Below are 144,179 nucleotides of genomic sequence, written 5' to 3'. Positions count from 1 at the left end.
TTACTTTGAATCCCTTTATCTAAATCATTGATGTATATTGTAAATAGCTGCGGTCCCAGCACTGAGCCTTGCGGTACCCCACTAGTCACTGCCTGCCATTCTGAAAGGGACCCGTTAAGGGCCTGTCCCACTTACGCGACCTTGGCTCGCAAATTACGCAACTTCGTGGTCGCTTGAGGCGTACGGGCACCTTATGACCGCGCGGGGCCGGTCCCACTTAGAAGCACAGAGGGGTATGGAGTTATGTGGGGCTGATCCCGACATCGCACGGGGCTCCAAAATTCCTGCAGTGACCGAAATCTCCGGGTGCCAACGGCCTGTCCGCATCGTACGCATGGCGTTGCGGGATGATGTCACCGCCCGACGCCATGCGACGCCCAAATTCAGTTAGCCCGCCCCCTGCCCAGCTGAATTGTAAGCATGAGAGCTGCTGCTAACAAGTCTCTGTTGCTGTTGCAGAAATGCAGTCTGCATCTCTTCCATGATGATTATGGAATAGCAGCTAGCAATCCCCTTTATATGCGTAAATGACTTCACACGCGAACTTAGCGTGAACTTCGCGCAACCTCCGCTTCCGGTTAGTCACACCAAACGCACGCAATTGCATGCAAGTGGGACAGGCTCTTTAATCCCTACTCTTTGTTTCGTGTCTGCCAACCAATTTTCTATCCATGTCAGCACTCTACCCCCAACACCGTGTGCCCCAATTTTGATCACTAATCACCTATGTGGGACCTTATCAAATGCTCTCTGAAAGTCCAGGTACACTACAACCACTGGCTCTTCCTTGTCCATTTTCCTAGTTGCATCCTCAAAAAATTCCAGAAGATTAGTTAAGCACGATTTCCCCTTCGTAAATCCATGCTGACTTGGACCGATCCTGTTACTGCTATCCTTCACTTTAAGTCTTCCATTTCTCCCATGCTGTAATTACAGGCAGTAATCTGTAGGTGGCACCCCTACTCTCCTTTTGGCCTTGCCACCCCATCTCAACCCTCCATAAATCTTGAACAAGTTTGGTCCTCCACTTACCCTCTTACAATAAAATCAGACATATTGATTTACAAGTGTCCAAAAATGTTATGCACATTGGAGAGAAAATGTTTTTTTCAGTTATTGTATAAACGAAGGACACGCAAGAACAGCAGAGGCACTACGAGATGTAGAGACCATTGGCAATGCTCCTTGCATGAATAAAATCCAGGAGAAATCACACCCCAAGAAAGGAATCGGCCTTATACCGTTGTACAAGGCAAGTCCCCTTGTATATCATTTTCGTTAATCTAGGTCGACTGGAACCCCATGCCATCTCCATCCTTTCTTGGATTCTCCTTGGTATCTGCCAGAATATTCTCCTGCCCCTTTTTGTACTCTTATTTTACTCAAATGTGAGCCCCAAAACTCTTCCAGGGATATACTCAATCTCAGCTGTCCATATCTGGACTATGCATCCTCCTTTTACATGAGCAAAGCCTCAATTTCCCTCATCATCCAGGGTTCCTTACTCCAAACTGCCTTGCCCTTCACGAACAGGGACATGCAAGTCCTGAACTCTTGTCGCACATTCCAGATATCCTTTTGCCCACAAAACACCTACTCCAATCAACTGTTGCAAGTTTCTGTCTAATACAATCAAAGTTGGCCTTGCTCAATTCAGAATTAACTTGTGGGACCACCCTGTCTTTGTAACTATTTTAAAGCTCTTTTCCTGAAAGCCTCACCCACCAACATTTCATTGACTTACTCCTCCTAATTTCAGATGGGTAGATCAAGCTTTGCCCTCTCGCAGCGCCCTCCTAATATTGCCCATAGAAGCATTCCTGAACACATTTGACAAAAAAAATCCATCCCATCTAATCCTTTGGAACTATGGCAGTCCCAGTCTATAATGCAAAGTTAAAATCACCTATGATAACCCTATTAGTGTTGGAGCTGCCTGCAAACTCTGGCATTTGTTCTTCAAATTCGCATGACTATTTGGGTTTCAATAGTACACTCCCAAGAAGATGATCATCCTCTTTTTAATTCACAGCTCCACCCGTAGCTTCACTGGGTGATCCTTTAGTAGTCATCTTGGACTACGACTGATATTTTCCTTAATGCAGCAACACCCCCACCCTATTTTACCCGTCTCGATCTCACCTATATCACTGCAGCATTAATCCTCCAATCTGTCCCCCTCGTGACCAGGTTTCTGTAATGAATACAATGTCCCAGTCACTCGCACTTATCCACATTCCAAGCTAATCTACTTCACCTGCCAGGTCTATCACATTAATAATTAGTGCAATTCAATCCTATAGTCCTTCCTCGCTGCTTTCTGTGCTCCTGCTGATCCCATCTACTGAACTCGCTTTCATCACCTTACATACCAAATTCCTGTCTCTCCCCTACCTCAGTCAATACAATACAATACCTTTATTAGTCATTTGAACCTCACATGAGGTTCAAACGAAATGTAGTTTCTGCAGCCATACAATAAAAGAACCAAAACACACACCAACACTATTCACATAAACATCCATCACAGTGGCTCTCCTCCTCACTGTGATGGAAGGCAAAGTTCTTGTCTCTCCCCTGCACTCCATTTGCCTCCCGAAGTCGAGGTCAAAGCCCCCGGCGGGCGCTAGTCCGCGGCAAATTAAGGCCGCGCCGCGCGTCCTGCACTGGATCATGTCCCCCTACTAATCTAGTTTAAAAACCACCCAAGTAAAACTAACAAACCTGCCTGTCAGGCTGTTGGTTTCCATCCAGCTCGGGTATAATCAATCGCTCTTGGACAAATCACCTCCACCTCAGAAGTGATCTCCATCTAAAAATTGGTATCTGTACCCCCCTGTACCAAATCCTCAGCCACAAATTTCCCGTTTTCCCCCAAATTGCCCCATTTTCCTGTTCTTACCCTCGCTAGTATGTGGCTCCAGAATAAGCTGGAGAAAACTAGCTAATGGTCCTGCTTTTGAACTTTTTGCCCATCTCTCTGTAATTTATTTCATGGTATCTCATCCCTTTTCCTACCAACATCCCATTTGTTCCATGCATAGCAACAGTTTCTGATCAAGCAAAATCTGGTGCAAAAAAACAAAACGAGATTGCTTGAGTTACAAATAGAAAGATGCAGACTGTCGTGCGGAGGTTCAAGGATAGGTGGAGAATGAAAACTTAGATTAAATAAGGCAGAGATGGGACAAAAAAAGGGGGCAAATGGTGTGGAAATAGACACCATCAGATAATGAATGGAGGCAGCACCTAGCAAAGCCATCAATCCGAATGTGTAGGAAGGACCTGCAGATGCTGGTTTAAACTGAAGATTGACACAAAAAGCTGGAGTAACTCAGCGAGACAGACAGCATCTCTGGAGAGAAGGCATGGGTGACGTTTCTGGTCTCAACGCAAAACGGCACCCATTCCTTCTGTCAGAGATGCTGCCTGTCTCACTGAGTTACTCTATCATTTTGTGTCCACCATCAATCTGAATGGTCCTCAAATTGCTTTGAGCCATAGATAGAGAACATAGAACAGAACCATTGGTCCACAATGTCTGTGGGAACTAATGCCAAGTCCAACTTACCTGCTTAATAATTTGAAATTAAATATTTAGAGGATAAATATCAAAAGGAATAAAATATTTCATAACTGCAAAAAAAAGTGTCAATACCAAGGCCAGATGAGTTGCACCACAATTTCTAATTCCAGTCTGTCTCAAATGTTTTTTCCAAGTGGTGACAAATATCCACAAGATACCAAGTGCAAGCAACTCAGCTTGAAAAATATATGCAATACATTTATGGTACTTTATGACAGGTAGCTACTTTATCCTGGATCAAGCTTATAAAATGCATGCAATTAGAGCTGGGAACCCTTGCCATAGGTTACTGAAAGCAGCCATAAAACAATAGTAAAGGCTAAGTGGAACATTGACCTCAGAGTGCAAGGACTGAAATTGATTTAAAGCAGGCTTGCTTTTCCGGAAATAGTGAAAGTGAAGGGGTTTGACATTTAGTCTTTTTCAGGAAAAAAAAAAGCAATGCAAGAAAAACAGGTGGAGGGGAAAAATATATCCAAAGTAGGAGAGTTTAGGATAAGAGTAAATCCTCTCGGGTGAAAATGATGGACATGTGGAATTATTCCATATAACCATATAACAATTACAGCACGGAAACAGGCCATCTCGGCCCTACAAGTCCGTGCCGAACAACTTTTTTCCCTTAGTCCCACCTGCCTGCACTCATACCATAACCCTCCATTCCCTTCTCATCCATTTGCCTACCCAATTTATTTTTAAATGATACCAACGAACCTGCGTCCACCACTTCCACTGGAAGCTCATTCCACACCGCTACCACTCTGAGTAAAGAAGTTCCCCCTCATGTTACCCCTAAACTTCTGTCCCTTAATTCTGAAGTCATGTCCTCTTGTTTGAATCTTCCCCATTCTCAAAGGGAAAAGCTGATCCACATCAACTCTGTCTATCCCTCTCATCATTTTAAAGACCTCTATCAAGTCCCCCCCCCTTAACCTTCCGCGCTCCAGAGAATAAAGACCTAAGAGAATAAAATTCCACAGAAAGATGGTAGCTTATTTTAAAATAAAACAATTGACAGGTATAGATTTTAGTACAAGATCTCTAATAAAATACAACTCAACTGCAAATCCCATTTACACTTTTCTAAATAACTACACAGACAAGATCATGGCCAGATGTAGACAAGTTTAGATTACGTCGAGCTTATAAATCATAAGGTATTATGCAGGTATACTCTCAGCCTCCATAATGCTCTGGGTTAAGTGATACTGTAAATTTACTGCAACAGCTTACTTAACATTAGAATCTCATTTTCACAGCATTGTTTCATTCTTTTAAAGTGCCTGATTCATGAACCCATTTTACTTGCCTAGCTTGCATAATTTTACATACATTTACAGTAAATGCAAAACAACCCTTCAAACATTGTTACAGTTAAAAAAAATATGCCGGAATCAAACTTGGATCCAATGTACCTGAAATGCACATCAATGAGAAAAATATTGCATTTAAAAAAATAATCTTTTCAGCCAACCATGTCAGTGCCCATTCATAGCTTTTAATAGCAGCACCATGCTGGGGTGGAGCCGACCGGTGGTCAAAGTGACCTCCGAGGGAGTTGGACAAGGACCGCCAAGAACAAGGAACAATGACAGGCCTGGGGGATGACGAGAACAAAGACCCGTTGGCTGCCGAGAAGGAGGACCCAACGGCCACATGCAACGCAAGCACCGAAGACCAAGACAAGAGTGCATCCAGAGTCAAGGTCTGGAATAGTACTTGATTTGCAGATAAAGCTGGGACAATGGGAGTGTTCAGCATTGGGAACCTAAGCAGGTAAACACCTATGATCAGGGTAGAATAAGGGGCCAGGTGCAATGCTGGACTCAGGGTCAGGAATGAGAGAAGGTATGCAACTGGAGTCAGGGTCAGGAGTAGTACCAGGAGTCCATTGAGACCCAGGTTGGTCAACATGGGCCAAGTGCTTGATTATAATCTGATTTCCATACATGAATACACTCATTCATGTGCTGCACCTGTTGATCAAAGCCTGGGAATGTGAAATGTAATTAGGAATGTAATTAAGCCTAACCTTTTTTATAGCTAATCCAATTTAAAGCATAAATATTGCATTCAAGTGTAAGTAAAAAGTATGCACCAGATAGCAAAATTTCAAGCTGACAAATGCAAAAGCGCCATACCAAGGCAGGGGGGGGGGGGGGGGGGGGGGGAAGAGAGGGATCCCCCCCCCCCCCCCCCTCCCCTCAGTCGCCACGCTCCCTTGGGCTTGGTCTCTCGCAATTTCTCACTCTCAACTCTCACCCAATGTTGGCAGCCCCGAGATTGAGGTTGTATCTGCCGCCACCACCCAATCTGGCAGTGTGGGCAATTCAACAAACCAGAGTAATGTTTTGCTGATCTTCCAGTCTCTTACCCCAAATCCATACCCTCTAATTTTAGACAATTTAATAGGGAATAGTTCCTGACTATCTACATAAGCTGTTAATTTTGTACAGCATTTCTCCTTCACCTCAGAGTCCCTTCACTCCAAGGGAAACAAATCCAGCCTATGCAGTCTCATTATAGCAGATACACTATCCCAGGTAACGCACTCAATTAATCATCTGTGGCCTCTCCAGTCCATAAAATTGGTTTAAAGGTGTTACAAAGAAAGCAAAGTCAAAAATGTGCTTTATTTCAATGTTCATTTCACATCTTTGAAAAAGTCAAATTTAAATACTACATTAAATGATTGAAATTCACCTATAATTGTTCATTCTTAACAATAAGCAAAACATGCAAAATAAACAAGTAATTCCCCTCAGTGTATTAAAGGAATGACAAAACTACAGATCTAATACAACTACACCTTGATCAAAACGATTGCAGGTGATGGATCTTCACCAAGAGTACAATGCTTCTTTCGATTGGTCTAACATCAATCATACTCAAGAACAAAAATAAAAAAATCCTGCAATTAAAAGGAAAACTTGCATACATTTTTCATATTTTGTTCAAAATGATAACAATCATACCCTTGAATAAACCAATTGCTGTTGTTTGAGCAAGAGATTGCCTTGGATTTAAGAGTTTAATTTGGGGAATTTGCTCAAACCCGATTTAAGTATTCCCCAAATCCAATTTTACAGCGTCATAAGTTGACAATTCAAAACAGTCTTCAAACAATGAATTTGTTGTTAACTCCTACTCCACTCTTTGTAGCTGTATCTGCATGTGCTTGATAGCCAATCACAACCTTAACAGGCAGCCCAAGTCTTTCCTTGTAGGTTTTTCTGTGCAAATGATAAATATTAAATTCATGATTATTATAATATTGCAAAAAATATTTTATCACAAGTGTACAATATATATTCATGATATGATAAAATAAGTTATCCAAATGTTCAGCCAATAAATCTAACAATTTTGAAATATAAGATGGGTTGTCCAGTCTGAGGAAGTGTCCCCGGCCCTAAACTTCACCTACCTATGTCCTCTAGAGACCTGCTAAGTTACTCCAACACTATCTTTTATTGTAAACCAGCATCTGCAGTTTCTAGTGTCTAACAATTTTGAAAGTTGCTCTGGTATTGAAAGCCATGCATCCAAACCACTTTGGCAGTAATTTATGGCACTTCACAAAGTATTATTGCCAAGTCTCACATGAAATGTGAAGTCAGGCAGCTAAAATTTGGGCCAGAGTTAAAATTTCAGTTCTCATGCAGTACCTTGGAATATTTTGGCATGTTAAGAAAGGTACACAGGTTAAGTTTTGTAAAATAAAATGTTTGACACGAGTAGAAATATTTAACTTTGTTCCTAGCGAGGTTTGCAAAAATAGCCCTAGCAGTAATTTATCAGGCTCTTTGTTAAATGTTAGTGTTAGAATTTGTCTTTGAGTGGTGCTTAAAATCTACATGGGTAATTAAGAGTTCACTTTTTAAATTGAAGATTCAGATCGATCAATATCTGCAACCACACAATGGAATGGTGGAAGGGAATTAGCCGTGCATTGGAATGCATTCTGTGGTAATACACAATGTAGGAATACAAATTCCCCACAGAAACTGAAGCATGCGGATATCTGGTACAGAAAGTCATATAATGCTGGTCTAATGAAACAGAAGAGTTCCTCAGTGACTGTTTTGAGTCGGAGGATTGGCTCGCATTCAATGACTCGGCAGCAATCCTAAAATGAGTTAGCCACTACCGCCACAGACTTAATTGGTAATTGTGTAGAAGTAATCGTGGCATCTTAGTCAATACAAGTGTTTTCCAATCAGAAACAATGGATGAATCACAAGATCCACTTCCTATTGAAGTTGAGGTCTGAGATGGTTAAGTCGGGTGACCCCAACCTGTACAGGAAGTCTTGGTACAAACTTCATAAAGGCAACAGGAATACCATGAGATAACACCAGGCCAAGCTGGAGTCCCAGACTAACCACACAGATACCCATTGATTGTGGCAACATGTACATAATATTACAGGCTATAATGCAAAAATCGCTGACACAAAGGCATTCCTCAGGTGTACCTGCACCCAGTCACGTTGGATTGGCCTTCCAGAGACTGAACCCGTGGAAAGCAAATAGCCCAATTAAAGTCCCCAGCTATGCCTTTAGCAAGCTGTTAGGCATATTTGTGGATAATTTTAACCTCCCTCTACTCTAATTTGAGGTTCCCTCCCATTTTTAAAGTAACATTCTTTAATTACTACAGCCTTCATCATGAATTATTTTGAGAGGCTGGTTATGGTGTACATCTACTTCAGTCTCCCAGATAAATGGAGAATATGGCACATGAAAAGCCTTTAAAAAAGATAAAGTGCTAGAGTGACTCAACGGGGCAGGCAGCATCTCTAGAAAACACGATAACGCGACATTAAGGGTCAGGACCCAAAGAAAGCTGAAGGATCAAAGAGATGGCAAGAAAGTTGTATTCTGTTAATGTGAGCAAGAATTGATTACACAATTGGATGAAAGGAAGCAAATGTTGAAGTATTGAAAGTGAAATGTGTCCTTTGCTGAACAATGATTTTGCTCTTGTGTAGCTCCATAACTAAAAATACAGAAGCAAATAAAACCATATCCACTGATTATGTGTTAAACACTTTTACTGCTTTCAAAATTTGTAATGTAAAAATGGATCACAAACTTTGCCTCACCAAATTGGATTGCACCAAAGCTTATTTAGCATAAATGAAAATCAAAATGTCAAATGCTGGAAATCTGAAATAAAAACCAAAACATGTTCTAAAGTTTCATCGGGTCAGGCGGCATCAGTGGAAAGAGAAATAGCCATTTTTAAAGTCTGTGACCATTCAGCTGACCAATTAATATTATACATCCTGCATTATGTTAAAATTACCTCATCCATTGATATGGCAATGTTTTCACAGCAAGAGTCAATATCAAGCTATCCAAAATTAAAGCATGTAAAATAGTAATGCAACCTTACAGCAGGGATAGGAAATAAAGGGTTATATGTCAAATCTTAGTAAAGAATAAGAACGAAATTGACACTTTGGTAGAAAGAACTAAATGGACAATTTAGATTCAGCCAATTGACAAGGCAGATGAGGAAATCATTAACTGCTCAGACTTTAAAAAGGGAACAACCAAACAATGATCAAAATACAACCTAGTCAAACACATCAACTTACCCTATATACAAAACAGCATCTTGGTTTTCAGTGTCACGGGTCCAGATTGCTATTTTATCTCCTTTTGCTCGAATATTAATTACAGCACCACAAACATCACTGCTATGTTCATCAAAAGCTTCTCCAATAAGGCACAACAACTGGCAAAATATCAAATACAAAAAGATCAATGAAATTGTTTTAGCAGCTGCTTTCATGCTAAAAAGGTAGTGGCTGAAAGAAACTCATTGAATTACAGCAAGTTGACATGATTGAACATAACAGAAAAATGTTTGAGTTCAGACCTACTATGCAGATTAAAAACAATTTGATTTTTTTTTTTATAGTTTTACAATATCGCAGCACAATTAAACATGCAACTAGAATGAAACATGACAACTAATATGTGCACAGCAATCAGCTTCAAAACAATGCAATTGTATCCCAATAACATACTGAAAAGGATAGATTAGGAGGGAGAGCTAGATCAGCCATGGCGAAGTAGACTTGATGGGCCGAATGGCCTAATTGTAACCCTATTCCTTATGTCCTTATATCGGAATAAGCCATTGTGAATAACTCTCCTGCTTTTTAAAATACTGAATCGATCTCACATCCACCGAGGAAAGAAAAAAACTTTTGTTTCAATCAATCAATCAATCAATCTTTATTGTCATCTTGCAAGCAACAGTTGTACAGTGCAAAATGAAAAGGCGTTTCCCAGGGAATAGCAGAGCATCGCACATGAAATTTAAAACGTTTCACACATAACACTAAAAACAATCCAGTCCCTGATGGAACAGTATAAATAAATAGTTAAAAGCAGGTAAAACACAACGTTAAAATACAATAAACCAATCATAAAAATGTCCGGGGCAGCTGATTTGAGTGGCCAGTGCCAGTTATTAAAGTGTCCGTGCCAGCTGCAGAATCAAGTGACTGAGTACAGAGTGACTGTTTAGCAGCCTCACAGCCTGTGGCAGGAAGCCGTTTAGCAGTCTTGTAGTCCGGGCTTTGATGCTTCGATATCTCTTGCCTGATGGCAGGAGATCCAGGTGTATGTGGAGGGGGTGCAATTTGTCCTTAGCAATTCTCTGAGCTTTTTGCAGACAGCGGCTCTGGAACAGTTCTTGTACTGAGGGTAGGGAGACGCCAATGATACTCTCTGCTCCCCTCACTACCCTCTGCAGAGCCTTCCTGTCTGAGCAGTTGCAGGTGAAGTACCACGTATTTATGCAATGCGTGAGTACAGACTCCACCGTACCCCTGTAGAAAGTCCTGAGGTTGTTGGTGGGGAGTGAGGCCTGTTTTAGTTTCCTCAGGAAGTGCAGTCGCTGATGGGCCCGTTTGACGGTCCCAGTGGTGTTCCTGGACCAGGTGAGGCAGTCTGTAATTTGCACACCGAGGAACTTTATGCTCTCCACTCTCTCCACTGCAGTGCCACTGATGTTGAGGGGTGTATGCTTTGGCTGCGCCCTCCTGAAGTCGACAACCATCTCCTTCGTTTTGTCGACATTTAATTCTAGATTTTTTTTTGCCGCACCAGTCCACTAGTCATTTTACTTCCTCCCTGTACATTGATTCGTCATCTCTGCTGATGAGTCCCACCACTGTTGTGTCATTTTATGATCTTATTGTCCCTGAATCTGGCAGCAGTCATGTGTGAGCAATGTGAACAACAGCGGGCTGAGCACACAGCCTTGAGGGGAGCCGGTGCTCAGCGTGTTCGAGCAAGAAGTGTTCTTGCCAACACGGACTGACTGCGGTCTCTCTGTCAGAAAGTCCAGGATCCAGTGACACAGGGTGGTGTTGAGGCCCAGCAGGGTTAGTTTCTCCACAAGTCTCTGTGGGATGATGGTGTTAAACGCTGAGCTGAAGTCAATGTATAGGATTCTGGCGTATGTGTTATTGTTTTCCAGATGCGTGAGTACTGTGTGCAGCGTGGTGGAGATGGCATCCTCTGTAGAACGGTTGGGGCGATAGGCAAACTGGAGGGGGTCTAACAATGAGGGGAGGCTGGCAGTAATGTGGGGTTTCACCAGGCATTCAAAACACTTCATTATTATTGGGGTCAGGGCGGTAGTCATTTAGGCAGGCAACCACTGGTTTCTTCGCTATGGGGATTATCGTGGAAGTTTTGAGGCATGTGGGGACAATGGCTTGACTAAGGGAGATGTTAAAGATGTCTGTTAGCACATCTGCTAACTCCTCAGCACATTCCTTGAGCATTCCTGGGATGTTGTCAGTTCCGACTGCTTTCCACGGGTTGACCTTAGACAGGATTCTCCGTGTGTCCATTGAGTCTATGGTCAGGACTGGCTGGTCAGTTTGTAAGCAGGGGCTGGCTCTCCCCTTGGGTGTGGTGTTTGCTGCAAAAAGACTGCACCATGAATAGGCCTGAATTCCTTCAATCCAAGGTTCAAGATTTTCCTGTTACAATCCTTGGAGCTGGGCTTAAACCTACAACTTTGTTGTACGCTACTAACCAAATTCTAACTAATATTGAAAGGGTGTCTTCCCCATCACGGGCCATAAATAGATACCTCTATTATGAAGAATTTTCCCACAAGTAATACTTTATTAGCCAAGTATGTTTTGCAACATATGAGGAATTTCATTTTCTATATTATATAATTTCATTATACAGATTAGTATATCAAGTATGACTAATAACAATGCTAAATGAAAAAAATATGAAATTTAAAATCAAGAATGCTTGTTGACAATTTTTTATTGAGACGACAAGAACAAAATAAGGTGGGGGGGGGGGGGGGGGGGGGGGGGGGGGGGGGGGGGGGGGGGGGGGGGGGGGGGGGGGGGGGGGGGGGAGGAGAAAAGAGTCAAAGGTGATCACTTGGAGATGCATTGCCAAAAAGAAAATTATCAGGTAACAAGATTGTACTCACTGTTTCAAGCCAGAACCGATCTAGTTCCAACATCCTTTGCTGCTTCGACAAAGTAATCAACCATCGTCCACCATTCTTATTTCTGCTGTCCTCCCACATGGGTTCAATACCATCCTACAGGATAGAAACATGGAAACAGAAAATAGGTGCAGGAGGAGGCCATTCAGCCCTTTGAGACAACACCATCATTCATTGTGATCATGGTTGATCGTCCCTAATCAATAACCGGTGCCTGCCTTCTCCCCATATCCCTCGATTCCACCAGCCCCCAGAGCTCTATCTAACTCTCTCTTAAATCCATCCAGTAATTTGGCCTCCATTGCCCTCTGTGGCAGGGAATTCCACAAATTCACAACTCTGGGTGAAAAAGTTCTCTCACCTCAGTCCTAAATGGCCTCCCCTTTATTCTAAGGCTGTGGCCTCTGGTTCTGGACTCACCCAACATTGGGAATTTTTTTCCTGCATCTAGCTTGTCCAGTCCTTTTATAATTTTATATGTTTCTATAAGGACGAGGACAAAAATAAGCCATTAAGAAAAGTGACCAATTTAAAGATTCAGATCTTAAGTCTCTGGAATTGAGAAATTCTCCATACCCTCTTCCTAACGTTCATGTGTTAATTCACAGTTAAAATAATCTTGATTACATTCATATATAATAATAATACTACATATTGTCATTGTAAATACATACGACAAAATTTTAGGCGCACTGCCCGAGTGGAGCTCCAATGTATCAGATAAATAATAACGAATAACAAAAACTGCAAGATAATGTGCAAAATTTCACCGTATACTGTTGTGACAGTATAAAATATTGGCTATGGGGGCTGTTTGTTCAATGCAAAGTTCAGAATGGTGATGGCCTTGGGGTAGAAACTTTTTTTTAAATCTTGTGGTGTGGGATTTGATGGACCTGTAACTCTTTCCTGAGGGGAGAAGGACAAACAAGTGATGCACGGGATGAGATGAGTCCTTTAGTATGCGTGATGTCTTCCGCAGGCAATGAGAGCTATAGATCTCTTCCAGGGCAAGCAGGTGTTGGTGATCTTCTGGGCTGTATTGATGACTCTCTGCAGAACCTTCTTGTCAGCCGCATAAGTGTTGCCATACCACACCAGGATGCCATGTGTCAGGATGCAACAGTAGAACGACACTAGCAGCTGTTGTAGCAAGTTGACTTTCCCAGAGTGATATTTGGAAATAAAGCCGTTGTTCTGCCTTCTTTACCAGGGAGTGTGCGTTAGTTGACCACCTGAGATCTGCTGAGGTGTGGGTGCCTATGAACCTTAAACTGGAAACTCTGATAATGAAATTAAATGATAATGAAATAAAATAATGAAATGAAAGCAATGAAATTTCATTCCTGCATACTAAATATTCAATATTGTGCACATTTCAAGTTTAATTCTTGGGCTGCTTTGACTATGTAACTGTAAACCTTTAGGCAAAGAAGTCAAAAGAAGTTTCTAACTTCAACAGTGAAATCAGCTACCACAGAGCAAGGTGATATTTTGCTAGGGAGGTGAAGCCAAAATAAATTGTGTCTTTGTTGAAAGGAATTTTCACACAAGCAGTAATAATCTAATGAGGTCATCTGGAATTACCAGACTTAGTTCTGCAATTACAACTGCATTTCCTCTGGCAATATTGCTCAAGATTCTTCAGTAATGTTTACAAATTCAGTAAAAGTTTCTCTGCTACTGTAAAATCTTTGCAAAAAAGAGGGAGCATTTTGATTTTAAAAAAGACAAAGTGCTGGAGTAACTCAGCGGGTCAGACAGCATCTTTGACGAACTGAATATGTGATGTTTCAGGTCAGGTTCCTTCTTCAGACGTGGTGTGATGGTGTGGTGGAGAACGCTAAAGGAGGGGCAAGACAAACCCTGGTGAGTGATAGGTGGATACCAGTGAGGGGTAGTGGGGTTTGATAGGTAGATAGTTGAATAAAGGCCAGAGATGAAAAGGTAAAAAATTAGATAAGGATAGTAGATGCACAAATTGCAAAGCCAGAGGAAGAGGGGGGGGGGAGGAGTTTGTAGGTTAGTTACCAAAATTTGAGAATTCAATCTTCAAACAGTTAGGTTGTAAGCTACACACGCAGAATGAAGTGTGGTTCCTCCAGTTTGCATGTGGCCTCACTCTGGCAATGGAGGCCCAGGAGAGAAAGAAGAGTCAAAATGGTTTGGAACCAAGTTCTCCAGCAAGCCTTAGCAGACAGAGTGCTAGTGTTTGGTGAAATTGGTGCCAAGTTTACACTCAGTCTTGCCAATGTACATGAGTTTTTGATTGATTGAATGATCATTGAAAGCCTGGAAACACTTGATTCAGCCCACACCAACCACCCATTCAGTGATCATTCACAGTATTTAAGAAGGAACTGCAGATGCTAGAAAATCGAAGGTACACAAAAAAGCTGGAGAAACTCAGCGGGTGCAGCAGCATCTATGGAGCGAAGGAAATAGGCAACGTTTCTGAAGAAGGGTTTCGGCCCGAAACGTTGCCTATTTCCTTCGCTCCATAGATGCAGCTGCACCCGCTGAGTTTCTCCAGCTTTTTAGTGTACCACCCATTCACAGTAGTTCTATGTTATCCCTCTCTTGCATCCACACCCTACATTCAAAGGGAACATTTAGAGGCCAATTAACCTGCAAACACACATCTTTGGGATATAGGAGGAAATCCATGATAATTCCAGGTTTGGTATTATCATGTAGATGGGCAATGGACTGTTTATAATGAGCAAGGGACTGGTGGATGAATGTGCTTTACTTGTCCTAGACGAGAAGACCAGACAAAATTAATTAGTTGGTAAGGGAACTAAAGTTGATTTTTCCCCACAGTGTACTTTGAACTGCATTCTTTACAAATATGACTGGTGTAGAACAATACATAATTTAAAATGTATGCATTTCCCTTTGGAACTAGAAGCAAACTTTACTCAATTAAGTTGACAAACCTTAAAGAGAGAGTAGTCACAGCCTGACATCAGCCTACTGGCAAGTTGAATATGATTGTATAGTCTATTGAAACAGAAACATACAAAACATTTCAGTTTGAGGAAGAAAGGAATCAAATCCTATAGAATATTTACCCCAAGACTACATTGCAAGTAAAAATAAATGACCAAGTATTGTTAGGATCACAGTATTTGTACTTGTAACTCAGTTTAGTTTAGAGATACAACACGGAAACAGGCCTTTCCAGCCCACAAAGTCCACAGACCAGTAACCCTTGTATACTAGCACCATCCTACACACTAGGGCCAATTTACAATTCTTACCAAAACCAGTTAACCTACAAACCTATATGTCTTTGGAATGCTGAAGGAAACCAGATCTCCCGGATAAAACACATGTGGTCAGTGGATAGTTACAAACTCCATACAAACAGCATCCATAGTCAGGATCAAACCCAGGTCTCTGGCGCTGTAACACACCAATGCTACTGCAGCCCCACCGTGCCACCCCTGGTGTCTTACAAAAATAAATGTTCCGAAGTAACTCAACAGGTCAGGCAGCATAGTTGGAGAACATGGATAGATGACATTTCAGGTTGGGACCCTCCTTTCAATATTCTAAAGTCCTTTGTGAAATTCTAAAACTCTTAAAATTTTTGAGCAAAGGAAAGATTCAATGCAGAAGATAAACTATCTAGAATAGAAGGACGATAGAAAAGGAAAGAACATAAAATATCAAGGAGCAAAGGGTACAAAGTGTTAAAGTACAGAGGATGAATGGCAAAGATCCTTCCATCACCACAATATGCACAGGAGAAATTACAAAAACCAAATCTGCACATTGCCATAAAATATACCAAATAGCATTAACAGTAGTTGGCCAAGTTTACAATCAAGCACGACAATTGCATTCCAGAATCTGCAAAAGTTATGCCATACAACTCAATATTCAGTAGCTATTTTTCCTTGGCAATTTCTTGCTGAAGAATTGCACAGCATTTCTACAATAAAAACAAAACAGCTCTTTAGTTAAACAGTGCTAATTTATTGTTTGAAGGATATGACTATCACCAGGCAAGGAAACACTGTATAATTTTAACGATGATCCTAAAAGTATATTAACAAAAACAATCTAGGAAATTAATAGCTGGAGAAACTCTGCAGTCTGAAGAAGGGTTTCGGCCCGAAACGTTACCCATTTCCTTTGCTCCATAGATGCTGCTGCACCCGCTGAGTTTCTCCAGCATTTTTGTGTACCTAGGAAATTAATTCACAGTCTATGGTCCCTTTGTACTAATCAAATTGTGGTAGTGTGCTTAAAATGGAGTGAGATGCATAATCTGATATCCCAATGTCAAATATTACTACAGCTCTTAAAGACCAGGGTTAAAAAACAACAAACTCAATTTAAAATCAACCCAAGACATGATCCAAAACAACTTGTGATATTGTGGACATTACAAGTGAATTAATAAGGGATAGCATAGGTGGCTGTCTTCAAGGTCACAAGTACAACAATCCTCAAGCAAGTATCAAGACGTGTTTATCTTGACACACCGATCAAAGCAACCCTCCCTTGCACTCTCCCAATCCTGTTTTAGTTCTTAGTGAGGAAAATAATCCACTGTTTAGTCAGTTTATTAGATACTGCAAAATTTGCAACAACTTGAACTGTTTCATTTATTTCAGCATTTGCAGTCAACTTAAGAAAGCATGTTTCATTCCCAAACCTGGCCCAAGCACCAGCAGAATATTGAAAGGAGTCTTAAAAAAAACCCAACCTGAAATGTCACCTATCCATATTCTCCAGCTATGCTGTGACTTACCGAGTTACTTCAGACTTCATTTATTTTTGTAAACCAACATCTGCAGTTCCTCATTTCTCCGTATTGAAAGGTAGCAATGGACTTAAAATCTTACAAACATTTTCCGCTTTGTGAATATTATTCAATTTAAAACATTGTTGAAATACGAGTACATACGCCCAAAAATCCTCCACGGTGTCAAATTTAGTAACAAGGTGAAGATTTGCCTGCCAGGGTTTGTTTTTATCATTTTTGTAAAACCAGAGGGTCCACCTGTATTTGGAACAAGAATAAAAATAGGCACAAAGTGAAAACTAAATAAAATCAACCAGTTGGTACTACTGAATTCAACTTTCTTTTCATAAAAATGCAAATAAAATTAATAATTGTGTACTACCAGAAACCATATGAAAAATATGTATATCAAATACTCTGCGTATTGAAACCTTAAAACCCCCATCTCACGGTGCGAGTCCACCCACAAGTTTAAACCAAATCAAACTAGTGGTAATCACGTGGAATTAAATAGCGGGAAACTCGTAACGCTAACGGCAGGTACTCAGGAAACTTGTTAACTCGTTAAAATCTTTCAACATGATGTAAGATTTCCACGAGTCAAATTTACTCTTGAAGTAAAAAATTTAAACTTTTAAACTCATTGTAAGAACATAGTAGCCCGTGCGTTTACCGTAGTGACTCGTGAGTCTACCGTGGGCACGCTTTAACTCAGCGGGACAGGCAGCATCTCTGGAGAGAAGGAATGGGTGACGGGATGACGTTTCCAAAATTCTGCTGCATCTTTGTTACTCCAGCACTGTGTGTTCACTTTTTATCAACCAGCATCTGCCTTTTCTTGTATATATATTTGTATCCGTGGCACTCGATTGTCACTCACTTCAGTTTCCCAGGGGGTCGCGACGAGGTCAGGGGGAGATGCTGCTTAGTGACGATTTCATTTATCCAACGAGTTGCGCTCTCTTTAAGAAATAATTTCTAAATAGCACGCCAATTTCTCCTCATTTGCTGTTATATCTGAGAACTGCTCCAGATGAACTGGATTTGATTATTTTTCCTCCCGGGGGTAAAAGAAAAAAACAAACGCACTTAAAGCACCAGGGGTGGGGTAGAGGCCTACAAACGGGGAGATATTATCAAGAATTAGTAAAATAAAACAAAAATTGGAGTACTGAATTTGAGAGGTGCAGGAAGGAACTGCATATGCTGGTTTAAACCGAAGATAGCTAAAAAAGCTGGGGTAACTCAGTGGGACATGCAGCATCTCTGGAGAAAAGGAATGGGTGAGATTTCGGGTCGAGACCCTTCTTCAGACTGCAGTCGCCTAGTTCATTTCTCCAGGGATGCTGTCTGACCTGCTGAGTTACTCCAGCTTTTCGTGTCCCTCTACAGATTTGAGAGTGAGATTCACTGCCAGACATCGTTGGTATATTAAATGTACAAGAGTCGTTTCACAGTTGTAGTCAAGGAAACAGCAGCATACCAATAGTCTGATTATTGTAGCGGTATAGCAAAGACATCTCTGCTGTCCGTTTTTGGTGTTTCATATATTTGTTCCCCCCCACCACCTTTCCCTCCCAATTCCAGTCCCGTCCTCCTGGGAAACTGATGGTAGCGACAATCAACTGCCACGGATACAAAAAAATGGGCATTGCTTGATTCATTCACAAACTAGAATCAAGATTAAAAATAGTATTGCTGAAAAACTTCAGAAAAAAAAAAGCTGTATCTGTTCACAGATTGGTCCAGTCAGGTTCTTGCTTTGAGGCAGAATAAGGATCATGAAATATTTTATCCAAGTAACAAAATTCCTACAATATCCCCCTGCATCACAAAATGTAATGCAACCATTTTATCTGCCAGCAGCCTAGAATACAGGTATTCACTAAAAGAGTCATGTGTACAATCATATTTCTAGAAAATAAAGTACTGGATCAGATTTTTTTTCATCAAACATAGCTACATCTAGAAAATTCTTCTGATTTTGGATGCGTTTGGACTGCAGGGTGGAGCAACCATGGAGAAGGTCCAAAGTGGTTCATTAACATGGTATATCCTCTGTGCATCTGATTATCACAAGATTAAGAGAAAGGTCCATAGCAAAGTTATTTTGATACTCATAATAAAAGCATCATTTAAAAAAAACTAACTGCACAGACAAGGCATGTTGAATTAAAATGAAAAGATAGTAAAATTATGTAAAGAGTTCTCAACTGCCAGGGGACCGATGCTGGACAGTATGTTTACACCTGTCAAATGAAACAGTGCGCTGTGCAATCAAATGGATGATATGTTATCCAAGTCTACATTTGAAGGCAATGCCTAGCTAACTGTTATAGAACTATACCTAGCAATTGATATTTCCCTTCCCCCCCCCCGTAGCAAATATTCAATCTAATTTTCCATCAGTGAATTTCAGGATAACTAGAGAGATTGTACCTGTTCTGTAAAGGATGTTTCACCCAAGGTTGAACAGTCAGATCCTCTTTCCTAGGGGACTTCGGTTTCTCAGACTTTCGAATGGTCATGTGAACCTTAATTAACCAATAAGGTACATGTATAATACAAACTGCACATTTATTCCATTCTAAAGTGAAATTAATATTTTGGCAGAAAATGTATTAAAAACAAAATGCTGCAAGTCCAAGCAAACAAATTAAGAGAGCAACTTTAGAGAAAGAACCACCACTGAACAAGCTAATGACCCAACACCTTATTCTGAGGAAAAGTTGAATTAACCAAAGTATTTTCTGAATAGCATCCTCCCCAATCAGTTAAAAGCACTCAACGTTTAAATCAACTAGCAGGTGATGTGTGGGTGCGGGGGGGGGGGGGAAATGTGCTTTTTTTACTTCGAAGCTTTACTTTTGGGAAATTTGCATGGATAGGGTTCAAATCATTCAAAATGAGATCAGCAAAGTTATTTTAGTAGCATATTTAGCATTCAGTAAAACCCAAACAATATCCAGGATAAGCAGATCAATAACTTAAACCACATAATTGTCTGCCAACGACCATAATCAATACCAACTTTTGACATTAAATTATATTCACACGAATAACTCCTCCATCATCAGAATCCTTGGGGTGTTCTCAAGCAGATAATAGCAAACAAACAAATTTGGACCTTGAAACATAACCTGGGAAATATTATTTTAGTACTGTGATGAAGTATGCCATGTATTACAAGGCCAGTCACACAAAAGACAAAACAAACTAAACATGTGTAGGACGAAAATGAACATTGATTGGTCTAAGGTTTGTATAAACACTTGTTTTTTTAATACAAATAGTACACATAATCCAGCAACTGAACTGGAGTACCCAAATACTCTATCAGTGGGCCCCCAGAGGCCTGCAACAGTTGCGGAATCAATTAGATCAGACGCCAGACCAAGTGTACAGGTGCACAGATTAGAGGCAGACTGCAATGGCTCAGAAAGGCAGAGCAACAGTGGAAGACACCAACAGCATCTGACCAAGCCAACCTTGCAATTTTGACAGTGCCACAGCCAAGACAACTGGCCAAACTTTTATGGCAAAGTTAAGAATCTATATTGCTAACAACATTGAACTCACACAAAATGAAACCAGAAATGTGGCGACTCTTGCGTACTGCCTCAGTGTATCTACTGTTCATATACTTGTACTCAAGTGTGATTGTGCATAGTACTTGTGCATATACTTGTACATAGTAAGATTTGTTATTACTGAACTGTATGTAAACATGGAATTTCACTATACCTAGGTACATGAGACAATAAACTACCACTGAACCATACTATATGTGGGCTACAAGCAGAAGTTGGGTTAAGAATCCTGAAGTAACTCAACTCTGAACTTCCCCAAGTTTGTTCAACATCTACAAGGATCATATCAGGAGTGGTGTAAAATATATTCCATTTGGCAGGACTAATGCAGTTTCAACAACACTCAAGCAGTGTTGTACTACATAGGACATAGCAGCTCATTTGATAGTCACCCCGTCCACAACCAATCACTCTATCCACACTTTGGCAACTGTTTGTACCATCAACATGATGCACACCATCAACTCACCCACTCTTAGACAACACTTTCCAAAGCCAATCAGCTGGAAGCACTAGGGATGCACCAACTGGAAGTTGCCCCAAGATACTCACCATCCTGACCTTGATATATATCATCAATTCCTTCATCGGGTCAAAATCCTGGAACAATCTCTCCAATAGCATTGTGGGCACATTCACATTGCAAGAACTACAACAGTTCAATAATGTAACTCACCACCACCAGCTTTGCAAGAGCAATTAAATGCAGGCTCAGTCCATATCCCTTCAATTAATTTTATTTTAATCCAAATTATATTCAATTTGCCTGCATTACCACCCTCCATCTGATTTTTAGAGTTCCTATAAATATATGCAATTTATTATTTGCTTTAATTGCTTATGCCTTTCCTTCGGTTCAAGAATTCCACCAAGCTGTTCTATTTTGTAACAAATGCCTTATCCAGCCGTTTTAACGAAAAATGGCATGGACAGGACATTAAGAATTTGTTTTCCAATGGTATAGCACTGCTATCTTGCAGATTTATGTCATCATTTTTCCACGAAGAAAACAAACTATCTTGTGAGCACAACAATCCTCTAACGATTTAGATTAGGCCGATTTCAACTGGTTTCTAACTAGCTTACAACAGTAGAGTTTACATAGAGATGTACGTTTCCAGTTAGCCGCAGGAACAACCATCAATTAAAGGTAAATTGAGACAGGTGGCTTCCTCACCCCGTCATCAAATTCACCCATTGGAAACTCATCCAAGGCATGAAAAACGACAATTCAAAGACCTCCCATCTGTAACTTATGAAGTTACATTATCTGTTCGGTTTGCTTTTCCTCAAGTTACACATAAAATCTTCTATCAAACCAAGTACAGGAAACTACACTGGCATTTCCTCAGATATTTTGCCACGTGGAGTTTTATCTTCAACGTTCGCCCATCCACAAAAGTTATAATGTGTAGGAAGGAACTGCAGATGTTGGTTTAAACCGAAGATAGACACAAAACTTTGGAGTAACTCAGCGGGACAGGCAGCATCTCCCATTCCTTCTCTCCAGAGATGCTACCTGTCCCGCTGAGTTACTCCACGAAAGTTAAAAGTTCTCCCTTCATCTGTGGAAAGAAACAACCATTACCGGCTGTGCGACCGCCATGCTGATGTGTGAAATCCCCCAATCAATCTCTCATTTAAGGAGTTAATTGAGCACTTGTTGGATGCCGTGTTCCAACCAGATTTGTTATTTGTGAAGGGTGTTATAATCCTCAAATGTTCCTCCAATTAAATGACAAGACGTAATCGGAAGCTTTTTTTTTGTGAATCAAACGTCGGGCGGGGGATCCCGGTCCCAAATGTTGACCATTTGGTAAGTTTGTAAATATAGGAACCAAGATTATAGAGTTGCTTATAAGGATAAACTTAAAGGGATGTTCACTTACATCTATTTTTACAAAAGTCAAATTAATAGTTTTTGATCATAAGTATTTCCAATGCCCCTTTTGGCCTTTTGAATTTAGCTAACATAAAATTTATCAAAATATCAGGAGTTTACCAAAGTGTTTACACAACAATGCCCCGGGGAAGATTTTGAACAGCAATCTGGCTATTTCTGAATTTATTTTTTAAATGAAAAATCGGCTTCATTGCGCCCTCTGAGTGCTAAGGACGCTGGTTTGACTTCAATAGTATGATCAATGTGTAAATTCATTGTGTTATTCATGCCGCCCGCCATAAGGATAAAAGTATCACCATGTGGTCCGCTGATGCCCGCTGGATAGATGCAGAGCGGAATGATCATTGCATCCTTTCACGAACAACGGTAATTGAATGCCAGCTCTGCTAACTTGTCGCTTCATTATTTTAACCCAGTGTGGCGGGATATATGTTCAACAACATATATGAGATCCCTCTCATCCCCCGACGCGGGCACGCACACAACAACAATTTAAAGGGGCCATCAATTATTTGGAAATGCCGTGGCGATTGTCTTCTACAAGCTGTTCATACATAAACAAAAATGCTTTAACTCTGCAGCATCTGTGAAGAGAGAAATCCTCTGACGTTTTTTGGTCAGGGACTTCCTCAGAACGCGGGGAAGGGGGAGGGGGAGAGGGAGGGGGGGGGAGGGGGAGGGGGAGGAGGGGGAGAGGTAGGGGGGGAGAGGGGGGGGGGGGCGGTAGAGAGAGTAGAGGGTTTAGAGTTTTTGAAGCACATCTGAGAGTGATGAGATGCAAATCAGAAAACTATACGAGATAAGTTAAGAAATGAAGTGAAAAAAAACGTGAGTACTGGCTGTGACGTGGCTGTAAACGTGAGTACAAGACAGTTTAAAGAAACAGATTGAGAAAAGGACATCAGTATGGGAGATAATGGAGAGCAGCATATATATCTCCATGGTTCACTCATCCCATCCGATTCAAACAACCCCATCCCCAGGCAGTGGCGGACTGGCCAGGGTGTCAGCTTGCCCGATGGCAAGTGGGCCCCTGATGAAGTGGTTCCCTTTGTCTCCTGGCAACCAATATTTTAGACCCAGTCCGCCACTGTCCCCAGGTACTTTCCCCAGCAACTGCAGAATATGTAAACCTGTCCCCATACCTCGTTCCCTCGCCTGCATCCAGGGGCCCCAGCAGTCCTTCCAGGTTAGACAGGTGTTCACGTGCACCTCCCCTAACCTTATCTACTGCATCCAGTGTTCCCGATGTGGCCTTTCATAAGTTGGTGAAACTAAGCATAGACTTGGCGACTGTTTGCTAAACACTTGCTCGATAGGACAGCCAAAGCCTACTGGGTCTCGATGTTAACCATTTTAAATTCCCTTCCCATTCCGATACTGACCTTGCTGTCTTGGGCTTCCTCCATTGCCAGAGTGAGGTCTCGCACAAAATGGAAGAACAGCACCTCATTATTTGCATGGGTAGTTTACAACCCAAAGGGATGAACATTGAATTCTCATGTATCCATGTTCTCCCGAGATGCTGCCTGACGTATTGAGTTAATCCAGCACTTTGTGTCCTTTTTTTTAAAACATTTTTCAGACTTGTTCCGTCCCACCTACTTGATTTTCAGTGTACTACCGTGTAAATCGGTCTACGTGGAGAAATTAGTAGTTGAGTCAAATTATTACTTTTGGCTACTTTTCAAAAGGTTTACATTTTCAAGAGTTCCAATATATTTTGAGGTGTCCAGATTAAACTGTAGATAAAATCGCTGTCTGAAGAATAAGACCTCCATCTATGTTTGAACAAGACACATGGATGAATAACATTTTTAATGTAATTCTCACTGTCTAGAATCTACCTGTTTACCTTTTCCTAAGTGCCACAGTGCAGTTAACACTATTTCTTAAAATAATAACATTGACTCACCAGGGATGGCAGAGGCACAACTAGTAGAACCGCTACATAGAAACATAGAAACATAGAAATTAGGTGCAGGAGTAGAGGCCATTCGGCCCTTCGAGCCTGCACCGCCATTCAATATGATCATGGCTGATCATCCAACTCAGTATCCCGTACCTGCCTCCTCTCCATACCCTCTGATCCCCTTGGCCACAGGGGCCACATCTAACTCCCTCTTAAATATAGCCAATGAACTGGCCTCAACTACCCTCTGTGGCAGAGAGTTCAGAGATTCACCACTCTCAGGGTCAATGCTGATCCCCAATGGTATCGATTTGGCGTTTGCACATCCTCCTTGTAGTCATATTTCCCCAGGCACTCCTGCCTTATCCAATGTTTGATAGACACATAGGTTCATAAACTACTTGGCTTCTATAAATTCCTGTTAGTGAGTACGAAGAAGAATCAGAATGGCGTTAGAAGCCTTTCTTCGGACTCTGAAGAAGAGTCTCGACCTGAAACGTTACCCATTCCTTTGGGTTACTCCAGCATTTTTTGTGTCTATCTTCAGTGTAAACAAGTATCTATGGTTTCTTCCTACACGATCAGAATGGTGATAATGGGCATGTGTGAGTGAACCGGACCCTGAACTGATAGAATTGTTCTGAGAGTCAACAAACTCAATGAGCCAAATTGGCTGTTTCAATGTTGTAAGAAAAATATATAAAACTTTGTAAATATTTAGTTTCAGGATGTAGATCCACAGGATCAGGATTGACATACATTCCTAGTGGATTCTGTGTGCCTGCTACTTTTGTCCTCCCAGGTTATTTGAGAGTTGAGATTAGAATTAAACACAAAGTGCTGGATCTGTGGAGGGAATGGACAAATTACATTTTAGGTCAGTATCACGAAAAAGGGTCCCAATCCGAAACATCGTTTGTCCATTTCCTCCACAGATGCTGCCTGACCCACTGAATTCCTCTAGCACTTGTGTTTTGCTGAAGATTCCAGATCTGCAGTTTCTTGCGTCTGCTGTCAGAATTTGTATGCCAAGAACTGCAGTGCATTTTGTTGATCTGATCCAGATGCATCACAGCTTGGTATGGCAACTGCTGAGCCCAAGACTGCAAGAAATCACAGTTGTGAATGCAGCTCAGTCCATCACACAAACCTACTTCCTTCCCCCACACCCCACCCCTTGTACCATGAAATTCACAAAAAGAGGCCAGAGATGAAAAGACAAATGGTGTCAGATGAGGATAGAAGAGGTGAAAATTGTGAACCGAGGGGAACGAATAGGTGGAAAGGGAGGGGAATGGGTTGAAATGGATGGGCACAGGAAAGAGAGGTGAAGCGGGTGGAGTGGGGGGGGGGGTGGGGGGGGGGGTGGGGGGGGGGGGGGGGGGGGGGGGGGGGGGTTGTAGATCAATAACCTAATTAGGTTGTAAGCTACCCAAGCAGAATGCGAGATGCTGTTCCTCCAGTTGGTGTGTGGCCTTACCCCAGCAATGTAGAAGGCCCATGAAAGAAAAACCATGAGATTGGAAATGGGGAGCTAAAATGGTTCTCAACCAGAAGATGGAGCAGGCCTTGCCCAAGTATTCAGTGCCCTTGTACCGAGCCCAAGTATTCATTGAAACAGTCGCCGATGCTACACTTGGTCTTACTGATGTAACAAAGGCTTTGATTGATTGAAATATACAGTGTGGAAAACAGGCCCTTCGAGAAACAGGAAACGCTGACCATGTTTCTAAGTTCTCTACCTCTTTCCTGTACTCCTTCTCTTCATTGTTTATGATCTAGCCCACCACAGCGGTGTCATCTAAAAACATGTTGATGGACATAGAGCTGAATTTGACCACACTGTGGTGAGTTTAAGGGAATTTAATAGGGGACTGAGAACACATCCTTGTGGGGCACCAGTTTTGAGAATTAATTCGAGGCTGCAATGGCAGCGGCAGGGGTGCTAATTCCTAGATCAAGGAGTTTGGAGATTAGTTTGGAAGGGATAATGGATTTGAAAGCAGAGCTATCATTGATAAATAGTAGTAATGTAGGAGTCATTGTTGTCATGGCATTCCAGAGATAAGTTTAGGGCCAGGGAGATGCTAGCTGCTGTGGATCTGTTGCAACGGTAAGCAAACTGTAGTGGATCAAGACTGGCTGGGAGGCTGGAGTTTATGTGGCCATCACTAGTCTCTTGAAGATGGTGAATGTTAAAGCCACTGGATGATAGCTAATAAGGCATGCTACCTTACATTTCTTTAGCACTGGGTTGATGATGGTATTCTGAAGCAGGTGGGGGACCATAGAATGAACCAGTGTAAACAGATGTTTGTGAATACCTCTGCCAGCTGATCCACACAGGTCTTTACTTTAGACTTCAGAGATACAGTGTGGAAACAAGCCCACCATGTCTCGCCGACTGGCGATCACCCCGTACACGAGCACTACCTATATATTAGGGACAATTTACAATTTACAGAAGTCAATTAACCTATCGTTGGACTGCTGCGAACCTACCAACGTGTCCGTCTTTGTGCAGGAAGAAACAGAAGTACCCGGAGAAAACCCACGCAGTCACCGGGAGAATGTACAAATTCCATAAAGGGCAGCATCCGTAGTCAGGATCGAACCCTGGTCTGTAAGGCAGCAACTTTGGGTGATTAAAACCCCCCCAAATAATATGGATAAATCACAGAGCTTGATAAACTCTTTCCCAGGATGATGAGCAAAGCAAGGGAGGATATTGTCTGGACAGTGGTGTTTTGTATTCTCTTGGACAAGATGCCCCAAACCGTGGAATAAGCCAGAGTGATGCATAAATAAATAGGCAGGGTGCTGGTGCAGGCAGTTTGGATAAATTTAAATTGGGATCATGTTTGGCACAGGCATGCTGGGCTGAAGGGTCTCTTCCTGTGCTGTACTGCTCTATGTAATCCATGTAATTTACCAACAAGTTGCAAACTATAGTTAAGAAAATATGTTTAAAGTTCCCCAAGTTTCACAGGTCCCACTGGGGATCTCTCTCGTTGATTATTTCCAGCATTTTCTGCTTTATTGTTGGTAAATTAGATTTCACAGGCGTATTTCAAAGCCGTGTACTTAGGCAGTGCACTTTCTGCCACCCGACTATTGTTGTCCATAATAGTTAATGGAACAGACTCCGTTAATTAATTAATATTTCGCCTAAGAAAGACCCAACAATGCTGGAGTAACTCAGCGGGTCAGGCAACATCCCTGGAGAATACGCCTCTAATATTTCGCCTACTTCGGAATCGTTTTCCTTCATTGATTTAGTGTAGAGCGATGAAACTCTTCAAGTGTGTTTGAAAGAGAAAACTGAAGATTGCTCGGGCCCCATAATTACAGCGCAAACCCCCTTCGAGGCAGAAAATGTGGTTACGGGAGAGACGCGAGATCCTCGGTGAAAATAATGTAACTCGTCTTAGGGGGATTACATTCCTCGAAAGGGGAGGATGTGTGAGTGTCCGTGTGTGGTTGCACGGCACTTTGATGAAATCACACGCGCTTCCAGAAGAGTAATAGATACGGAAGAGGTTTGAGGAAGCAGTTTACTACAGACAGCGCGAAGGAGCATTAATCTTACAGGTCAGTTAATCGGTGGCATCATCATCTCAGAACAAGATTATTTCTCTCCTCGGTTAATGTGAAAGCCCACCCTCCCCTCCCCGACGATGTTGTGATCAAATCTAACCAATCCATTATTATCCAGTTTGACAAAGGTCAGTGCTTGATGTTTGTGTAATTTGTCGGTCGATGCCTGTATATATTCATTGGGGAGGGTTTTCGGGGGGGGGGGGGGGGGGGGGGGAGGGGGGGGGGGGGGGAATAAAAAACAAATCACATATAGTAGATGTTTATTCTGCAGTGCTCCGTTTACCGAGGACCAAAATGGATGTTTTTATGAAAGGATTTTCCAAAGCAAAGGAAGGGGTGGCTGCGGCAGCTGAGAAAACCAAGCAGGGAGTAGCAGACGCGGCAGAGAAAACTAAAGAAGGGGTGCTTTATGTTGGTATGTACAGACTGGCGAGGGTCAATGTTAAAGCAGCGAGCGTGTCGTGTAAGGCAGTGTCGTTACACAATGAAACATCGCCTTCTCAAGTAGCTGACAAGTCACTTTTACAGTTGGAGATGTATATACTTAACGTGCTAAAGCAATTTTATTTTAATAAATATTCCAAATACACATGAATGGAATCGGTAGCTAAAAATAAACTAAAAGCGTTTTTTTTTAATTCTCGGGAGCACGTCGTATTCTCCGTTCAAAGCTGATCTCGTTACTTGCTGGGGTCTGATTCAGTCTCAAAGGACTTATTTCCGTTGAGCATATGGACCAGCCAGACGGCACTCTATCTAGCCCTGCAAAATATATCCCTTTCCAAAGATATATCAATGCATCCTCTTCAGCGGGAATGCCTTCAAATGTAACAAAAACAATGGAGGCGCCGAGCGTTTTTTTTTAAACAATAATTTGCAGATCGACGGTTTCATGAAAAATGCACAAAAATAATGATATTTATATGTAATATTTCCTTAGGGTCCAAAACCAAAGAAGGCGTTTCAAGCGTCGTTTCAGGTAAATTTACCATAATGTTGACGTGATTAAAGAACTAAAATGTATAGCAATCCAGAAGTATGTATAGCAATCCAAAAGTATTCAGGGTTAATCAGTGTATCGAAAACAAATAATTTCTATCGTCTACATCGAGGGCTGTAGATCGGTTTTGGTTCTTCAATGGGCAGGTTATTAATGTTCGTACAGTGATCCGTCTGTCGACATGATTTGGAGTAATACCAGTGACGTTTACATGTCAATAGCGCTTAGATTAAAATAATCCCTAATCAGGAGTGTATTTAATATTACTATGTACCTGTAGCTGAATACCTTATCCTCCTGTACAACCGTTAACTGTAATTGCACTTTTGCAAATGGCGAAGTTAAATCCGAGATCAAATCCCACTGCATTGAGCAAAATATTCCACAAAAAAGGTTGCCTTCCAGATAAATGCATTGGTAATTCAGTTTTTGCAATTAGCGATATTAAAATCATATTGAAGCACAGTACAGCCATGTCTTATTTTAGGGTATGAATCCTTAATATATTCATTAAGTATTATTTTGTTAATTGACATTTAAAATGTGAAAGTCTTCATTTTATCTTCATTTGTGATGGTAGCAGAATTAGGCCATTCGGCCCATCAAGTCTACACCACTATTCAATCATGGCTGATCTATCTCTCCCTCTTAACCCCATATTCCTGCCTTCTCATAACCCCTGACACCCTTACTAATCAAGAATCTATCCATCTCTGACTTAAAAAGTATCCATTGACTTGGCCTCCACAGCCTTCTGTGACAATGAATACCACAGATTCACCACCCTCTGACTAAAAAAAAAATCCTCCTCATCTCCTCCCTAAAGGAAACTCCACTAATTCCGTGCCTATGACCTCTGGTCTTAGACTCTCCCATGAGTGGAAACATCCTCTCCATATTCACTATCCAAGCTGCACAAACTAATTTCTTCATTGTTATTTTAATGCACTTCTGTTAAAACAACACAGCAATTTTTAGCCAAAAGTTGTGGCAACAACGCGAACTTGACTAACAGCAAGTTTATGAATATTCTGCTAAATAGATTAAGACTGTGATTATATTGCACATGGTGTCTTGCATTCAATGGCTCATAGAAGTAAGATGCTGCCTGACTCACTGGTTTACTCCAGCACTTTATGACTTTACTTATTTCATTTCTTAGCTGAACATCTTCAACGGTGTCTAAAACCCTGGGGGCTAAATTGGTAGCAGTGGTAAATGAGATTTAGGATTGCAATGCAAGATTACAGCACTCTGTTCAATACAGTTCAAATCTCAAATGGTGACTGGTGCCTGATCACATTAATATAGTTTCTGCTACCAAACAAGGCAAGAAACATTGGTGACATCTGAAACTACAGATGCTGCCTCACAAATAAAGACACAAACTGCTGGATTAAATTCAGCAAGTCAGGCATCATCTCCGGGAAATATGGATAGGCAGTGTTTTGGGTTCTGTCCCAAAACATTGCGTATCCATGTTCTCCACAGATGCTGCCTGATCCGCTGAGTTACTCCACCACTGTGTCTTTTTCAGAAACATTGTTGATTGGCTTTGCGTTTATCATGTGTACAGCGTTGTGATTGACTTGGGTGAATGGTGCAAAGTAGAGCTGATTTCAGCCTAACCAGTACCTCTTAAAAGACAGATAAATGATGGCTGGCTTTATTGCTGCAGGATGTCTTGGATGTCTTGGTAGATGAGCAAAAGAGGAGAGATTTTCTAGTCATAGAGATGTATTTTCCCTCCAAGTAGAAGTGTCGGGGCAGTGGGAAAACTCAGCTCTCGAGATCATTGTAGGTCTTGCAACCCCACACATGGAAATGTAATGGGACAAAATATGCAGTGATTATATAAGCATGGTCAAGGTCAGTGCACATATCTTCAAATGCTGTATCTTCCCCAAGGCACCACTAGCCTTCTTCAATACACATGACCTTATCATTCACTAACAACAATCTCTGTCACCTCGGGACCTACATTTCATTTGGCACATCACATCATCATATATTTACCTCTAAACCAGCATGATTTGCAAATCTCATACCCTCACACACTGCCAGATAGTCTACCATGACAGGCACATCATCTAAACATACTGTACATCATTCCTTAAAACATTTCTTGCTTTCTTTCAAAAAGGGTCTTGGTCCAAAGGTCATTCATTCATTCCTTCCACACATGTTGTCTGAGCCACTGAGTTACTCCAGCATTTTGTGTTTTACTCAAGGCCAAGCACAGTTTCTGCTGCAAATTACTTATCAGATAAATACTTTGAATGAGCAGCATGTTGAAGCAAGATAACGAGTTGCATGATGAAATGCTGGATGCATTGATAGGTAGAGTGGAAAGTGTCCATAAACTGCTGAATGACAGAAGGAGTCCAGCTACAACCTTCAAAAGTGCTTTGTATTAAGATTAGAAAGTAGACAGAAAATGCTGGAGAAACTCAGCGGGAGAGGCAGCATCTATGGAGAAAAGGAGTATGCGACGTTTCGGGTCGAGCCCTTCTTCAGACTGATCTGAGATCAGACTGTATTGGGATTAGTTTTGTTTAGATTGTAGATACAGTGCTGAAACAGGCCCTTCGACCCACCGAGTCCGCATCAACCAGCGATCAGCCCATACTCTAGCACTAGGGACAATTTACAATTTTTACTAAAGCTAAATTCATCTACAAACCTGTACATCTTTGGAGTGTGGGATGAAATCAAAACACCCGGGGAAAATCCACGCGATCATGGGGAGAACGTACAAACTTCATACAGACAGCACCCATTGACCAGATCGAACCAGGGTCTCTGGCGCTGTAATTGTAATTAATTTATTAGCCAAGTATGTAAAAACATTCAAGGAATTTGATTTGCCATACAGTCATACCAAAAAAGCAACAAGACACACAATTACATAAAAATTAACATAAATATCCACCGCAGCGCACTGTGATGGAAGGCAATAACGTATTATCTTCTTCTCTCCTTTTCGCCCGCAGTCGGGGCAGTCAAACCATCTGCAGTCGGGGCGATCGTAGCTCCCCCAGCTGGCGATCGAAGCTCCCACATCGGGGCAATCGAAGCTCCCGAGATCGGGATGGTCGAAGCTCCTGCTCCCGAAGTAGATCCCTGACAAAGGGTTCGCAATCTCCACGATGTTAAGTCCGCAGACTGCCGCAGTTGGAGCTCCCAAAGTTAATCCCCAGCAAAGGGACCACCAGCTCCACGATTTTAGGCTGCAGTGCGGACAGAGATACGATACGGAAAAAGTTGCATCTTCGTCGAGGAAAGAGATTTTAAAAAGTTTCCCCCACCCCCACATAATACAAACTGAAGATAAAACTAAAACATACATTTAACAACAGACTAAAAACAACAATAAAGGATGAGGCAGACTGTTGGCGAGTCTGCCATCGTACGGCGCCATCCGGTGTAAAGCAGCGACTCTAATGTTGCCCCAGCATGTTACTCCTTTTTAGATTTAGACCCCTTTTAGATCCCTGTTCGAGATTAGGACCTGACTTACCTAATAAGAAAGTGGTAGCAACTAAACTAGCACACCTAATCACAATGTTTGACTGGATTGATTTATATTTCAGCTGCCATTTCAGCATAAATGATGGAGTGGACACTCCAGCATGAACCATGTGAGCTTAGACTGCTCTCATATCTTGCAACCACCCAATCTTTCACTGCTACCATCATGGGCCTGGGTTTAAATGTCTAAAGGGGATTTGCAGAAGTCCTACCACTCCAGCAATTTTTCCATGAGAATCTTTGAGGTCTTAACTTGGAAGATTGATAATGAATCTGTGGAGCATGAACCAGCTGCTCCCCTCAGGATAGCCGTTTTAATGATTTCAATATGCCACAATCCAATGCCTTTGCTGTTTCTCAACTTCCAGCCAGCTTAGCTACCACTAGTCATGACAAGAGTTGCAATCCAAAGCTGAACCTACTGGGCATTCTATCCACTGAAAGTCAGCAGTTGTCTGGAGCCCTGCCATAGCTCCTGGCAAAGCTCTGGATCAAAAAATGATGCACAGGATGTAAGGGCTGATAAAATACACAGTGATGAATTAATGTTTGTATAGATTAGTTTGTGGTTAGATGTCTAAGCATGGTTTGAAATGTTGATGGCAATGTGTTTATATTCTGTCAGTGTTGTCAAACAGACATCGCTGTTTAACATCAGAGAGAAGGTAAAATGAATAACGACATAAGGTGCTGTAGTAATTCAGCGGATCAGGCTGTGTCCAGTGTCAGGAGTTATGGGGAGATGGCTGGAGAATGTGGTTGAAGGGGAGAGATAGATCAGCGATGATTGAATGGCGGATTAAACATAAACAATGGCCTAATTCTGATCCTCTCAATCATGAACATGAACTTATGAGTGTCTCTTATGGACAGGGATAGGCAGCGTTTTGGGTTGGGACCCTTATTGGACTGATTGTAGAAGGAAAGGGAAAGCTGGAAGAGTGGCGGGGGCAGGACAAAGCCTGGCAAGTGATAGGTGGATACAGATGAGGAGCAGTTTCGATTGGCAGATGGTTGGTCAAAGGCCAAAGATGAAAAGGAGTGAAATGAGGAGATAAGAATAGAAGTGTAAAACGTGAAGCCAGAGGAAGGAATATAGATGGAATGGGGCACAGGGGCAGGGGAAAGGGAGAAATGTGTGTGCATGCAGGTAAAGCATAGGGAAGAAAGGGGTGGGGGGATAGTGGGGAAAGGGGAAAGGGCGTTTGCTGGTTATTTATCGAAAATTGGAGAATTCAATCTTCTTTCAATAAGATGAAACCTGAATGCTTGTTATGATTAGTTGTTCACTCATTGCCAAAATGGACCTTCATATGTTGCCTGTATAAAAATAAACTACAGATGCTGGTTTACACTGAAGATAGACACATCATGCTGGAGTAACACAGAGGGTCAGGCAGCATATCTGGAGAAAAGACTTCTCTAGTCTGTAGAAGGGTCTCAACCCAAAACGTTACCTATTCCTTTTCTCCAGAGATGCTGCCTGACCCATTGTATTACTCCAGCATTTTGTGCCTATCTTCATATGTTGCCTCATGTTCTACCTGTGCCATTTTCTCCTCTTCTTACCCTGCTATTATTGGAAAAGGAAATGTTTGCTTGTTTGCCTAACATTGTGGCACATAACAGGTTAGGAGACTCAGAACCTGGAGCAAAAGAAAATGAGCTGCCAGAGGAATTCTGCAAGTCAGGCAGCATTTGTGGAGGGAAATGATCAGTCGATGTTTCCAGTCGAGACCCTTCAAGTGGACTGAAAGCGTAAACTGCAAATATAAGGAGCTAAGGGGGAGGGGAGGAGCAGGGCAGGAGCAGGCAACAATGGGTGGACCCTGTGAAGAAGGGTTGATTCACCTGGAATCATGTTGTAACTAAAGGAAATGTCAACGAATGATGTGCTGGATACAGATGTGGGGTGCAAAGTGAGGGAATTATTTCCCTGTTCTGTCTGAGAAAAGGTGTGGTGAGAGCAGAAGTGTGGGAAATGAAAGAGATGCAGGTGAGTATTCATGTAACATTTCCTGAGAAAAGGAGGACACTTCAGATGTGCTGCTGTGCAAAGCTTTTTCTTGAGGCAGATGCAGTGCAGATGGAGAGGTCAGAGAGTCACTGCGCAATATAGCATGGAAACAGGCCCTTTGGACCAAATCCAAATAAGTTGCCCAACCGAGCTAGTACAACTTGCCTGTGATGTCCAATATCCCAACAAATATTTCCTATACGTCTACCTGTCCAAGTGTTGTTTACATATTGCAATTGCACCCTCCTCTACCACTTCCTCTGGCTCTTCATTTCATGTATACACCACCCTCTGGGGGGAAAAGTAGCCCTTCAGGCTCCTTTTAAATCTTTCCCCACTCACCTTAGACCTGTGCCTTCTAATATTAAACTCTCTACCATGGGCAAAAGACTGCTGCTTTTCATCTAATCTATGGCTCTTGATTTTATGTACCTCTAAAACGTCACCCCTCATCTTCCAGGACCCCAGGGGAAAAAGATCCAGCCTATCCAGCTTCTCCTTATAACACAAACCCTCCAGTAACATCTTTGTAATTTGTTTTTGCATTATTTCCAGCTTACTGATACCCTTCCCATAGCAGGGTATGTATACAATGCACAAAATATGAAGTTAGACATAAAATGCTGGAATAATTCAGCTTGACAGGCAGCATCTATAGAGAGAAGGAATGGGTTACCCTTCTTCAGTCTCTGAATATGATCTTACCAATGTCTTGTATAGTTGTAACATGACTTCCCAGCTCTTGTACTTAATATCCTGCTCGATTAAATGGGTGCCTCCCACAGCCGACCTTAAGGGCGTGGGAGGCCAGACACAGGTACTCTCTTCCACCAGACCTGCTCCTTGCCCGTCATATCCATTGTGGCCTTCATCACTGGCTCCATCCTCCTCATCTTCAGGGTATGAGCATGGACTGCCTTATGCCCCTGTCCCACTTAGGAAACCTGAACGGAAACCTCTGGAGACTTTGCACCCCACCCAAGGTTTCCGTGCGGTTCCTGGAGGTTGCAGGTGGTTGCCGAAGGTTGCAGGTAGTGGAAGCAGGTAGGGAGACTGACAAAAACCTCCGGGAACCTCTGGAAACCGCACGAAAACCTTGGGTGGGGCGCAAACTCTCCAGAGGCTTCTGTTTAGGTTTCCTAAGTGGGACAGGGGCATAAGCGACTCTCCCTGCAGTCTATGGTCTGCCAGGTCCTCTAACCGGTGGCCAGATCAGCAGCTCTCTCTCTGCCGGCCGCGGTCTGCTACTCCTTGTTTCTACACTTAGTAACAAGCACGTGATCCTCTTATCACCGAGACCTTCACCTTCAGAGGAGTTTCAGCATGGATGGAACTGGCAGAGGTTTTGCTGGTCTTTGCTGTGCCACTCACGCACACTACATGCTCACGCCTCTCTCTGCCTTCAGCTGCCAGGGCCCCAAGCCATCTTGTTGTCATAACTTGACCAACTCATGGTGTCATTGAAAAGTTTGAAGGATGCAACATTCACAGGTTTGAACTGTTTATGATATTGAATTGTTAACATTCTTCAAATAAAGACTTTATTTTAAAATTATTCCCCACACAAAGGGCAACACGGAGTTTAGGGAGAAAGTGGGAATATGGTTTTGATGTAGATGATCAGCCATATGATAGTTTGGAGTGGTGGAACAGACTTAAAGGTCCGAATTATCAACTTGTACTTGTATTTTATATCCTTTCATGCTTTATAATCCTATTTCCATGCAGTCACAATAGTTGGTCTTTAAGGCAGAGATCTTTCATTTTCTAAAATAAAGTCAATGGTGCATGACCATGTAAGGACAGGCAGCTTATTTAAAACCTACCTTTATCATAAATAAGTTAGATATTTTTAATGCATTTCTCTCAAAATGAGGAGTCAAGAGTGTTTTATTGTTACATGCATAGAAAATGGAACAATGAAATTCTTACTTGCAGCAACAGCACAACATGTTTATCAACACCGGATTGAATATATAATGTAAACAAACCAAAATAAGTTAATTAATTTTTTTTTTAAAACGGGGAAAAAAACACAACAAGCCCAAAGTCCAGAGCACATACAGGAAATTGATAGTTTGCAGTTTAGTTGGAGTTTGTAGTGTTCAGTAGCCTGATGGGGAGAAGGGTTGATGGGGAGATGTTTTTTGCCGAATCTGGACATTACAGTTTTTAGGCTCCTATACCTCCTAATATTGAACCTATGGATATAAATGCTAAATGCATTTCATTGTCTCTGTACTGTACACTGACAATGACAATTAAAATTGAATCCGAATCTAAACTTTTAAAGGGTCCGCTTAAAAAAAGAAACAATTGGGGTAATTCACTTAAAATTGATCAGAAAACTGCCATCGGAAAGTAGGAACTGACATAAGAAATGTTCTTTCTGTATATGTATCAACATATTTTCACACTTGCTTTCTAGCGGCTGAGAAGACGAAGGAGCAGGCCTCTTTAGTGGGTGGAGCTGTTATCACAGGAGTCTCAGCTGTGGCTCAGAAGACCGTGGATGGAGCTGGAAACATTGCAGCAGCCACTGGTCTGGTGAAAAAGGATGATTTCCCATCTGAAATAAAGGTCAGCTTTCATCAAGCTTGCATCCCCACCCTCTACAGCTGTGTTTATAAATCAAAACCACTCATTATAAGCTTCACATAGGCTTAAAATAATAATGACGAACCAATGATTACACCCCAGGGAACACTGAACATCTTAAATTTATTTGGATGATAATATTCACAAGCAGTTTTTGAAATGTACTTTCTCTATTAACTGACATGTAATTGAGGTTAACACAAATTCAAGAGGGGGCTAGATATTTTGCATACATTGTTTAAGTCACAGTGATGCTTAAAATGTATAGATGTGATCACCTACTTGGTAAGTTTGTGTTTGCACAGCTTACTACTAATAGCACAATACAGAACAGAAAAAAAAATGGTACAAATCAGTCTACGTTATTGATTTGACATGAACCCGATTATTTTGTAATTCCATACTGCAGCCAGTGCTCTTTCTTAATTTACAGGGTTTTATTTAACAGTGCTTTCCTATTCTTGTCTAATCTATTAGAGTTGGCATGTACTGCAGTTTAGAACACAATGAAACAGTTGTATTCTGTCACAATAGCAGCAATCTGAGTTTATCTCAGAATCTGAGCTTTCTGCAGCAGTTCCATGCTTCCCAAAGCACATCTCAGGTCTTTTATGTTAGCTGTCTGTGCCTTGAGCAGAACTAACTGTGGCCTAGCCTTTTAGCAAGCAAACAGATGTCATATTCTTGCCCTCTGCCCCATATATATTATAGATCTGTGGTCTCATCGTGAATAGACCCTCCTTTATTCTGGTTCTGAAACACATCATGTCTCTGACCAGAGCTGTTTATTGCCTCATTGGCTTCTTCCTCCCTACTATAATTGGGAACATTCCAGTTTTTGAGCCTTTGAGTTTTTGGAGGAAAAGGGACAAGGCCATGCTGATTGAAGAGAAGTAAGCACGATGTATGGGTATACCCCATTTTTAGCTTGGTGAATTAGAAGTTGCGAGAAAGAAGAGTAAGGAGGAAAGGAGAATTGGATACGCAGATTCCTTATATTAGTGCCTTTTCCCTTGATCATCAATATCCTGTCCTTCAACCAGCCTTGTCCTCCAGTTTATTTGTGGTTCTGTTATATGCTACCTCCTCCAGAAAAAGAAAAGTGGGCAAAGTTGTCATTGTGTTTCCAACAATATGTGAGGCTCATGTGTGAATTGCTGGGTGAATTGCTGCAGGTTATAATTTGTGGGTGGGAGTTTTGCAATGTGCAGAGTACGTGAGGTGAGGCATAGCAATCAAAATAAAGTAGACTGCAGATGGATAGACTATTGGCAGTTAGATGATGAGAGGCACATTACCGTAGCAATTAATGCTGTTGCTTCATGCCTCGGTGACCAACGGTACTTTTATTGTTGCATGTGCTAAAGCACAGTGAAATTATTTTCTTATATACAGTCCAAAACAGCATTGCCATATCTAGGCCCTCCTTGTTCTCCCTCTGCGCTGAGGCGATCCAGGCTTCCGATGTTGTGACCCCGCCGGGTGATGGTAAGTAAGTCAGTCCCGCGGCTGAATCCGAGCTCCGCGAACGGGCCAGTTCAAACTCCACGGCCTGGGGTGGTGGAAGCTGCCACCCTCCAGTCCAGCGGATGAAGCTGTTGTTGCGGGAGCTTTGGAAAAACAGGACAACAACCTGTGACCTGCGAGCGCCCGACGATGTCGTCCACTGGGCCCATGGCCGAGCCTCCGAAGTCAGGTCGCCACCGCCAGAACGCTGCCACAGCTCCGAAGTTGGAACGCCGCCACAGCTCCGAAGTCGGGTCGCCGCCAGAATGCCGGAACGTCGTCACAGCCCCGAGGCCGCCAGCTCCGCCATTAGGCCACAGCGCAGATGGAGACGGAGACGGGGGATTATGATGCAAAAAAGTCGCACCCCCCCCCGAAGGAAGAGACCAAAAACATGATTCTCCCACCCCACCCCAACACATACACAACCTAATAAACTAAAATTAACTAAAACAGGACAAAAGAAAACAAAAATAAAGAAAAAACAGATGGACTGCAGGCGAGTTGCCACTTTCGGTGGCGGCTGACAATTAGACTTTTTGTCAGCAGTCAGCATAGCTACTGCCTCACAGCGCCAGAGACCTGGGTTTAATCCTGACCCTGCATGTTGGCTGCGAAGATTTTGCTGTGATTGCGTGAGTTTCCTCCTGCATCCCAGAGAGGTGCAGGTTAGTAGGTTAATTGGCCCCTAGTGTGTAGAGTGTGGATGAGAAAATGGGATAACATAGAACAATTGTGAAGAGATGATCAATAGTCAGTGGGCCAAAGGGTCTGGTTCCATACTGTAAACTAAACTAAATACTTAAAGAATCTCCAAAGTATATAATAAAGTGAGCATTTACTGTAAGTTGGTCATTCATTAATCAGTTGGACGATAAAAATAAATTGCAGTTTTCTTGCCTTTGCAGTTATTTAAGCCGTCATATGCCAGAGAGTAATGGTGGATGGCTGTTTGTCAGGTTGGATGCCAGTAACTAGTGGGGTGCCACAGGGATCTGTGTTGGGTCCACTGTTGTTTGTCATTGTCATCAATGATCTGGATGATGGTGTGGTAAATTGGATTAGTAAGTATGCAGATGATACTAAGATAGGTGGTGTTGTGGATAATGAAGTAGATTTTCAAAGTCTACAGAGAGATTTATGCCAGTTTGAAGATTGGGCTGAAAGATGGCAGATGGAGTTTAATGCTGATAAGTGTGAGGTGCTACATCTTGGCAGGACAAATCAAAATAGGGCGTACATGGTAAATGGTAGGGAATTGAAGAATGCAATTGAACAGAGGGATCTGGGAATAACTGTGCACAGTTCCCTGAAGGTGGAATCTCATGTAGATAGGGTGGTAAAGAAAGCTTTTGGTGTGCTGGCCTTTATAAATCAGAGCATTGAGTATAAAAGTTGGGATGTAATGTTAAAATTGTACAAGGCAGTAGTGAGGCCAATTCTGGAGTATGGTGTACAATTTTGGTCGCCTAATTATAGGAAGGATGTCAACAAAATAGAGAGAGTACAGAGGAGATTTACTAGAATGTTGCCTGGGTTTCAGCAACTAAGTTACAGAGAAAGGTTGAACAAGTTAGGTCTTTATTCTTTGGAGCGCAGAAGGTTAAGGGGGGGACTTGATAGAGGTCTTTAAAATGATGAGAGGGATAGACAGAGTTGACGTGGATAAGCTTTTCCCACTGAGAGTAGGGAAGATTCAAACAAGAGGACATGACTTGAGAATTAAGGGACAGAAGTTTAGGGGTAACATGAGGGGGAACCTCTTTACTAAGAGAGTGGTAGCTGTGTGGAATGAGCTTCCAGTGAAGGTGGTGGAGGCAAGTTCGATATTATCATTTAAAAATAAATTGGATAGTTATATGGACGGGAAAGGAATGGAGGGTTATGGTCTGAGTGCAGGTAGATGGGACTAGGGGAGAATACGTTTTCGGCACGGACTAGAAGGGTCGAGATGGCCTGTTTCCGTGCTGTAATTGTTATATGGTTATATGGTTATATGCCAACTTTGAATACAGATAATATATATCCATTTAAATTAACTAGTTTTTAAGCACAGCTAAATAAAATACTTAAAAAATAAAATGTTGATTTTAGTTGAAACGCTGGTCAGTTTATTGTATTTTCAGCATCAGAACACAATTTGAACGTTAGTTAACCAGCAAATCTATTCTTTAAAAATGTATTAGTGTCAAAGCAATTAACAACATTCTCGTGCGCAAGTCAACATCTGTGGTACATGGATAGAATTTTTGGTATAGAACAGCTGGCATCTGTGTACCTTTGTTAAGGTCATTGTTATTTTACAAGTAGATTGATGCTTATAATTATGCTGGTCATTTGGATTGACAGATAGAATCTTCAACCTAGATTCCAGATGAAAATAATCCTTTACATCTTGGGTTAGATTCAAACCTCAAATGAAAGGAAGTTGAGGCAGAACAAATGATGCAAGACAGAAGTCAGAATGAATCAGCTTCAGATGACAATGTTACTTTACAATCTTATGCACTGAGGCTCTTAAAAAATCATGAGAATGTAAAGATGTCCATGATGTTGACTTTCTTTGCTCGCAGTTATCGAGTCAGCATAGAAATGGGCACTTCGGCCCAACTTTCCCACAACGGCTAACATGTCCCATTTACACTAGTCCTACCTGCAGGCGTTTGGCACATATCCCTCTAAACCTATTCTATCCATGTACCTGTGTAAATGTTTCTTAAATGTTGCAATAGTACCTGTCTCAACTTCAGCAGTTCACTCCATACATCCATCACCCTTTGTGTGAAAAAATTACCCCTCAGTTCTCAAAACCTATCTTATTAAAAAAATGTGTAAACTGCATCATAATTGTCACAGCTTTGAGGCCATGGCAAAAATTATGCTCAGAAATTCTTCTGGCCCAGAAAAAGGGGATTATACAGCAGAATTTCATTGAGAAGTCCTGCAGTACCCATTTACATTGGATGATGCATTTGGATGATGAGTAAAATGTGGATTTCATTTTATCAGATGTACGAGAATGTTTAGGCATTAGAAATTAAGCAGACAATTTGCATCTTCACCATTACAATAACTGTGTTCAGAATTATACATAATAACATATGAGACTAAGTTGGACCCATTGGGTCCCAGCTTCACACAGGAGTGCTGGTCCCACAATGCAATATTCCACCTCTCCACCAATTTCAATATTGGTGGCAAGTGGGTGGGGGGGAAGGGGGAAGGGGGCTTTCTGGAGTGCTGGTATGGGTGTTGTGGGCTGAAGGGACTGGTTTCCATTGGGCGAATATGGACATTGTGGGCCGAATGGATTCTTGGGGTGGCGGATCAGTCATTCAAGCCTGCTGTGCTGGCAGCTCACTCATTCACGGCTGGTGGGCTGGCAGTTACTCACGGCTATTCATTGAAATTCAATTTCAAGCAGGGTGCAAGGCCACCAAATTCAAGTGCAGCTTCATACCATTTCAAGCAGGGTGCTTGAGTGACTGAACAGGGTGCAAGGCCCCTAAATTCAAGTGCAGTTTCATGCCACTCCAAGCAGGGTGTAAGGCCACCAAATCCAAATGCAGTTTCATACCACTTCAAGCAGGGTGCAAGGCCACCAAATTCAAATGCTGTTTCATAGCATTTCAAGCAGGGTGCAAGGCCACCTAATTCAAATGCAGTTTCATACCATTTCAAGCAGAGCGCAAGGCCACCGAAGACAGAGTCGTGACCTCTCCCTCCCCCATCTTGCGCAGACTGAGCCACGCCCGCACTTCCGGGTTTTATAGTCCCTCCCCCCCCCCTCCCACCAGACGGGCGTGACCTTCATGGCGTGATTGACAGGAGAGAGAATCTCAACATTTTTTAAACACTAATAATTCTTTTACTTTTCATCGATGGGAAAAATCCTCAGCACCTGATGAGCGGAGGGGGACTCTGAGTAAGATGGCCAAAAATCACTGTCGTACGTGGTAGCATTTCTTCTAAAATCAATATACAGTTCAAAAAGTCAAGATTAGACTTTTAATTATATAGAAGGCAACACCACGTTTCAATAAGGCAAAGGCAACACCACTTTTCAATAAGGTAAAGGCAACACCACTTTTCAATCAGGACACTCGCAAGTCAGTAAAACCACAGTTTAGTAGACATATGTTCAGTGTTATTCACAGCTCGGTCTGAGAGTTGTGACCTCTCGCTCTCCCATCTTGCAGAGACTGAGGCAGTCCACACTTCCAGGTTTTATAGTCCTTCCTCCCTCCCACCAGAAGGAATGGCGTGATTGCCAAGAGAGAGAATCTCAACTTTTTTAAAACATTAATAAGTCTTTTATTATTCATCGATGGGAAAATTCTTCTTGTCCTGCGCAGCAGAGGGGGACTCTGAGTAAGATGGCCATAAATCACAGCTATAAGCGGTAGCGTTTTTTCTAACAGGAAGTGGTCAAGATTTGAGTTTTCATTATATTGACAGTACACTAGACCCATGACCTTCTATGTTTCTGCCATTCATGTGCTCATCAAGACATAAATGCTATCAGTCACCTAGTCCAAACCATTCTCTCAAGCAGTGCATTCTAGGTTCTTGCCACTCTGGGAAAAGAAGGCCCCCTCAAATCCCCTCTGAATTCGATCCCCTTTACTCGCAATCGATGTCCTTGGTGTTATCTATCTCTGATATGGGGGAGAGTTTCCTGCAGGCTAGCCTATCTGTACCCTTCATACTTACGTATATGTACCTCAATTATGTTCCCCTCCTAACCTTCTATTCTCCAGGGAGAACAAACATAGTTCCTTCTCCAGTTTCCCCTTCGTACATTATACAAAAGCCCTTCAATATGATTAAAGCATTCCTCCATTTAGGGATAAAATATCACGATTTAAATAGGTTTTATATTGTTAATAAGCCCCTGGCTTTAAAATATAATCTATTAGGTGAATAATTTCAATTTTTGTTTTACTTAAAATGCACTTAAAACCATAAGACAAAGCAAGATTAATAGTTAAGCCGAAAAGAAGTAGCTCAAAGAAGCATTAATACAATAATCAAGTTGCTATGAAATCTAAAACACCATTACAGCTAAGATGTGCTTATAGTTGCAGCGGGAATTCAAGATTTGCAAGCAGTTCAATTAAAAGAAAGCACTTTAGAACAAAATATGGCTTGGTTGAACCTGTTTGACTTGTTATGTGGTCGGAATTGATATCCAGCATGCATTTATGGGCCCAATTGTACCAGATGTCATATTTGTGAGGAAGTTAATATGTATTCAGTCATTGTTTCCACGGTATTTCTGAACCTGGACAGATGGCTTTGTGGTGTTTTTGATATTCAGCATTGCTAATGTGATAAACCGTCCAGGTTATAATATTATTTGGCATAGATATGATACGATAATACTTGGCCATTTTGGAGGTCAATGCTCCAGCAATCCTACTTCCAAAACTGACATGTTCAACAACCAATAGCTGATGTAAGGACTTGAGGGTTAGTTGCTTGTTCATTAATTCTATATATGTTTAGTGTTTTTTATTATTATTTCAAGTACAATAAATTGTTAGCGAGTGGTTGCCAGGGCTGAAAGGAATTTAGCCTATGTCAGACCATTTTCACATACTGATACTCTCCCACATAGGACCCTAGTAAGAATTACTCGCATTAAAAATAGAAAATGCTTAAAACTCTCAGCAGATCAGACAGCATATTTTCCTAAAATGTCAGTAACCAGGTCCATTTCAGTTACTTGCTAATCTCTGGGTAAAGAAGGATACCCTAACAGCCCCTCTCAATCTCATCCCTCTTACCCTAAATCTATACCCTTACTCTAATCAATCTCTGACATGGACAAAATGTTTCATGTTATCTACCTGGTCTACATTTTATATTCCTTGATCATGCCCATTCTTAACCTTCTGTAGTGGCCATTTGGCTTTATTTTGTGTGTCATTAATTATGGCATTTGCCTTTAAATTTTAGTCTACCTGTAATTATGTGGGTGGGATTTATTACGTAGTCAGTGGTGTGTTTGCTGTTGGGTTTCTTGCGCAGAATTGGGTAGCAGTTTAGTATAGTTCGGAGGACCATGGCGGAAGGTATAACTTTTTGACCATGGGAAGTTTTCTAACGTTTGTAAGCAATAAGGTGCGTGAGAGAGCTCGTAATGAAGGCGAGGAGCCAGGCGAAGGTGGCGGCGCGGGTGCTTGGGGAAAGGGCCGGAATGGAGGGAGACCCCGAGGGCGATGCCGCGCAAGTAGCACCGGCTGGCTGATGTCCACATAAGCCGGCTTCAGCCGCGCAACGGATACCGTCTCATGACGACCCCCCCATGTCCAAAACAAAAATGGAAGGGTCATACTCGAGGACCTTGAATTGACCTTCGTATGGCCACTATAGGGGCATCTCTGGAGCGCGTCCCGATGCAGTAAAACAAACGGGCAGTTCTGGAGAGTGGAAGGAACGTACGGCCTGATGCAAGGGCACATAGAAACAGAAACATAGAAATTAGGTGCAGGAGTAGGCCATTCGGCCCTTCGAGCCTGCACCGCCATTTAATATGATCATGGCTGATCATCCAACTCAGTATCCCGTACCTGCCTTTTCTCCATACCCTCTGATCCCCTTGGCCACAAGGGCCACATCTAACTCCCTCTTAAATATAGCCAATGAACTGGCCTCAACTACCCTCTGTGGCAGAGAGTTCCAGAGATTCACCACTCTCTGTGTGAAAAAAGTTCTCCTCATCTCGGTTTTAAAGGATTTCCCCCTTATCCTTAAGCTGTGACCCCTTGTCCTGGACTTCCCCAACATCGGAAACAATCTTCCTGCATCTAGCCTGTCCAACCCCTTAAGAATTTTGTAAGTTTCTATAAGATCCCCTCTCAATCTCCTAAACTCTAGAGAGTATAAACCAAGTCTATCCAGTCTTTCTTCATAAGACAGTCCTGACATCCCAGGAATCAGTCTGGTGAACCTAGACATGTGGCCGCAGAGGTCTCTGCCAATGGAACCGCTTCCGGCCACGGTGTGAAACGGTCGACCACGGTCAAGCCATGAGAAGGCGGCAGCGGCCCCACGATGTCCACGTGGATATGGTCAAACCGCTGGCGAGGGTCACGGAACTCATTGGAGCGGTGCCCGCATGTGCCGCTGTACCTTGGCAGTTTGCATGGGATGCAGGTACGCGCCCAATGCCCAACCAGTTTGCGCAACCCGTGCCACATGAAACGTGAAGCCACGAGGGCCATCGTCGCTCGAATGGAAGGGTGGGCCAGCCCGTGGAGCACCACAAACACTATGGGAACTATGGACCGTGGCTGACCAGTCGAGATGTCGCACAACAACCTCGCACCCCCGGGGCCACATGGAACGTCCTCCAACCGCAGGCCCAAAACTGCGGTATTATAGGCGGACATCTCATCATCCGTCAGCTGGGCAGCAGCCAGGGCTGAGTAGTCAATGCCATCGGACACCTGCAAAACGGGACGAGCCAAGGCGTCGGTTACTCTGTTGTCTTTGCCCTCGATGAAACGAATGGAGGTAGTGCATTGAGAGGCGAACACCAACTGCCGCTGCTGGCGAGCAGACCACGGGTCGGAAACCTTGGTGAATGCAAAGGTGAGGGGCTTGTGGTCTGTGTAAGCGGTAAATGTCCACCCCTCCAAAAAATAGCGGAAGTGGCGCACGCTGAGGTAAAGGGTGAGGAGCTCGGGGTCAAAGGCACTGTAGTGCCACTGTGCACCGCTGAGATGCCTGCTGAAGAAGGCCAGAGGCCGCCAATACCCGTTGATCAGCTGCTCTAGCACCGCTCCAACCGCTACCTCGGAAACGTCGACAGTCAGCCCAATTGGTGCATCCGCCCGTGGGTGCACGAGCATTGTGGCCCTGGCCAGTGCCTCCTTGGCCTGGTGGAACGCTGCCACCGCTTCATCAGTCCATTCAACCTCCTTTAATTTGCCCGCCATGAGGAGAAACAATGGGCGCATGATCCTGGCCGCGGACGGTACAAAGCGGTGGTAGAAGGCCACCATCCCTATGAATTCCTGGAAGCCCCTCACGGCGGTCGGTCGTGGAAACTGACGCACAGAGTCTACCTTTGCCGGGAGCGGCACTGCACCCTGCGAGTTACGTGGTGGCCCAGGAAATCAATGGACGTCACCCCAAAACGGTATTTGTCTATATTGATGGCCAGCCCATGATCGCTGAGACGCTGGCATAGCTGGCGGAGATGGGTAAAATGCTCCTGCCGTGAGCGGCTTGCCACCAAGATGAAGTCGAGCTAATAAAACACAAAGTCCAGGACACGGCACACGCAGTTTATAAGCCGCTGAAAGGCCTGCGCAGCGTTCTTAAGCCCGAAGGGCATGTGCAGGAACTCGAAAAGGCTGAATGGTGTTATGATGGCCGTCTCGGGCACGTCGTTGGGGTGGACGGGAATTTGATTGTAGCCACGCACCAGGTCTACCTTGGAGAACACTGCAGTCCTGGCCAGGTGCACATTGAAATCCTGAATGTGGGGGACCGGGTACCTGTCAGTGATGGTGGCATCATTAAGCCAATGATAGTCTCCGCAAGGATGCCTTGGGACCATATGTAGCGGGGACGCCTACGGGCTGTCTGAACGGCACACGATACTCAGCGACTCAATAAGGCGGAACTTCTCCCGAGCGAGACAGAGTTTGTCCGGTGGAAGACGCCGCTCCCGGGCGTGCAGGGGCGGGCCAGTAGTCTGAATGTGAAGCTAAGATACCTTCACTTGTGCAACTCCAGCTATAGATGGGGTACAGAACCAAAGTCAGAATTCATAATGCCTGTTGCATTTTACAAATCATGTCCATAAGAACATAAGAATAAGAGCAGGGGATAGACCACAGAGCCCTGCAAGCTGATCGTAATCTCATTTTATTGTCTCTATGAAGGGTGTCCTTTCCAGCAGCATCTCAATGTGTTGGTGTAATGAAAGGAAAAGCAGAGGCAATCTAGATTGTTCTTTTTCAGTCTGGATGCCTGTGATAAATTTAACCAAGTGCAATATCCAAACTGCAAAACTAATTCCCTCATTCACTATATTTTTATACCTATCCACTGTCGCTAACCATCACAGCTTCTGCTTGGCCAGAATCCAAAATTAAATGCCTCTACAAAAAAAACACACCAAATAAAACCTATAAACAAAATTATTTCAAATAATTGTTCTTTCCAATCGTTCTTTTATTGTCACATGTACCAAAGGTAAAGTTATGCACGTACACTGTATTATTGTCATTAACAGTAAAGTCAATTTATTAATGTATTACCCTGGAGTATTCTCCTAATGACCATTCTTGTGTTTCCATTGCAATGTTACCTCAGTGGCTACGACATAGTTAGCGGATGGTGGCTAACTTTCAGTGGATGAAGTTCCTCTCCCAAACTGAACCTCCCCCCACCCCCACCTCTCTTCCTCTCCCATTCCCTCTGCCCCACCTGGACTCCATCTATTGTTCTCCTCCACTTGCCACCACCTTCCTGCTGCCCCCCACCCTCTGCCAGTTTCCTCCCTCTGCCTTTACATCTGCAACTCATCAAATCCACCTTCTTTTTTTAATCTCTGCCATTAGTTCCAACCATCTGCTAACTGGCTATGTAGACCTATTACTTACCATGCTTTGGCCTGCCTTTCCCCTTTTCCAGATTTCATCTCCAATTCAGTCTGAAGAAAGCTCTTGATCCAAAAAGTCACCTATACATGTACTATAGGGATGCTGCCTCACCAACTGAGTTACTCCAGCACTTTGTGTATTAACCAGCATCCGCAGTTCTTTGTTTCTAAGTCTTGGATGGTGTCTTAAGCCAAATTGGCCCAGATGTCCATGCTGTAGACTGCATTATCACAGCAGAACAGCTGCAATCCTGACCAGTTGATAGGCAAGGACATTGTCAGAATGGCCCATTGGAAGCCTGAACACTATCAACCTGGTAAAGGTCAACACCTTTACTGCTCTAGGGAGCCTCTACCATTCTTCAGGACAGTGTCTCAGCAATCCGAGTAATCCTTTGGATTGAATCAAATGACATGTGAACTTTTGAACACAACATCAGCAATGTGAACTGGCATGCAGCAACAAGACCTGGCATGGCCGCACTCTGAGCCTTCACTGTAGCCCTCAGGTGATGAGTCGCCGCTGCAAGCGCTGCAGTGCAAATTGTAAAACTGCCCATCAGATGCTACAATATAATTCACTCCACGAGTGATCTTGAAAGCATGGGCTCCAAGCTCTGAACCGAACTCTGTACCAATTTACTGCCAATTTCTTCTCTTCTCAGACACAGTAAATGTTGGCTTCCCAATGTGCTTAGCATTTCATCGTGCATATCCATTAGCCCACATATGTAGATTGCCTCTTCATTATCCTCATTTGAGTATTTTGGCCTGGAAGAGTAATAAATTAGGATGTCTGTATGTAATGCCAAAAGAGGTTAGAGATTGTGGTTTGTTTGGGCCTTAAAATTGCTAAGTTGAACTGAACAAGAGATCAGTGGATGTGGAAGCAGAGAGAGATTCACCAAGGCTCAAGATCTGTAGTGTTGGGCAGACTGTGGGTGTGCAGGTAAATGTATATACGCATCTTTTTAAAAAACATCTCTGTCACGGCTTCCTGGGCCTCGGGTGAGCAGTGCTTTAGATTAAGCAGTACTTAGTTGTCCTGAGAGTGCTCAAGACAGACTCACCTCGGAACACGTTGAGCTAATCTCCATGGCGATACCTCAAAGGAACACTTTGCCCAGGAGGTGCTGTGATGTGGAAAACAAAGAATGGCTGTACAAGTACAATTTGCAATTGGAGGTGCCAGTTGAATTTGCAGAGTGGCACAACCAAACTCGAAATTATTAAATTCACATTCCACTCCAGGGAAAAATAAATGATTTTTATATACTTAATGCTAAAAAAATGTTCTGTGTCCAAATCTCTAGGTACCCAACCAACCACTGCTGCATTGTGAGCTAAGATATAATTTCTTTAACAAATTGTCATGAAAGCAGATTTGCATTTATTGGTTTAAAAGCAATTACTTTGGCCTTCATGCCATTGATGCCCTGGAGAATAATTTCTTCAAAAGTTAGCAGAGAATGTGTCTCCGAGAATATCAGCACTAAGCGCTCAAACAGCTCAATTAAATAGACTTCATGCCGGAGACTAGTTTGCGCTTTTAGCTAGATAAAGACCCTGAAAAGATTTTTCCTTATAGGCTTAATACTGGATTGGAATCCGCCATTCTAAAGAAAACAGGGATGACTTTAAATGTGCCACAAATGATTAGTACCATCTGCTCCTGTTAATCACCTCCTATTGCTTCTCCCTCACGTCAATGTAAGTTCCAGAGAAACAAACCTGCACTGACCCTTTGAGTATTAAACTTCCTTATAAATTTTCCAACACAAGCATTTGTTTTCCATCAAGCGTTTACAATCTTAAGAAATCAAAATAAAAGTGTTTTAAATGTTGTATTTCATTAACATTTATTAATGTGCAAATATATCATAATGTCAAATATCAGTATTTAATGTTATATCAGTTATATATAATGTTATACAGTATATAATGTTATTGTTTAACTACCAATGTAATTCTTAGACAGAACGTGCCAGAAAGACTCAGCAGGTCAGGGAGCATCTATGGAAAGAAATAAAATAATGCCAATACAGTTCTGATGAAGGGTCTTTGACCTGAAACATTAAATCTGTATTTTTTTTCCACAGATGCTGCCTGATTTGCTGAGTGCTTCCTGCATTTTGTTTGTTTATTTTTTTTTCCAGTTTTTTTGATTTACAATATAATTCTTAATTTGTGAAATAGTTCACAGAAAATAACACAGATGTAAACATATTATTGCATATGTGGTTTTAATTTCAAAATATCTTAAGGGGAGACATAAGAGACTGAAGATGCTGGAAAAACAAACTGTTGGAGGAACTCAGCAACTCTGGAGAGAAAGAATGGGTGACATTTCAGGTCCAGACCCTTCTCCAGACTCGACCCGAAACATCACCCATTCCTTCTCTCCAGAGATACTGCCTGGCCCGCAGAGTTACTCCAGCCTTTTGTGTCTATCTTCGGAGACAAAATAAGCTTGTTAAGGCGCAGGGAAGGCGGAGAGGGTTGATATTTCTGAGAGGACCAAAACGTAGTGAACATGGAGATTCATCGATATCAGATCAATGAATAAATGGGAGCAGTTAAAGAGTGAGAACATAAACAAAAGAACATAAACAGATGAGGTCCCAGAGGACTGGAAAGCAGCCAATGTTGTTCTTTTGGGAAGTGGAGAGAATTCAGATATTTATAGGCCAGTGAGCTTTACATAGTGGTAGAAACATAGAAACATAGAAACATAGAAATTAGGTGCAGGAGTAGGCCATTCGGCCCTTCGAGCCTGCACCGCCATTCAATATGATCATGGCTGATCATCCAACTCAGTATCCCGTACCTGCCTTCTCTCCATACCCCCTGATCCCCTTAGCCACAAGGGCCACATCTAACTCCCTCTTAAATATAGCCAATGAACTGGCCTCAACTACCCTCTGTGGCAGAGAGTTCCAGAGATTCACCACTCTCTGTGTGAAAAAAGTTCTTCTCATCTCGGTTTTAAAGGATTTCCCCCTTATCCTTAAGCTGTGACCCCTTGTCCTGGACTTCCCTAACATCGGGAACAATCTTCCTGCAGGTAGGGAAGCTACTGGAGAGGATTTACTCCAATTTGAAAGAAAATGAATTGATTAAAGACATTCAGCAAAGCTTTGTACATGGTCGTTCATGTCTTACGAGCTTGATCAAATTTTTGCCATTGGACAGTAGTCATTTGGCACAGTACCTTCGTTTTCTTTGACATTTGTATGTATGGAGTTTGTACGCTCTCCTCGTGAACTGCAAGGGTTTTCTCCGGGTGCTCCAGTTTCCTCCCACACTTCAAAGACATAAGGGTTAAGTCCCACACAAAGGCTTGACCATAAACTTTATAGTTACACTAAGTAAGTGTTGTACATTCAGAGAATCTGCCCTTCAGATGAAAAAATAAACCAGAGCAAATTCTGCTTCCTCAGAAAGAAATAAGATATCATGTGACACTTTATTGAAGCAAAACAGGCTACTTGCCCTTACACCAATCAGCATGAGCTAATCAGAACAATCTAATCATTATCACCATGATTTGTAGAAACTTGCGTGTAAATTGGCTGCTTTGTTTCCTATAATACTTTAATATTTAAATGTATCTCATTAGCTCAGAGGTGAAAGTAAACCAGTACAGTATTGTACAGTTAACTGGTAATAAAGTGGCTGACACAATCATAGTAAATGGATTAAATCAGCAAAGTATGTAAACATGTAGGAAGGAACTGCAGATGCTGGTTTAAACCGAAAATAGACACAAAAAGCTGGAGTAATTCAGCGGAACAGGCAGCATCTCTGGAGAGAAGAAATGGGTGACGTTTCTGGTCGAGACCCTTCTGTTTCATTACTTTAAGCCCTTCTTGCCAATAAAACTAATGAAGATATCTTTGATATGCTATGAAGATGCTTTGAAATATAAATTCTCATATGGAAGCTACTTGATTTCTACACAAATGAATCAATACCGTATTCTTCCTTAACCTCCCTAGAATTGGACCAAAGGTTGTCACCTTTTCTCACATGAATCACAAATAACTGAAAACACTCTATGACTCATGCGAGCATATTTGCACATTTAAGACCACTTGACATTAAATTTAAACTTTTAACGCAATCACTCTTTTTCATCAGGAAATGAAAAAGTAGGCAGAGTAATTTAGTATATACAAGTGTGATAGTATTTCCTGCTAAAAATTCATATGGTTTTTCTTAAGGCTAGTGATCTGAAGGAAATGCAGTCTCAGATTTTCAAGTCGCGATCAATGAGAATCTAAGCATTTAGAGATCAACAATGTGATCTGATGGGTAAAGAAAGTGAAGCCTTTTGCAGTTAATGCAGTTATTTAAGGGAACTAACATCTGCACATGTTGGATTTGGTATCTGTACCATACACCATAATGAGTTCTGACTAGATTGCTCAATATTATGCTCAATGCTTTTTTATTCAGGGCTGAATCTGTGTGCAACTTATTATAAAGAGATTTTTTAATATCGTTCTCCATTTGCAAACTATAATATAGAGCAAGATTAAAGCATAGTTCTGATTGATATATTTAATAGGTCTGCAGAAATATTGGTAAATTTTTTAACATTTTAAAAGTTAATCACGATTGTATAGGATTTACATAAATATCAAACTTTATTGAGACCAGACATGATAAGCTTTCACCTGCTGTAAAGATTTATTATCAAGTAAGCAAAGGGATAAAAGCTGAATGATTAATGATAAATATTTTCAAGAAGAACAATCTATTATACTTATAATGCGGTGATATTGTGTGTGTGTGTGTGTATGTGGTCAAAAATCGCCCTATCTGAACTATGCATGCATTATTTCTCCAGTTATTAATCAAAATGTTCAAAAATATTAAATAATTTAGAAATTCAGTTGACTTTGACTGATAACGTGATGATGTCACAAAGGCTGCAAAAATGCCCCATCTGGAAATGTGTGTGTGCAGATTTATCCTGTGGTCAAATTATTCATTACGCGCTGCAATGTTGAAATATTTGCCCATTTAGAACTTTTGACTTTGCTGAGACGTGATGATGTCACAAAGGCTGCATGTTGTGTTCACGCCTGCAATTCTCCGTTGCCCCTCACTCACTTTTCTCCAGCCCGCCCCTCTCCTCTCTCCCCTCCCCTCCTCCCCTCCTCCCCTCATCTACTCCCGTCCTCTTGTCACCTACCCTCTCCTCTCCTCCCCCCTCCCTCCCCCCCCCCCCTCCTCTCCCCCCCCCTCCCCCCCCCCCTCCCCCTCTCTCTCTCTCTCCCTCTCCCCTCCTCTCCCCCCCCCTCCCTCCCCTCCCCCCCCCCCTCCCCTCCCCCCCCCTCTCCTCCCCTCTCCCCTCTCCCCCCCCCCCCCTCCTCCTCCCCCTCCTTCCTCCCCTCCCCCCCTCCCCCCCCCCTCCTCCTCTCTCCCCCCCCTCCTCTCTCCCCCCTCCTCCTCTCCCCCTCCCTCTCCTCCCCCTCCCTCTCCCCCTCTCCTCGTCTCCCCCCCTGCTCCTTTCCCCCCCTGCCCTCCCCCCCTCTCCCTCGCCCTCTCCCCCCCCCCCCTCCTCTCTCCCCTCTACTCTCTCTCCCCCCTCCCCACCCCCATCTCTACCTTCCTCCCTCCCTCCCTCCCCCCCCCCCCTCCCCTCTCACCCCCCCTCTCCCCTGTTTGTGTGGGGGGTGGTTAGTGTGTGTGACGCCACAGGCCGCATCCCCATGCCACCACGCGTTGAGGGGACAAGACACAACGGGTTCAACTTGATCTAGTTACTAATAAATTCTTACCATTCTATAATATGATGTAATTGACAGTGCTATCAAGTGATACTTGCTTATCATAACAGATTCACCAAGTTGGAAAAAGTAGAGAGAAGATTTACGAGGATGTTGCCAGGATGAGAGTCTGAGCTATAGGGTGGGATTGAGCAGGCTGCGACTCTATTTCTTGGAGAGCAGGAGGATGAGGGATGATCTTAAAGAGATGTAAAAAAATCATGAGAATAAAAGATCGGGTAGACGCGCAGAGTCCCTTGCCCATAGTTATAAGGTGAAGAGGAAATTATTTAATAGGAATCCAAGGGATAACTTTTTCACACAAAGGGTGGTAGGTTTTTTGAACGAGCTGCCAGAGGAGGTAGTTGAGGCAGGGACTATCGCAACGTTTAAGAAACAATTAAGTGGGTACATAGATAGAGCAGGTTTAGAGGGATATGGGGCAAATGCAAATAGGTGGGCCTAGTGTAAATGGAACATGTTGGTCGTATAGGCAAGTTGGGCCAAAGGGCCTGTTTCTACGCTCTATGACTCTATAGTCTCCAGTTTGGTTTAGCCATGATCACTATACTCTACTACAGACAACATCACTGTCCTGGCCTACACATAGACCAAGCAGCAGAATTCCAGAGTCAGGTAAGGGTGATCAGTTGACATCTAGAGAGCTGCAACTGTATAGAAATAACTTGACCGAGACAGTTAATTCTAGGTCCGTAGAATTACCTACCTGTCTAGGTCTCGTTAATTCTGATAAAATAATGATTAACATTAATTAATCAGAATTAATGTTCTGATTCTTTAGTCAAGGAGTCACTGGTGGAATTAAACATTGTACAAATATCTCGGAATGCCCCAATTCTGACCTTATGATGAGTGGAAGATCATCGAAGAAGCAACTGAAGATGGTTAGGCCTTACACAGTGCCTAAGGAATTCTTCCAATGATGTCCTGGGGCTGAGACGATAGACTTTTGGCAACCTTTGGTTGTGCAAATGACTCGCCTCATAGCACCCAAGCCTTTCCATTATGTACAATACACAAATAAGGACTGAGATGGAATAATCTGTACATATCTGGATAGGTTTAGCTGCAACAGTTATCAACAAGCTGGACACCATTTAGGCCAAGCTATTTGCTTGGTTGGCAACCTAGTAACCATCCTAACTATTCATTGTCTCCTTCATTGGTACCATCTACAAGATAGATTGTACTTACTTGCCAAGGCTACTCCACCTGCAGTCTCTGCCAGCAAGAATAACATGAGCAGCAGTGCGTGGCAATACAGCCCTTTATTTTGGAACTCTCTCGCCATCAGAACTGTTGGGAATATCTGCATCAGGATGTCTACAAGCAGCTGAAGACGGTGACTCAGGCACATATGATCAAAGGCAATCAGGAGTGCACAATAAATATTTTCCCTGCAGTAAAATGAATAAACAATGATTAATAGTCCAAACCTAATATTAGTCAAACTTTTAGCAATAAATATGTAACCTATTTTCTATCTTAATAAGAAATTGTAACAGATTCAAAATTGATCAATGGAGAATTTCATTCATCATGGTTCGCCACTACAGATTTTATGTAATACTTTGTGTTTTAAATTGTTAACCGAATGTGTTATTTTATATTTTCACTACGATTACTCCCATCAACATTTACGTGTGGATCCTTCTGATCTGCCATCTAAAAATAAAAGATGACGATATCCTTTGTGTGTGTGTGTGTACATTTAAAATAGCCATTTTAATTGCATCCTCACATTAGTTAATGTATAAACTTATGAATGATAATATATTTTGATTTGCTACAGCCTGCAGAGCTCGGGCAAGAAGCTGTGGAAGAAATTTTAGAGGGAAATACAATGGAACCAGAAGGTGAAATTGAACCTGAAGCATATGAAGAGGCCCAGCAGGTAAAATAATCACATATTTAGCTGCTGATAACGGATGTGAACATGCTGGTGAAATTACTGTGTTATGACACCCAGAATTGAAGTCTTTGGGCACCTTTTCATTATATGTGGTTAAATAAATAGGGTAAAATTTGATTTCATTCCATAATACTGCTTTGCTGTATACCTTTAGCCAACAGCCCATTGACAGTGATTGATCAGACAAAAAGCTGTTAATCTAATAGCATGACTTGGAAGAAGGCTTCAAAAATATGCATCATAAGGTGGAGAACTCCTCACGGAGTACATCTGAACAAATATTATTCCGAATCTGAGTAATAAATGTACTGTTACTCAGCTGAATAAAGATGTGAATCATGGAGTTGTTTGAATAGGTTTATGGTTACTCGATATACCGATTCAGATTCAGATTCAATTTTAATTGTCATTGTCAGTGTACAGTACAGAGACAACGAAATGCATTTAGCATCTCCCTGGAAGAGCGACATAGCAAACGATTTGAATAAATAATAATAAGTGTCCGGGGGGGGTGGTGATTGGCAGTCACCGAGGTACGTTGTTGAGTAGAGTGACAGCCGCCGGAAAGAAGCTGTTCCTCGACCTGCTGGTTCGGCAATGGAGAGACCTGTAGCGCCTCCCGGATGGTGGTAAACAGTCCATGGTTGGGGTGAGAGCAGTCCTTGGCGATGCTGAGCGCCCTCCGCAGACAGCGCTTGCTTTGGACAGACTCAATGGAGGGGAGCGAGGAACCGGTGATGCGTTGGGCAATTTTCACCACCCTCTGCAATGCCTTCCGGTCGGAGACAGAGCAGTTGCCATACCATACTGTGATGCAGTTGGTAAGGATGCTCTCGATGGTGCAGCGGTAGAAGTTCACCAGGATCTGAGGGGACAGATGGACCTTCTTCAGTCTCCTCAGGAAGAAGAGACGCTGATGAGCCTTCTTGATCAGAGTAGAGGTATTGTGGGTCCAAGAGAGGTCATCGGAGATGTTGACTCCCAGGAACCTGAAGCTAGAAACACGTTCCACCTCCGTCCCGTTAATGTGGATGGGGGTGTGCGTGCCGCCTCTGGACTTCCTGAAGTCTACAATGAGCTCCTTGGTCTTCTTGGAGTTAAGGGCCAGGTTGTTGTCAGCGCACCATGCTGCTAAGTGCTGGACCTCCTCCCTGTAGGCCAGCTCATCGTTGTTGCTGATGAGGCCAATCACCGTTGTATCATCTGCATACTTGATGATGGTGTTAGTACCATGTACAGGTGTGCAGTCATAGGTGAAGAGGGAGTAGAGGAGGGGGCTCAGCACACAGCCCTGTGGAGCGCCGGTGTTCAGGGTGAGGGTTGAAGAGGTGTGCTTGTCTAACCTCACAGACTGGGGTCTGTTGGTTAGAAAGTCCAGTATCCAGTTGCAGAGGGAGGGTTCGATGCCCAGGTTACCGAGTTTGGTGATCAGTTTTGATGGTATAATGGTGTTGAATGCTGAGCTTCCATGGTATACACGTTTGAAACCAGTTATAGAGTTATTTAGGAGCAAAGGGCACTTTTATTGGAATACTGTTTATACGGTATGCAATATTATTGGAAATGACTGGAGACATTCAATTGTCTGACACTTTTTACATTTATATGATTGAAATGAATTGTTATATGATTCCCTCAGTGTATGAATTAGATAATGCAAACAAAAAATGTGTGTTCATACATGTATTTTATTTGAAGCATTAGGACTGCACTGGGCTAATCTAAAGATAATCCTTCCATCATAATCAATTGATAATAGCCTTGTAAAATTGATTCACACTTCTGAAAATACTATGCAACCTATATACCAGAAAGAAGCTCTGAAGTACAATGACATTTCCTGGACCTGTCCTGTTGAAACACATCATTATTTACTTTTGGGTTTCCTGGGCTATTGAACAGTGTGAAGACCGTTGCTGGAAGTTTTAGAGTGATTTTCAGTAAATTTAAATTCAAGTTCCTTAGTAAAGTTCCCACTGCCTCCAGCACAACTAGGAGCAGGAGAACTGAAACCAAAGACAAGGCTTCCTCAGAAAGGAGGCAAAAATGGATAGCTAGCCAGGAGGGACTTTCCCTCAGGAGTTTAGTTTGAAGATATAACATGGAAACAGGCCCTTCAACCGAATGCATCCATGCCAACCATTGATCATCCATTCACATTAGTTCTATGTTATTACACTTTCTCATTCACTCCCTGCCCACTAGGGGCAATATTACAGTGCCAATTAACTCACAAACCCACACATCTGTGTGATTTTGTCACCGTCCCCATCCCCATAATCTGACAATCATGAGTTTTCATACTGCATTGCACCATACATAAAATACTTTCCAAAAAGATCAACGTGCAGGAATCCCATGCGGTCACAGGGAGAATATGCAAACTCTACACAGACAGCACCTGGGGTCAGGATCAAATCTTGGTCTCTGGCTCTGTGAGGTAGCAGCCTGACAAACTGCACCACTGTGCCACCCTGCATTTTCTTGCGGTAAGATTTTCAGATGCCATTGTTCAGTGAGACCGGACACATGCAAACTCCAGGCATGCATACTTGCTCGGACCACTGCCTATGGAGGTCCAGAATGTCCCAGCATCTTTAGCCTTCATATGATTCCAACAACGGTTGCTGATATAAGATATTTCTTCTGATTGTCTTCACAATGGTACATGTGGGAAACCATGGATGCTTTTGGCTCCAGAGACAGTGCAACAACAACATGGCAGACATTTAACTTTGCACATATTGTGAGATACACTGAATCCTGGGGAACATTTTGCTCACCTAATTGCCTTCGGATGCACATATGTGTACTTCATCAGGCACAGATACAAAATAAAGCAGTTTTGAACTATTGGTTTATTGCACCTTGAGCATCTGTGTGCTAAGTGACAACCAATAGTACATTCCCATTATGACTGCAATGCACATGTACTCTGATGCAGTCTGCTATACTGGTCCAATTTCATTTGCTACATTTTTGAGGGAGGGCTCTTGTAGGCAAAAGCTATCCCCTCTTTCCTTGGTTCTTCACACCATACATTCACCTGGTCATGGTGGGGAGGGCAATTGTAATCTTGGCTCTGCAGCCATCAGGGGCTTTGTGGGAAGTGTAATTAAATGTCCCCTCTCTCCTGTGCTCCACTTGGACTTGCACATATGTCTCCCCTCCCCCTCCCCCTGCCTATATTCGTCCGCTATCTTTATAATTCGCAACTCTTCAATCATTTTGTGTTCACACCTGTCTTTTCATCTCTGGTCTTTGTTCACCATCTGTCAATCACACCTTGGGATTTTAAATTCTTCAATCAAATCCCCTCTCATTCTAATAAAATTCCAGCAGAAATAGGACTAGCATTTCTGAAAAAGGGTCCCAAACAAAACTGTCACCTCTCCATGTTCTCCAGGTATGCTACCTGACTCACTGAGTTACTCCAGCACATTGTGTCCTTTTGTGTAAACCAGCATCTGCAGTTCCTTGTTTCTAGCATTTAATCTCCTGCTCCCATGCTGGGGACATCATTGTGTGTCGAGACAGAACACAAACATAGGTCTAGTTTCAATTTGCATCCAGTACCTTAATCTTGTGGTAGAGATAGCTAGTCATAAATCATCAGGTCATAAGTGATAGTAGTAGAAGTGGGACATTCGGCCTATCAGGTCTACTCCACCATTGAATCATGGCTGATCTATCTCTCCCTCCTAACCCCATCCTCCTGCCTTCTCCCAATAACCTCTGACACCTGTACTAATCAATAATCTATCTCTGCCTTAAAAATGTCCACTGTGACTTGCCTCCACAGTCTTCTGTGGCAATGAATTCCACCGATTCACCGCCCTCTAACTAAAGAAATTTCTCCTCATCTCCTTCCTAAAAGATAGTCATTTAAATTACACTTTGCTCCATTCATTTGAATGGGATCACCAAACCTGATTGATAAGGTGGTGCAGGTTGGTGTTTATTTTATTTTTGCTTATGCTTAATGTTTCCGATTAATTTCTAAAACTTACAAATGTTATGTGCTAAGTTTAAAAAAGTAAATACATTTGTGGGAACTGCTTTAATTGTTCTCAGAGACAGTAATTGTTCTCAGAGACACAGAAGGATGAGCACAGTGAGTACAGCAGGTCAGATTACACTTGATCTAAAACAGTTTTTGACAACAATTCGTCCATGGTATGTCATTGACAACTACCTTGCAATTCAGTTATTGTCCTGATGTGGGCAGACATGGAAAATGTTTTGCTCAAAGTCTGGTAGTGCCAGGGAATCTCAAATGTTCACTTGATAGAACATTGATCTAAAGGGCAAACGTGTTTCCTCACTAGTCAAATTTCAGTTAAGGCGTTAAACTGAAGTGCAGCTCAAGTATGTGGATAATTTTAGAAGCTATACTAGGTTATTTACAAGAGAGCATATTTAAGTTATAGGTACCAATACCAATGTTAAATTATAACTAATGTCAAAGCCACAGTGAGATCAGAAAGATAAAAGGAGAACATTCACATTCTCACAAACGGTGGTGGGTGTGTGGAACAGCTGGCAGAGGAGGTAGTTGAGGCAGGGACTGTTGCAACATTGAAGAAAAAAGTAGAAAGGTACATGGAGAGGACAGGTTTGGAGCAATATAGGACAAATGCAGGCAGGTGGGACCAGTGTAGATGGGACGTTCGTCTATGTGGGCAAGTTGGGGTGAAGGGCCTGTTTCCACAATGTATGACAATGACTGTGTAAATGAAGAACGTGCAAGCAGATAACATAATCTGCAATGTTTTATAGAATGGAGATAAAAAACAAAATAATTATTAAATGGTTGAAGGGGAAATCTAATTGTCAGTGATGAAAAGTAAAACTACCAGAAGTGTCTGAGAATGATCATTGTTACAAGGTTCCCTTCATGGAGGCAAGGCCTGGTTGCGACAGGGATGGATGGGGAGAGTGGTCGGTGCCTACATTGGTTCTTGGCACGTTGTGGTCAGGAAAGCTGTAGTCACAAGTTTTGTGCCTGGGAGCAAAGAAGGAGGTCAGCACTTGCACGTATCAGATGGTCAGAAGGTGAGACCAGTGGGTGAGGGATGTTGGTACAGTTAAGGGGGTTTGTTTTTTGAGGGGCAGTTCAAAGGTTAAAATGTAGTTTAAATCCTTTTCCATCCTTTTCTTCCAATGGCACCAATTATATTGGCCATAGTTTTGATCCCTTATGTACATGTTTTGACATTGAGGGCAATTTAAAAGATTCAAGAGATTAATTCCTGGAATAAGAGGTTTGTTCTATCATGAAAGGCTAAATAAAATCTAGATCTATATTCTTTAGTGTTTAGTACTGTGCTATAAAATGTACCAGGGATGACCAGAGACAAGGTGTACTAATTCAATGTTGCCAGGACAGCACGGTGGCGCGGCGGTAGTGTTGCTGCCTTACAGCATTGCAGCACCGGAGACCCGGGTTCGATCCCGATTACGGGTGCTGTCTGCACAAAGTTTTACATTCTCCCCGTGAACGCGTGGGTTTTCTTCGAGATCTTCGGTTTCCTCACATATTCCAAGACATAGGTTAATTGACTTGGTGTATGTGTGTAGGATAGTGTTAATGTGCGGGGATCGCTGGTCGGTGCAGACTCGGCGAAAGGGCCTGTTTCCGTGTAGTATCTCTAAACTCAACTAAACTAAACTATAATGAAATAAGTGGATACATGATTGATCTGGATATTACATTAGGTGCACAAGCCAGACTTAAGCTGGGAATTGCCTGGACAAAGTTCCTGAGTGATCTGAACATGGCTGTTACTGAAATAAGTAGCACTGCATTGAATTTCTAGTCCATAATTCTCGGGATGTTTTGTATGTCAAACAACTGGCAAAGCATTGTGGATTTTATAAGCAAGGCTTATTGTAGATGAAAAATGAAATCATGTCCTGGTACTTGTTGACTTCAAACACAGTAAACTCAATGCATCTCTGGCATTGCTATCACATAATATCCATTTTGCATTTGACAAGGCCTTGCATGGTCAGAATAACCCTTGCTCACAATGGCTGAAAAAAAATCTCTCACAAACTACAAACCATTGCCCATTGCTGTCAAAACTGAATAAACAATTATACTGTTGTAAAACATTTTTTAAAACATCAGAAAATATGCAATAACTTAAAACAGAGCAAATATGAGTGATTATCTTCCTTGCACCTCTATTGAAATGAATAGGTTTGTGGGTCCTATACCATATCTAACCTGGCGTAATCAAATTCCCCTAAAGTCATTAATGGAGAATCCCTGAATTTGTTTGCATGGTGGCGCAGCAGTAGAGTTGTTGCCAGAGACCTGGGTTCGATCCTAACTACGGGTACTGCCTGTACGGTGTTTGCACGTTTTCCCTGTGACCCCGTGGGTTTTCTCCGGGAGCTCTAGTTTCCTCCCACTCTCCAAAGACGTTCAAGTTTGTAGGTTAATTGACTTTGGTTTAAAAAAAATGTAAGTTATCCCTAGTGTGTAGGATAGTGCTAGTGTATGGAGTGACCGCTGATCGGCGTGGACTCTTTGGGCCGAAGGGCCTGTTTCCGTGCTGTATTACTAAAGTCTAAAGTCACCATTGAGGACTATACATAGTTGTCCTCATGTAATCAGTGAGCAATAGAGAAAGAGGGTGCAAAATAAGGGACAAGACAGACAAGGATAAACAAAATGGAACAAACTAAGTGTACAGTGTACAGAATAATGATGATAATTTCCCTATGAACATTTTATTATGTTTTTCAAGTAGACCAATAATACAGAATGATGAGTGTAGAAGCCAGCAATACTCAGATCATTGCTCAATTATATCATCACATATTATTAACTGTCTTCATACTTACAACCATTAAAATGGTAATAATTAATAGGGCTCACTTAATGAAATGGGCTTATTTATATTAACATCTTAATATTCTGGCAAGATTTATTCTTGAGATTTAAACCATTAACTCTGCTTCTCATGCCACAGATAACTGACCTGTTGTTTTCTTTGTTGGCTGCAATGGCAATCATTAAGTTTAATACAATAAAAATTTAGCTGGCATTTGATTGTGCAATAAACGGGCCAGATTTGAATTTACAGCTAACAAACAATTTGTAGAATACTCAGGAGATTTCGGATGGAGCAGGATATAAATTAATCATTTGAGATCAAGTAGATGATTTACAAATTAAGTGATGCTGAGGATTTAGATGCAATTTACATGACAAAATCCAAGTATAAATCTTGTCACATTCATAAAACCACACAAGGAATAAACATTGAATAGGCAGGATCTATCTCCAAGGATGGGTAAAATTCCCCAGTGTACCTCCTGCTTAAGTTAATTAACAATATAAATCCTAGTTTCCTGTTTTGGTCAAACTGAGTGTTGAAAGGTTTGAATCTTTTCAAAGTGAAATGAAGCTGGTGTGATAGATGAATGTATTTTACCTGATTCCAGATATTATGATATTAAGCAGTTTACTTCCTTCTTAAAACAGTGAATGCATTTTTCAGATGAAAAACTGATAGGTATCCTGATTTTAATCCTCTACTAGTGCATCTGTTCATTAGATGCCGTATGATAGAAACCTCATTATCTGGATATTAATTGCTTACAGTAACAGCAGCTTCTGGGCCATTGGGGAAATGAATGTAAATCGCACCATGGCAGCTGGAGATTCTGAAGTCAATCAATTAAATGTCAAATTTTAAAAATCACTAGTAATTGGAAACATGTGGTTATCATAACCCCCCCCCCCCCTCCCCCTCCCCACCACCACTCCACCTTTTCTGGTCCATGATTATCCTTTACCTGTCCTCACCCTCTTAGGCATAAATAGCACTGAGGTGACGCATCAAGGTAGCTTGCTGGGCCCAAATATTTTCAACTGCCCATTATTTTCTTTCATTCCACCATTTTGGGATGCATCACAGCATGGTTTGGACCAGCTTCATCCAAGACCACATGAAATCGCAAAGAGCTGTGGACGTAGCTCAGACCATCACACAAACCGACCTCACGCCTGGTGACTCCATCTACATTTACGCTGCCTCGGCAAGGCACCCAGCATAATCGAGAACCAGTCACTCCCTCCCCCTTCTCCCATCAGGCAAGAGGTACAGAAGTTTAAAAACGCATATCTCTAGGTTCAGAAGCAGTTTTTTCCCAGCTCTCACCAGCTAGAGTGCGGTCCTATCCTTCCATCCACCTCATTGGAGACTTGTGAACTATCTTCAATCGGACTTCAATCGGTCTTGCACTAAATGTTGTACCATTTATCCATTACATGTACATTGTGGATGGCTTGAATTAAATCATGTATAGCCTTTTCTTTAACTGGATAGCACGCAACTAAAAGCTTTTCACAGTACCTCGGTACACGTGTTAATAATAATAAGCTAAGATGTCCACAGAAACAATCCTGAACTTCAATCATTTTAATTCTCCATCCTACTTGCACTCCCACTCTGTCTTTGTCCTTTTGCACCATTTAATTGAAGCCCCAGATAAGAATGCCCAAGGGGAAGAACATCTCATCTTCTGACTAGGCATAATTCAGCCCCCAGTTTTAATAGTGTTTAATGTCCTTGTAAACCATTCAAGAAGTCTTCAAAGTCCGGCATTCAACAGTGGGTTTTTGGGATTAAGCCACCCGAGGCCAATTCACCACAGACCCACCTCATTAAGTGCGAACGAGTGCAGGCAGATGGGTACTGTAGGTGTTGATTCCAGGTGGCAGACTTGGTCAAGGAATATCTGTCCTGCAGTTGACTGTTCATTTTAAATACAATGCATTTTAGCAGTTATATAAGAATGCTAAACCACAGGAATAAAAATAGGCCAAACAGCCCCTGAAACTCACTGTGACAGTTGCATGGTGAATTTCATGCTAGGAAGGAAATTGTCAAGACATTGCATGAATTGATCTCGCTGTAGGGTCATGCATTAGCCACATCGTTATTTTGTCTTGGTCTTGGAAGATGTTAGATGTCTCAAAAAATGTCTAGCTACACAGTGTCAAAAATTATTTACTTATTCATCATCAGTTTTTACCGAAAGGATGTTAATTGCACCATAAGCAAAGGGGTTATTGTGATCTGTTATTCGGAAAGGCCTTCAGTTTTTGGCAGGGCAATTTGTTTTTCCAAGCGGGGAGGATGGCTCTTCTCAGTTAATTGATAAAAACGTCCAATTTTTCAGTAAATTTTAGGACCCCACGATTAGGCCGGTCAGTCATACGAATGGAATTTCTGATGAGAGAGTATCCATTCATTCTTGAAGCAATTAACGATGAACGAGAACATTGAAAATCACTGCGGCACTAAAATGATCCACAAGCTTCCACTGCAAATAATTAATATTCTGTTCATGGAAGCAGAAGCAAAGCTCCTCGGGATTCTCTGAAGGACAATGCAATATTGTATAAACAGCTGTGTGCAAATTTGCATCATGGCAGTAAAATTAATTTAACAAGTCAATCATGTTTCTCTGATGTGCAAAACCCCCATTGAAACACTGGGATTTGAACATTCTTTTCAAGGAAATGTTGGGATGCTGAAACCAATTATAGAATTTTTCTCACATGATGTTTCTTTTCAAATTACGTTTACAACATTGTTTCTCAAGCTGTCTGCATGCATTGAAATTCAATCCAATAATTTAGGAATTTTGTTTTATTTCATACTTTCCTTATCAGAAAATCACCAGTCTGTTTAAGTCAATGTTTACAAAAATTGTGAATCTTTCAGCAATTATAGTTTCTGTACATTACATTAAACGTGCCTATGAGTATTTCAAATGTGCTTAGAAATGCTTTGATTTTTTTCTTCCTTAACTTATTTTTATTTCAAAAATATGACTTCATTTATAAACCCAATAATGATATGGTACATTCATATGTCAACATTCTCAGTGTAGGCCATGTCGTTCAGTTTACTTGACTTCAGTGTGACTTATATTGTTTTAACCAGCACTCTGTTATATTTAGAACAATGGTTTTATTCCTGTAACATGCAATAGCAGGGGGGGTCTTAAACGGTGGCTTTTTTTTACCCCAAGAGCCTTTGTGACAGCTGAACGAAGCTTCAGTGAATCCCCTACCTTGTTATCCTGTACAATGGACACCATAATATTTGGTCATTATAGTTGATAATCAGCAATTTTCAGACAGACCATACATCATCTTTCCCTAAGTGGCAAGATTGCAACCGTAAATGGTGTTTGTATGATACAATACAATACGATAGAACTTTATTAATCCCAGGAAGGAAATTGATCTGCCAATAGTCATAAAAACACAAAATACATGAAACATGAAATTAAAGTGGCGTTGAAAGAATTGGGAATGAGCAAAGTTTGGGGAGGTGACGTGGAGGGGAGTCACTCAGTCTACCCCACGATTAGAGGGGGTTGGAGTTATAAAGTTTGATAGCCACAGGGAAGAAGGATCTCTTGTGGCGTTCTGCCCTGCATCTTGGTGGAATCACTAATTTGGTATTGTTTAGTTGTTCAGCATGAATCTTGAGAAAGTCTACCACATCTCTTTCCATATCTTCTTGCTAATGCACACTTAAGAAGTAGATGGATGATTGTCCATTTGCGTGTTAGTCAAGAAGATCGAACATGAGTACAGCATGCTGCAGCTTACCTTTTTAATGAATGGCAACAATTTTGTTGAAATAGAATCAAACTGCTTATTCAGCGGGAGGTCAGATGTGCCCGCATCTCACCTCTAGTGTGTCCTACACGTTTCAGTGCAAAGGATAGAGGTCAAGGATAAAGTTATGTTTGAGAAGGATATTGACAATGTTTCTCGGTGGAACTGTCAGCCTAAGGTATGTGTGTATTATGTGCATAGAGTGATACAGTGTGCAAACTGGCCCTTCGACCCAACTTGTCCACACCGGCGAACATGTCCCAGCTACACTAGTCCCACCTGCCTGTGCTTGGTCCGTGTCCCTCCAAACTTGTCCTATACATGTACCTGTCTAAAAGCTTCTTAAATGTGGGGATAGTCCCAGCCTCAACTACCTCCTGTGGCAATTGCATCTACCATCATTTGTGTGAAAAAGTTACCCCTCATATTCCTATTAAATATTTTCTCCTTCACCTCTATAATACAGCATGCCCTCTATTATACAGATGAGCTGAAACTATGTTAGCTGGACAATCATATAGAGTACAGTGGTGGTGCAGCAGTTAAATTACGAGACTAGTAATCAACTGGAGACCTGAGGTCAAACCACAGAATGTTTCAATCAATTCTCCTCTTATTATTTTAACCTCCCACAAATGCAAGCCTAGCCTGTCCAACCTTGCCTTGTAAGAGAACCTACCATCCCAGATATAGTGCACATTTGTGAAATGTTCGAATGCATTTATTTCCTATGTAAAATAACGAGACCGATACTACGCACAATACTACAGATGTGGCCTCAACAAGACATGGTGAGCTGAAACCTAACCTTCCTACCATTGTATTCAGATCCTCTCACAATGAACAATAGCATTCTGTTAGCTATCCAAATTCCAACTTGCAAGTTGCATGCAAGTTGCCTTCAGGTCCCCAAAACATGCCTGTTAGGTTAATCTGCTACTGTAAATTACCACACTGTGAATGTGTGGTAGGAGAATTAGATAGTAGTAAATGGGTAATAGGAGAGAATAGGTTACAGGGAAGTAAGTGGGAGAATAGAGACACAAGAGATTGTAGATGCTTGAAACAAGCAAAAAAAACATATTGCTGGAGGAACTCGGTGGGTCAGGCAGCATACAGTATGTGGAGGGAAATGAACAGCAACATTTTGGGTTGTGACATTTTTTCAACATGTTCGAATAGGACTAATGGAATTGTTCTTAAAGTTAGTATAAAGTTGATGGGCTGATTGGCCTTTTATGGCATAAGGAAATATGGAAAATATAAGAAATTGTTGCAAAAATTAGGTTAGTCCATGAGAGTTACTGCTGTCAATGGTAAATTATTTGCCTTGCCAGCTTATACCATTCCCAAATTTGATAGTTTTATAATACCCTTGCTTTCTTCAATTTAAGAATAGATTGCCCAGATGTTCAGAATCTTGATGCAGTTTTTCCAGCACCACATGAATTCAAATATACCAGTTATTTCCACTATATTGTGATTGCAGTCCTTTCCAGACCACTCCGGATATTTGATCAGGCACTGCGATAAATTGCACTTTCTTTGTTAATATTCCGATGATGCCTTTTAGACCAGTGATGGAAAATTAGGTCATTTTATTCCAAGGATTGATTTAAAGAGAGCTTTAATGAACAATTCCTATTCTGAAGGTAGAAAACCGACGCAAGATTATTTTTAATGTCGTAATCTCCATCTTTAACCTGTTGTTTGATACAATCCAAGCCACTGACGTTAATGAATTCAGCCTGTTTAAGCCAGGTAGTACCTCTTTGCATTAGGAATGATTCTTGTTGCTGTTATATTATTCTCAGAGCCCGTTATATTGTCCACCATTCTGAGAGACTGAAACAAGAGACAGTAATCAATGTCAATTCTGACAAGTAATCTGTTTAATATCAAGTGGCAATTTATCTGAATGGTTCTACTTATACTACCTGATACAATAGAGTCATAGAGTTGTATATCACAGAAAACATAACAGTAAAGCACAGGAACTGGCCTTTCAGCCCAAAATATCTGTGCCAAAAACAATGCAAACTTCAACTAATCTCCATTTTCCATTCTATAACTGATCTAACTGGGGTGGAAGATTGCAACCTTCATATGATCCGCCCTGTTTTGACGAATGCAATCAACCCGGCATGCACAATCAAATAAGATAAAATAGAACAAGTTGTCCTACAATTTTAGGCTGTGCATGCCATACGCAAGAAGAAGACTGATCTAACTGCTCTTTGGTCATAGTTTTTTTTCCTATATCCATATTTTCACTTTGTAGCTCTTTATTGCTCTCTCCATACCTTTGTGGATATATCTTTTTCTGTCACACTGGCAATTTGATTTCTTACAGTCACAGTGATACAGCACAGGAATAGGCCCTTCTGCCCATTGATTCCACACTAACCACCAAACACAAGTAACCCAATGACACTAATCGTACATTATTTTATTTTCCCCACATTCCCATCAACAATCCTCCAGTTTCGACCATTCGCCCACATATCAGGGCCAGTTTTCAATGGCCAATTAATCTCCCAATCCATATGTTTTTGGGATGTTAAGAGGACACTGAAACACCCAGAGGAAACCCTCGCGATCACGGGGAGAACATGTATATTCACCTGGACAGCATCAGAGGTCGGGATCAAACCTGGTCACTGGACCTGTAAGGCTGCAGCCCTACCAGCTGTGCTATTGTGCCATTGGTGTTACTTCCTTTAGTTCACACTTTTTTCTACTTGTGTCATTCTATGAAGGAGTCTTCACTCTCTTTTCTTCAACATAAATCATGATAATCAACATTATTTCAAATAAAAGGCCACATTGATTTTGCCAGATTATGCAGATTGTGCAACCCAGCGGTATGAATATTGATTTATCTAACTTCAAGTAACCCCGGCATTCCCTCTCCCTATCTCTCCCCCACCCAAGCGGTACCAACTTCTCGTTTTTGCCCAACACACAGCTAACAATGGCCTGTTTCATTTATCATTGTTACTTTTTTGTATATCTTTCATTCATTGTTCTTTATCTCTCAACATCATCGTCTCTATTTCCCTTTCCCCTAACGAGTCTGAAGATGGGTCTCGACCCGAAACGTCACCCATTCCTTCTCTCCAGAGATGCTGACTGTCCTACTCCAGCTTTTTGTGTCTATCCTCTTGCCAGATTATGTAACAGACGGCATGGAAACATTTGAGAAGATAACCCAAATTCTGGAACTATAACAAAATACCATAAAAATGATTTGTAACAATTCATCAATATCATTCTTAAATCTGTGTTATATACAAAGTATAAATCCATCATAAATAAAACTTCTTGATATCTTCAGTTATTATTTCCATCATGCACGTTTGGTATTTCCTAGTACCTCATCTCCCCTCTGAGGATAATTTATCACGTTGTGCAAAGGAAGAACATAATCAGGCCAGCGAATTGCTTGCGATGTTGTCGGGTTAAACCCATATTTTTTGGATATCTACATATTTTGGATTGCCAGGGCTTTGCTGGGATTTCCTTTGTGCATGAAATTAATGTTGTTCCTAAATTAAATGGTTTGAAATTAAGGGAAGTAGAATTCAGGCAGAAATTTACAAAAAAGGGCATCACCATTTTAAACTCCGGTAGACCACTGACCACTAATGTGATTAATTAGAACTGGATAAATGTGCAATAGAACAAACATCTGCATCAATCCCTTCTATTTCTCATAGCAGTGTAATTACAAATACTGGCATAAATGTCATAGTTATTAAACAAGTGCTGACAGGCAGTAATCTTCTTTGTGGATGTCATCTCCTTAGTATTGCCAGAATTTTTTATAATCATAATAAAGATGTTCAAGGTCTTAAAATTACAGTGGTTCATTCTATGCTTTTCTGTACTGTGGGGATTAATAAGATTTTGATGAGAGACATAAGTAAAAAAACAAGCGTTCCAAAAAGAGGGGCCTTCTTAATTGCAGCTGACCTATTTTCAAAAAGAAACAGAATTATCTTCACAAAACAGGAATTAATACTGGAAGTACTCAAGCAGCATCTGCGGAGGCTAAAAGCGTAAAGTCGATATTTCGGGTGGAGTGCCTGCCTCAGTCGTCAATCCTTATGCAGAGTTTTGACCTGAAATGTCAACTTACATATTTTGCCTCCATTGATGCCGCTTGTCCCTCTGATTTCTTCCACCCTTCTGTTGTTTGCTCTTCATTCCTAGTATCTACAAGCCTTGTCTTCAGAATCATGTGTTCACTAGACTTTTAACATTAAATTGCCATTCAGCAATTGTTGTAATTGTTGTAACCAAAATTGAATTTTGTTATAATTGTTGTTTTAATTGTGTGACCTGCTTGTTTAGATAAAATCAAATTAATAAAAGCAAATTTAAAATAGTATCAGAAACATTATCCTCTCCTTTGCTTTCTCCACATCTACTTCATTCAGTGGAGCCATGAAACTGCAATTTTATTGCTGGCATTTAAGTCTCTTTGTGCCATTTATTGCAACTTGCTATACAAGACCAATCAGCATTTTCTCTAGCACGAAACCTACAGATTCACTAGGTAGCAATAGAACAAACATCTACATTCGTATTCACATCACAACAAATTTATGTCAAAACATACTGATAAGGAAACGAGGAAAATTCAAAATAGTTAAAAGCAGGCAACACCAGTGAAGCTTTTATTTTCTGCAAAAATGCCATTTCTATTATGAACCTTCCTCATATTTCTGACATTATAAACTTCAAGAATTAATTAAATTAATAAAAAAATAAATTTAATAAATCAATAAATTAATAAATGCATTGATATCTTTAATAAATTAATTAAATAATAGATTAAAGGGCGGATAGAGTTGTTGCCTTACAATGCCAGAGACCCAGGTTAGATCCTGACTACGGATGCTAGCTGTATGGAGTTTGTACGTTCTCCCTGTGACCTGCGTGGGTTTTTCCCAGTTTTCCATGGGTGCTCCGGTTTCCTCCCACACTCCAAATGCATACAGGTTTGAAGGGTAATTGGCTTTGGTAAAATTGTAAATTGCCCAGTGTGTGTTGTAGGATAGTGTTAGTGGACGGGGATCGCTGGTCGTCGCGATCTCGGTGGGTTGAAGGGCCTGTTTCCGTGCCGTTACTGAACTAAACTAAACCAAAAATCTAAATTCTGAATATATACTATCCCTTTAGTAAATACATACCATATTTCTACCATTTTTTTCCTACCTACCTTATTGAAGTATCCAACCTATTCTCTCCTTTTAATCGATGTGTATGTGTCTTATCTTGGAGTTATTTTGTGTGACAGAGTCAATGGTCCATAGATTCAAGACTCAGTCCAGGACGTGAACACATAAGTCTGATCTTACATAACACTGAGGTGCTATCTTTGACATGAAAGTTTTTACCAGGTTTCCTGTTTCGACAAAACACAAAGTAATACTCAGCACTGAGGAATTTGGGCTGTTTTGTTTTTTTGCACATACTGTTTTATTTTTTTTATTGAACAATTTTATGTTTGTTTATTATATTATCTATTGAGTACTGTGTTTATAAAAGCTGTTGTGCTGCTGCAAGAAATAATGTCATTGTTCCGTTTCAGTACATAAGACCATAAACCACTCTTGGCTTTCTCCCGACTTTCTCTTAACTTTCTCTTGACTCTTGTGGTAAAAGCGGGTGGTTTTGTTGGTGTAACTACCTGTTCCTCAGTCGAAAAATAGGTTAGATAGTAATTTAATGGGATATAAATATAGAAAATAGGTGCAGGAGTAGGCCATTCGGCCCCTCGAATCAGCACCACCATTCAATATGATCATGGCTGATCATTCAAAATCAGTGCCTTGTTCCTGTTTTCTCCCCATATCCCTTGATTCCGTTAGCCCTAACAGCTATATCTAACTCTCTCTTGGATACATCCAGTGAATTGGCCTGCACTGCCTTATGTGGCAGAAAATTCCACAGATTCACGAATCTCCAGGTGAAAAAGATTTTCCTCATCTCAGTCGTAAATGGCCTTACCCTTATTCTTAAACTGCGACCCCTGGTTCTGGTCTCCCCCAACACCGGGAACATCTTTCCTGCACCTAGACTGTCTACTCACTTAAGAATTTTATATGTTTTTATAAGATTCCCACTCATCCTTCTAAATTCCAGTGAATATAAGCCCAATCGATCCATTCTTTAATATAAGCCAAGTCGATCCATTCTATCGACCTTGTTGTGCACAAAGTTGCCATCAGTCAAGCTCTCTTAGGTTACAAACTTCAAAATTATGGAGTTTCCAACAATATATTTTCAAGACTACCACTAAAAATACGTGAGAATTGGTAACAGAAAAGTTAAGTGTAATGTAGGCAACACACAGTTACTTTGGGGAAAATATCATGAAACTGTAGCATTAGTAACTAATGAATTAAAATATCTTGTGTGGATTATGGCACAGCATGATGGTATTTATAAAGCAATACAATGTAGAGGCATAAAATGCTGGAGTAACTTAGCATGCAGCATCTCTGGAGAGAAGGAATGGGCAACGTTTTGGGTTGAGACTTCTTCAGACTGAGAGTCAGGGGAGAGGGAACATAGATACATAGAAAATAGGTGCAGGAGTAGGCCATTCGGCCCTTCGAGCCTGCACCACCATTCAATATGATCATGGCTGATCTTCCAACTCAGTATCCCATACCTGCCTTCTCTCCATACCCCCTGATCCCTTTAGCCACAAGGGCCACATCGAACTCCCTCTTAAATATAGCCAATGAACTGGCCTCAACTATCCTCTGTGGCAGAGAGTTCCTGAGATTCACCACTCTCTGTGTGAAAAATGTTTTTCTTATCTCGGTCTTAAAGGATTTCCCCCTTATCCTTAAGCTGTGACCCCTTGTCCTGGACTTCCCCAACATCAGGAACAATCTTCCTGCATCTAGCCTGTCCAACCCCTTAAGAATTTTGTAAGTTTCTATAAGATCCCCCCTCAATCTCCTAAATTCTAGCAAGTATAAGCCAAGTCTATCCAGTCTTTTTTCATATGAAAGTCCTGACATCCCAGGAATCAGTCTGGTGAACCTTCTCTGCACTCCCTCTATGGCAATAATGTCATTCCTCAGATTTGAAGACCAAAACTGTACGCAATACTCCAGGTGTGGTCTCACCAAGACCCTGTACAACTGCAGTAGAACCTCCCTGCTCCTATACTCAAATCCTTTTGCTATGAATGCTAACATACCATTCGCTTTCGGTAGAAGGAACATCATCCATTCCTTCTATCCAGAGATGCTGCCTATCCCGCTGAGTTACTCCAGTATTTTGTGTCCATCTTCGGCGGAAAACCAGCATCTGCAGTTCCTTCCTACACCGTAGAGGCATGATGAGAGTCAAACTATGTACTGCATTAAAGATTAGTGGTGATGTTAATGAACAAGTCACAACTTAAAATCAGCTTGTTGGATTTGGTACCTCATTATGCTGTGCCTGCTAAAATGTATTAAATGTGTAAAGCATTCTAGCAGGATGGATGATAGAACTGGTTAAAACGTGTGCAATCGTTGGTGACAGGACAATAATCCCCCAAATTTAAGTTTATGTTAGTATTGGATCGACCACATACCTGGCAAAATAATGTGAACCACTGTTTCTTTGGCACAGGGTTTCCGATAGTCTCATATTGACTGGGATGTCTCCGATTTAAAACATAAATTGGCTGCCCTTTACAAGATCAGTTACTTAATGGAGCTTGTAATGGGTTGGACGTATTTGCCTTGCTAGAAAGCATTCTGGAGATATATGGAAATTCCCGATGCGAGGATCATGGCAAGATTAGTTACTCTAAGGTTTTACTAACCCTTATACAGCCTACAGTAGGTCAAGTCTTTGGCCTAGAAGTGCAGTCAGTATTTTGCATTCAAAGATGAGCAGCAATGTGAAAATGAAAGGGGAACATACCTTGGAGCGAACGTACCCTTCCAACGGGTACTTTCGAAAACTGTTGGGAGGAATTATTCATGGCGAGGGAAAAAAAGCCTTGCTAGAAAAACTTTGACCACAAATTGGGCCTTTCCCCAATCTAGCCAGCTTTTCGGATCTCTTATCTGACTGTGCAAGAGGAGTAAGTATAAGCATGGAGCACAGGGGTGGAAGCATGAGTGAGAGGCAGAAAAAAAGAGTGAAAACTGAGGAAATAGCGAGAGGACAGGGAGCGGTGGGGGAATGTGAGAGGGAAGCAGAGGAATAGAAAGAAATGGAAGGCGTATCAATTTATCAGAGGTACACACAAATGTTGGAGAAACTCAGCGGGTGCAGAAGCATCTATGGAGCGAAGGAAATAGGCAACGGTTCGGGCCGAAACCCTTCTTCAGACTGATGGGGGGTGGCGGGGAGAAGAAAGGGGAAAGGAGGAGGAGCCCAAGGGCTGAGGGATGGGAGGAGACAGTCCGAGGGCTGAGGAAGGGGGAGGAGACAGCAAGGGCTAACAAAATTGGGAGAATTCAATGTTCATGACCGTAGGATGCAGACTCCCCAAGCGGAATATGAGGTGTTGTTCCTCCAACTTTCGGTGTTGCTCACTCTGGCCATGGAGGAGACCCAGGACAGAGAGGTCGGATGGGGAATGGGAGGGGGAGTTGAAGTGCTGAGCCACCGGGAGGTCAGGTAGGTTCTTGCGGACCGAGCGAAGGTGTTCGGCGAAACGATCGCCCAGCCTCCGCATAGTCTCACCGATGTAGATCAGCTGGCATCTAGAGCAGCGGATGCAATAGATGAGGTTGGAGGAGATGTAGGTGAACCTCTGTCACACCTGGAACGACTGCTTGGGTCCTTGAATGGAGTCGAGGGGGGAGGTAAAGGGACAGGTGTTGCATCTCTTGCGGTTGCAACGGAAAGTGCCAGAGGAGGGGGTGGTATGGGTGGGAAGGGAAGAATTGACAAGGGAGTTGCGGAGAGAGCGGTCTTTGCGGAAGGCAGACATGGGAGGAGATGGGAAGATGTGGCGAGTGGTGGGGTCACGTTGGAGGTGGCAAAACTGACGGAGGATTACCTGTTGTATGTGACGGCTGGTGGGGTGAAAGGTGAGGACTAGGGGGACTCTGCCCTTGTTGTGAGTGCAGGGATGGGGAGAGAGAGCAGTGTTGCGGGGTATGGAAGAGAACCTGGTGCGAGCCTCATCTATGGTGGAGGAGGGGAACCCCCGTTCCCAGAAGAATGAGGACATTTCAGATGCCCTGGTGTGGAACGCATCATCCTGGGAGCAGATGCGGCGTAGACGGAGGAATTGGGAGAAGGGGATGGAGTGGGAAGCAGGGTGGGAAGAAGTGTAGTCCAGATAGCCATGGGAGTCAGTAGGTTTATAGTGGATGTCGGTCAGAAGTCTATCACCTGCGATGGAGATAGTGAGGTCAAGGAATGGTAGGGAAGTGTCGGAAATAGTCACATGCCCCTCGGGGATGAATAAAGTGCTTGATTGATTGATTGATTGATTGATTGATTGATTGATTGATTGATGGATTGATTGATTGATTGATTGATTGATGGATTGATTGATTGATTGTATTTGAGTGCCAGATGGAAGTTGGTGGTGAAATGGATGAAGTCAGTCAGTTGTGTGTGGGTGCAGGAGGTGGCACCAAGGCAGTCGTCGAGGATGGGGCCCTGGTACGTATTGAACAAGGATTGTTCGACGTATCTGACAAAGAGGCAGGCGTAGCTGGGGCCCATGCTTGTGCCCATAGCTACGCCTTGTATTTGGGGTAAATGGGAGGAGTCAAACATGAAGTTATTGAGGGTAAAGATCAACTCCGCTAGGCGTAGGAGAGTGTCAGTGGCCGGGTATAGGTCAAGGAAGAACCGGAGGGCTTTGAGGCCATCCTGGTGGGAGGTGGAGGTGTAGAGTGACTGGACGTCCATGGTGAAGATGAGGGGGTGAGGGCCTAGAGAATGGAATGCGCGGAGACGGCGGAGAGTGTCTGAGGTGTCTTGAACATAGGTAGGGAGGGATTTGACTAAGGGGGATAGGATGGAGTCAAGGTATGTGGAAATGAGTTCGGTGGGGCACGAACAGGCAGAGACAATGGGTCTACCGGGACAGTCAGGTTTGTGGATTTTGGGGAGAAGGTAAAATCGGGCCGTGTGGGGCTGGGTAACGATTAGGTTGGAGGCTCGGTTGGGCAGGGTGTGGGAGTTGATGAAGTCAGTGATGGTGCTGGAGATGGTACAGAGGATGAGTGTGTCAGAGGTTATGGAGAGAGATGGGGCTAGGAGGGTGAGGAGGATAGATCAGCCATTATTGAATGGTGGTGGACTTGATGGGCCGAATGGCCTAATTCTGCTGATATCACTTGATTTTATTGCACAGAATGTCCCCACGCACGTATGTGAACCTGGCCATCCCTTACAATACACCTATCTCCAGATATAGCTTCCCCAACCTCGGTAGCTGACCTCTGATTCTTAATTCCTGAGCCAAACAGTATTTACCTTGGAGTCACTTAACAACAAACTGTATATGACTTTGCAGTCAGCGACAAAATAAATTGAAAATTATCTTGCAATGCAGTGGGAATTTCCAAATATCTTCAGATTGATTTCTAGCAAGGCAAAAGACATGCCGCTCATGACCAGCGAGTCTGAAGATGCTGCCTGAGTCACTCCAGCTTTTTGGGTCTATCTAGAGAACACATCAGTTCTTTATTTGTAATGACAGCCTTGGTTTAAGTCCCCTTCTTATCCATTCCCTCACCCTGCAGCCCACCACACTCATTGACTTTCGATGATTAGACACAAAATGTTGGAGTAACTCAGCAGGACAGGAAGCATCTCTGGAGAGAAGGAATGAGTGACGTTTAGGGTCGAGACCCTTCTTCAGACTTGGCTTACTGGGTGGCTTCTGTTCTGCTTGGTAATCCAAGTGCCTGGAATCAGGAGGTTGCTGCCTATGACTATTTTAACGAAACTCGGGTCTCAGAAAGGCACCGGCTTCCTCCTGTTAGAACAGCAGTCTGTGCCAATACATTACCCCAGACAGTTACTCAAAAGATACAATTGACCATGGGAAGTGAAAGTGCAAAGCATAGAAATAAATGAAACTGATGCACAGGAGAAGCCAGCTGGATCATCAAATCTCTCCAACACCATGCTGGTTCGAACATTATTTTTAAACATTTATTCTTGGCATCCTACCTCCGAACACTTTACCGGCCAGAGACCCTGGTTCAATCCTGACCACAGGTGCTGTCTGTGCGGAGTTTGTAGGTTCTCCCGGTGACCCGCATATGTTTTCTCCTGGAGCTCCGGTTTCCTTGTACACTCCAAAGACCTACAGGTGTATAGGTTATTTGACCTGATAATATTGTACATTTTTCCCTAGTGTGTGTGTGGGATAGTGTTTGTGTGAGTGTGCGGGGATCATTGGTCGGCGTGGAAGACAGTGGGTCAAAGGGCCTGTTTCCGTGCTGCATCTCTAAACTAAACATAATTTGCAAGAGTGCTGGAGAAAGCTTGCTTGCCCATTTACTGTCTCAAAGAATGTTACATGTACAGGTAATAAAATGAGGAGACAAAATATATATATTTTTTAAATAACAAATAACCAAAGGAATGAAGATATCACCATGGGGAGTCATATTTGCACAGTGAATGGATGCATGAGACTGTCTTTGATTCATCCTGTCACAGGGTTAAAAATAGCACTGACGCAACTGTAAGGTTGACTGATTCCAAAGAACAAAATGAATAGGAAAGAGAATCAGAAAGAAGGATTAAGAGGATTGTCTACAAACAAGAGAAGGATTGTTAATTGATATGCAATGGAAGTAAAACCCTTGAATTTTCAGTTATAAACTAGATTATATGAGTAGGCACCTGCTGAAGAAATTAAATATTTTCATAGAAATTTCTTAGAAAATAGGTGCAAGAGGAGGCCATTTGGCCCTTCGAGCCAGCACTGCCATTCATTGTGATCATGGCTGATCATCCATAATCAGTAACCCGTGCCTGCCTTCTCTCCACATCCGTTGATTCCGCAAACCCCTAGAGCTCTATCTAACTCTCTTTTTAATTCATCCAGGGAATTGGCAGAACTGCCTTCTGTGGCAGAGAATTCCACAAATTCACAACTCTCTGAGTAAAAAAGTTTTTTCTCATCTCAGTTTTAAATGGCCTCCCCTTTATTCTTCAACTGTGACCCCTGGTTCTGGACTCCCCCAACATTGGGATCATTTTTCAAGCATCTAGCTTGTCCTGTCGTTTTATAATTTTTATACGTTTCAATAAGATACCCTCTCATCCTTCTAAATTCCAGTGAATGCAAGCCCAGTCTTTCTAATCTTTCCTCATATGACAGTCCCGCCATCCCAGGGATTAACCTTGTGAACCACTGCCTCAATAGCAAGGATGTTCTTCCTCAAATTAGGAGACCAAAACTGCACACAATACTCCAGATGTGGACTCACCCTGTACAACTGCAGAAGGACCTCTTTAATCCTATATTCAAATTTTAATTTGGATTTCTGCAGAGATTGTGCATAATTGTACAAATTCCTTTCACTTGTGCTCTATTATTTAACATAGCATTATATTTGCTTTGATTTGTAATCCTTTAACATTTAAGAGCACAGCAAACTATAAAGCTACTGTAAAACTCAGATAATCTAATGGCTTCAGAAATTTGAATGATGTGACGTCTGGCTCACCAGGTGATGTGTGCCTGAGTCCTTTCCATTCATTAGGGCCTCAGTACATGCACTCGTTGTACACTCAAGGGACCCTAGATCCTGTGCGCCCTTTAAAATTATCTACTGCACTACAAAATGTATTTAACGATTTAAAATATATATTTGAAAATGTGTGAGGTTATTACGATCTATAACATCACAATAGCCTGAAAAATCCAGCACCGTCTAATTCCCAAACTTGTCAGTTTATCAGTTGTAGTCTATTGCAGTTTAGAGTTTAGAGAGGTACATCGTGGAAACAGGCCCTTCGGCCCATCGATCAGCGACCAGCGATCCCCGTTACACTAGCACACACTGCACACTAGGGACAATTTATAATTTTTACAGGATCCAATTAACATACAAACCGATATGTCTTTGGAGTGTGGGAGGAAACCAGAGCACCCGGGGAAAACCCTCGTGGTCACGGGGAGAACGTACAAACTCCGTACAGAAAGCACCCATAGTCAGGATCGAACCCGCATCTCTGGCACTGCAAGGCAGCAACTCTACCGTGGTGTCGCAAATTAACAGGCATAACATTTCCGAAATTAGTACTGTACATCTGCATCAAAGGAAAATATGCAAATTTGTTTTTCTCTGCAGTGGGTCTCATTTTTTTTCTGCATTTTATAGAATAAAGTAAATGGAATCACATATAATTTATCAGTCATGTGGAAACAAAATTTTGACTGTGATGCAGGGCAAATTCACTTTCTCACTTTTCACATAGTAGTAAGGAATGACAAATGTAGGTGCAAATTACCTCGGAAACATTTACCAAGCACTAAATCTGTATTGTGATACCTATAAAAATGGTGAATCTAAATTTCAGCACAAGAAATGGGCATCTGTAGTGGGAATTCTAAAAAGTTAAATTCTGTGTTGTAATGATTTCTCCATGTTGTTGAGGTTTTGGCTTCACGTACTATCTATATTACTAAAAGTCTGATCTTGGCCACTTCCTATTGTTCTGTACATTGATTTTAGAAAAAACACTGCCACTTATGGCTGTGATTTTTGGCCATCTTACCCAGAGCCCCCCTCCGCTGCGCAGGACAAGAGGATTTTTCCCATCGATTAAAAATAAAAGAGTTATTAGTATGTAACATGTTTTGAGATTCGCTCTCCTGAGGGTCACGTCCCTTCCAGAGGGACTATAAAACCCGGAAATGTTGAGTGCCTCAGTCAGTCTCTGCAAGATGGGGGAACAAGAGGGTCACGTCTCACAGTCTGAGATGTGAATAACACTGAAGACGTGTCTCCTAACTGGCCTGTCAGTGCCCTTAATGTTGTTTAAAAATATAGTTTAGAAATGCTAAAACTGTGTTGCTTTTGGTTTGGAAATGCTAAAGCTGTGTTGCCTTTGGTTTGGAAATGCTAAAGCTGTGTTGTCTTTGGTTTGGAAATGTTAAAGCTGTGGTGCCTTTGGTTTGGAAATGTTAAAGCTGTATTGCCTAGCCTAGCCTAATTAAAGTTGCCTTGCCTAAATAAAGTTGCCTTGCCTAATTAAAGTTGCCTTGCCTTCTATATAATTAAAAGTCTAATCTTGGCCACTTCCTGTTTGCGCTTTATATTGATTGTAGAAAAAACGCTACGATGTACGGCTGTGATCTTTGGTCATCTTACTCAGAATCCCCCTCCGCTCATCAGGTGCCGAGGATTTTTCCCATCGATTAAAAATAAAAGAGTTATTAGTGTTTAAAAATTGTTGAGATTCTCTCTCCTGTCAATCATGCCATGAAGGCCACGCCCCTTCTGGTAGGGATTATAATACACAGAAGTGTGGGCGTGGCTTAGTCTCTGCAAGATAGAGGAGGGAGAGGTCACGACTCGCTGTCTTTAATGGCCTTGTACCCTGCTTGAAATGGTATGAAAAAGTACTTGAATTTGGTGGCCTTGCACCCTGCTTGAAATGGAATTTCAAGGAATAGCTGTGAGTCAACTGCCAGCCCACCAGCCGTGAGTGAGTGAGCTGCCAGCACAACAGGCTTGAGTGACTGAGCCGCCAACCCAAGAATCCATTCAACCCACAATTTCCACACTAGCCCTCTGGAAACCAGTCCCTTCAGCCCACAACACCCATACTAGTGCTCCAGCAAGCCCCCCCCCCCCCCTCCCCCCCCCCCCCCCCCCCCCTCCCCACTGGCCACCAATATTGATATTGGTGGAGAGGTGGAACATTGCATTGGGGGACCAGCCCTCCCGTGTGATGCTGGCAATCAGACCCACTTAGTCTAATTTTGGTAAATATTATTTATTCTGCTACCTGTAAAACCAGCTATTAAGATTAACATGTATTGATTCACTTCTGTTCTCAATTTGTGGCTAGAAAATAATTAATGTTAAGAATATATTTAGTTAAATGCCAATTCTTATACACCCTGCTGTACTCGGTCACTGGTAGGTATATTAAAGATATTGTTTTATTGATACACAGACATACAATGGGTCGCATTGAAGCACATTTCAGGGCCAGTTTATAAATGAGACATATTTCAAAATTTGTTTTTGATGATCATCTAATAGTATCACAGAATTTTTTCAATCAATTACCAAAGAAGCCTGAAAACAGTCCCTCAAAAAGTGCTGCACTTCCTCAGTTTTGTGCCAACATGTCACACAATGTCGTAAGATTGGATTTCCTGGAGTGGATTCTTTAGCTTTTTAGCCTTTTGTGTGCCCTTATCCTAGTCAACCTTGCCCCAAGCCTCTTCTTGTCTTCCGCCTTCCAGCCTATTCATCCATCAGCTTCCAAAGCTTGGGTCCCACTGGCCTGCCACTCCCCATCCTTCTCTGCCAGTCCTGCACAAGTTTTACCTTTGCCGCCCAGTTTAGCAATTCTTTTTTAACAGTGGTCAAAAATGCCCACTTTAACCCAACTTCATTGAAAACCAGCACATGCTTTGAACACACCTTGTGTAATATCACTGGAAGTCAGTTGATATTTAGAAACAAAGGCATTCACTTGCCAAATTTTTGTTAACATCACATTTTAAATGGATTGAAATGTCAAAGGCTAGTAAATTTGTAAGTAGAGATTTCATAGCATGTCCAGTGTATACTTCATACCCAGTACATTTCAGTTTTACATCACAAATGTTAAAGAAGTAAACAAACAAAAGTTGGTGTCATTTGGAAAGTACAAAATGATCAATTAAGTGGAATTACCTTCACTGTTATAAGAAACAATTTACTGAATTTCTTTGTTTACTTTAGTTTTGGTTTAGAGATACAGTACGGAAACTCTGGCCCACCGAATCTGCGGCGACCAGCGATCCCTGCACACTAACACTATCCTACACACTCTAGGAACAATTTACAATTTTACCAAGCCAATGAGCCTACAAATCTGTATGTCTTTGGAGGAAATCAGAGGTCCTGGAGAAAACCCCCCGCAGGTCACGGTGAGAACGTTAAAAAAAACATACAGACAGTACCCATAGTCAAGATTGAACCCTGGTCTCTGGCGCTGCAAGGCAGCAACTCTACTGCTGCACCACGTACTGCCTGGGTTCAAAGAAATACGAAGAAATTCAAGGTATTTTTTGTGAATTTAAAGGAGCACTTTAAACTGACAATCCACGTTGGGAGCAGAAGAACAAACAATAAATGATCATTAATGAAAGACTTACCTACTTTGCCAGACTAACGAAACAGGCAATTTGCTGGTTAATCCTGACACAAGGTGTCTTACTCCTGCACAAAGCATTATTGAAAGAGAAAGAAAGCGAGAGATTTATCCAATTAAAACCGGCATACTCATAAATTATTTTTATGTCAATATTTCTGAACAACAGTAAGCATTTACTCAGGAAATTGCACTTTAGCTGCCAAACATTAATGGGATGCAATAAAATATAAACTGGTCAGGGTGTGCAGACAAATGTAATACTCATTATAGAAACTGACATTCATGGCATTTGTGTATTTTATTGTACGTCTTTAGTAATTGATTTTCTATTGATTTTTTTCCTACATGAATCATTATTATTAATGGGACTATTTATACTTTGGCTCAGCATGAGAGTAAAGATGGATTGGTATCAAATTAAACTTCCTTAACTACAAATTCACAAGAATTATGGAGAGCCTTAAATGCCTGTCCCACTTGGACGAACTAATCGACGAGTTAGAAGACCCTAGACGAGTTGAAAAAAAAGTCAAGGTCGTGTTGACTCACCAAAGTAAAAGACCTCCCATGACCTCCTACGACTATGTCTACGACCTCCTACGACTATGTCTACGACCTCCTACGACCCCCTTCGACCTCAGTCTTCCGCACCTAAGACCAACTACGACTAGCTACGAGTGGAAAATGATCACATGATAAAATGATGTCATGTTTGCATTTTTTTTTCTCGGGCCAGTTACCGACCTACGACTACCTAAGATTATCTACAACTACCTATAACTACCATCACGACCTACTACGACCTACCTACGAGTAAAAAGTATCACTTTTTTCCACGCCAACCTTTTTTTTACTTGTGGACATTTTTTATCAGGCTGGAAAAAAACGCCGCAACCTACTTGAGGTCACGAGTACGCGGAGACCACTCACGAGCATGAGGAAGAGTTACGAAGACCTCCAAAGACCTCGTGGCGACCATGCTGCGAGTATGAGTCAAGGGCAAACTCAGCAGAGGTCGCCAGTTAGGTCATGAAAGTGGGACAGTGGCTTTAAGCTTCCGACTTAGGAAACAGAGAAACATAAGACACAGGAATCCCAGGTCAATGGCGCTATAAGCTCTTGCCTGTCACAAACTTTCTTTGAGAGTAGGTCTTTATATCGGCCAGCTATATAAGATCACGGAGATACAACAAACTGGACTACTGAACAAAACACAAAGTACTGGAGTAACTCAACAGGTCAGGCAGCATCTACCTGATATTCTTTTGGGTCAGGATACTTCTTCAGACTGGCTGTAATATGAGCTAAGATGGGGCAGGACAAGACATGTCAATTCATACACCAGCATCAAGTTCCTTCCTACACAAGACGTGGCAAGTAAAGAGTCTCCTTCCATTCCACTTCGACTTGTATCCATCGCTCTGGCTTCACATTTCATTCATATCCTCTTCTTATCTATCACCCTTTTTCTTCTTTTCATCTCTGGCCTTTGTCACCATCTGCCAACCAAGATTCAAGATTCAAGATTCAATTTAATTGTCATTTGGACCCCTTGAGGTCCAAACGAAATGCCGTTTCTGCAGCCATACATTACAAACAAATAGACCCAAGACACAACATAATTTACATAAACATCCATCACATCGCTGTGATGGAAGGCCAAAAAAACGTATCTCTTCACTGCACTCTCAGAGTCAAAGTCAAAGCCCCCAGCTGGCGATGGTGATTGTCCCGCAGCCATTAAAGCCACGCCGGGTGATGCGAGGTCGCACACCGGGTCTTGGTGTTAGAGCCCCCGGCGTGCGCTCGCAGAGTCCCACGGCCATTCCAAGCCGCGCGGGGGCGGTGATGTCAGGCCCCGCTCCAGGAGCTCTTCAACCCCGCAACTCGGGCGGGAGATGTCGCCGTTGCAGGAGCCCTGAAAAGCGGTCTCTCTCCAGGGACCCGCGGGCTCCCGGTGCCGCCGTCCACCAGACCCGCAGTTGCAGCCTCCGAATCTCCGGAGGTCGGGTCGCAGCAGCAGCAGCGCTCCACCACCTCTCCACCCGCTCCGGACTCGGCCAGCTCCGCGACGGTGAGGTGAGTCGTCGGCACCAGAGTCCCCGGTCTTCTCCTGTTGGAGGCCGCTCCTCGTTGCAGCCCCAACGACAACGGAGACCCGACAGAAAAGGTCGGGTCTCCCGTGCAGGGAGAGATTTAAAAGTTGCCCCCTCCCACACACACACCCCAACAAAAAATAACAAAAACTACATAGAAACATAGACAAAAAATAATAAAAACGCGGACGGGCTGCAGAGGCCGCTGCTGACGAGAGTCGCGCCGCCTACCGGACCCTCCTTAACAATATAGGAAAGAAATGCAGATGCTGGTTTAAACCAAAGATAGACACAAAAAGCTGGAGTAACTCAGCGGGACAGGCAGCATCTCTGGAGAGAAGGAATGGGTCTCAACGGGACAGGCAACTGAGGAAGGGTTTCGACCTGAAACGTCACCTATTCCTTCTCTCCAGAGATGCCGCCTGTTCCGCTGAATTACTCCAGCTTTTTTCCGCTGAATTACTCCAGCTTTTTGTCTATCCTCCTTATTGGTATCCATCTATCATTTGCCAGGCCTTGTCCAAGCCCCAGTTCATTTCCAGCTTCTCCCTCCTAAAATCAGTCTGAAAAAGAGTCCCAACCTAAAACATTGCTTTTTAATTCCCTCCAGAGATGCTGCCTGACCCGCTGAGTTACTCAACCACTTGTGTTTGATTTGCTTGCGTGGTGTCTAGTAACGTAAGAAAATGGTGCACAGACAAATTTCAGGAAGATGTTGCACAATTCCTGGCAATTTAATTTAGTTTAGATATACAGCGCGGAAACAGGCCCTTCGGCCAACCGAGTCCGCGCCGACCAGCAATCCCCGCACATTAACAAACACATACTAGGGACAATTTTCTTTTACACATGCACAAAGCCAATTAACCTACATACCTGTACGTCTTTGGAGTGTGGGAGGAAACCGAAGATCTCGGAGAAAACCCACGGACACGGGGAGAACGTACAAAATCCATACAGAGAGCACCCACAGTCGCAGCTTGTAACTAAAAAAAGTGATGCAAATATGTGATGACTTCCACCATTTTGTGCAAGGCAAATTCTTACTAGGATGGTAATCTATAAACGATTTCAAAGGACAGAAAAATGTTGAGGAAGGAACTGCAGGTGCTGGTTTAAACCGAAGATAGATACAAAAAGCTGGAGTAACTCAGCGGGTCAGACAACATCTCAGGAGAAAAGGAATAGATTTTGGGTCAAGCTCCTTCTTCAGACTGAGAGTCAGTGGAAACGGAAATGACAGATAGATGGTGAACTAGAGAGATATAGAACGAATGAATGAAAGATATGCAAAAAAGTAACGATAATCAAGGAAACAATAGAACCATTTTGTCTTTTTGTTCTCTTCCTAGGGGGTGTATGAAGAATATGAAGCAGAGGCATGAAGCACAATATGACCATGAATATTAAAAGAAAACTCTAATTGTCTTCTATTGATCCAATGATTCCTTAACTTTTTTGTTATTTTCTTATGCAGTGTAAAATAATCCTTTGTTAGTCATACTGTTGTTATAAAATGTTACCTGCCGTGGCTCATTTCATTTTATTCCTCCTACTGAAATGAGACCTTGACTTTGTAGAGATCCCATTGTTTGTGAACTGTTTCTACATATGATATCATGTGTTTAAGAATGACAAATATTAATATTAACTTCAAGTTTGAACTTCAAATTAAATGGCTATCTAGCTGTACATTGCTTGTTTGTGACCAAGTATTTCATATTGACTAATTTTTATACATTGTTGAATGTTGTTTTATTGTAACCTCCAAATAGGAACTAAATAGAATCTTTATTATATTGAATTGTGGAATAAAAGTGTCCAGGTGAGTCGCAAGGCAAGCAAATATAAGAGGATATGTTTTTGTGTTGATAAGATTGCCCACCTGTAAATAAAGTGATGGAATTACACTTAGTCTGTTTCTGTAATTTTTCTCTGGAATATAATGGACATTTTTTTTGTTAATTACATATAATTTGGGCAGCACGGTGGCGTAGCAGTAGAGTTGCTGCTATACAGCGCCAGAAAGCCAGGTTCGATCCAGACTATGGGTGTTGTCTGTACGGAGTTTGTACGTTCTCCCTGTGACCTGCGTGGGTTTTCTCCAGGAGCTCCACTTTCCTCCATAGATGTACAGGTTTGTAGGTGATTGGCTTGGTAAAATTGTAAATTGTCGCTAGTGTGTTTAGGATACTGTTATGCCCATGTCCCACTTTGGAAACCTGAACGGAAACCTCTGGAGATTTTGCGCCCCACCCAAGGTTTCCATGCGGTTCCCGGAGGTTTTTGTCAGTCTCCCTAATGGTCAAAAGTGGTTTCCGCTTCTTCTATGTTCCGGCGATTATTTCAAGAATTAAAAACCGGCTGCGACTTAAAATAGGTTGCCGTTTTAAAAATTGGTGATTTTTTAGTCGAAGCCAGTTTGTAGTTGAACCAGAGGTTGCAGGTGCGAAGAAAAACATAGCAAATTTGCAGATGCCGTTTTAAAACTGTGGGAGGATTTTTTAGGCGATGTCGTTCAGCTTGGGTTGGGCAGATGCATGCTGCAGTTGATAAAGGTGAGGTTATCCACTTTGGTAGCAAAAACTGGAAGGCAGATTTCTATCTAAATGGTGTCAAGTTGGGAAAGGGGAAGTACAACGGGATCTGGGGGTCCTTGTTCATCAGTCAACGAAAGTAAGCATGCAGGTACAGCAGGCAGTGAAGAAAGTGAATGGCATGTTGGCCTTTATAACAAGAGGATTTGAGTATAGGAGCAAAGAGGTCCTTCTGCAGTTGTATAGGGCCCTAGTGAGACCACACCTGGAGTAATGTGTGCAGTTTTGGTCCTCTAATTTGAGGAAGGACATTCTTGCTATTGAGAGAGTGCAGCGTATGTTAACAAGGATAATTCCTGGGATGGCGGGACTGTCATATGCTGAGAATGGAGCGGCTGGGCTTGTATACTCTGGAGTTTAGAAGAGGATCCTATTGAAACATATAAGATTATTTAGGGTTTGGACACGCAGGAGGATGGAAACATGTTCCCGATGTTGGGGGAGTCCAAAACCAGGGGGCCATAGTTTAAGAATAAGGGGTAAGCCATTTAGAACGGAGACGAGGAAACACTTTTTCTCACAGAGAGTTGTGAGTCTGTGGAATTCTCTGCCTCAGAGGAGGTGGAGGCCGGTTCTCTGGATACTTTCAAGAGAGAGCTAGATAGGGCTCTTAAAGATAGCGGAGTCAGGTGATATGGGGAGAAGGCAGGAACGGGGTACTGGTTGGGGATGATCAGCCATGATCACATTAAATGGCGGTGCTGGCTTGAAGGGGCCGAATGGCCTACTCCTGCACTATTGTCCATTGTCCATTGTCTATTGTCTATTGTTTCACAGCAGCCCAGCTAATTGCCCTGCACAGATTAGTGGAGCAGTCAATTAATTCAGTGGAGCATGCATCTGAGGTCTCCTGCATAGCCACCCCAGCATCTGCACATCAAGAGTCAAGAGTGTTTTATTGCCATGTGTACCAGGACAGAACAATAACATATAGAGTGATGAATCTGTGGATTTCCTTGCTGCAGACAGCTGTGGAGGCCAAGTCAATGGAAAATGTTAAGGCAGATATTGACAGATTCTTGATTAGTAAAGGTGTCAGGGGTTATGGGAAGCAGGCAGGAGAATGGGATTGAGGAAGATAGATAGATCAGTCATGATTGATTAGCAGAGTGGACCATGGGCCAAATGGCCTAATTCTGCTCCTATAACTTATGAACTTATTGTTACAATACATTTGTAAGCACCATATTCAATATATACCAACCAAACAAAAACAGTTCAACAAATAAAAAATCCAATATAGTGTAAAAGCAAAACAAAGCCCAAAGACCTTAGAGCATCCCTGAACGTTGGGCTTGTCCCTGAGTGAAGCACAATAGCCAACATGCTCCAGTTATTGCAGCAGATGCATCAAATGCTTGGTGTCGAGTTCATGCATCAAATTGACACCAGGCAATTGTTGTATCTAATGTAGTTTACCTTTGGTAGTGTTTACTGGCTGTTCAACACTACTCACAGCCAAGACTCTCAGTCATGAATGCAAATTGCCACACCAAGCTCACGATCAAAATGTTTGTTAGCACACTACACATTGACCACAATGTACCTTCTTTGATGTAGTCCAGTTTCTAGGATGACTTTTCTGTTTATGGCCTATCATTTTGCCAAGCATTTCACCAATGAATATGGTTCACACTTAGTCTAATCCATTTGGTGCTCACTGTTATTGAATTAGAGCAAGACTAGATGAGCAGCTGTCCTTTTCAGACCTAGCCATAAAAAAATCAGATGATGCCACATTCACTGGCACTCAGCTACATCACATGGGCTTTTCAGTATTTTAAAATGCTAAATCTGCAATTCCGTTTAAAATTGCATTCGTTTGCAAAGGGAGATAAAAGGAAAAGCACGTGCCTACGCTGTCTTTATTGAATAACTCTACTAATCTCTTTTTTTTACAAAACATTCTGCTTCACTAATCGCGGTTTATCAAGCCCCCGCCTTAGGGCATGGGCAGCAGAACTATTAAACCCAATGTGAAGTTGCTGCTGCCTCATTTATTGCATTGAACAGAACGGAGCAGAATAACATGGCAGCGATGAAAAAAACGTTTGAAGGGCTGAAGAGCACAACGCAGACAGCTGCAAAGGGAATGGCAGATACAACAGGTTAGTAGCTGGGCAAACAGGTGGAGTGGGGGGGGGTTCATTTGGCACATCAGAAAAGTATAATCACGTTACTGTTTTTAATAGTTAAACTTCTTCCTCACCTTTTAGTGATGGCCGCTCAAGAAGCAGTTCAGCAGGTGGCTGATTCATCCAAGGACACCACTAAAACAGGTGAACTGTGATCTCCACTGCTTCACAATCTGTCTATTACAAACACCGATCCGTAACAGAGGATAACATTTCTTTGTACACTGTATCTCCACAGATGATAAATGAAGTAGAAAAAAATAGAAATCATATCTTAATGCAGTAATATTTTAAAATACTCCAGTTTTGTGGAGAAAGCTTTGAAGCATAAGATTCTGTAGCATCTTTTAATCTTACAGTGACTGTGTGGAGGTGCTGAATGCTACTCACCCAGATTTGTTTTCATGTATGTCTATAGCCACGGAGGAAGCATCAAAACAAACACAAACTGCTATCAACTCCGTTGCTTCCAAGGCACAGGAGGGTATCAAAGGTCTTGGTCAGAGGCTCGTGCAGAAATGAACATCTGGATTTTCTTTTGCAAAACTAATAAGATTCATAAACATTACCATTTAATTGTACACAATTGATGTCATTAGATAAAATACCTGGAACTACAAAAGAAATCCATAGAAGCCTAATCGAGGATTCATGCTTTAACCCCTTTGATAGGTTGTCTGTTTATTTTAAGGTCAATACATTGTAAATTAAATTAAATAAAAAGTGTTGTGCATATTAAAGTAAGAGAAACCAGAACAAAGCCAAGTTTGAACAAGTAGTAATGCCAAAATAACAGAGCATGTTAAAATAACAAAACACCTTTACAATTTTAAATAAAATCCTTTGAATAAAGTAGAAACCTAATTACATGAACTCTTCCCTCAACCCATGACATTGAGCATGCAGTTCTATGTACAATTCTGTAATGTCAGAGAGAAAAAAAAGCTTTAAGCATTAAAGAAAACCCTTCATTATAGGGTACCGTGGGTGTTCAATTATGTCCAAAACTACTGGAGTAGAATATCATATTATCATCATCGCTTATAGTGGTATAATGAAATGTCATCATTTCAGGATTTGATGCTTTTATTACAATGCAATAAAATGTAAATTGTGATAAATATAGATTATGGTACTTTCTCCTCAGAGATGAAAAAATGCAACCTTCAAGCCTTGTTCCTTTATCAACATTTTTAAACATGAATCTAGTTTTCAATAAGGCATCCTACTGATGAAAATAAGGAATACACATGCTGGTGGCTGCAATATTTCCAACAAGGCATTCACTTAGTACATCCAATAATATCATAAAGTGAAAGGGGAAAAGTACATTCAGGTGCTAATGCTGAACCACCCACATTCCATTCATAAAAATGACCACTACATATCTCTTAAAATCAATCACTTCCTTATTTGTTGAAATACAGATATATTGGAGAGTTGAACCCTGCAGCTAATTGTGACCCAAATTAAGTTCAGTCAAACTAACATATACCTCTCTATTTAAGAAACAGGACTTGTGCATGTAATCCACTCTCCTGGCATCCACGGATAAAGTAATAATAATACTTAGAAGTATTAATTTCATCATTAGTTTATCATTATAATCATATAAGGTGATACAAGAGGTAGTTTCCAAATTAGAATTTAAATTTGAACCAAAATATCGAAACAAGGGCCTTGAAGAAATTATTGATTTCATATTGCTAGGATTTTTGTACTGGTGTTTCTTTACTGTTGGCACTTAGTTTTCTAACTCCTATTTCTTTCGGATATCATGGTACACAGTTTCTTCTTTATCAAAAATTCTCAAAAGGATTACTTGCCAAATCTTATCTTAGATTATTGTTATTTTGTCTATTTAATACAATTTAATATGGAAATTAGATAAATATATTTGTAAAATATTTAACCATATTTTAATATTCAAGATTTTCAATCAAAAATATTGTATGAATGCTGCTAAACAACATTTTCATTTTAAAAATAATAATGAATGTATGTTAAAGACATTATGTCCTTAGTTAAGCAGTTAAGATGATTAAAAATGATTAAACCAATTAACAAAAGCTGAATTTTCTTTTCCTGTGTACCTGTATTATTATATGCATGTTTAAGTACAACATTAATAGTTCAATGGTACTTTATTGTCACATGTAGCCTATGTACAGAGAAATCCTTTTTGTGGATACAGTTCAGTAAAAATCTTACTATACATGGGCACAATAATACTTAAGTAGAAGAGTGTAGGAATAATACATTACACTGAGATAGTACACAACAAACGCTACATTTCTGGCCCAATTTGTATTCAAGGTATTGAATCAAGTTAAGTCAGATGTATTTTTTGTCTGAGTTTAGTTTAGTTTAGTTTAGTTTAATTTAGTTTTGTTTAGTTTAGCTTAGTTCAGTTTAGTTTAGGGATATAGCATGGAAACAGGCCCTTCGGCTCACTGACTCCATGCCAACCTTCAATCCGCTGAAAATGGCTGGAATTAAGGGGATGGAGTTCCTGTGCCATGTGTGAGGAATCACATCCCATTCCTGAGATGCCAACAATAAGTCATCGACATGCTCTTTGAAGCCAACCATCTGTTTAAAACAAGAAAAATTAAAAGTAGATAAGCATCAGGAAAATCTGAAATATTTCGTGCTCTATGGCACAGTATATAAAAATGTGAAGTCTCCGAAATAATTTTGAGTATTACATATTATATGTTGGCTCCGTCAGCAAAATGATTTGGTTTAGTTTGCACTGCATGGTTTGATTTTAATTACAGGGTGAATTTATTGTTAAGCTTTGTATAAACCCTGCAGATAAAAAATTACTAAAATTCTTAGATTGATGGCTCATGTGAGATTTGCAGTATATTTGAATTTTGGTTCTGAAAATGTATATAACATTTCCATTTTTAATTTCTATTTATTCTGATGACATTAAACTTTTTATTACTAATAATAAATTGCTTTAAAGCATATATTTACCTGCATTGACAGCAATTAATTCTGAAGAGTTTTACAGGACTGCCACACACATTATAAATATTCACGATAGACACAAAATGCTGGAGTAATTCATCGGGTCAGGCAGCATCTCAGGAGAAAAGGAATAAGTGACATTTTGGGTCGAGACCCTTCATCAGACTGAGATTCACGGAAGAGGGAAACTGGAGGTATGAAAAGGTACAATACAAATCAGAGCCGGCATGGATGATCAAGGAAAGGTGGAGCCCACAATGATCCATTGTTGGCCGTGGAAGAGGTGACAATGAAGAGATATATGGATGCAAACAGGGGTCAGCAGGACGACTAACAGGGATGGAGAGAGAGGGAATGCAAGGGTGTCCTGAAATTAGAGAAATTAATATTCATACTGCTGGGTTGTAAGCTGCCCAAACAGTAGGGAATAGTTCATAAGATCATAAGTGATAGGAGTATAATTAGTCCATTCGGCCCATCAAGTCTACTCTGCATTTCAATCATGGCTGATTTATCTCTCCCTCCTAACCCCAATCTGCCTTCTCCCTTAACCTCTAACACCTATACTAATCAAGACTCTATCTATCTCTGCCTTAAATATATCCACCGACTTTGCCTCCACCGCCTTCTGTGGCAAGCAATCCCACAGATTCGCCATCCTCTAATTAACTACTCCTCATCTCCTTCCTAAAAGATCATCCTTCTTTCATCGAATAGTTCATTGAAATACTCCATGCATTGGTTTTGTGACCTTTGCTTGTAAGAAGAGTAATGGTTGTAAGTATCACAAGGTCATTAAATTAAAATTCTCTATGGTAGTATTAAAATTAAGGTAGGCAATAGCATTTGGGTGCTTTTCAACATGGAACCTCTTGAAAACAAACAATTTTTAATATTTCCATTGTTATCAACTGAAGAGAGAGACTTGCAACCCTGCTGTGCAGATTAAATTAAAGTGCAATATCTAGTCCATTGACCCACTGCAGTTTCCCACCTCTCCTCCGACCCAGGATGATATTGGTGTAACTTTAATTTGAGTAACCTACTGGAGCTTCTGCTCAACAGATCAGAGATGCAGACGGATGCAGGCTGATGAATCGCAATTATCCTCCTTGACAAGTAGACAGCACACCACACATGTCTAATTATTGTGAATGAAGCAAATTTCCATTATACACCACCCAAATCAGATAACTGGTATCCTGAGATAATTTCTCAGGGTAAATGTTCCAATACCACTGGAGTTTAAGGGATGACTGGAGTTTAGAAGTATGAGGGGGGATCTTATAGAAACATATATAATTATAAAAGGACTGGACCAGCTAGATGCAGGAACATTTTTCCCAATGTTAGGCGAGTCCAGAACCAGGGGCCACAGTCTTAGAATAAAGGGAAGGCCATTTATGACTGAGGTGAGACAAAACCTTTTTCACCCAGGGAGTTGTGAATTTGTGGAATTCCCCGCCACAGATGGCAGTGGAGGCCAAATCACTGGATGGATTTAAGAGAGAGTTAGGTAGAGCTCTAGGGGCTAGTGGAGTCAAGGGATATGGGGAGAAGGCAGGCACGGATTATTGATTGGGAACGATCACCCATGATCACAATGCATGGCGGTGCTGGCTTGAAGGGCTGAATGGCCTCTTCCTGCACCAATTTTCTATGTTTCTATGTTTCTATGTAACATTAATCTTTCACCTGTTTAAACTCATGGATTAGCTGCCTCTTTTTTTCTGGTTCTAAAATTTACAACAAAAACAACCATGTTCACCTTCCCGTGATCTGTCAGATGAGTTTGCTTTAGACAATCCAATTATCATGTCACATTACAAAGACTCCTATAGGGCGGCACAGTTGCGCAGCGGTAAAGCTGCTGCCGCACAGCGCCAGAGACCTGGGTGCGATCATGACTATGTGTGCAGTCCCTGCAGAGTTTTTCCGTTCTCCCTGTGACCGCGTGGCTTTTTCTCCAGGTGCTCTAGTTTCACCTCACATTCCAAAGATGTGCAGGTTTGTAGATTAATTGGCTTCTGTAAATTGCCCCCTGTGTGTAGATACGAAAGTGGGATAACATTGAACTAGTGTATGGGTGATCTACGGTCGTCGTTGAGCCGGTGGGCTCAAGGGCCTATTTTCATGTTACATCTCGAAACAAAACTAAACTAAACTGAACTATCAAAATAATTCATAATATTATTTTATTAATCAAAAGGGAAAACTCCTCTGGAGTTGCTGGTTTTCCCCATTTTTATCAAATTCATTGTACAGTTGAGTAAAACAAAGTACAGGACCTCTTTAAGTTATGAATGTCTGACTTAGATACAATTTATATATATATCGAGTGTCCGGAAGACCATTGGGAAGTATTTGCCGCCTATAGGCTTCTTCCATTACATGGGAACTCAAATCATGGCAACATCTCCATGTTTGATATAAATGCCTTTATTTAGCTACACTGTGCCCTCAGGTGGCCTTGGATTTTATTGATTTTATTTTGTTTTTACGTTTTAGAGTGCAACCAATTAAAACTTTATCAAAAATACTACCTACCAGATGGACCAAATTGCTTCTATGTATTTGATGCATTTACACATACAGTAGATGCACTAAGACAGCTGCAGTAAAGTCCAGCTGTGTTTAGTAGGCAGTTGGACAGCACTCATTTACTGCAGCATTCTTCACCAAATGCAGATCTTCATAACATATGCAGGGCCTGCTTACAACAAACCAATAGGGGGCATGGCTGACCAGATCAAGCTGTGAATATGTTGAAGACAGACAAGAAAAGCTTCAGTAACTCAGAGGGTCAGGCAGCATCTCAGGGGAAAGGAATAGGTGACATTTCGTGTCGAGACCCTTCTTCAGACTGAGAGTCAGGGGAAAGGGAAACGAGAGGTAAAGGATAAATGAATTGAAGATATGCAAAAAGAAATGATAATCAAGGAAAGGTGGAGCCCACAATGGTCCATTGGTGGCTTAGGATAGGTGGTAATGAGTTATACAGACACTGAAACTCAACAGGACGACAGTGAAAATAGTATGACAACTAGGGTGGGGGAGGAACAGATAGAGTTGGGATGCAATGTTTACTTAGAGAAATCAATATTCATACCGTTGGGTTGTAAGGTGCTGTTCCTCCAATTTACATTTTGAACAATTCTTTTCAAGCTGTCTACATATGCTCAAATTCTAATACTTTCTCAAACACCCTTTTTGCATGTCTCCATTGTGGCTGCTACTACCCAACCGTTGCCTGGTTTACCAATTCCATCCATTCTGCCAGCACCTAATCATAAACCCAGTCTCCATTCCAGACAATGACAAATCCCACTCCAACCTGACCTTCATGGTCCCAATTACCCCCTTCCCACAGAACCGAAGTACTGACCCTCCAGTCATTAACTTTCTACCAAACGTTGCCGTGCCCCTGTGATTCTACACCAGTCTTGAGTTCCTTCACACCAACTTCATTAGCTCTACAATGGCAAATGTCATATGTGTATCTTCTTTGGACTATAGGTAATGTGAACTAATACTCATCAATATTCACTTTCCCTAATGTGGTGCACTATGAACCAATAAATCATCAGGGTAGTGCCAAATAAGATTAGTAAAAGAAAGAACTAACTCATCAGGACACCATGGTAGATCAACGCTTACAAAAATAATCTTTGGCAGTCCAAATGCGGCAAAGTAAAATTAAACTTGTTTCCATTCGGTTATTCAGCTTTTCAGCGTCGTGTCCATTCCGTTATATGGTTTTCCAACGTCGTTTCCATTCAGTATCTTGGCTTCCACTTCTTCGCTTCGGCTTCTCGTTCTTCGACGCCCCCTTCTGGGTACCATCCCTCTAAACCTGTCATATCCATGTACCTGTCTAAATGTTTCTTAAATATTGTGATAGTACCTGTCTCGACTACCTCCTCCGGCAGGCAGCTTGTTCCATAAATCCACCACCCTTTCTGTGAAAAAGTTACTCCCCAGGTTCCTATTAAACCTTTCTCCCCTCAGAATTACACACTGCTTTTCAGGACCATAAAAGGTGAGGTGCCTGTCCATTTATTATAGTTAAATAAAAGAGAAAAAAAAACTAGAAATCATGAAGAGAAATAACATGTTGCAAACACTCGCTAGGTCAGGCTAAGTTTGTCAAATACATGAATTTACACTTTAGAGAAAGATACTATAAGATTAAAACAGGTTAGGTTCTGTAAAGTACATCTGATTGGTGTACAATACTATCTTCCATGTGATCAGGGTGAAATAATCTTTTATTGAATAGTACAGGACAGAAAATATATCAAATTTTGAATAAGCACATCAAACTATGCTTATTATAAATGAGTTTCCGACTGATGTTGTTTCAGATAGAATGAATGTGGGAAATACTTTTTTTTTTAATTTCTCCTGTAGCTCACCATATGTTAACATAGACTGAGAAAGCCAGGAGAACCTCCACACGGGAGGCTTAAGAGAAAATCAAGAGCAAAAGCCATATGCCGCAAATACACAGCTCCTTCCATTAACTCTATTATAAATAAAATTATTTGGATAAGGCAGCCAACATTATAATCAATTTACTAATCGATGAGACACAATGCTATTTTACATGACTGTAGAATACATGGATATGTAATAATTTGGAAATTCACACTCCCATGAATGCACTGTACTGGTGCAATATGGTAAGTCTCTTCTCAGTTTGATATGGTTTCTCCAAGGAATGATCCCTTATGCATGTACAGTACAAGGTATTATGCACATAAGTACACACATCGTAGTCCTTTGCATGACTGCACACATTAGCAAAGCAGAGTTTCAGGAATCAAGTGTAAACCATAAGTCAATTTGCATATTGCTCCATTAAGATTAAATATAGAAACATAGAAACATAGAAATTAGGTGCAGGAGTAGGCCATTCGGCCCTTCGAGCCTGCACCGCCATTCAATATGATCATGGCTGATCATCCAACTCAGTATCCCGCACCTGCCTTCTCTCCATACCCTCTGATCCCCTTAGCCACAAGGGCCACATCTAACTCCCTCTTAAATATAGCCAATGAACTGGCTTTGACTACCCTCTGTGGCAGAGAGTTCCAGAGATTCACCACTCTCTGTGTGAAAAAAGTTCTCCTCATCTCAGTTTTAAAGGATTTCCCCCTTATCCTTAAGCTGTGACCCCTTGTCCTGGACTTCCCCAACATCGGGAACAAACTTCCTGCATCTAGCCTGTCCAACCCCTTAAGAATTTTGTAAGTTTCTATAAGATCCTTAGAACCCTTAAAGTGACTGCACTTCATTGAAAGTGCAGTTGGAATTGTCAGATGATTTGTGGTGAATTAGTGCTTTCCTGTTGTCGTTTGGAAATCAGAATGGAGAGGTGGTAACCAAAAGGAAATTTAACTGCAGTCTCCCTTAATTTTGACAGTCTTATCCAAATAGGGATCAGTCCTGTGGGTCCATTCTTCCATCAGTTCTTACGTCTATAACAATGTTCTGAACAGGGATAAAGGTAAGTTTATACTATTAAGTAACATAATTGCAGATTTTTGTTTGCATGTTTATGACCTACATTATTCTTGTACGCTGTACACCTCCACTCAGTCCGCCTAAACCTACCTGATCTGTTAGTTGCTAAACAATTGAACTCCCCCTCCCATTCCCACCCCGATCTTTCAGTCCTGGGCCTCCTTCATGGTTAGAGTGAGGCCCAGTGCAAATTGGAGGAACAGCACCTCATATTTTGCTTGGGCTGCATGGTATGAATATTGACCTCTAACTTCAAGTAACCCAAGCTTTCCCCCTCTCTTCAACCCTCCCCCTTCCCAATTCTCTGACCAGTCTAATTGTCCCTGATTACATTTTATCTCAGTTTGCTTTGTGGTCACCTTCTCCTAGCAGGACTGCAGATTCATGTTTGCATGCTTGCAAATGTAGAACAACAGTCTATTCTACATTTTCCTTGAACCTCGTCTCTTTTGATGTCTTATTTTCACACACTTTACCCTTTCTTATCTCTGTATCTCCCTGACTCTCAGTCTGAAGAAGGGTCTCCCGAAACGTCACCCATCCCTTCAATCCAGAGATGCTGCCTGTCCCGCTGAGTTACCCCAGCAGTTTGTGTCTATCCACATTATTTCTTCACCATGTTCCCCATGTGGGACATGTAACATGAACAGAAGCATGCAAACCAATATTCAACGTGCATCATGTTTGTTAAAGGTACTGATCAGATTCAGCAGCTCATTTTACTCTACAAGCAACCATACAGGGCCAAACATGGAACTGAATTCTTATTTTGTTTTCTTCAATATCTAACCTTATTTTTCATATTTTGGAAAACAAGGGAATAAATTTGCTTTCCTCAACCAAGATGAAAATTGTATTATTAAAAGCATTTGTCATTTGACAGCATTCACTCCACAGCATCATAGCCGTTAGTCTTGTTGTTACTTAACAAAATTACGTTAAACCAATTATTTGAAATAATCGGTAACCTTTAAGCTTCCTACTTTTCTCCACATTTGTTTGTTCATATGTAATTAACATTTAATAAATGTCTTGATATTTATGTTATAAGCTGTAATTTGTTTTTATAAGACATGACAGATTTACTGGTGTACTAGCTGGTGTATTTACTGGTGTACAAGATACAAGAAAAGGCAGGCATAGGAAAATGACATTTAACAATTGAAATGCAACCCTCTAGCATTTTAATTCACTCATTCAGCCATATGCCGAATAACTAATTGTTGAGATCTTATTGAAAACAAAAAAAATAATCACTTTTTCAAGAACAAATGGAAAATTCTGGGCAAGTCTCCATGTTTTGGGTAAATAGTCAAGAAACTTGATACTTCATGTAAATCATATCTGTAAATTATCTGGTAGACCTAAAATGCTGGAGTAACTCAGCGGGACAGGCAGCATCTCTGGAGAGAAGATACAAGATACAAGATACATTTATTTGTCACATGTACCAATTGGTACAGTGAAATGTGTGGTCGCCATACAGCCATACAAATAAATACTAAAGAGCACAGGACACGATAGCTTTTAACACAGACATCCCCACACAGCGGGATCAAATTCCCACTGTGAGGGAAGGCTCCAAAAATTCAGTCGTCCTCCTCTGTTGTCCTGCCGTGGTCTGGGGGGCTCCCGAACCCCCTGCTGTGGTTGAGTGACGTTTTTGTTCTTGGAATAAGCAGAACATTTAAAAATTACAATAATATTTCAACTCACCAGTCAAAGAAGGAAGACGTCAGATGTTTTAATTATTTCCGATTGCTATTTGGCGATATCTGTTAAAAGGCATCGGATGATGGAAATGGAAATTGGATTAAACTGCGTTGCTCACTGTGTTAATTTACTCACACAAACTATCTATCAGGTGTAAAACAAGAATAGAGTTTTCCAAGCAAGAAGAGGGTTTATGGTACCTGAGGAACGGTAGCCCAGTAAACGATCAACAAGAAAGAGAAAAAAAGGAAAAAATATATATATTTTCAAACCAATCAAGAACATTTATCAGAAAACTCTCCCAATTTAAATCTTAGCAGAACTATTTTTATGTATGCCTACGGGCAGTGATGCATTCCCTTTCATTATAATTCATATGTGCACAAGGAGGCTTAGTTTATGATGCCAACAATCAAACTGTTGAACTAATTGTACGTATAATGCTTTTCATCTGGGTGCTCTGGTTTCAAAGTCAAAGTCAATTTTATTCATCACATGCACCCGAGGGTGCAGTGAAATGAATTTGCCAGCAGCGATACACTTAAAAGAACACACAATACACAATAAAATTTAACACAAACATTCACCACAGTATTCCTCACTGTGGTGGAAGGCAACAAAGTTCAGCCAGTCCTACTCCTTTGTTCATCCGTGGTCGGGGCCAGAAACCCTCCGTAGTCGCCGCTACGGACGGCCCAATGCACAGGCCCTCTCGTCGGGATGATCAAAACTCCGACGTCGGGACGGTCAAACACACTCCCCGGCTTTTAGGTCCTAAATCATCACTTTCCTACTGGACACCGCGGCTTCAGGATATTATAGGCCGCGGGCCGGTGGTCGGAGCTCTTCTCTGGCGGTCCCCGGCAAGGGATTCCAGGCTCCGGATGGTAAGTCCACGCCATGCCCGCGGCTAGAAGCTCCGCGGACCACAGCCCGCACAGTGCCAAAGTCACTCCTCTCCGGCGACACCCGGCAAGGGTTCGCCCGTTCCGTGATGGGAAAGTCCGAGCTGCGCTTGCTGCTGATGCTCCGGGCCCAACTCCGGAAAAGACCGCTCCAATCCATGCTGTTAAGCCGCGAGGAAGGCTATATGAAAAAGTCGCCTTTCCATGAAGGAGGCAACCAAAAACGGTTTCCCCCTTTTCCCCTCCCCACCTCCTCCCACACAAGACACCAAGAGACACCTAAACTAACATTAGACACACCAAAAAAATTTAAAAAGTCAAAATAATGAACACTCTGCTGGCAGGGCAGCCGACGCGCAGCGCCCCCCTCCGACCGATTCCAAAACGCGTGCAGGTTTGTAAGTTGTAGGACTGTAGATGCTGGTTAATATGCAAAAGGACACAAAGTGCTGGAGTAACCCACCAGGTCAGCCAGCATCTCTGGAGAATATGGATAGGCTACCTTTTGGGTTGAGACCCTTCTTCAGACTGATTGTAGATGGGGGTGAGGGGGGGAAAGGAGAAAGCTGGAAGGTGGGACACAGCGTGGCAGGCAAAGGTGTTTTTTTGACAGGCAGATTGTTGGAACAAAGGCAAGATGTAAGAACGATAGGTGTGGGAAACATTTGAAGAGTTGTGGATTATGAAAACAGGGGAGAGCAAAGTAGCATGGTGGGTGGGCGGGAGGGTGGTCATATAAATAGGTGGGAGTCCAGGTGGGCCACAGAGGAGGGAAGGAAGGGGGAGAGAGTGGGCTTATAGGGAAGGAAGGGGGTTAGTTACAGGTTACCTAAAATTTGAAAATTCAAACCTTAATAACCACTGGGTTGCAAGTTATCCGAGGTGCTGTTCCTCTAGTTTGCTTGTGGCCTCACTCTGGCAATGGAGAACACCCAGGCCAGAAAGGTCAGCGTGGGAATGGGAAGGGGAATTTAAATGGTTAGCAACCAGGATATCCAGTGAGAATCCAGTAGGCCTAGGCAGGCCAAACACAAGTGTGCAGTGAAAATAGGTTAATTGGCTTCTGTACAATTGCCCCGATTGTGTAGAATGCGAAACTGGGGTAACATAGAACCAGTGTATGGGTGATCGATGGTCAGTGTAGACTCGGTGGGCAAAATACTTGTTTCCAAGCTGTATCTTTAAACACATCCAGCAAGGACACATCCAAAACTTTGCATCAGGTTCGCAACTTTGCAAACGAGATTGATCCCTGGGATGGCAGGACTGTCATATGAGGAAAGGTTGAAAAGACTAGGCTTGTATTCATTGGAGTTTAGAAGGATGAGGGAGGATCTTATAGAAACATGTAAAATTATAAAAGGACTGGACAAGCTAGATGCAGGAAAAATGGTCCCAATGTTGGGCGAGTCCAGAACCAGGGGCCACAGTCTTAGAATAAAGGGGAGGTCATTTAAGACTGAGGTGAGAAAAAATGTTTTCACCCAGAGAGTTGTGAATTTGTGGAATTCCCTGCCACAGAGGGCAGTGGAGGCCAAGTCACTGGATAGATTTAAGAGAGAGTTAGATAGAGCTCTAGGGGCTAGTGGAGTCAAGGGGTATGGGGATCAGGCAAGCACGGGTTATTGATAGGGGATGATCAGCCATGATCACAATGAATGGCGGTGCTGGCTCGAAGGGCCGAATGGCCTCTTCCTGCAACTATTTTTTATGTTTCTAGGCCACAGCTATAACTTACAGAAGACAAACTGTGAAAATAAAAGGAAGACTGAGAATTTAAAAAATAGAGGATTTGAGAATAATAAAGGTGTTGTATACTGTATGTTAGGGCTGCAATAAGATTAGTTTGTTTCAAAATTAGTTTGTTTCAAGTCTTTATAAATCTACATTGCTGTCCATCTTTTACATATGCTAATAAGCCAGCTGTCCACCCACAAGCCTTAATATGCTAATATGTTCAGTACAATGATGACACCAAACGATGTAATTAGTAGATTAATTCAGATTCTCATTGGAGCTGTACTTACATTTACTTGACAATATTTGAATATCTCCTCTGGGACAAAATCATTCACTTCAGCGTGCAAAGGCTTGAAATGGAATATAATTGTTGGCAAGAGGAATTAAAAACGTTTTTCTTTAATTTCAATTTCTGAAAACATAACTGAAAACTTCTGAAAACTTCCATAATACATATGCTCAGCGTCCGATGAAGAGACGTTCTTTAAATCAAGTATTTTGATATATGACAATATAATGAGGAGCTTTTCCCTTTCGCAGAGTTCAGCGTTTAAAGTCCTGTGACAGTTCAGGTGTCAGATTATGCAATAGCAGGCCTGTTGGTTCTCTGAAAGCCTTTCTCATCTCTAATTCATTAACTGGTCACTTCACCAGTTATTCCAATTATACTTACTATTTTAGGAATTATTATACAATCATCTGTATTTCTAGAGATGGAGTGGATGTAATCGTCACCACACGTCAAGACCCAGAGCAATCAAGGTGCATCAACAGCCATTGCAGGCAATCCTTTCTTGAACTCTCAAAAATATTGGATGCTGTCAACTGTGAGGGACCCAGAAACATCATTTGGTCTGAAAATGAGCGATCAAAGGGGACAAAGATCAAGGAAAATGTAGAATAAACTTCCCCAGCTAAGTTCATATTTATTGCTCATTATTCTATGTTCGCTCTTCTAGGGAGATGCTAACTGCATTTTGTTGTCTCTGTACTGTACACTGCACAATGACAATAAAGTTTGAATCTGAATCTGAATTTGAGATCTATTCTACATTTTTCTTGAACTTAATCCCTTGTGATCTCTCATTTTCACACCTTACCCTTCCATATTTCTCGTTTCCCTCTCCCTTGACACAGTTTGAAGAAGTGTCTCGACCCAAAACATCACCCATTCCTTCTATTCAGAACTGATGCCTGTTTCACTGAGTTACTCCAGCATGTTGTGTCTATCTTGAGGATATTCAATCATCCAATTGATGATGATCTATTTAATTCACAACTGTTTAGCATATGGAACAAAGTCAATACCTTCATGCAGCAGGATCCAGGCAATATTCCAACAGAGGCTGATAAGTGGCAAGTAACACTCACACCAGAGCATTACAAAATAGTGGCCATCTCTGAGAAGCAAGAGTCTACTCACATAGAGCTGGAGTAACTCAGCGGGACAGGCAGCATCTCTGGAGAGAAGGAATGGGTGATGTTTCAGGTCGAGACCCTTCTTCGGTCTGAAGAAGGGTCTCAACCCGAAAGGTCATCTATTCCTTCTCTCCTGAGATGCTGCCTGTCCCGCTGAGTTACTCCAGCATTTTGTGTCAATCTTTGTTGCCGTTGATACAGGTTGATCTGTCTTGGATTATATTGAGCTCCTTAAGAGTTGTTGTTGCTGCATTCATCAAGTGGAGAGTACTCCATCAGGTTCTTGATATGCATTTTGATGATAGAAAGGGCTTGGAGTGTCTATAGGTGAGTCATTCATTGCTGGTTACCTAACCCCTGACCTGCTAATGTAAACATAGTCAAAATGATAATCTAGTCAATGGTGACATCTAGAATGCTGATAATGGGGCTTTGATGACTGTAGTGCCACGGTAAATCCAGGGTATGTGACTAGACGTGTAGGAAGGAACTGCAGCTGTTGGTTTAAAAAAAGATAGAAACAAAAAGTTGGAGTAACTCAGCGGTACAGGCAACATCTCTGGAGAGACCCTTCTTCAGACCTTCTCTCCAGAGATGCTGCCTGTCCTGATGTTACTCCAGCATTTTGTGTCTATCTTCAGTGTAAACCATCATCTGCAGTTCCTTCCTAGATACTGTATCATTGGCAACCATGCATATTAATTCCCTCCAACATCGATGCACTGACTTCAGTGAGTACCATCCACTACAACCATATCATCGTCTGAAGAAGGGTCTCTACCCGAATTGTCACCCATTCCTTCTCTCCAGAGATGTTGCCTGTCCCGCTGAGTTACTCCAGCATTTTGTGTCATCATCCTTTAACCTGCATCAAATCTAAATCCCTTCCCAATTGTTTTATGGGAGAATGTTCACCAGAAGGACTGCCGCAAATCAAGAAGGCAATGGTTCATCACCACTTTTTCCATTTTCGGAGTGGCAAGAAATATTGGTTTTGCTAGTGACATTCACATCCTGAAAAATGAACAAAAATATTAAGTTAATGTTCAGAATGAATAAATAGTGTTATATTTTGGGATGGATACAAAATGACTCACTCAGCGGGTCAGTCAGCGTTTCTGGATAAAATGGATAGGTGATGCTTCTGGTTGGGACCATTCTTCTGGTCTGAAGAAGGCTCCCGATCTGAAATGTCACTGATCCATTTTCTACAGAGATGCTACTTGACCTGTTGAATTACTTGAGCATTTGGTGTCTATCTTGGCTATAAACCAGCATCTGAGGTTCCTTTTTATAATATTATATTTCAGGAATTTTCTTTGCCTATGTTAAAATTCATATTCTTATTGAGCATCTTAAATTCAGCATCTTAGTGACTTCGTAATAAAAAACCTGATCACTTACAGGGTTATTTATCATCAACATTAATCACAAGCTATGTTTGATCTTACTCCATATGCTTTTGTACATTGAGGATGTCATTGTATCCATAGGTCCATGAGACTCGTGTATCAATTCGCAGCAGATACAGGTTTACCTTGATGAACCAGCTATGGTTCTGTACTGTACTAGGTAAGTAAATGTTATATCATCTTGGATGGCTTAGCAAAGCAACTGTTCTATGCACCGTTGTGCTTACAAGTCATCAACGTTATAAGTTTATTGATGTGTGATCTACATTGTTACTTTATTGAAAATATCCATGTTGAAGGATTTTATAATTTTTATATCTAAAATTTCTCTCTCCTGGTGTAATTTTTGATGTAATTTTGACAAGACAATAGGATTAATCTGAATCAATAGTTTGACCTGTCTTTAAATACATGCTCACCATCTCTGTTGCCATGGAAGCAATACAAATCTGTCAGCAACTTGTAGTGATTCACATTCACGGACTATTGATCCTCACCATATGCTGCTGAATGTTCTACATATAGGCAATAACAAGCACTATTAAACTTGCCATTTGTCTGATATTTGGTTTGATGGTGATGTTCCACAATTTACAATTCTTTTTGAGATTCACTGGTCCAATTTTTGAATACTTTCTCAAAATATAAAATATATACTTTCTCATAATATAAAAATGAGGCAGGCTCATTTGTCCTGGAAAAATGGCTGCAGAAGATCTGCCATTCATTTAATGCTTATACATAAGATGGATATCCTTATCCATACAGTCACCAACAAATAACACGTAACTACCTATTATGTTCTCCAATGCAAATATCAAAATGGAGACATTTCTACCAAGAAAACTAAGCCATGATTACACTGTTTAATAAAGAGCTACTGGAAAAATGTTTGCTTAAGCTGTGAAACACTGACACCTGGTGGTAAATGCATATTGTTCCATCATTTTATTTGACATTCTATAGAGTGAATGCCAAGTGGAAAATCTATGATTCATCCCAAACTGCAGCTGCCCACGTCCTAAAAATTGATTTGGGACTCTTTTATCCTGACAACTATTGGAAAATATAATCTTAAACCTGGATCAAGAAGTGCCAAAATCCATGCACAAACAGGATTTTAGCATTTGGAGATGTATCATTCTAATGATAAGGTACCTTTATGTATTTGAGTCTGAAGAAGGGTCTCAACCCGAAACATTGCCTATTTTCTTTGCTCTATAGATGCTGCCTCACCCGCTGAGTTTCTCCAGCATTTTTGTCTACCTTTAAGTATTTGATGCTTGTTTTTGAAAATGTACTAGAAAGTTGTGAAGAAAAATTTGAGTCTAGATTAACATTTCATCTTTGTCTATTTCCAAGACACTTCTCTTCATTTAACCTTTAAACATGAAACAGTTCATCAATAGTCAACAATTCACAGCCAAGCCATCAAATCTGGTATGATTTCCCCAATAGATTCCTCAGGGTTACTTGAAGCAAGTGTGCCTCAACTCCACTTTCATCTAGCTATTAAAGCATTTGTACCTAGCAATCTGTTCATAGTCAAATAAAAAATATTTAAAACTTTGTTGCGACAACTTCTGAAAGTTACATTAGCAAATGGGAGGTAGACAAAAATGCTGGAGAAACTCAGTGGGTGAGGCAACATCTATGGAGCGAAGGAATAGGTGATGTTTCCGGTCGAGATCCTTCTTCAGACTGATGTGGGGTTGGGAGGGTGCGGGAAGAAGAAAGGAAGAGGCGAAGACAGTGGGCTGAGGGAGAGCTGGGAAGAGGAGGGGAAAGAGGGAGAAAGCAAGGACTACCTGAAATATGAGAACTCAATGTTCATACCGCTGGGGTGTAAACTACCCAAGCGAAATATGAGGTGCTGCTCCTCCAATTTACGATGGGACTCACTCTGGCCATGGAGGAGGTCCAGGACAGAAAGGTCGGATTCAGAATGGGAGGGAAGTTGAAGTGCTGAGTTATTGCGAACTGCGCGGAGGTGTTGGGCGAAGCGATTGCCAAGGTCAGATAGTGAATTCACAAAGACAAGGATAGAAGAGACACACTTTTCCACCCAATCCATCACAAAATTCCTGAGTCATGCTTCATGCAGCAAACAAAAATGATTGATATTACCAAGAAAATACTTTTCATAGGTCAATCTTGCCTAATATAATGGAATGATTTTGAACATTGACTGAAATTCCAGGACAATAATTAAATGAGATTTTTTTTTTTAATTTACTGCTCTCACCAAGAAATTGGTATGCAGAACTGTACAATCCATCACAATGTGCTAAACATGATGTCAAGTTAACTCCTCTGCACACATGTGATCCATATCCCTCCATTCTCTGCATCAATGTGCCGGGATCAGGAAAGAACTTCAGAGGTAAGTATACCCAGGAACTTGAAGCTGTTGACTCTCATCACTGCCATCCCTTTGATGAAGACAGGATCATGGATTTCCGGCTCTTCCTTTCTGAGATTAATAATCGGCAGCTTGGTCTTGCCAATGTTGAGAGCAAGATAGCTGTTCTGGTACCATGCAATCAGATTATCAATCAAGCTCCTGAACTCTGACTTATTGTTACCCATTATTCATCCAACAATGGTTGTATCATTGGTGAATTTAAAGATGGCATTTGTGCTGTGCCTTGTTACATAGTCATGGTGGGTATAAAGACAATAGTGCATATTGAATGGCGGTGCTGGCTCAAAGGGCTGAATGGCCTACTCCTGCACCGATTTTCCATGTTTCTATGTGTTTGTGATGGAAATAGAGGCTTAAGAGGTTGAGGAGTTACATTACTAACCTTTTAGAATGTCACAGCGACACTCAGAGAGAACCTACTGGAGGATTTGAGCACTGAGTCGATATGGGTAGAGTTCAAAAATAAGAAATATGCTGTTATTCTTTTATTGTACTGCAGACTTCCTGACAGCCAGTGTGAGATAGAGGAACAAATATGTGAACAGTTTATAGAAAGGTACCAAAACAACAGGGTTATTGTAGTTGATGACTTTAATTTCCCCAATATGGACCGGGATAGGCACTGCGCAAAAGACTCAGAAGAGGAAGAATTTGTCAGTGTATCCAAGAGGTTTTCTGAAAACAATATTTGAATAGTCAAACTCAAGAAGGGGCCATACTGGACCTGGAATTGTGAAATGAGCCTGGTCATCTGACTGGTGTTTCAGTGGAAGAGCACTTTGGGATTACAACTCCATAAATTATTAATAAAGAATAAGTGTGGATCTGGACACGTAATATGAATTTGGGGTAAGGTAGATTATGATACAATTAGACAGGAGCTAGGGAGAGTAAATTGGATGCAGTTGATATTGGACGAGTCCACACCTGACATGTGGGAGTCATTTGAAGTCCAGTTGATCATTGTTCAAGACCAGCATGTCCCAGTGAGGAGAATGGGTAAGGTTGTTAAGGTAAAGGAACCCTGGACAACCAGAGAGGTTGTACATTTGTAAGGTTTAGGAAAATTAAATCAAATAGGGTTTTTAGGGAATATAAAGCAAGCAGGAAATAACTCAAACAAGCAACTGGAAGTGCTAAAATGGGCCATGAAATGTCATTGTCAAGTTGAATTAAATAAAATCCTCCAGCTTTTTATACATACTGTACATTAAAATTGAAAGGGTAACTAGGGAGAAGTTAGGACTACTCAAGGATCAAGCAGGGAGTTTATGCTTGGAGTCAGAGGATGTTGGCCAGATGCTAAATGAGTACTTTGTATTTTTATTCACCAAGGAAAAGGACATGGAGAATAGTGAGTTCAGTGTGGGGTATACTAATATGCTTGGCAGTTTCAGATCAAGGAGAAGGTGGTGATTGATCTCTTAAAAAGCATAAAAGTGATTAAATTTCCAGGACCTGCCATGATTTTACCCAATTATTAGGAGAGGACATTGCAGGTTCCTTGACAAAGATCTTTTGTATCCTCTCCAGCCACAGGTGAGGTCCAAGAGGAATATAGTGTAGAGAAAGTTATTCTGTTGTTTAAGAAGGGAAGTTGAGATAATCCTGGAAATTATAGGCCGGTGAGCCTCACGTCAGTGGTATTGGAGAGAATTCTTAAAGGTAAGATTAACTCGCATTTGATAGAGATATAAACATAATTATGAGCAGTTATCATAGCTTTGTCATTGGCAGGTCCTATCTTACTAACTTGATTGATTTTTTGAGGAGATGATCAAGGTGATTGAGGAGGGTAGGGCATTTTAGTAAGGCCTTGATAAAGTCCCTCATGTTAAGCTTATTCAGAAGATGAAATGGCATGGGGTCCATGGCAACATTTGAAGGTTGAATTCAAAACTGGCTTACACATAGAAGACAGAGCGTCGAAGTGAAAGGATGTTATTCTCACTGGTGGTCTGCGGCCAGTGGTGTTCCGCGGGGATCTGGGCTAGGACTCCTGTTGTTAGTGGTATATATAAATATAAACATCTTGGACGTATGGGATGGTTTGTTAGTTTGCAGACCACACCAAAATTGTGGATAGTAAGGAAAGCTGTCAAAGGATACAGCAGCATTTAGATCAACTATGAGTAGAGAAGTGGGTAGAGAAGTGGCATGTGGAATTAAATCTGAGCAAGTGTGGGGTTTGACATTTTGGGAGGTTGAATGTAAAGGGAAAGTATACAGTTAATGGCAAGTCCCAGAACAGTATGAATGTACAGAGGGATCTTGTACTCCAAGTCCACAGCGCCCAGAAAGTGGCACTCAAGTACAGTAGATAGAGTGGTAAAGAGGCAGACATTATGCTTGCCGTCATCAGTTGACACATTAAATATAAAAGTCAGGAAGTTATGTTGCAGTTTTATGTAACTTTGGGTAGGCTGCATTTGGAGTATTGTGCACTGTTCTGATCATCCCATTGCAGGAAGGATGTGCTCACTTTGGAGAGGGTGCAGAAGAGGTTTACCGGAACACTGCCTGGATTAGAGGGTAATTGGAGGGTAGTTATAAGGAAACGATTGGACATACATGGATTATTTTCTCTGGAATATTGAAGGTTGAGGGGAGACCTGATAGAAGCATATAAAATTATGAGAGGCATCAATAGGATAGACAGTCTGAGCCTTTTTTTCCAGGGCGGAAATGTCAATGACTAGAGAGCATAGCTTTAAGGTCAAAGGGGGAAAGTTTACGGGTGACATTTAGAGGGACAAGTTTTTTTTACACAAAGAGTAGTGGATCCTGAAAGTTCATCAATAGAGCCATGATGTTTAGGTACTTAAAAACACTGAAATAGGCAGGCAAAAATGCATAATAAAATTACAAAAAAGGCATGAAAAAGGCATTTCTTGACAAAAAAAAGGCATAAAAAGACATTTATTTCCACCACCAAAATATGGTTTAAAATGATAATATAGTATCCTACATTAAATGACCAAAGTTGCCTGGTTGCACATAATTGCTAGCATTTTTTTTTCCAAATTATCTGGTGTTAAACTATGCCATCTATCAGGCAGAACATACTTCAAGTGTGAAAAACATCTTTCTACCTCAGCTGAGGTCACTGGTGCATACCCAAAACAAGCTACAGACTCTATATTCATGTCGATATCTTGTGCATTACAACTACCTTTGAGAACTTTAGCTATGTTTTGTATTTCTTCAAGATCTTTGTTAATTAATCACTCTCTCACATTTCCTTGCATGTCTTTACCTACATTGTGGGGTGGAAGATTACAACCTTCACTGTTTCGACTAATGTAATTAACTCGACGTCCACAAATGGAAGATCAAATAGAACAAGTTGTCCAACAACTTTAGGCTGTGCACGTCACACGAAAGAAGGAGACCTACATTACCAGGAACTTTACGAATATCGTCAGTTACTTTGTTGAAAACCTGCAAATTATTCACTAATGCTACACCACATTTCTCAAGGGAAGTGATAGCTTGTGGGAAGATTGCAAAATTTGAAGCAATAAACACAAGATCGCAGTGGAGAGACTTTTTCGGCATGATTTCACATACAATTTATTTTATCTTTTCAAAGTTTGCAGCATAGTGGAGTACAGCAGAAAGCCATGTACCCCACCTAGTCAAAACGGGCTGAGGAGGTAGCGGAATCTAGGTGGCCATTTCCTTGAACAACTGCACAAGAATAAAAAGTGCTTTGAGGAAGATTTTCTTGACATTGGAAACTAGGCGATTGTCATTTGGAAACAAGCAATGTATGCGCTTGGCAATTCTATGAAGTCCTTGAGCCAAGCATGTCAAATGCAACATTTTGGGGAAAAAACTTTAAGTAACAAACAGAAGATATTGCGTTTTACATCATCTGGCCAAAGTAGCAAGTGAAGATGTAAACAACTGAGCAATAGTTGAGCTGTTTGACTTCTCTAATACTTCTGATGTCATCAAATACTCCTTTGATGATTGACCTGCCTCCGGTGTACTAATGACCACATTGGCAACATATCTCCCCCCAGCACCGGTTGGCTCGTCTATTGAGATCCATATTTTGTTGCATGCAACTTCATCTCTAATTTTCTGCACAACAATGTTGAAGTTATTGTCAACATAATTTTTCTGTGATGATGACTCGCTTGGTATATGGTCTCTGTGTATTTCTCTAAAAAAAACCTCTGAGAAATTTGTTTTAAAATTTCCACAGTGGAATTCCAGCATCAATGAATGCCTTGCACAGATCATTCGAAAACTCAGATTTGCAACTGGAGCCAGCAGTAAATGTACTGAGGAGACAAGCTTGGGTAATTCGCTTGGGTAGTCTACACCCCAGCGGTATCAACATTGACTTCTCTAATTTTAGATAGCCCTTGTCTTCTCCCTGCTCCGCCTTCCCAGCTCTCCTTCTAGTCCTATTGTCTCCGCCTCTTCCTTTCTTTTCCCCACCCCTCAACAACAGTCAGAAGAAGGGTCTTGACTCAAAACGACGCCTATTCCTTTTCTCCATAGATGCTTCCTCACCCGCTGTGTTTCTCCAGCATTTTTTGTCTACCTTCGATTTTTCCAGCATCTGCAGTTCATTCTTAAATGTTTTATTCATAAGTATATTCAAATGTTTTGCCCCAGTGGTGGAAGTTTTCTTGTAAGTTATATTATGTTAACACATTAATAATAACATTAATATTAACGTGTTAATATAGAAAACGTCATTGTAATCATGGTACACTAGAAAAAAAGCACGATCTTTTAGCAAAATGGCAAAAAAAGGCTGATTTAGTCACTTGATCATGAAAAAGGCATTATCCTGGTGAAATCATCAAAAAGGGCATGAAAAGGCACATGGCAGTTATGGCAAAATCCTGGCTCTATTCATCAATGTCTCTACCTCCTCAGAAAATTGATTCAACACATAGGCAAATTATCGAACTTTTACAGGTGTACAATAAAGTGTATACTCGTTGGTTGCATCGCAGACTGGTTCAATAACTCAATTGTTCAAGAACAAAGGAAGCCACAGAAAATGGTAAAACATTACCGCCATTAACTCCCCGTATTGAAAGGGATCATTGGAAGGAACTCTGTCTCAAAAAGGCAGCAAATATTATCAAGACCCACACCTGGCCACATTCGCATCTTGCTGTTACAATTGGGAAGAAGGTACAGGACTCTGAGAACTATGACCTCCAGGTTCAAGAACAGTTTCTTCCCATCAACCATCAGGTTCTTGAGCCACATTTCACAACCACATCCATAACCCTACCACAGCAGCGATCTACTGTGCACATTGTTTCAGTTGCATCATGTACTTTAACTTTGCATTAGTATAGTCTGGTTATTTAGTATTACTGATTTAATTTGTTGTATTATTGATTGTTGTATATTTATTTGTTATGTTGTGTTCTGTTAGTCTGAAGCAAATAAGAATCATTCCCGATGCATGATAACAAGGAAAAATATGTTGATTCTTGACTCTTATTCTGAAAATTTACTGATTATTATGAAGATTAGCAGATTAAGCATGGGTCGGTATACTGACTGATATTTCCCCTTATAATATCAATCCAGTTGCAGCACATTGACCACAAACAGATGAGACCACTGAACAGTCCAGTGATAGAACATTGGTCTGGATCGTCATAATCACATTGGCCTAAACATTTAAACATTAACGGAAGCAATTTAATAAGAAGATTGCTTTGCAAGATCCACATTGTAATAGATACTTGAATAATTTTGACCCTTCGATAAATAAGTGTATATCTTTGTAGATTCAGCTAAATGTTTGTGAACAGGTTATGACCTAAAATTCTAACAGGATTATGTCAGGTACAGGCAGATTTTGTTAAACTTTGCAGCTGTAAATGGAATAATTTCTGTATTCTTAGTAGATATTGGAGTCCCTATTGTGTCTTTATCCAAGCTTATTAACTGCGGATTCAGTAAATCTTATAAGTAGGTCAAAATCTCTTCTGTTACGGATTAAACTCTAACATTTACCTGACTGAGTCTATTTTCCCAAGTCATAGGTTGGAGATATAGACATGTGATAAACGTCAAGAGGCTTGCAATGTTCGCTCTTATGGGGCTATTAAATTACATTTTATTTGAATTACTCAACAAAGAAATATGGTATGACCGTGTTAGTAAAAATATTTTAATCAAATATGTTGGAAAAGGATAGACATAAAGTGCTGGAGTAATAGTCTGAAGAAAGGCCCTGACCTGAAACGTCACCTATTCTTTGCCTCCAGAGATGCTGCCTGGCATGCTGAGTTACTCCAGCACTTTATGTCTCTTCTATATATACCAGCATCTGCAGTTCCTTTCTATACATGCTAGAAAAGGAGGCAACTGACTGTGTTTACATTTTACACACTCACACCTTATCACTGGCTAAGCTCAAAGACTTTTCCTTGGCCTTCCTCTGCTTATTATTTTGTTCTGTCTCTCATTCACGCCACCTGAACACATAACCTCAAATTCCTTACGCACAATATCAAAGTCTGGTCTCGTTCAGCGCCTCCTGAGAATGTCTGAGTTGGATGCTCAAGAGGAGGAGCTGGCTCGAAGGGCTGAATGGCCTCCTCCTGCACCTATTTTCTATGTTTAGGACATGGACGGATCCTTGGGGATACAAAAAGTAATTGTGCAGAAACTGGAAGATAACCATTGAAGTACTATTTTTTTACTATGACTGGATAGATAAAAATGCAATTGCAGTCCCATCAACCAGACAATGGTGGAGAGGAACTGTGCTGAAGCTTGCAGTCAGGTTGCAAAGGGCGCGGGTAAACAACATTTGTCACAATCACAGAGGATGTCATTAATAGCTTGGATAAGATATCTCTTACTACCACATTGTGAGACAGTTGATTACATCAGCAGTCTACCACTGTGGGACTACATGGACTTATTTGGTTCTGTGGGTAAATTGTAATGTGTGGAGTTCATAGCGGATATTAGCACATTAGGGAATTTATTATTTTGGTGGATGTATCCCCCTTAACCAATCGTGCTTATTGCATCTGTAATTTTATTCATGGTAATATAATTGCATATTATTCCACCATCAAATTAATTCAAATTATATTCCACAAAAACAATCAATTTGAACTACAATTAAAAAAAATACATACAGCCTTGGTGATTGTTGAATCTCAGTCCCACCTCTTTTTTTGGGGGGATGAGCCTTGTAATTACAGTCTCACATAAGGGTAACTGCAGGACCACTGACAGAAGCTCAGTTGAATATATCTGTGATTAATATCTTGGGACATTGAAGAAAATATTGTAAATCCACTTTTAAATGACTTCTCACTGTACGGGTTCAAGCATATTTTTTCCCAATATTTTATCACATATATTTTCATTGGTTTATAACCACAGCAATCCTAGATTGATTTTATATAATCTGGCTTCCCCCACAATCATCTCAGCCCACCTCCCTCTGCAGCCACTTCAAAGATGGACGATCATTGAGGAAGGCTCAGTGAGCAGACTTCCACAATGCAAGGCCACGGCTTACCAGTTCATCTTTAGCAACAGGCTTGGTCAAATGTTGATCCAACCCCTCGCTCTATAGTGGAGCAGATTCACACCCTCACATTACTTCAATACATAGAACATACAATAGTTCATCAAAGGAACAGGTCCTGCGGCCCACAATGTCTTTGTCAAACATGATGCCAAGTTAAATTAACCTTCTTTGCCTCCCCCTGGTTCCTCTCCCTCCACTCCCTGAATATCAATGTCCTTATCTAAAAGCCTCTTATTGTATTTGCCTTCACCATCATTTCTGGCAGCACTTTCCAGGCACCCACCTTTAGACTTTATCCTTGCATCTTAAAGCTGTGGCCTCTAGTTTTTGACATTTCCACCCATGGAAAAGGGTTTTGGCTGACTGCCCTAGTGATGTCTTTGATCATTTATATGCTTCAATCAGGCCTTCTCTCAGCCTCCAGTGCTCCAGAGCAAATGATCCAAGCTTGTTCCAACCTCCCCTTGTAGCTAATAATCTTAAATCCAGGCAGAATTCTGTTAAACCTATTCTGCACCCACTCCAAAGCCTCTACATCCTTCTCATAATGGGGTGACCAAAATCTGTGCACAATACTCCAAAGACGACACCACCGTAGTGGGCCCTCTTCTTTCCTCTTCCATCAGGCAAGAGGTACAGAAATTTGAAAATGCATACCTCCAGATTCAGGAACAGTTTCCTCCCAGCCCTACAGCTGGTTCAGGCAATTGAACCGTGCTCTCACCAGCAAGAATGTGGTCCTGGTGAGTCTGGTTCCAGCCAAATCTGAAGGAGAACGTGAATGAAAAGAGTTGAACCAAACAATATTGCAACATATCCTGTGAATGGAGAATGTTTAGACTACAAGTTCAGCTATTGACAACTATCAAGGAGATTTATGTTGAGTAGATTGAGTGTTGGATGGATTAATGGGTTAAAGGTCTCGGAATTCTCGCACAATGTTCCCAATACCATTGTGAGGAGATTGTGAGTTTGGTTATGTAACTGAAGCGAGTCCTGCTATTGTTGAAGAAGAGTTAATAAAAAATATGAAATTATATCTTCAATGAGGCCAAAGATAAATCTTACATCAACTCTACTGGTGTAGAACCACAATACATTCAGAAGATAAAATAACTTTTGAAATGTAGTTAACTGATTAAAACCTTCAAATTTGTAAATGTCTACATCCTAGACACATCACATGCCCTTCAACTCTTCAATCAATCTTCAACTCTTTCAATTTCTAGGCTCCCATTGCCTCATCTTTACCATGGACGTCCAGTCCTTTTACACCTCCATCCCCACAGGAAGGTCTTAAGGCCTTCTGGTTCTTCCTACACACTCTTTGTGTGATTTTATATATTTTAGTTTGTTCATGTTTGAAGTAAGGAATATATGCAAATGGCCGCACATCATAAACACTTCACACACTATTCAAACTGGAAGTTTCATTAAGCCTTTATATGCTTGCCTTTTAGTTTTACAGTAGCTAATGCATTTAGATGGAGTCTTGGCTTTCTCAGCACAGTGGGCAGTTCATGATTTGACCATTGATCAGACCTTTAGAAGAAGATCATGAGAGTGCGTACAGCCTCGTCCGCACAGATTGTAGCTCAGCCCGCTCTTGATTCTCATTACAGATGACCTCTTGACCCACAAGTGGCTGCAGTGATCCATCTGAGACACTGAATATGAAAGCTGCTTATCTTCTCCTCCTGCTTAGTTTACACGGCCCAGATTTTACAGCAGTAAAGAAGGTCACTGACGAAACACACTTCAATGTTTACTCTTCAAGTAAACAGAAATGATCCATGTCCTCAGACCCACTCCAGCATTTTGTGCTTATTTTTGAGGAAACATACCTGATAAATAGGCACCTTTTTGCTCAAGGGAAGGTTGCTGAAGAGGACCTAACCATTCCTGATTTTTGTGAAAATTTGTTTTCCAAGCTAGGCGTAGAGTTGTTCCCTTACAGTGCCAGAGATCCGGGTTCGTTCCTGACTGCAGTTGGTGTCTGTTCGGAGTTTGTATGTTCTCCCTTGGACCGCATTGGCTTTGTTTGGGTGCTTCAGTTTCCTCCCACACTCCAAAAAAGTACAGGTTCTTGGATGAATTGGCTTCTGTAAAGATTGTAAATTGTCCCTAGTGTGTAGGATAGTGCTAATGTACAAAGTGATAGTTAGTTGGCATGACTTGGTGGGCCCGAGGGCCTGTTTCTGTGCTGTATCTCTACACTAGACTAAGGATTTGACCTCACGAGCAGAAATGATCCATTCAAAGCTTTTTAATTGGTGTAAATTTAGGGTATGTCGTCGGCCCCTCCTGCTGTGACAATGTTTTCCAAGTACTGTTTACACTGCTAAATATGATGGTTATATCAAAGAACATATTCCTCAAGGTCTGCAATTCAGCTGCTGAGTTTGAATTGAATGCCATGTCATCTTCAAACAGCAATCCATTCAATTAGGGTACCAGTGTTAACATTTGATAATGCAGACCTGAGAAGAATAGAGAACAGGATGTCAAAGCTGGTAGGAACTAAGATACATAATTGTTTCATAACAAGTGGAGTTGAGATTTCATTCTCTCATGGAACTCTTTCAATGGATAGAGCACCTTTTGTGGTCATGATTTTGAACAGGATTTTACAAACACTAGACAGGCAGACAGATAGCTGAGGAAGGGAGCTAACTCAAAATACCACCTATTCCTTTTCTGCAGGGATGCTGGCTGACCTGATTAGTTACTCGAGCATTTTTTGTCTATCTTCGGTATAAACCAGCATCGGCAGTTCATTTCTAAAACCTTTTACAAACACCATAGATAGCCAAAAAAAGCTGGAGTAATTCTGTGGGTCAGGCAGCATCTGTGGAGAAAAGAAATAGCTGACATTTCAGGTCGAGACCCTTCTTTAGACACTTGTTCTCAAATGTTGAAAGCCGTTTGCTTTGCCCTGCTCATTTCATCAGTTTAGCATACAACTTCTGAACAGTTGCAATATAAACTGATACAGGTATGTCGAATAGCATACAAAACATTGAAAGGTTTTAATTGCAAAATTGCCCTTTGTTCTTTCAACATTTTTTTAATTACTTTAGCTCAGCCTGTATACGAAGGTACCTTTATGACTTTTTTGGGCTGCTATATTTCCCACTGGATTTTACTATTGGCCATATTGCTTTTTAGAAGTATTTATCAACCAGAGATCTCTTCATCACGTTGGTTAATACAGGCAATGATTGCCTTACAGCACTTGTCTTTACAGATTGAGTGAGCCTACTGCACCATTCATTTACTTCAAGGGAAAGCAATCAGTGAACCAATAAAACTTTTGTTTAACAGTAAACGGTCATTTGATAAGAAGTTGTCCTGGGATTCTAACCATAATTTCTGGTCTGACAATGAGTAACTGCTTATTTTCCCATGGTCTCCAAGAGAATTTGAGAAATTGCCAGCCTTGTCATCAATCAGCTCTCTCTTAATTACAAGGATTTACTCCACAGACCAGTTGACATTTGTTGAGCAATGGAAGAAAGAGTTCAATGAACAAACTTTTGCAGAACATGTTCTCATAACAATTCAAGCTCCATAAACTCACCTCAGTTAATAAAATGTTATTGTTTCATCATTCCCAAATTCTATGTGACAGAAGTTTAGTTTAGTTTATTGTTATCATATGCACTGAGGTACAGTAAAAAGCTTTCTTGTTGCGTGCTATCTAGTCAACGAGAAGATTACACATGATTACAATCATGCCGTCCACAGTGTACAGATACAGCTCAAGATGTAACATTTCTGACAAATCTCAAAGCATTTTTGCTGGACTATATCCCATCATGGAATTCAGCGTCAATCTGTAGCTCAGATGAAAATTAGCAGGTCAATACTTCACAGTGAAACAGGTCCTGCCCTGCATGATTTCATTGTATGTACCAATCTCACAGCTTCTCCATTTGAGACTGGATTATAAAATGATATGAAGTGATGCTTGAAAACAGTTCATTTCACAAACTGTTCAAATTGAAATTATCATAATTGTGAACCATTATCAAATGCAATTCCCTCAGGAAAACATCAGGTCACAAAACTGGAACTCACTCCTTGCTATTTGGTGCTGGGCATGTTTTCCCTCTATTCGCCTGTTCTACCTCAAACAATTTTGAATAACTGTAAACACCACCAAGAAGTTGTCCACACCTTTCCCAGTTCATGTGTTCTCTCTGGAATGATTCAATTGGTGACCTCCACATTGGCTTTGCAATCAAACTGATGAACAGTAAACCTTTGTTTTAATTGACCACGGTGGGGGGATAGTGTCTGCTATTTCCAATTGTCTGCTATAACCTAGTGAGGGGGGGTAAATATTAACTAGTTTCACCCAAGGCCAGGAGAGAATAAAGCAGTGTCAGGGAGGAGCTGGGGGTTAAACCAGCAGGAATTCGCAAGCCAGTGCGCTACAGTGACCCCTCACTCGGTGCGCTGGGGATGGTCCGGTACTCAAGGCACCTTCATGTTGCTTGCTCTCTGCGCTCCCACAACCGGATGCATGCCACATGACAACAGCCCATTGGGTAACCTGGTTGAAGTGGGGAATTGTGCAATGGGAGCTTCAGTCCACTATTACAGAAATCCGTTATACAGAGGTCCGTTATCGCAAGGATTTACTGCACTAATAGACACGTAGTAAAGAGGAGAATTGACCAATACTAGGATTAATGTTCATGTGGCTACACAAGCACAGTAGGAGAAAATACACAAAGAAGTAAAGTAAGTAGAAACAACCAGTCAAACAAAAGTTAAAGCATTGATTGGGGAACAAAAGCGCACACTGAAAACATCACAGAGCTAAGGATATTCCCGGGCACAATTCAACACAATATTGGGTTTTCATCAGATCATGCAACAATTATAATGCAACCATCAATTATGGAAAAAAAAAAGAAAAATTGAATTGGACAGGAGCAACAAAATCTGTAAGACCCATATGAGAAAAGTCAGGCTAATAATTCTTCATATGCTCATGTTGAAATGTATGTGTGGAGTGGTACTTGGATCATAATAAAACAACAATTACATTGGCATTATGTACACTAATGAAAAGTGAGAGATATTCTGCTCAAATCGAGAAGGAGGCATTGGGGGTTGTTTATTGAGTTAAACAGTTTAGTCAATACCAATTGAGCAAACTTCTTGGGCATTTATTGGTCATCATCTATAATCTTTTGTTAGTAATTCTCAGTCCTAAGGTAACAATATGACAATGACTGTATTGAGAATGCAAAGAGAGATCACTTTCTATCTCAAAGCGATGAGGCGATCAAACATAGGAGTTCAAAATAATGTGTTATTGTACTAACTCTGATGAAGTTACCATCTGAGAATTCATATATGGGGAATGAACACTTAATCTTCACATTGAATGAAGCGTTAGGTTTTTTTTTACTGCATCAATGAGGATAATTCAGCAGGCAAAAATGGATACATTTCTAAAAAACAATATGCCACTGGCATTGGATTGAGATTAGAAAAAAAAATAACCGAACCAGTTGCCAAGATTGCAGAGCCTCACCAGCTGAGAGAGCTTTACAGAGCTGGAAATAAGCAACAAAACCTACCCAAAGAGGAATACATTAATCACCATGAGAAACTGGTATGCAGAGGCAGTGACTGAGGTAAAGTATGTTAAGTTCAGTATAACATGAGAGCAGGTCCTCCTTGTCATGTTGAGACTCATTTACATTGACAAGATTTATATGAATAACATGTGCTTTCCTCGCAGTCTTGGGCTGAGCTATTGCCAAACCAATAGGATGTTTTCTATGGTGCATATATAGAAGTTGGTAAGAGTCCTTGGAGACGTGACAGACCTCTTTCTGTCTTCTGAGGAAGTAGAAGTATGGGTGTTCTTTGTTGGTCCCAGCTTCAACAGGGATCCAGAACAGATTGTTGGTAATACTTTCACTGGAACTTGAAGCTCTCAAACATCTTCACTTTAGTACCATTGATACTGACTGGGTTGTGTACACCACCAATTTTCCTACTCAATCACTAGCTCCTTCATTTTGCTGACATTGAGAGAGATTGTTGCTTTCTCACCATGCTCTCTGTGTGCTCCCTGTAGTTCCCTTAATCATTATTCGAGATATGGTCCATTACGCTGGTGTAATCTGCAAATTTGTAAATAGATTTGGAGCAGAATTTGACCACAGTGATGAGTGGATAGCCAGTACAGTAAAGGGCTGCGAACACATACCTTGCAGGACATTGGTTATGAGAAATATTGTGGAGAATGTTTTGTCGCCTATCACTGATTACAGTCTCTGGGTCAGGAGGTCAAGATCCTGTTACCTAAAGGGTTGCTGACTCCGATGTCGAGTAGTTTGGAGATATTATATTACAGTAGCATATTATGAAGTTTTGGGAGTACTGAATCCCAGAGTATAAGGTACGGGGATTTATCAGACAATAATTCTTGTTATTGGCTGCAAAAAAAAAGAAACAGAAAAACTAAAATAACTGTTTAATAATACTGGTTGCTAATATGATGTGGATGCAGATATCTGCTGTTCCACTAGGTGGCAAAGCTTTCCTGCATGGTACATTGTAAACCTTCCCTAGATAACAGGCATTTTGCAATTATCTTCATGATATCGTTAATTATAGCATGGTAATGTGCAATAATTGATACACATACACATACACAGACACATACATATACACATGCACATACACATACACATACATATACACATGCACATACACATACACAGACACATATACATGATTCTTTAACAGAATGCTTTGAAATCAAATATATATGAACATTGTATTAGTGTTAAACCAATCAATTAACTATGATCCAGTTTTTGAAAAAAATATTTAAAGAGATGCACTATAATGGTTTTAGAATTTAATGTGAACATTTGAAAGAGAAAACTATATTTCAAAAATCAATCTGGTGAGGAAATAATGCATTTTCTAACATTATAAATCCCTTATTGCAGGAAACTTATAATGTTTGGAAATTGAGAAGAAGAACACTGGACCTGTACTTGCTGGAGTTTAGAAGAATAAAAGAGGGGACCTCATTGAAATGTACAGAATAGAGAAAGGCTTGGATTGAGTGGATGTGGAGAGAAAGTTTTCACAAGTGGGAGAGTCACCTCAGAATTAAAGGACGTTCTTTTAGGAAGGAGATGAGGAGGAATTTCTTTAGTCAGAGGCTGGTGAATCTGTGGAATTATTTACTGTGGAGGCTAAATCAGAGGATATACATTTAAGGCAGAGATAGATTCTTGATTAGTACAGGTATCAGCAGTTATGGGGAGAAGGCAGGGGAATGGGTTTAGTAGGGAGAGATAGATCAGACGCGATTGAATGGCGGAGTAGACTTGGTGGGTTGAATAGCCTAATTCTGCTCCTATCACTTATGATTTTATGATCTTATGAACCCAGAGAAAGGGTGTTGGGAATAAGCAATCAGTTGCATTGGGTTTCACTCTCTGGCCCAGCAAACACTTAGCAAGTTTCTCAGACAAGTATTCTTAAAACAAACACAAGGACATGCGGGAAAGAAGAATGCAAAAGATGGAATGAGAGGGATGGTGTGCACCCCTTTGGCAACTACAGTAAAACTCCAGTAATCCAGCATGCTGTGGACAAGCCCAATGCAGTTGATACCAGATTATTGGATCTTTCATCGGATGTTGTTTCCATTAACATTTCACCTCTATTTTAATTGCCATTTCAAAGATGTTACACGGTATGAAATAACATTTCCATGAACATGGCAAGATGAAAGGCTGCATGGGAAATGGGGCCTTGGTGTGTTAGATGGTATGCTGGGACCAGAACCCTGGTTAATGGAAATGGCAAATTAAAAGAGTGGTGAAATATTAATCATTTGAACAACACGAACACTTTTGATCCTATCTCCAACCAACTATGTACCTTTTGTTCCACACACTTCCACTATTTTCCCAAATTTCAATTTGTCTCGACTGGACTTGTTGAGAGGACTGAGAACACAAACCTGCTCATCTGGCTTGAAGTACCTCTCCTTTTTGTGGGAGTCAAAATGGCATTTTTGTCTGAACTGTTTTTATTCAACTCTCAAGGCCAAATTGGGTTGAATTAGACAGGCGTATTCTTAGCCTTTTCTTCATCAATAGTTCTGAAGGTGAGTAACCTGTTGTTGTGTGTTGTGTGTTTCTGTACTTCAGCAAGAAACTAGCCAAACGATGTTTCATGCTGAGCTTTGAACTACCCTGCAAAACCTGTTTCTTGAGAGCACCTTTGAGAATTCTAACAGACCTTTCCACTGCCCCATTGGAGGCAGGATGGTATGGGGGAACAAGTGTGTGTTTTACACCAATCCACTGCATGAACTCTCTGAACGAAACTGAGGCCCGTTATCAGAAACAAGTTCTTCCGATAAACCATGGCATGCAAAAATTGATCTCAACTCATCTATGGTACACTCAGTAGTAGTGCTTAACCCCATATGCTTAAACATAGAAACATAGAAACATAGAAATTAGGTGCAGGAGTAGGCCATTCGGCCCTTCGAGCCTGCACCGCCATTCAATATGATCATGGCTGATCATCCAACTCAGTATCCCGTACCTGCCTTCTCTCCATACCCCCTGATCCCCTTAGCCACAAGGGCCACATCTAACTCCCTCTTAAATATAGCCAATGAACTGGCCTCAACTACCATCTGTGGCAGAGAGTTCCAGAGATTCACCACTCTCTGCGTGAAAAAAGTTCTTCTTCTCATCTCGGTTTTAAAGGATTTCCCCTTTATCCTTAAGCTGTGACCCCTTGTCCTGGAACCTCAATCCATTTGGAATGACTACTAGTACCAGAAAGTGATTATTATCCTTTTCACAAAAATCTACATAAACTCTCTGAAAAGGTCAACTTGGCCATGAGCAGGGTTGCAGTGGGTTTTTCGTGGTTTACTCCAGCGATTTTGACAGACACTACACTTGCTCACCAGTGACTCAATGTCACTGTCAATACCAGGCCAATACACAAAACTTCTGGCAATTGACTTCATGCTTACTATGCCAGGATGTTTGGCATGAAGTTCATTCATAATTTTGTTTCTCAAAGACTTTGGTACAACCACTCTGTAACCCCACTTAATGCATCCCTGCTCACATGATAATTCATGGCATTGATTATGGAAAGGCTTCAACTCTGAGTTCAGAACTGAGTTCAATCCACTATCGATTTCAGTCCATCTGTTCAATGTCTGGTCATAGACCCACTTCAGCAGTGTCTTTCTCTGTTGCAATTTCTGTTGCAGTCACGGAATGTCTTCATCTATAACTTGTAGTGTGTAGATTGAGTTCTCACTTCCCACGTCAGAGTTCTCATGGGGCAACCGGGACAATGCATCTGCAACTGCATTGCACTTGGAGCTTCTGTACTCAACTTTGTAGTCATACTGGGACAGCAAAATTGCCCAGCGCTGCATCCTTGATGCCGCCATGGCAGGTATAGCTGACTTGGGACCAAGTATCACTAATAGTGGCTTGTGATCAGTCACTAGGGTGAATGGTCTGCCGAGAAGAAACTGATGGAATTTCTTGATTCCGAACACGATGCTGAGTGCTTCCTTTTCTATCTGTGCATAATTACGCTCACTCGGTGATAGGGTGCGGGATGCAAAAGCAATAGGCTTTTCCTGTCCGTTATTCATTACATGAGAGATCATTGTACCTACACCATAACTTGAAGCATCACAAGCAGGTTTCATCGCGTGTGTCGTATCATAGTGAACAAGGAGTTTGTCACTTGTCAAGTTTTCCTTGCAAATGTCATATGCACGTTGCTGTTCCTTTCCCCATGTCCATTTCACATCTTTTTGTAGCAGATGATGTAGTGGCTTTAGCACAGTTGCTAAATCTGGAAGGAATCGTACATATAACTGCACTATCTCAAGGAATGATCGTGGCTCTAACACATTGTTGGGTTTTGGAGCATTCACTTTTGCTTCAACTTTCACCTTCACAGGGCGATGTCCGTTGGCAGACAAAAGTGCTGGAGAAACTCAGTGGGGAAGGGGGGGAGGGGGGGTTGCAGCATCTATGGAGCGAAGGAAATAGGTAACGTTTCGTGCCGAAACCCTACTTCAGCATTTACTTTGAGTCCAAGGTAGACCACCTCTGACTGAGCAAATGCACATTTACTTTGTCGCAGTTTGACATTGTGGCAGTTCAGTCATGTGAGAAGTTGCTCGAGGATTTCCAGATGTTCTACCATGCCCTCTGAATATCAGTAGGTCATCCTGGTTGCACACACATTGCGGAATGCCTTGTAACATTTTGTCCATGACAGACTGAAAAATGTTTGCGCAGGATTTCGCACCATAGGGCAGCTTTATATATGAATACAAGCCCTTATGTATGTCGATAGTCAAGTACTGCTGACTTTCCTTGTCGACGTTGAGTTGGGCGTAAGCGTGAGACAAATCCAGTTTAGTGAAGACTCTTGCTCCGCTAAGTTCTGTGTACAGATCTTGCGAGATTGGTAACGGATATTGTTCATCATCAACGGCTTGGTTGATTGTGACTTTGTAATCACCACATAGTCGAACAGTTTTTTCAGCCTTGGGTACGGCCACAATTGGCGTTGCCCAGTTACTCTGGTCTATCTTCCTTCACGAGCATTCCATTCCGTTCTACCTCCACTTGTTGCTTTAGTGCATATGGTACAGGTCTTGGTCGACAATACACAGGTTTCACATCTTGCTTAAGTCGAATGTGTGCAGAGTACCCTGTTATTCCCATGTAACTGTCAGCAAAAATCTCTGCATGTTTGTTTATGACGTTTTCAAGATGTGATTTGGACAAATCAACGCTGAAAATGTTCTTCCAGTCTAATTCTATTCTACTCAGCCAATCCTTTCCAAGGAGGGTTGGTTTATTTCTGTAGCTGGCCACTATGATGGGCAATGTTACTGACTGACCATTATGCTGAACTTTACAGTTCATTTGTCCACATGTATCCAAAATTTTGCCCGAGTAGGTTCTCAGCTTGACCTTACTCTCAAACAATGGTATCTGTGGGAACTTTGTTTCGTACGGGACTCTGCTCATGACCAAACAATCTGCTGCCGTGTCAATACACATATCGATTAACTGTTCATTAACCAATAGTTTAGTTCGAAAGTCCTTGCCTTGGCTGGATTGTAGGCTTATCGATGTTGGTTGCATAAATGGTGTACAACCCAAGTTAATTTCCATCTGGGTTCATCTCTAAGTTGTTAACTCCTCTCCGGTGTTGTTGTTTGATTCCTGCAGATTGTTGATTTCCTGTTTTAAGCTTGGCCCGACATGCTAAGGCGATATGGCCTTTCTTCTGGCAGTTATAGCACTTGGCCATTTTGAACTGACAAAATTGGGATGAGTGATTACTGTCGCAGTGATAACAACTGGCTGAACTTGGCTCCCTGCCATAATTTGGTTTTGGTATAGGGCCTCTTGGTTTGGCCATAGGCACTGTCTTGTGACTGTAAACAGCCACTGCAGTTCGTGTGGGCGAAACTCGTGAGCATTCTTTGATGCCATCTCCATTGTGGTAGCAATCTTGCATGCTTTCTCGAATGTGAGATTTGGAGTGTTCATTAGTTTAGACTGAATTAGTTCATCCACGAGACCACAAACAAATCTGTTGCGTAGTGCGCGTCCGAGAAAGGTTCCAAAGTTACAGTGCACAGTTAAGTTTTTCAAGGCAACAATGTACTCATTGATTGTCTCATTCTGCTTCTGGTTTCTAGTGCCAAATTTATAGCTTTCTGCAATTTCCAGAGGCTTTGGGTTGAAGTGCTCCTCCAATTTCTTTATAATGTAATTGAATGGCAAGTCATTTGCCTTTATGGACGCAAGGAGATTCACGAGTGTGCCATACACTTCAGAACCGATCGCCGTGAGCAGAATCGCTTTCATGCGTTCGCAAACGGCCTTATTTGTTTCAGTCACTATCTCTCCTTCACCACTAATAGTAAGACTAATCGAGAACTTACCAGTTTGAGGTTTGATCTTTATTTTATGAGGAGTTACGATGAGGAATTACGTGACAAAGACCCCGTACAGCCGCACACGCATCAATCTTCAAAGCAGCGGTGTGAAATCACAGATAATAATTACTGAACTATGATAGTAAGATACGTGAAGACTAGAACTACCAGTTGACCTTTATGGGGGTGGGGGCGGAGGGCAAGTAATCCCTCATCGTAACTCCACATAAAATAAAGATCAAACCTCAAACAGGTAAGTTCTCATTTAATCTTACTATTTTACTTCGGAGTCACGACAGTGACTACGTGAAGATTTTAAAACTCTGTGATTTCATGCCGAAGATTCAAATCCAGGCGTCTCACTGCATTGATTGACTCTAAATGAGTAAAAGCAATCAACAACGCATAACCATAACATAGATGAAATCAGTTAATGGTTTATTTATCACAACAATAGTAACCCTTTTATCCCAAGGGGGAACTTAATACTGAATCCAACACAGCATCACCAAACACCCCAGGTTTTGTAATCTCTTTATGGTAATACTTGTGAAACATCTGTTCACTTGCCCATCCTGCGGCCACGAGGATATGGTCTATTGGGACGTCCAAATCCTTGGCCGCTGATGTTGATGCCGCCCTGGTGGAATGAGATTTAAATTTGTCAGTATCAATATATGCATCAACCAACACCTGCTTCAGCCACCTTGAAATAGTCTGAACCGATACTTTCTTGTGCAGATTTTTATGACTGATAAAGAATGCTGTTTCTGCACCTCTTAAGGTTCTGGTGGATTCAATGTAACATCTTAAGTGTGATACTACACATAGACGTGGATCCGTAGGATAAGCTGAAAAACCAACTTACATCCTGTGACCCCAGGTCTACTTTGTTTAAGTAAGTCATGGACATATAATGTAATGGCATCTGCTGCTATTTTCATCCTGTCTATTTGTAGTTTCTGCAATGTTTGCACTCTCTGTGCTGAAACCAGTGTCATGAGCATCACTTCCTTCATGGTAATTTTAGCCAAGGACAGAGCTGCAATAGGAGTCCATTGACGACGGAGCATTAGCACATCTCTTACATTGCATATTTCCGCATACCTAGGTCTAGGGGGCTTGAAATTAAAAATTCCCTTCATGAACCTACAGACTAAAGGGTGTGACCCTATTGGATTTTGTTCTGATTCTCTCCATAGATATGCAGATGGGGCACTCCTTGCAGTATTGATTGCACTATAGCTTAACTGTAAATCAAAATAAAGAGTTGAAAGAAACTCTAACACGTCTGAGCTGTCTGCAGTGTGATATGAAATATAAGTGCCTTAAGCAAAACACCTCCCATTTCCTTATGTAGGAAATGTACTGTTTCTGGGTACTATCCCTCCAGGCTGCTGCCATAACATCCACAGTATGATCTGATAGTCGTCTTCCGAGATATGGCCTCCTTAGAATCTGCAAATCAATATGGTCATGTAAAGGATGTGAATCACCAGTTACAGGGTGCACAATCAGGTTTTCCTGTTTAGGAATAATCATAAGGGGCTTTGTGATCATTTTTAACATCTGAGGGCACCATGGTTGTGTAGGCCAGTCTGGTACCACCAATACTCCTGAAGCGGAATCCTGTTTGTTCTTCTGTATACACCGACTAATGAGGCAAAATGGAGGAAATGCATACAAAAATATTCTTCCCCAATGCAGCGAGAAAGCATCCACCACTATTGCCCCTGGATCAGGTTCCCATGACACATATTTAGGTAATTGGTGGTTAAGTCTGGATGCAAACAAGTCAATTTCTGGCATCCCGAACCGTGCTACAATTTTATTAAATTTGTCACGATCCAGCATCCATTCTGTATTGTCAATGAATTTTCGTGACCTTGTGTCTGCAACTGTGTTGAATTTACCTGGTAGGTAGGTTGCCGAAAGCCAAATGTTTCTGGTAATAAACCTGGTCCAGATCACGTTTGCCAATCTATCACAAGATTCTGACTTGATACCACCCATATGATTAACATACGCTACTGCCGTAGTGTTGTCAATCTGTACCTGAACATGTAAATTTTGCATATTAGAGCAATAAGCTTTAAACCCATAAAATGTTCCTAACAGCTCTAGGCAATCAATTCCTTGTTCTAGGAGCAAAGGGACTTCCTCCACATTCCATCTACCTCCACAGCTGGAAATAGTATTAGTTGCGCCCCATCCTAGAGCATTTACATCAGTCTGTAGAATGTTGGAAGGCGTTTCAACCAGGATTTCCCTGGAGGCATTTAAAACACTCCTGATCCACCATTGTATGTCAGCAATAGCTGCAACTGGTAATTGCATGGATCTGTCAAAATGCCCTGCATGTTTTCTTAATGCCTGTACCTTTGCTCGCTGTAATTGCTGATAATGCAGTGTCCAAACTGTACAGCTGGAAATAAAGCAATTAGTTTGCCAAGCAAGCTTGCCACCTGCCTAATTGGGGGCTGGTGCTGTACAATGAGCTTAATACAACCTTCAACTAACTGCAGCCTTTTATCCTTGGGCAGAGTCACTACCATGTGTTCTGAATTAATAGTGAAACCCAAGTAATCAATTTCTGTGCTTGGTAATAATTTGGACTTATCTGGATGGATAATAAATCCCAGCCTCTTGAAAGTGAGCTTGATTCTTAACACTGATGCTTCTGTTGTAGCCCAAGTGTCTTCCACAATTAGAATATCATCCAACTAGGCCATTACCAAATGACCTTGAACTCTTAGTAATGCTAAGATTGGTTTTAACAATTTGGTAAGGAGCTGAGGTTAAACCATTAGGCAATGCTTTAAATTGCCATAATTGACTCATTCAGTTGAACTTTAAGTATCTACGATCATTATCATGCACAGCCACAGAGTAATATGCATCTTGAAGATCTATACTGGCCATATAGTATTTTCTTGATATTAGCTGTATAGCATTGGTAAATGTCTCAATTTTTAAATGTTTATACTGTACAAAAGGGTTAAGACTTGTCAGATCTAAAATAATTCTACATCCACCAGCCTTTTTTGCTCTTGGAAAAATACTTGACACAAATTGATGGTGTTGGTGAACTGACTTCTCAATTACCACTTTTTTGCACAATATTTCAAGTTCTGCATGAATCTCCATGTTCTCTTCTTTTGAGAAAATACGTGTCCTGCTTGAAATATGCTGGATGGGAGGATCAAAATATGGGTAGAGTTCAATTCTAAACCCCACAATACTGCACAGTATAAATGTATCAGATGTTATTTTTTGCCATTCTTTAAGGAAGAATTGTAATCTTCCTCCAACTTGTAAGTGTGAGACATTTACTATGTCTTTTACAGGACCCGACCCACCTACCTCTGGGTGTGCCGCTGGCAATTGATGTCCCCTGCTCTTAGTGGGAATACTGTAACCTCCACGTGTCCCCGGAGCAGTGCGCCAATAACGCATATATGGGAAAGACCGACTTGTTCCTTCACCGGCCCCAGTCATAGCACGTCGGTAGGGAAATTGCCTTCTCATTGATCTCATTATCTGCCAAGCACCGGTGGTTTCATCATCCCCACGGTTTTTGCTTCTTCATTCAGGTCTATTACCCTTTTGGCTAGATTCTCTCCAAAAAGCAGATTAGGCAATTGAATATTGGATGGTTTACAGAGCCCCGCAAACTTAGGATGTATGTTAGGTCTTATAGCACTGTTACGAATACAGTTTATTTCAAAGTGCGCACTACACATGAGCGCCAAGGCATCATGTTGTGATGCAGACACATGTTCCTCATCCAAGCCTCTTGCGAAAGCTGTAATGCCTGACCCCAGTAATTTCAACACCCGCTGTAATTTCATTTCTTGTGCGCATACTACAATGCCCAAATAGCCCCATATTCCATTATTCACTGTTGGGACTGCTAGCAGTGCGCAATTCTGCGGGGTTTCATATTTTTTAACAATTTCATCCATGGTCAGTTCCTGGAGCTGGTGGGCGAGCAACTAATTTATTGCCATTGCTAATTCATCTCCAAATGGTTCCCCTGTTAGTCTGGGAACAGCAATATTTTGTGCCAGCCCTGGTATTTTAGGCTCTGTTATTGGGCTCTGGTCCTCACATCTGAATCTTGTTGCCCCGGAAAATATTCCTCCTCTTGGTGGGGGAGATCTGGCATCCCTGTTTCAGGTGTTTCTAGCGCTGGCTCTCCCGTAGGCCCACGCATAGTAAACCCTCTTTCAGGTGCTGCTAGCGCTGGCTCTCCTGTAAGCCAACGTCTATACTGTCTTCCTTCAGGCATTGTTAGCGCTGGCTCTCCCGTAGGCCAATGCTGACCCGGACTTTTTCCTGGTATTCCCTGCGCTGGCTCTCCCGTAGGCCAATGCGGGCTATACGCTTCCTGGAGTGGGTCTTGATATATCATTTTCCCCATCAGGAATTCTAGGTTTGCGACCCGAGTGGATATCATGCCTGTCTGAGGCGGGGTAACCTCCGGGTCTGACTCCTCAGAGTCTACTGGCCGAACAGATTTTTTATTGGCCTTGCTCCCTACAGGTGCAGTAACGGTACTCTGAGTTACCGCTTCTGTAGTCTGCCACCGACTCTTTAATTGGGTGCCCCGCTACTCACAGACCCGCGGTCTTCTCGAGTTTTACCTGCGGTACGCCTCCCCTTGCCTTTACGCACATTCTCCATAGTTAAACTTGTCTGGCACACAGCACAAGTTTCCCTGCAGAAAGTGACCTGAAAGCGAAAGTGAAAGCACTTACCTTCAGGTTTTTTACTCACCACTTGGAGGGGCTCTGCTTCTCACAACTAGTCGCTACCGCTATGCGTCTGATGATATGACGCGTGTGCGGCTGTATGGGGTCTTCTTCACGTAGTCACTCACGTGACTCCGAAGTAAAATCTCCATTATGTTGTTTGCTATGAAAAACATGTTCGCTCTCTCCATATAGGAGCTGAACGGCTCTCTACTCTTGTCGAAAGTGCCAAGGTTCCTGATATAGCCCGTGGACACAGCCATCGTGTTGTTCTCTTTTTTTTTTAAAGTCCGTTCAAAAACCCAGATTTCCTGTCTGTTCTGGTGTAACAATTCACCTAAAACTTAGCTGTACAAAGGCTATTTAGCTTAAGGAACTTGACAAAAAAATTCAGTCTAAAATGTTATACAATCCCAAGATGACATCTTGCCACGTAGACACAACATAGAGGTAGCCTGACAAACTCTTGCCGATTTGTCCAGCTGCTGTTTTAAACTACAGTCCCCTGCATAGAAGGATCTGCGACCTACCGTGTCCAGCTCGCAAACAACTGTGACTACAGCTCCATATTTACTGTTTAAAATGTTAAACAATACAGCATGTTGCAAAACAGTCCTGTACTGTATTTAAAGGATGAGTTCACAAACTCTAACCCATCCTCGTCGCCAATTGTGTTATATTCCAGACGGTAGAATGAATAACAACTTACACGCAGGTTGCCTGGATCTTGAGAGAGAGTTTTATTACCCAACATTCCCTGCTTATATACAACACCAACTCATTAACATATACATGAATATGTATGAATACATTACAGTTGGGTATTTACTATTTGTTTTAACGTTTAACTTGTGTTAGGCATTTTGTTGAACAAAATCATTTCAACTTTTTTTTCTAAAACTGCAAATAAAAACTTGTTTGTACTTAATGCTGTTCAGTGGTTTTTTTTCTTTACATTTTTCAGATGCCTCCAAAAAAGAAATGCAAAATTGTCAATCCAAATGTCCAGCCTGGCATAGAGCTCACCTTGAATTGAATTTCTCTGTCATGCCCAAGTCTAAAAGGGATCTTAAAAATGGGCACATCTTGTTCTTGTATACCTCGTTTGGAAAAAGTCGGTCTGAATGGGAAAATAGTGGGCAGAAAAGCATGTCATGCGTGGTTCGAAGAGCAAAAACATGTAATTTGCAATGCCAACATTCAAACGTTGAGGAAAAACAAAGTGTACAGAGTTGCTTATTGGTTGCAGTCTGAGGATTATTATGATGCTATGGATTATGATATGCCAATGTACCAGCTAGCAGCTAATCTTCTCCATAAAGACTTGGTCTTTTGCTAGAAATTGGAATTTCTGTACCTGTCTGTTACGGACGTACAGCATATAATACAATAATATTAAAGCTCTGATCTTGAGAATATCACATTTTTGAATTTTCAAGGCAGTCTGGCAGTTTATTACTATTTCTGTCACAACGGTTAATTTTGTAATTAGCTACCTAATTAGGTAATTAACTAATTATATACTTTAATGTCAGGTTATCCAAGTAAGATGTGTTTAATTTGTTTCAGAAGCTTCAATCTATAATAACTGAAAATTTCATTCAGTTCTCTTAATTTTTAAGAAAGTTATGGGCTTTTATGTCAATTGACTGTCCTCGATCACAGCTTTTGTGTTAAGTCAATGGAAAAGCAATAGGGAACAAGATGCTAATTTCCGAGTCTGAAAATGACCATAACCTTTTTAATACTGAAGATATGAAAGTGAAATAGGTATCAAATTAAAGTTTTTTTTATGCTTTATCTGATGGGATAAATTACCGGCTTGATATTTAACATCTCAACATTTTGTAACATCCCTACTTAACACAATAACAACAAATTCACACACTAAAAAATCAATTTAAAATATTGAGATTAATTTAAAATAAATAACTTAAGAATGCTTCCATTTATTCAGCATCTAACGTCTCTCATTCACTTGTATGCAATTATTGTGCTTGTGCCAAGTTTAGATCATCACAGGCTCAGTTTATGTAGGTTTCCCAGCATAAGTGCTGGGAGATCTATTGGAGCTTGTTATTTTGGATCCTATTAAGAGTCCACAGGTACAGTTGCTAGTGTTGATACAATGTTGGAACCTAGATATCAACAGGGAAAAAGGGAAATGTGGGGAGAATGCTGAGAACTGTATTCTGCACTCTGTATCTTCCCCTTCACTTTATCTATTGTATTTGTTTGAACTGATTGTATTTATATATAGTACTCGACTAAGTGGGACCCGTTGGGTCCCATGTTCACATGGGAGGGCTGGTCCCCCAACACAATATTCCACCTCTTCACCAATTCCAATATTGGTGGCTAGTGGGGGGGGGGGGACCGCTAGTATGTGTGGTGTGGACCAAAGGGACTGGTTTCCAGAGGGCTTGTATGGACATTGTGGGCCGAATGAATTCTTGGGCTGGCAGCTCAGTCACTCAGGCCTGGTGGGCTGGCAGCTCAGTCACTCAGACCTGGTGGGCTGGCAGCTCAGTCACTCAGGCCTGGTGGGCTGGCAGCTCAGTCACTCAGGCCTATTGGGCTGGCAGCTCAGTCACTCAGGGCTGGTGGGCTAGCAGCTCAGAAACAGGTGAGGGACTCTGTGAGAGAGAAGGGGGAGAGGGTGGAGAATCAATTTTAAACATTTTTCATCTTTTTCTGCAGATCACTGCAATGAAGGAGGAAAGTCTATCCTGACCTGGATCTCACATGGAGCCAACGAAGGGAGGGAGAAAAATACTGGGGTGAGGTTCAATACTTGCAGGGGGAATACGTACTGATGGGTCAAAGGGACTCCTCCTGGGCTAGTACAGGCCTGATGGGCCAAAGGGGCTCTTTAAAAAATTTCTGAGTGAAATCTCAGTGAAAGGCACTTTTTTCTGGACTTTTCCTGGCCTGGCTTGGGCCTTTTGGGCCTCCTGGGCTAATACGGGCATTTTGGACAAAAGGGACTAGTTTCTCGGCTAATAGGGGCCTTGTGGGCCGAAATTAGTGGTCTCAGGCTGGCCAAACAACTCATTTCATTTCATTTCCATTTCAATTTCAAGTACAGGGCAGGCCAAACTATTCATTTCATTTCCATTTCCATTTCCATTTCCATTTCCATTTCCATTTCCATTTCCATTTCCATTTCCATTTCCATTTCCATTTCCATTTCAATTTCAAGCACAGGGCAGGCCAAACAACTAATTTCATTTCATTTCCATTTCCATTTCAAGCACAGGGCAGGCCAAACAACTCATTTCATTTCCATTTTGATTTCCATTTACATTTGCATTGCATTTTCACGCACAGGGCAGGCCAAACAGCTCATTGCATTTTCATTTCATTTCTATTTGCATTGCAGTTTCAAGCACAGGGCAGGCCAAACAGCTCATTGCATTTTCATTTCATTTCCATTTCCATCGCAGTTGCAAGCACAGAGCAAGCCAAACAGATCATTGCATCATTTCATTTCCATTTCCATTGCAGTTTCAAGCACAGGGCAGGCCAAGCAATTCATTTCATTTTCATTAAGGGCTAACAAATCATTTATTGCATGTAAATTGCAGACTCACAGTTCAGTTGATTCTCAGCTTAGAATCACAGTTGTGGCCTCTCCCTCGTGATCTTAAACAGTGACTGACTCATGTCCAGGCATCAGGGGTTTTACTGTCCTGCCCCTCACCGCCCCCCGCTGGTAGGGGCATTGATCATGATGTTTGACAGGCAAGAGGACCAATCAGCTGATCTCAAGATTTTTTTAAACACTCATAACCTTTTTATTTTTCATCGATCGGAAAAACCCTCAGGGCTGCCTCAGCGGAGGAGGGCTGTGAGTACGATGGGCAAAAATCATAGAGATATAGGGTAGTGCTTTTTTCTAAAATCAATATACAACGCAGACAGGAAGTGGTCAAGATGAGACTTTTAGTTATATCGATTATCTCATCTGATTTGATAGCATGCAAAACAAAGCTTTTCACCATACCTCAGTACACATAACAATAATAAACCTAATCCTAAAACTCGTGTCACTCATGCTAGAAGATCTGTGCCAGAGTGTTTATTGGTTAAACATATTTAGGGAGACCATAATATACCAAAATGTATATACATGACGAATTAATTTATACCAATCAGTTCATCCATCAGCACATTGTTGGGATGTGGGGAGAAACCGGAGCACCCTGGAAAACCCAAATGGTTACACAGATCTCACAGACCAGACTTCCCATCATTGACTCCATCTACTGTTCATGCTGCCTTGGAAAAGAAGCTAACATAATTAAAGACTTTTCCCACTCCGCTCATGCAATCATCTCCCTGCTCCTCCTGCAGAACGTACAGAAGCTTGAAACCACACTCAGGAACGGCTTCTTCACCTCTGTTAGCAGGCTTCTGAATGATCGGCCTATAAGGTAGGATACTGTTTGATTCACCTCAACCCCAATGAGGAAATTGGACTTTGTCTAGGGATAATATGCTATTCTCCTGAGAACTAAATGCTGCACTCTTTATCTTCCCTTTTGTTCTGTCCATTGTACTTGAGTTTGAACAGATTGTATCTATGTATTGTATATCTGATCTGTTTGGATAGCATGCAAAACAAAGCTTTTCACTGTACCTCAGTACATGTGACAATACTAAACCTAAACCTAGTGATTATGTAGACATACACCAGAAGTCAGGATCAAACCCAAGTAGCTGGAACGGTGAGATAGCAGCTCAAACTGCAACTCCACTATGATGCCTTAAGACTGTGATCTGATATTGCAGACCAACTGTTTGCAATTTTAATGTTAATGGAAATAAGATGAGTTAATGTCTTTGTTGAACTAGATGAAAAAGGCATGAGATGGAAATGTGTTAAACACTTGGACAATGCTATCATCTAATCCTGTATTTTACATTGTAAAGATTAAATTTGTCGGCATTATTTATAACAAATGATCAGTGTTCCATTTAACATATGTATAAGCACTTTGGGCTTTGTACATTTCCATCCATTTTCCAAGGGAAAAAAGCGAACTACTTACAATTGTAATCACTTTTCCATCAGAGAACAATGAGTCAATCCCCACAGAATACTCCAAGCACTTTCACAGCCCAACGTCTCTGTTGCACATCTGCCGTTGGTTTTATCACTCTAACAACAGACTACAGTTCATCCTTTCAAGGTCAAAAATATGAAAGGATTCAGCTTTCATCCCCCTGACTGGAGTAAGCTGGCGAATGAATCTGTGACCAAAAATGAATTGCGATTAAATGAACCAAGCAGTCTCATTTCCGAGATGAAAGTTGGTCTAAGTGGAATAAGATGGGAGTGCAGTGTTTGGTCATCTTTAAAGTAGAATCTATAATTCTTACACCATGACTTTTAAGTCTGTAAATGATCTGGAGTTCAGAGATATTTTACTGATAAAGGATTCAGCTTGGATTAACTGAAGCAATGTTACAGCTTCCATTAGTATCTGGTGATTTTCAAAGGTATAATATCAGGTATTTATACATTAAATTCTTGAAATGTAAAAAAATAAATTATGCCAATGCCAATAATACAGGTCATTCAATAATATTCAATAATATTTCCTCAAATATTTAAGGATTTAATTGAGTGCAACTAGAAATCTAAAGGTGTAGAAATAGATTAAATCTCATTTGGGCCGCTATTTTTTAAACACTTTTTTAACATTCTGCTCACTATAATTTCACTGACCTTGAAAGTACCCAAGATTTTATAAAACATCAAATAATGAAGATTTTGCTTCTTTTGCATGCCTTGGAAAACCTCCCTACGCAATTCAACAAGATCGACATTTGGAACAGGGGCATTAAGATGGATAGCCACACTTTACTCTGCTTGCCTCAATAGTAACAACGGAAAATCTGACACATGCATCATTTCTGTCAGTCAGTCTCCTGCTGCAGCCTCTGGAGTATTTTCACTCTGGCACACCACTGGAGCTGCTGAGTAGACTGAATACTTCAGCTGAAATCTCACTGGATCCAGCAATACCATCCCAATTGCAACACCAAATTTACCCCTCAACCGCAGATATTCAGATTCAGATTCAGATTCAGAAAACTTTATTGTCTGTCGTAACAGAAAATCTTCTTTGACGTGGCTCAACATACAGACAGGACAATGTACTGATAAGCAGTCATACAACACAGATTTCTGCGAGCACACACAGTGTGTATCGATCTTAAAAGCAAATATAAAGATTAAAAACTGTAAAAATAGACTAGATAAAAGTTGTGGATACGTGTAAAGTGACAATGCGTCAGGGTTAATTTGTCCATTGTTCATTTTTTATTTAAGCTGTTTATGGCAATGGGTATGAATGAGTTTTTGTGGATGTTTTTCTTGGATAGGGGGACTTTATATCGGCGGCCTGATGGCAAAAGTTGGAAAGACTTGTGCAGGGGGTGGGTGGGATCCTGTGTAATGAGATTGGCTTTCCTTTTAACTGCCTGGGTGTGGAGTACTGATAATTGATTTTGAGTTTTGCCAGTTATTTTGCTTGCCTGATTGATGATCCGGGAAAGCTTTGATTTGTCTTTGACAGAGGTGAGGGTGAACCAGGATGTGATGTTAAAGGTGAGTACAGATTCTATAAGTGATTTATAGACAGCTGTTAAAATGTCTTGTCTGAAATCAAAGCTCCTGAGTTTCCTCAGCAGGAACAGGCGTTGCTGTGCCTTCTTGTACACAGAGTCTGTGTGCTGGGAGAAGGACAGGCGGGTGTCAATCTCTGTGCCCAGGTATCTAAAGGCCTCTACCTGCTCAACTGTCTGCCCATTCAGCCTCAGAGGTTCAAAGAGAGGTTGGGGGGAAGATGTTCGCCTCCCCCCACAACACAGCTCCTTGGTCTTGGAGATGTTAAGCTCCAGAGAGCTCGCTTTGATCCACAGCATCAGGGTGTTGACCTGCTGATAGTAGGCAGCCAGAGAAGTGTGATCCTTGATGTGGGCCACCAGGGCCATATCGTCTGCATACTTAAAAAGGGAAATGTCACTGTTATTGTTTGTTATGTTGTTTGTGTAGATGGAAAATAAAATTGGTGATAAGACACAACCCTGGGGGACACCAGTGTTTAAAATCATGTTTTTGGATTTAAAACCATTTACCACCACATGCTGAGGCCGGTCCTGCAGAAAGTCTTTTATCCACAGGATAAGTGATGGGTTGACTTGTAGATCCAGAAGGCGGTTGCAGAGGGTAACTGTGTTAAAAGCTGAAGAAAAGTCCATAAATAAAATCCGTGTGTGGGGGTGTGGGTAGTCCAGCTGTCTGCTAACTGTGTCCAGGAGAGTCAAACAGGCATCCTCTACCCCACACCTTGCCTTATAGGCAAACTGGAGTGGGTCAAGCCTGTCCACCACCATAGCAGTGAGGTGATCACTTACCACCCTCTCCATACACTTGGAAAGAATGGATGTGAGTGCCGCTGGTCTGTAGTCCTTCATCTCCCTGGCGTTAGATTTCTTCGGCACCGGTATGAGTGTGGACTCCTTCCACATCCGTGGGACACAGCTGGAGTCAAGGAGATGCTGGAATAGCTGAGTGATAACATCACCCAGCTGAACTGAGCATTCCCTCAGCACCTTGCCCCTGAGCCTGTCCGGGCCAGAAGCTTTGTGAGGGTTGATGCGGCCCAGTATACAAAATTCTTAAGGGGTTGGACAGGCTAGATGCAGGAAGATTGCTCCCGATGTTGGGGAAGTCCAGGACAAGGGGTCACAGCTTAAGGATAAGGGGGAAATCCTTTAAAACCGAGATGATAAGAACTTTTTTCACACAGAGAGTGGTGAATCTCAGGAACTCTCTGCCACAGAGGGTAGTCGAGGCCAGTTTGTTGGCTATATTTAAGAGGGAGTTAGATGTGGCCCTTGTGGCTAAGGGGATCAGAGGGTATGGAGAGAAGGCAGGTACGGGATACTGAGTTGGATGATCAGCCATGATCATATTGAATGGCGGTGCAAGCTCGAAGGGCCGAATGGCCTACCCCTGCACCTAATTTCTATGTCCTATGTTTCTATGTATAGATGTAACCTTCCTTTTATCCACTGTGATTGATGAACTGCTGGTGAGGGTCCAGTCATTCTGGGGGGGTGTCCTGTCAAACCTGCTGTAATAGATGTCTTCAGTCTGAAGAAGGGTTTCGGCCCGAAACGTTGCCTATTTCCTTCGCTCCATAGATGCTGCTGCACCCGCTGAGTTTCTCCAGCTTTTCTGTGTAACCTGCTGTAATAGATGTTGAGTTGCTCAGCGAAGGTGGCAGGGTCAGAGCATTGGAACAGGGCCGGTTTCTGTGCTCTGCCCATCATGCTGTTAAGTCCCTGCCATGCCTCCCTTGCATTGCCAGTGGTGAATTTTTCCTCCACTTTGTTTTTGTAGTGAAGTTTGGCCAGCCTGGTCTTCCTTCTCAGCTCACTATTATACTGTTTTACTCTGTGTTTGTCTCCCTGTAGGAATGCCACATTTTTGTTGTTAAGACACTGCTTCAGGTCCTTGGTAACCCAAGGCTTGTTATTAGGGTACAGCTTGACCTGCTTTGTTGGTATAACAGCATCCACACAGAATGACAAATAGGAGGAGTTAGAGTCTGTCAGCAGATTTAGGTGGGCGGGGCTTTGAGACATAGGCTCCCGGTATGTTACCGAAACACAGATCCAGCGTTCTGTCAAGTCTGGTAGGTGTGGTAACATACTGCTCCAAGTTTGGAAGCAGTGTGGTGACATCGCATCTGTTAAAATCCCCGAGCAGGAAGACAAGCTGATCGCTGCTCTGATTGACAGCTCTGTTGAAACAGTCAGCAATGCGCTCCGCTGCAAATGCGTTATCAGGTCCAGGGACATATGCTAGGATTTGGCAAATTTAATGAAAAGCTGAGGCCTCCATACAGGTCCATAATAAATCTTACACATCTCAATATTCAGAATATGTGCTGTACTTTGCCTCCATATTCTGTCTCCTGCGTCACAACAAATTCACTAACGATATGGTAAAGTTGCCTCCAATTCCATGCACTTTCAACTCTGGTTAATCTCAGGTAGATACACGCATAAAAACAATATATTGTTTTGCTTGTACCCCTTGGACATCCATGACATTGTGGCCCAGTATGATGCCTACTTGAACTTTAGGTTTGCCAATGTCATTCACTGTTGTCAGCCAGATCTGCAAAAACAATGAGATGAAGTACAGTAAAAAAAAACAAGAAATCTGCATCACGATGTTGGGACAACAAGCCAGCCCTTAAAGTTGTCAAGATGACCTCTCCCTCTCCCTCTCCCTCTCCCTCTCCCCTCTCCCCTCCCTCTCCCTCTCCCTCTCCCCTCCCTCTCCCTCTCCCTCTCCCTCTCCCTCTCCCTCTCCCTCTACCTCTACCTCTACCCTCTCCCTCTCCCTCTACCTCTCCCTCTCCCTCTCTTATCCAAGTTGCACCTGCTTCTCGTTTTCACCCAACAAACAGCTACCAATGGCCTGTTTCCGTTACCTTTGTTACTTTTTTGCATATCTTTCATTCAGTGTTCTTTATCTCTTTACATCATCGTTTATATCTCTCGTTTTCCTTTCCTATGACTTTCAGTCTGAAGATAGGTCTCGATCCGAAGCTTCACCCATTCCTTCTCTCCAGAGATGCTGCCTGTCCCGCTGAGTTACTCCAGCTTTTTGGCTCTACCTTATTCTCATCAATGGATCTGCTGCAGGAATGCTCAACAGATTCAAGTTCCCAGGAATCCATATCATCAGCAATCCAACTTGATCCCTTCACAATGATGCAGTAATCAAGAAAGCGCATCAGCATAGTTACTTTATTTTTTTTGTTTTGTTTATTTTATTAGAAGTTAATACAGTACAAAACAGTACAGTGGAACCTAATTTTAGGTGCCAACTATGTCATACCATAATCCATTCTATGTACAACCTCTACTTTTATGTTTTGAGAAGGGAAGTAAGACAAGAAAAAGAAAACAATAGAAAGGGGAAAAAGAGATGGTAGAGAATAGAAAAACGTGAAGTGTGTATATAAAAAAAAGAAAAAGTAGAAAGTAGAAATAGGAGAGAAGGCCCCTTAAAAGAGAAATTTTCAAATCTTTATTCGGAGATGTAGATCTATCCGCGGCATGAACTGAAATCAGCAATCTTTACGGTACCGCTGCATCACATGATTCCAAAAAGTTGATGAAAGGAGACTAACTCCTTAAGAATTGGTCATATTTATTTATTAGTCGGAGTCTCATTTCTTCAAGGCATGCTATGTCCATCATATTCCTAATCCACATTTTAACAGCTGGGTATGGTTGTGTTTTTCCAAAATTTAAGTATCAATTTCTTTCCAATTATTAACCCATAATTAAAAAAAACGTTTTGGTCTTTATTTAAATTGATATCTACTATTATTCCAAATATAATCCATTCTGTTTTAGGTTCTATTGTGGACTTAAAAAGTTTTGTAAATATATCAAATATATCGCTCCAAAATGTATTCAACTTTGTACATCCTACAAATGAATGTGTTATATTAGCGTTTTGAAACAAACATTTATCGCATCTGGGAGAGACGTTTGGATAAAATTTATTCAACCTCGTTTTTGAATAATACAGTCTATGTAATAATTTGAATTGAATTAAATTATGTCTTGCATTAATAGAACAATTATGTGTGTTCATCAGATATTTTTCCCATCTATCCTTCGAGATCTTTATCATTAGCACATGTTCCCAATCTTCTCTTAGTGCTTCTGTTGAGGGTAATTCTCTATTTAATATATTATTATAAAAGTATGATATTAGTTGTTGTGAATCAGCCTTAATATTCATTGCTTCTTCTAAAGGGTCTAAAAATATAGTTTTATATCTATGTATATATTTCTTCTTAGGCATCTGAAGAGATTTGGCATGTCCATGAGGATTTTCTCAAACTTCCACAAATGCTCCATGGAAAATATTTTGATGGGATGGATTGTGTGTTGACTGCTTTGGTCTTGACTGCCTGAACCGGCAGAGAATGGTGAACACAGTCCTGCCCATCATAGGCTTGTCGTTGCCCTACATCCAGCCCATTTTCACAGTGCATTGCTTCAGGAATGCTTGGTGTTGATAAAGATGCCTGCCTTCCCGGCCATTGCCTTTTTTATGATTTCCTTTACCTTCATATCAACATTTATTCTCTTAAATATTGGGTAACATGTAAAACAAAACAGAATATAGCGATTTGGTGGGAAATAAGGGGGGGGGGAAACCCTAAAACAATCTACTTTTTTCCTTTGGTGTTATAAACCAATCAAAAGAGAATCAGCAGGAGCATTTCACAGACTATGACTAATTTAGTCCTTCAAATTGTGTTTCAGAATATGTGTCTCACTTGAAAGAGAGCTATGTCAAAGGGAAATCAATAGCAAGATGTGGAAAACAGTACGGATCCAATTCTGCTTGGGTTTCACATCCTGGGGAATACCAAGACTTCTCGTAAAACGTTGCCCATAAAACATGCATGTTTGAAAATGCCAAGAGCAGATACTGAGCACTCACTGAATCTACTAACCCGAGTCAGGACTGCCTTCTGCGTAACAGTACTAATATCTGTTAGGGTAGAACACTATCGCTTTTCTGGAACAACGTATCAGTAATCCTTGCAATCAGTTAAAGGACAGATTGCTAAATTGATGCAACCGCTTTGAAAGCTCTCTTGCTGCCCTGGCCTGCACTTGAATGACAACATGCTAATCATAAATGGCTCTCTGGTAAACATTCACCCTTTGTTTCCTCTAAACTAACAATGCTGTAACATATTCACATTAAACTGTTTTACGTAGAAGTTAGCTTTCACTGAACTTGATGAGGCTGAACTTCAGAAGCAGAATTCAATGCAAATCCATTACATTTGGGATTGAGTATTTATATCAAGTGACTCATTTTTACCCATCAGTGGCTTATGGTAGAGGCTGCTTGTGCTGCAAAGGAACCTGAAAAATGAACAATCAGGCACCTGCATAAATGTCAAGTTCGCAATGTGTTAATGGGACATGTCTCTGCAGTCAGCCATCTGTTCTCCAAACTTGT

At 41.5% G+C, this 144,179-nt stretch overlaps 3 protein-coding genes across 4 annotated transcripts; 1 reads left to right on the top strand and 2 right to left on the bottom strand.

Annotated features, from left to right (window-relative positions):
- Window positions 1–6,216: 6,216 nt before the first annotated feature.
- LOC129701705 (eukaryotic translation initiation factor 4E-1A-like) lies at window positions 6,217–19,388 on the bottom strand. Its single transcript, XM_055643073.1, has 6 exons — window positions 19,293–19,388; window positions 17,016–17,111; window positions 15,034–15,097; window positions 12,077–12,190; window positions 9,192–9,331; window positions 6,217–6,819 (listed from the first exon to the last, which is right to left on the bottom strand). Exons 1-6 carry the CDS (start codon window positions 19,379–19,381, stop codon window positions 6,705–6,707), a joined length of 618 nt encoding a protein of 205 aa, XP_055499048.1. The 5' UTR covers window positions 19,382–19,388; the 3' UTR covers window positions 6,217–6,704.
- Window positions 19,389–27,691: 8,303 nt separating this feature from the next.
- Window positions 27,692–86,840, top strand: sncb (synuclein, beta). 2 transcript variants are annotated; one of them, XM_055643071.1, is made up of 6 exons: window positions 27,692–27,849; window positions 28,130–28,273; window positions 28,799–28,837; window positions 36,835–36,986; window positions 55,723–55,824; window positions 86,283–86,840. In XM_055643071.1, the coding sequence occupies exons 2-6, from the start codon at window positions 28,153–28,155 to the stop codon at window positions 86,313–86,315; spliced, it is 447 nt and encodes a 148-aa protein (XP_055499046.1). In that variant the 5' UTR covers window positions 27,692–27,849; window positions 28,130–28,152; the 3' UTR covers window positions 86,316–86,840. The 2 variants fall into 2 exon arrangements, with proteins under 2 accessions (XP_055499046.1, XP_055499047.1); XM_055643072.1 differs by lacking the exon at window positions 27,692–27,849 and adding an exon at window positions 27,851–27,983.
- A 52,938-nt stretch (window positions 86,841–139,778) lies between these two features.
- LOC129701356 (uncharacterized) lies at window positions 139,779–141,305 on the bottom strand. The gene is made up of 2 exons (XM_055642490.1): window positions 140,352–141,305; window positions 139,779–140,235 (listed from the first exon to the last, which is right to left on the bottom strand). Exons 1-2 carry the CDS (start codon window positions 140,966–140,968, stop codon window positions 140,124–140,126), a joined length of 729 nt encoding a protein of 242 aa, XP_055498465.1. The 5' UTR covers window positions 140,969–141,305; the 3' UTR covers window positions 139,779–140,123.
- Between the last annotated feature and the right edge of the window lie 2,874 nt (window positions 141,306–144,179).

The sequence above is a fragment of the Leucoraja erinacea genome, chromosome 11, assembly GCF_028641065.1.
Source record: "Leucoraja erinacea ecotype New England chromosome 11, Leri_hhj_1, whole genome shotgun sequence".
Lineage (NCBI taxonomy): Eukaryota > Metazoa > Chordata > Chondrichthyes > Rajiformes > Rajidae > Leucoraja > Leucoraja erinaceus.
The sequence above is the reverse complement of the archived record's forward strand: the minus strand, read 5'-3'. Positions and strand labels throughout refer to the sequence as shown.

What these genes read in the sequence shown, in the direction of transcription:
- LOC129701705 (XM_055643073.1), bottom strand. Translation starts at nt 19,381, where the DNA reads ATGACCATTCGAAAGTCTGAGAAACCGAAGTCCCCTAGGAAAGAGGAT. An exon ending in AAACATCCTTTACAGAACAG is followed by an intron (nt 17,112 to 19,292) that starts GTACAATCTCTC and finishes TTCCAAATACAG; the next exon opens with GTGGACCCTCTGGTTTTACA. An exon ending in ATCGGTTCTGGCTTGAAACA is followed by an intron (nt 9,332 to 12,076) that starts GTGAGTACAATC and finishes ATATTTTGCCAG; the next exon opens with TTGTTGTGCCTTATTGGAGA.
- LOC129701356 (XM_055642490.1), bottom strand. Translation starts at nt 140,968, where the DNA reads ATGTCCCTGGACCTGATAACGCATTTGCAGCGGAGCGCATTGCTGACT. An exon ending in CTCAACATCTATTACAGCAG is followed by an intron (nt 140,236 to 140,351) that starts GTTACACAGAAA and finishes CTATTACAGCAG; the next exon opens with GTTTGACAGGACACCCCCCC.
- sncb (XM_055643071.1), top strand. Translation starts at nt 28,153, where the DNA reads ATGGATGTTTTTATGAAAGGATTTTCCAAAGCAAAGGAAGGGGTGGCT. An exon ending in AGAAGGGGTGCTTTATGTTG is followed by an intron (nt 28,274 to 28,798) that starts GTATGTACAGAC and finishes ATATTTCCTTAG; the next exon opens with GGTCCAAAACCAAAGAAGGC. An exon ending in CATATGAAGAGGCCCAGCAG is followed by an intron (nt 55,825 to 86,282) that starts GTAAAATAATCA and finishes TTCTCTTCCTAG; the next exon opens with GGGGTGTATGAAGAATATGA.